The sequence below is a fragment of the Anastrepha obliqua genome, chromosome 2 (assembly GCF_027943255.1).
Source record: "Anastrepha obliqua isolate idAnaObli1 chromosome 2, idAnaObli1_1.0, whole genome shotgun sequence".
Taxonomy (NCBI): Eukaryota; Metazoa; Arthropoda; class Insecta; order Diptera; family Tephritidae; genus Anastrepha; species Anastrepha obliqua.
Window position 1 is genome coordinate 41721796 of NC_072893.1, and position 144179 is coordinate 41865974.

The following is a 144179-nucleotide window of genomic DNA, read 5'->3' on the forward strand; positions in this document are numbered from 1 at the left end:
TGATTGATTTACTTTGAGGACTTTGTATGCATATGTACAGGGTACGGCACCCGAAGTGGAACTAGTTAAAAAGGCCATACATTTGTAAAAGTAAAAAATATGTGAAAATAATACAAAATTAGGAATCAAATTACTTTTGCTCGATATGAGCACCTTTTTCTTTGACTGTGGCCTTGAGACGGGCCATAAAAGCATCGCAAGCTGCCCAAATGTGACTTGCAGGTATTTTGGCCCAGTCATGAACAATGGGTTTTTTCACCGCCTTGAGACCGCGGTATCTTTCCGTTCGGGCCTTGCTCTCCAAAATGGCCCAATGGCCCAAAGAGAATAAACCATCGGATTCGCGTCTGGTGACTTTAAGAGCCATTTTGTGGATGTTATGAAGTTCGGAACGTTGCTTTTTAGTCATTCTCGAGCTTTGTGAGACGGTGCCGAGTCCTGTGGAAACCTCCATGGTCTGCCACAGCAGTCTTTGTCTGTTCACGGCTTCAAACCAACCTTCATAATACTTTACCAATAATATTTCACCCTTACCTTGACGCCAGGCTCGATGAAAACGATTGGAGAGCGTCCATCTGCGGTTACAACGGCCCATAGCATTACCTGTGGCGGTTGCTGCCTCCTGGTAGCCAATCAATGACTCAAATTCTCGTATGAACGGTTGGTCAAATGAACCCCATCGTTTTGGGAGTTTACGAATTACTCAATTTGAAAAATTTCCTCGTCAGAAAACACAATGTTCGGAAATTGCCCGCTTTCGGCCAAGCGAAGCAACTACTTCGCTCTCTCAAGTCTGACTTGTTGCTGCTTTGGTGTGAGATCATGCGCCTTTTGGATTTTGAAAGACTTCACTTTGAGATCATTTTTCAGTATACGGCGGATGTTACGGTCAGATATTCTCAGTTCTTTCGTCATTTGATTGACACTTCGTCGGGGATTTCGCTCAAGTAATTTCTTCTCTTTTTGAACCATTTCACGTGACGTTGCAGTCTTTTGATGACCAACTCCATGACGTTTCGCGTTTCAACCAGTATAATTGTAACGAGTAATGCGACGAGCAAAAACTTTATTTAATTTGAGGTGCTAGAGCTAACGAGCCATCGCTGGTTGTGATTTTCTAACCAAATATAATGCATGTCGATATCATCGGCATACGCCAACAATTGTACGCTCTTATCAAAAATTGTGCCTGAGCGATTAAGTTCTGCGGCTCGAACGATGCTATCCAACATCAGGTTAAAGGAGTCACACGACAGCGAGTCACCCTGCCTGAAACTTCGTATGATATCAAAAGGCTGGGAGAGGTCCTTCCCAATTCCGACGGCGGTACTGGTGTTGAGCAACGTCATCTTGCATAGCCGTATTAGTTTTGTGGGGATCCCAAATTCAAACATCGCAGCATACAGGAGACTCCTTTTCGTACTGTCGAATGCAGCTTTGAAGTCGACGAAAAAATGGTGTGTGTCGATTCTCCTTTCATGGGTCTTTTTTCAAGATTTGGCATATTGTGAATCTTTGGTCGACGGTATACTTTCCAGGTCTAAAGCCACACTGATAAGGTCCAATCAGTTGGTTGACGATGGGATTCAGCCTTTCACACAATACGCTCTATAGGCAGCATCTTTCCTTTCTGCGGCAGTATGACATTCCTCGTCGTACCAACTGTTTTTTCGGGCTCGCCGGAATCCGATTTCTTCTTCGGCGGCGGAAACGAGAAATGTTGCTCCATTGCTCGTGCATGCCGGTTTATTGGGCAGTACTCTCTGGGAGCAGGAGTGAGAGTCGAGTGACGAATCTTCTGGCTGTCTGTTGTGATTGCAGCTTTTCGATGTCGAACATTCTTTGTGTAGTTAGCTGTATGTATTTTGCTTCACAGAGGCGAGTGCGTAGTATGGCTACAACATCCGAGTCGATGTTGGGTTCTCGGGTCGTACGTACATCTAAAACACTGGAAGCGTATCTTCCTTCTATCACAACATGATCGGTCTGGTTTCGCGTTTTTCGATCAGGAGACAGCCAGGTAGCTTGGTGTATCTTTTTATGCTGTAATCGCATTTACTCACCCGCACTCTTGTAAACAATACTCTGTACTGCCATTTAGCCAACTAACAGACAGCGGACGCCCGTGCATCGTCTAGAGTTGGTTACACTCTGAATACCGGAGCCTGTATTAATCTTTCCAAAGTTTTGAAGAAACATTTTTTTGTAGACATGGAAAGCTCTCGCGATCTTGAGGTTAATGTAATTATTATAGTATAAAAACTTATCAGGGTGAATGTCGAGATATTTGACTCTCTCAGCTGTCTCAATAGGGTTTCTGGCTTCGTTTGATATTATATTTATATTTAGATTTTATTATTTTTATTATTTTATTTAAATTTTTCCAGTTTTTGCTGATATTTGAGTTGCATTTTTTTATGGGTGTACGCCACAAAATGCTTTCGCTTGTTTTAGTATTTATTTTAAGATGTCATCATCACCATATTTGTATAAAGTTTGTTTGGAGCCTTTTAACGCTCTTACAGACTTTTAACAAATTTCCAAAAATTTCTTTAAAAAAATATATCACAAAATCGAATGCGAAAAAGATGCAGGGGAATGCAATTAAAAAGTGCACAAAAATGTCTTGCTAAATTATTTATTATATATAACAGACGACAGAAATTATTTTAAAAATTAATTGGCCACCCCATAGAAACCGAGTGTTGGGAGAAACAAAAAAAAAAGATTGCAGAATTTACTAAAAACAAACCTCGCAGCAAAAGCAAAAACCAACATTAACGCAAGGCAACGCCAACAAGCTTTGCACAACTTAGAAATAATCGAAAGATCTACACACACATATGCATGTACATATGTACACATATGAAACTCCTTTGTCTCTGCTTCCGGCACTTGCCTCAGCTATACGCTTAGCTTGATAATAATTAACAATGTTTCACTTGCTCACTTAGCATCCTCCGTCCAGCGAACTCCTTTTGCAGTCTGTCTGCCTGACTGGCTTTTCAGCGAACAACAAAACAACCATTTCCCACAACCCACAGCCCACAAACAAGAGTCGGTTGCCTGAATTACCAGCATTGCTAGCTTTTTGTAGCAAATGTAGCTTATTGTTGTTTCAACTATTTACTCCCCATACTAAAGATGTTTTGTCGTGGCTCGAGGGTAGTCAACGGACAAGAGACTATAAGAGTCGATGTGCTACGCCGCTGATATACCATACAAGTATGGCAAAACGGGAGTATAACATAAAAATGCTAGTAAACACACTCATATACTTAGTTGTTGTTTATTGAGTATTATTATTGTTGTTGTATTCGTTGTTGTAATTACGATTGCTGCACTTAGTTGATGTAAATTCAATATAAAATAGTAGCAAATTCATATTAAGTAATGGCATTATATGCTTAAGTGTCCTTAAGAGTCCTCTATGTGTGGTTCTCCGATTATTTTCTTCAAAATTCAGGAATCTGCATTCCTAAAGAAGATACACAAGGGAACCTCAACCAAGGTTCCTTAGACTCTATTAGATCTTCTTCTCAAAGGTAGGTAAGTGAAATAGTTGAAGTACTAGACTGCTACTCCCCAAGTAGCACTAAAGATCCGTTTTGATAACATTATGTGACCTCCAACCGGCAGATATCTACAGCCAACCAGAGCTGTTGATGTTGCGGAGACGGTTCATGGGATTTAGGTTGGCGCATTGCCTCAGACTGTCGAAGAAAGGAACACGCTGTGACCTTAATCGCCTTGCTGCCAAACCTGGACATTTATAGAAAAAGTATTCAACAGTCTACGAGTTTGGAAATTGCATGGCTGAGTTCTCCTTCTAATGTACTGGGACCATATAATTTTCATAGTACCACACGAAGAAATGCAGCTACATTTTTTTGCGTTTCCTGGGAAATAAGTTGTGCAATTCCGCTTGAACAACAGTCAGAGGGATGCCGATGACCGGGTAGGAGGTCTCTAGTGACTAGTTTGGATCTATACCATGTCCTCGTCAGAGATCTGCTACCGTAAAAAATATTAATACCTCTCTTGCTCCCATGTTGATAGCCTAAAGGAGCCTGATTTGTGGATCAGGAACTCGTCTCCTGCAGAACAACCGATCACTACCTGCTCCGACAGTCAAAATATCTACAGCGTAATAATAATTCCTCAGAATGTGAACAACTCTTTGTCCTCAAGCAAGTTCGGAATCACGTGGGCCCACAACGCGCAGGCCAACAATGGATAGACCACAGAGCCCTTTTGTAAGATAAATAGACAGCTGTGGCTTAGAAGGAATGAGCACAGAATTAGATCCCTCATCACTGCATCACCGGGCACTACCTAATATGAAGACAAGGGAAATGTATGGGGGTTCCCTCAAATTACTGCAGTCGCAGCTACAGTAACGGAAAAGAGTTGGACTCTCCACTTGAGCACTTCCTCTGCCACTGTCCAGAATGTGTGATCGCTGTTTAAGCGGAAGCTAAGAAGTGGTTTCACCACATCAAGAATTATTGTGCGAACATAAGTCCAAACTAAAGGCAAGAAATGCAGATAGGATGTAGAGAAAACTTTAGAACGCCTTCTGTGCGTGTGTCCGGCATTATTAAAAACGCATTTAAAATGCCTGGGAGCTCCACTTTTTGAGGGTTTCGAGGACTTCTCAGCTTAGATTCGCCAAAAGCCTTAACATCCTACTTTCAGAATTCATAGAAGTCGATCTTCATCTGGTATCGCTAGGGACCAAAAGGTCTATGCGTGGCTTAGTGCCAACCAGGCTAGCCTAACCTAACCTAAGTCCAAACTAGTGATGTCACGGTGCGTCCACTAGTGGATAGTGGCAACCAGCGTAACCTAACCTTAGGTATAGGAAATTGTAGCGCTAACATCGATGGGGTGGCGTCTTATAGCAATCCGATCGGTTGGGTATAGTTTAAGCAAAAGATAAGCAAAACGTTTCCGAAAGTCGCAAGCATTCTTACTGGCCTATGTACCTTTCAAAGTTAACCCAAATTAAGAAATAAGCTTTGCTTTGGAAACCAAATGAAAATGTTTTTTATTTTTCAACTTTTACTTGAGACAATATTTTCAAAGCTAATTTTCCTTGAAGCTATTATTAATTTCATAAAAATTTAATTTCAGTGAAAATTGATTCACTGAGCAGCCACACAGCTCACGCCAATTTCAAAATATCGACATTTTACTTCTCCCAGTACAAACCAAAATAACTGCATCGAAATGAACACAACAAATACTACAAATATTCTACTGTAAGTACCAATCGCATCAGCTACTAAATGGCAGTATAACTGACAACGTCGAAATGTCGAAATGTATGCAGGCACACAAGCACTTCCGCTCCCGAAACCCATGGCGCTGATGAGCTCCAGCAAAAGCACCGAAGCAGCCAAGGAGGCCGAGAAAAATGCTTCCACCGCCACTAATGCCACTCTCTTATGCGCGTCTGCATAATGTATGAGGAAGAGTAAATAAATAGCAACAACAACACTAACAACTACGACATAAACAATACTCAAGTATGCTACAACAACAGTGTAGTACAATTATTAATGTAGCATTAACAAAGTTAAGTGTTGTTTGTCAGAGCACATTTCAAAGTACTCGTAGTAGGTAAATAAGTATTCTAAATACGCATGTACATACATAGCGACAACAACAAGAGCACTACAGCAAATAAATAAATAAATAAACTACTCGAGTGTGAGAAATCAAAGCATAGCTCAAGGCGCACTAACAGCGCAAATGACAAGTAGAAGAAGGAATGCTGATGGAAATGTAAGTATTTAAGTTTGCCGGCATGTATGTATGTATGTAGATATGTATGTATGCATGTAAGTAGGTATGTAGCAAAACAACAGGCAACACTCGTCACGATAAAACTCGGTTACGCTAATGAACAGCGGCAGGGCGTACAAGGACGTAGAACGAACCGCTGCCCTCGAGCGGTGCCTAATTGGGAGGTAATTCTGGGTTGAGTGCAAATTGTGTGTCAAGCGAGGGATGGAGAATGTGTAGTCTATGGACTACTGTCATCTACCACTACCACTCAAAGATGTGTCGAAGGATGCATGGTAAGGAAAGTACAGTGAGCGCCAATTAATGAAGTGCTCGCTCTTTTAAAGGCCTTAAAGCCAGCAAGAACGCAGCGAAGATTTACTTTACTAAGAGCAAAAAGTGGGGTGTAAGTTAGAAATAAAAATAGTGTACACAATTTTTTTTATATCTCTAAAAATATTTTAGTAGGCAAAATAATAAAGATGAACCAATTAACCAGAAATTCAATTAACTCACAACCTTTGTGTGTACTTTATTTTAAAGTACTCGGAATAGCCAAAAAGCAGAGGCTGGATAGAATTTGTGGCCGAAATGAAATACAAACTGACTACTTCACCCAAATGAGCCGACACCTGTTGGTGAAAAAATGTTATTTTGTCATTTTTAAAACTATTTGTAACGAAACTCCCAAGTGCAGAAAGTCATTTTTGGATGCGCACAGCAGTAAAGCGCGATTTTTTTAACCTAAACCCGCTTGTGCTACGCTTTACCTATAAAACAACTTTACTTGGCCTTGGTCTTGGCAATAACGGTTATTTTACTGAACGAATTAATATTTGGAAGCCTGAAGCAATATTTTTGGCATCCATTCATTACCCTTACCAGCACGATAACCCTAGTGGTCCATCACACCAATGAAAGCAGAGCTGGAAGCCGAAAAAAATCTAGGAAGAATGTATAGTTTGTATATAACAAGACTGCGACTGACTGAGACTGTTTCAGAGAGTTTGCACACCAGAGAGTTGAAAGGTGCACACAGGTTAGCCAATCTATGTAGGGCTTACCGTACCCTACAAGACAGCTGACTATCATATAAGCACTTATATTATCATCATAAGTATCCTCATAGAACTACACATTTTTGTTCTAGCCATGGGAATGTTCTGATAGTTTCCCCTTGTCGGTGTGATATTCTATCTCTCTTTTACCAATATCAATTTCTTATCACTGAAAAATATATATACTATGCTCTAAAAGCAAGGCAACTTCTCATTTTTGTTATCAACAAGTAATCAGCACTGATGGGTCAAACTACTCATTTTCGTCATCAAAACGTAGTAAGCACAAACTCGTCAATAACTCTTCAATTTTGTTAAAAAGTAATCAGTCAGACTGAGGAGTTTCGTTAAAATGTTTTATTTAGAAATTATAAAATTTATATTTTTTTGTTTTCATTAAAAAACTTTTACACACCAATTCGGTGTTTCATCCACGGAGATTCTAACTCCCGAATTTTCAAGTTTTAGCCAAGCATTTACTCCTTCGGCTATGGCTACTATACATCAAATGCAGCTAAATTTCACACTAGTACTTTTTCCAGAGCACCACATTATTTCGATAAAATTAATCAACACTGATGATAATAACTCCTTATTTTCGTTAAAAAGTAGTCAGACTGAGGAGTTTCGTTAAAATGTTTTATTTAGAAATTATAAAATTTATATTTTACGGAAATTCGAACTCACGAATTTTTAACTTTTAGCAAAGCATCTACTCATTCGGCTATGGCGACCTTACAGCAATAACATTCAAATTTCACAATAGAACTTTTTTCAGAGCAGCCACATTAAAAGCATATGTACAAATGAGTTGCCTTGGCGTTTAAAGTACCGTAGATATTAGGGGTGGAATTATTTTCGAATAATATTCGAATAAACATTATTCGAATAAAACGAATAATACTATTCGTTTCAAATAATTCGAATAGTTCATTATTCGAATACCTTACTATTCGAATACCTCACTAATAGTATGGTATTCGAATAGTGAGGTATTCGAATAGCATTATTCGAATAAACGAATAAATATTATTCGAATTACGAATACCTCTCGAATAAAAGATTTTATTATTCGAATAATTTTTATTCGAATAGTCCCACCCCTAGTAGATATATTTTTCACTTATACGAAATTGCTATTGGTAAAAGAAAGATAGAATTCACACCGAACAGGGGAAAAGAATATCAAATGAAATATGTGATTTCCCCATTAAAAAATGTTGTATATGCCATTCTGATAATGCGCATGTATTAGAGACTGAAAAAATACTTGTAAATGTGTTGGAATTTTTGTCGAAAGTGCTCAGCACTGTCTTCTAGGGGTATAGTCTCCGACGAAGTAGCAGCTGTACTCGCTGAGAGGCTACCCATTGGCCTCGAAGTTAAAGCAGCGGAAGCGAACAGGGTAATCGGTATACCAATAGACAGGACAGACCAGGAAACACACTTTTGAGGAATGGCAACGGCAGTGAGACACGACATAAAGCGAAACATAGAGACATTCCATAATTCCAGACTGGCATGTTAAGTAAGCTCATGGAAAACCATGGAGGTCCAACGCAGAACAAGCAAAAACTTTTAATGGACACGCGGACTCGATTCCATTATACGGATGCGAAATATGGGCAGATTCGCTAAGGGCGCAACGCCGGCGGAAAACTCTGTAATTTGTGCAACGCACCTACGCTCTCAAAGTGGCTTTGTCATATAGAACAGTATCTGAAGCAGCGGTGTTAGTTATCAGCAGAACCTTCCCTATAGATATTCTAGCACAAGAGCGCAAACGGAGATGGGAGGCAAAAACACAGGAATCCCAGTACCTCGCTTCTCCGATATTAGAGTTCAAACGCTCACACTTTGGCAGGCAAGATGGAAGGTTTACTATTACCTCACACAGTTTTTGTCCGGACATGGACAGTTTTTGTCCGAACTTGTCTGCAACGAGCTATTGGTGTATTTACACCTGAAGAAATTTTCGAGAAAATGATGATAGACGAAGGAAAATGGAATGCCATCGCATATTTTGTGGAAGATATTAGCTGAAAAAAGAAGCGTGAGATGGAAAGTTATGCTGAAGAGCATTGAGCATAGGTAGACGCAGGGTGAGTCTTGGCCCTCTACCTCGAAGCAATGCGGAAGCAGTCCCGGGGTGGAGGGAAAAATCCAAGAGAAGAGGAGGGATGTTTTTAGTGGAATCACCACACACGTAGTACTGACGGTCACTAAGTGGTGCGAAGGCATTTTGAACCCAACCTCATCACCACGACAACCACAACCACATCAAAAAAAAAAATAATAATTCCAGACTTGTTAAGCTGGAGGGAACGGAAACATGGGTAACTGAATATCTCTCTCTGACCCAGTTCCTTGCTAGCCTTGGATGTGTTAGACAATATCTGCACCTATTTAAACATGGCAGCGATCCAGTTCTGTGTCAATAAAATTGAAGGACCTGAACGCGCAGTGTCAAAATGCGTGCGATTCACAAAACTGCGGAGACTGGTCGAACGAAAACTGAACTGCAAATGAGCGCATATGAACTCGTTCGATTGTCTTCACCAGAAAAGTGGGAAACTGGAAGCGACTACATAAAATCAGTACTACTAAGACGGCGGCAGGATGACCAAACTGCACTTAGCAATGACGTAAGAAGAAGTAAATTTACCTGCCCTGCGAAGGAAAGCCTCCAATGCGGGTCCCGCTGGAAACTGACAGGAATTGACGGGGATGCTTATAGCACGGCCTATAAGTATTTTTAGAAGATCTAACCTACAGGTCCGCATACCATAAGGAAATAAACAAAACATACCAAATCAAATTATTAATAGGCATAATTAAGAAGTTCAATGAAAGCGTGTGTAGAAGAAGCAAAGTTTAACGAAATAGATTTGTAAATAGTACTGAATTCGATCAGAGCTCCCATAATATCTCTCTTTCATGCAGAGTTCTCATAGACCCAATATGGAAAAACATTTAAATTACGAAGCGCTCTAGATGGCGTATTAAGATAGATTCACTACAGAAGGGAGGGGCAATCCACAACATGAAACAAAATATATCGCCGAGACTACAGAGATTTCAAATTGATACCCAGACAACTAGAATGGGATGAGGGTATGGGGTCATAAAAACAAAGGGAACGTAGAGCAAAGTCAATGAAAGCTTTTTGGATACATCCAACTCGAGTTATAAGACATGCATGTTAAGGTCTCCAGATGATGGATGCATATTCCACTTTAGAACGAACAAATGATGTGTAGAGCTCCTTGAGGGTATAGAAACTTATAAATTCTGTACTGTTGCGCTTTACCAACGGTTATAAAGCGTAATATTTCGAAAGTATATATTTAATGTGACTAGTAAAGTTAGAGTTAGCGTCAACAACGATTCCTAAGTGCGATATTTCACCGATCACTGAAAACAATAAGAGATTAAATAAGATGTCTTCAAAGAAGAAAAATCCTTAGTGAATTTCGAGATATTAAAAAATAGTTAATATAAATTCTCGAAGTGTAAACAATTAAAAAGGTCTAAAATTTAGTTTGGAAAATTAATTCTATTCAATTCAAAGTAAAAAATGTGTGAAATAATACAAAATTAAGAATCAAATTACTTTTGCCTTGACTGTGTGGCCTTGAGACGGCCCAGAAACGAATTGCAAGCTGTCCGAATCTGACTTTCAGGTATTTTGTCCCCCTCGTGGACAATGGCTTTTTTCAGCGTCTCGAGACTGATGAATCTCTTAGTGCGGATCTTGCTCTCCAAACTGGCTCAAAGAGAATAATTTATGGGATTCGCGGCTGGATAATTTGGGAGCCATTCCGTGGACGTTATGAAGCTCGGAAAGCTGTTTTTTAGCCACTCTTGGCTCACTCGAGCTTAATGAGACGGTGCAGAGTCCTGTTGAAACGTCCGTGGTATACCACCGAAATGTTTGTCTGCCCACGGCTTTAAAGCAGTCTCCAGAATACTTTCCCGATAATATTGCGCATTTACCTTAACGCCAGGCTCGATGAATACGAAGCACCCATCTGCGGTGACAACGGCTCAAACCATTACCTGTGGTGGGTGCTGCCTCCCGGTGACCAATCGATAACTCAAATTCTCGTATGAACGGTCGGTCAAATAAACCCCATCGTTTTGGGTGTTTACGAATTGCTCAGTGTTAAAAAATTTCTGGTCAGAAAACACAATATTCGGAAATTGGCCGCTTTCGGCTTCGGCCAAGCCAAGAAACTCCTTCGCTCTCTCAAGTCCTGGCTTGTTGCTGCTTTGGTGTGAAATCATCCGCCTTTTAGATCTTGTAAGGTTTGACGAGGAGCTGTCCAAAGTTGGTTACACTTCGAGTGCCAGGCCTTATAATTTTGGAGCATTTGTGAAACGGTTGTGTTCTTTTACAATAGAATAGATTTTAAGGTCGTCAGCGTAAAGTAAAAACTTGGCATATAAAAAGCAAGTTTTTATGTCATTGATAAACAAGGCAAATAGCAAAGGACCTAAAATATGATATTACCTAGTGGGACTCCAGACGGCACAATAAACGAATATGACTAATAATTATTGCCAACAACAACCACACATCTACGATTGAAGAGCTGCAACTCTAACCAACGGAAAAAGAGGAAACGAAAGCCAAGGCATTTTTGAACAAGGATTGAATGCGAAACTCGGTCAAATGTCTTAAAGAAGGCCCTATATATGAAACCTTTATAAAAAGCTGATATGCAATCTTTTTGAGAAAATAGCCAAATTTGAAACAGTCGATCTGCCACAGATGAAGCCCTCTTGGATGGCACAAATTAAGCTTTTGACTGCAAAAGACATCTTATCTTTTACATGCAACTTAAAGGTATTCGAACGCTTGGAAATAAGTTCATAGTTGTTCACATCGCAATGGACCCTGAAAGTCACACTTTCTTCCATTTTTTTTTATTAATCTTACTTATTTATTGTCTCACGTGGTGTAATATTTTATGGAAGTGAAGGAAAATAACAAAAACCAAACATGAAATGAAATTATTTTGTAATGAAAAAATGTTGGTAACTATTTTAGTGTTAGAAAATGGGCATTTTCTCCATCTCTCAAGCAATTTGTGAATATTTCGCCACACATAATCTACACCTTCTGAGCTAAGACAGTCATCGATTTTTTAGAAAATGGGCATTTTCTCAATCTCACAAGCAATTTGTGAATATTTCGCCACACAAAATCTACACCTTCTGAGCTAAGCCAGTCATCGATTTTTTTTTTTCATATTTTGATAAAAATGGTGATGTATTAAATGGTTGTCAGACGTATGCAGCTTAGTTTATTGCATAAGGCATATGGAGCCGAGCTAATTTAAAGACACCGATAGCATTTCGAACGGCCAAGTGGGTCATCCGATTTCAGACCAGCACTCACTCCCCCCTTGCATAAGGCTTCATACCCAAATTCATATCAAAAATGCAAAAAGATTTCGACATTTCACTGTACTGGATGCTAAACTCGCATCGACATTCAGCTAAGTAATTGCGAGCCTAGCCAAATATCTTAGGAGCCACAAATCGCTATCGAAAAATAGAAAGTTTGAATCTTCTCCCCTTAAAGAGGCCATTTGAAATTTCCAATACCAGCAAAGTCAATTTAAATTCCAGCATCGTGCTGACAACTAAGGCAATTTCCTTTCAGCAACTTTAGCAAAAAAAAATTATACTTTTTTTCTTGCTTGAGTTGATGATGCCACACATTGCAAATGCTATTGGCGGTTTACCGCTCATCTTGTTGTTGCAGATGTTGTAACTGCGCTTGCTGCTGTTTTACTTGACTTCTTTTTGTTGCTGATTATTGTTGTTATTGTAGCTCTTCTTGTTGTACGTGAAAATGATACTCAAGCGTACGACGTACTTGACTTGACTGCTGCAGTTCAGCCAGAGATAGCTGACGAAGTCGAGGGCAGCGACACAGTACGCGAGGTGAATGCAAAGCCACTGCATGCTGGGTGGCAGCCCCAACTAGCACATATTGTGTCTACTATATATACATTGTTGCACTCGCAAATGGAAATGCAGGTATGTATGCTGTGGCTGTCAGCTCACCGCGCATAACTAGACGTATTTATTACACGTCGAGTTGACGAGACGAGACGACGATGATGACGTGATGGGTGGCAAGAATTATTGTTGCTACATATGGATATTAACGAGTATGCGTTGACGAGGTGAGTTGCCTTATTTTCATTTTTAATGCTGTTAGCAACTTTGTGTTTTTAATTCAAGAACTCAAGAAGTTTATTGTAGCAAAACAGAACCTAGGCTGGGTGTTTTTACATACTTAGAGGAAATTTTGAAATTTAGGAAAATATAGAAATTTAGGCTCCCGCACCACTGTAGTGTTCTCCAAGCGGAGGTATCCGCAATTAAGGAAGTGGTGGACTGGTTGCTTATTTCGGTAATTACCGTTAAGGAAGTAAGTATTTACACCGATAGGCAATCGGCAATTAGGGCCTTGGGCTCGCGCTTTGTGCGTTCGAGGTTGGTCGTGAGTGTCTGGCTTCTCTTTCGATTGCATCCGAATACTTCGATATCAGACTCATTTGGGTTCCCGGTCACAGCGGCATAGAGGGAAACTGCTGGGCTGATGAGCTGGCTAGACAGCGAACTTTAGAGATGGGTTCGTCGCGAAATGAGAGAATTGGGGTTCCTCTTAGAACCTGTGGTCTGCTCCTGGAAAGATGGGCCTCGAGTCAACTCAGCGAGCGCTGGGCTAGTACGCAAACGTGCAAGGTCGCGAGATTCTTCTGGCCATGGGTAGATCGGGGATGCTCGAGGGAACTCCTAAGGCTGACAAAGTTCCAGCCCTCGAATTTGGTGGGTATCCTTATCGGACATTGTCCGTTAAGTGTTCATGCCGTGAGAGTTGGGATTGCCTCAAATCCGTTCTGCAGAAACTGTCTGGAGGACCAGGTGGAATCATCTCAACACCTTCTTCTCAGCTGCCCTGCTCTCATCTGACAAAGACTTAGACATCTGGGCTCTCACTTTTTCGCTACGCCTGCGGATATAGCCGGTGTAAACATCATAAATTTGGTGAAGTTCATCAGTAGCTTGTTGCGGCTAACTACGAACGCAAATCAGCCATCGTCGGCGTCGTCGTAAAATGTATGGTCATCGTCGTCTCTAATCCCAAGGCTCCTTCTTCCTTCCTTTCTCCTTTCTCCTCTCCCATGTATGGCACCACAACGGACGAATTTTCAATATTTGTCTAAGTGTGCCCTTAGCTAGGGCAGCCATTTAACCAAACCTAACCTAGAAATATCATATTAATTTGGATCATTCTTTCTTTCTACGAGTATTAGACAATGTTTTATTTCACGCTTTGTTCAACGAAATATATGCCCCTTTGAGTGGCGCACTCTAATCGCATTTTTACCAGAAGAACAATGTCCCATAATCATGGCTGCCAGTACGAAAATATCACTTCTTGACCTTCTCAAGAGGTCTGCTGTTGTTGCATAGCCGTAGTTACTAGACCAGGATAAATACCTGCCCAGGCGTGGAGCTCCTTTGGACAGAGCATCAATGTCGTCCATTGTGAATTCGTTCATCATCATTAGCACTACAGTCTTTTCCAGAGCATTGCTCTCACAATTACGGTTCTCCACTCCGATCGATCCTCTCCTACGCCTTTCCAGTTTGTGATCCCCATTTTCCGCAGGTCGGCTGTGACTTCGTCAGCCCAGCGTTTACTTGGTCTTCCTCGACTTTTCCGTCAAATTGGTTGTCTGTGGAACGCCATACTGGGAGCTCTCCCCTTGCGCATTCTGCACATGTGCCCCAGCCATCTGATTCGTAACTGAATCGACTTTTTGTAAAGCTTTGTGCCAAGAATGTTTTATTTGCCGCGCTTAATCGGTCATTTCTTACCACGGAAGTATCAAAATTCCTGCTGATGAAGAGACCTAAGTATTTCAGTTTGTAGACGCTCTGTATGCATTCACCATCGATTTCAATATATCTCGTTTTTTCTGTATTTATATGTAGACCCACTGAATTTTTCAATCACTTACATATTCGTTCATAGTTGATCCAAATCAACTCAAAATTTTCGGGATGCATATCTAATTCCTGAACCTGGACTTCGTCTAAGACATCTGCCTCCTCTCTAACAAACTCTCTGGCATGTAAGCGAAGGCGGACAGACTAGTCGCGCTGGCACGCACTGCCGAACTGGAAGTGAACATCGCCAAGACCAAGGTTATGGGAGTTAACCACAATAACACAAGGCAAACTATATATTGATTGACGGATGCCCTGCGGAATTTGTCGAAAGCCTCTGCTACCCCGACTGAATCATCACGGCAGCAGATGACGATGTCAACTGCAGGCTAAACAAAGCAAGGGCGGTATCCGGGCGAATACATACAGTATGGGGGAGTTCGCAAATCTCCAGGCGAATATTCGGCTCACGCGTAAAGGCAGTATTGTTGTACAGAAGCGAAATATGGCTGGCTTCTAGCACCATCACACAGTTGCATTCGTCCAACTGCCTCCGCATCCTCTGCAGAATATTCTGGCCAAACACCATCAGTAATGACGAACTGTGGAGATTAATAAATTGGGAACCAATCCTTAGACAAATCAAACGCAGAAAGTGGATATGGCTATCACACGTTAAGAAAACCATCAGATAGCATCACGAGAATGGCACTGGACTGGAAGCCGTAAGGGAGCAGAGGTCGCGGTCGACCAAAAAACACTTGGAGAAGATCGATGTTGCGCGAACTAGCAGATGCCGACATCTCATGGGCGGTGCAAAAACAACAGCACAGAACCGTGTACGATGGAAGAGTCTTGTCGAGGCCCTATGCTCGCGAGAGGAGTGAACAAGAACAACAAAAAATCAAATTCCAGGTAAATTCAGCCATTCATTTAAATTTCAAAGCAATTCTCTCATAATGACTTCAAGTGAACAAAACAGTGTCACTGCTTCACACTTTTTAACCCTCCGTTGGGCTCCCGGGTCTGGCCAGACTGTTTTTTTCTACATTGGACGTCAACTTAATATATTTTTATTATAGTTAATGACTTGAGCTTCCCGTTTGCTTCCTAAAAATTAATTTGTTTCGAGAATTTGATGAGAGATTCGATTTTCAGGTCCGAGAGTACTGAAAGATTGTCAATTGTTGGAGAGCCTAGAAGAGCGAGTCGACTTCTGGCTAGACCGGGACAACTGCACAGCAAATGCTTGCTCGATGCTTCCTCATCCTCGTCCTCGCAGTATCTGCACAGGTCGTTTTGAGGAACCCAGAGCCGACGTGCATGAGTGCCCAAACGGCAGTGGCCTTAGTTCGTGTTTCGAAAGACTTATAAGGGTTTCTGTCTGTTTGACATCAACTATTTTATTTTATTTTATTTTTTTATTTTATTTTATTTTATTTTATTTTATTTTATTTTATTTTATTTTATTTTATTTTATTTTATTTTATTTTATTTTATTTTATTTTATTTTATTTTATTTTATTTTATTTTATTTTATTTTATTTTATTTTATTTTATTTTATTTTATTTTATTTTATTTTATTTTATTTTATTTTATTTTATTTTATTTTATTTTATTTTATTTTATTTTATTTTATTTTATTTTATTTTATTTTATTTTATTTTATTTTATTTTATTTTATTTTATTTTATTTTATTTTATTTTATTTTATTTTATTTTATTTTATTTTATTTTATTTTATTTTATTTTATTTTATTTTATTTCATTTTATTTTATTTTATTTTATTTTATTTTATTTTATTTTATTTTATTTTATTTTATTTCATTTTATTTAATTTAATTTAATTTTATTTTATTTTATTTGAGCTTAATCCATCTCGGCTATTGCCGGAGATTACACATCCCGGATAAAATTTTCAAGGGATTGTGCTCTAGTGGAGCGTAGTCCAAGTTCTACGCCCAGGCGATTGCTATTGCTAAAATATTTAAAAATCTACGAACTATTGCACATGTGTCCAGTATGGTCGACTTCTGCATGTCTTCTAAGAAGTGTTGGCAGTCGTACTTCTTCAAGTTTTTTATTAAATGCTTAGGTACTAATCCAGTGGACGATATAATTATTGGAATTATATTCTCTTCCCTCGCTTTGTACATCTGTTTCAGTTCTATGGCCAAAGCTGCATACTTCGATACTTGTGTGGAGTATGTGCTTTGGATGTTGCGATTAAGGGGCACCGCTATATCGATTACTTCGATCGTTTTATTTGTCTTGTCGAACAAGATAATGTCAGGTTTGTTGGCAGCTGCTGTTTGATCTGTGGATATAAATCTACCCTATTTTATTTTATCTATCTATCTTATTTTATTTTATTTTATTTTATTTTATTTTATTTTATTTTATTTTATTTTATTTTATTTTATTTTATTTTATTTTATTTTATTTTATTTTATTTTATTTTATTTTATTTTATTTTATTTTATTTTATTTTATTTTATTTTATTTTATTTTATTTTATTTTATATTATTTTATTTGTTTACATTTTTATCAAAATGTCTTCCTTTTCTTTCTTCTTTTAAATTCAAAACATAAGAAATTTTGTTTATTCACCATCTAAGCCAATGCAACCATCAGCAGCCTTCTAAACACTTCACTTTCCAACGACGTGTGTATGTATGTACAAGTATATGTGTAAGCACACAAGTATCGCTGACGGTGTCTTTGGTGGCATGCCAACTCTACTGCTGCTGATGCGTCTGCTGCCAATGCCTGAAGCTTATGTTTTCCTCATTTCTTCTCTCCGCTTTAAGGCACTCTCATTTTCCCATATTTATTTTTTTATTTCCATTTTGTATATTTTTTTTATACTCATAATATTTTAAATTAACCTGTAGCTAAAATGCAATCACACAATCATCGTACTTGGCTAACCTGTGATCTCATTCCGACACACCCCACTCCAGCGTTCGCCGCTAGCGCCTCGTACCCTCACAACCGCACCCCACCTACATACATTTACCACTCATCAGCTGCGTTCGCTGGGCTGGCAGACTAGCTGTTAGCCTTGTGGCGTTTTTGCCGCATCTTCATTGAGTTGCTTACGTTGCAAGTTGCCAGTTCATTTTCTTGGCAACAACTTTGCCAAATGTTCCTGCTGCTGTTGCTGGATTCGTGACGCTGCTTTGGCTTCATGCCAATGCGCGGATGTATGTTCTCAGTCCTATATACACACATACATGTGTACATATGTAAGTATGCTTGGCACTTGCAGCAGGATTATATGCATATGGCAAAGCAAAGAAGCCTTCAGGTGGTCCTGTAGTCGTCCGTTCTCATTGTTTTTGTTTCCCAAGCACATACCTATGCACCCATATGAGTAAGCATCAACATTGTCGTGTAGCTACCATGGGTGGTATCGTATGTTGCTGAGACTTTGATGCAGCCACTGCTGCTTCTGTGTGCTGCATTTGCGTTTTATTGTTGTTCCCTGCAGGCAAAAGCTTCTTGTTTAACTAATTCGGTGCAACCAACTCTACTCGACATACCCCGTTCACTTTCAACCCGCTCCCTCACTCGCCCACTCGTCCTATGGCACTTCAGCAGTCTAATCTGCTTCACTGCAGCTGGGTAACCAAGCTTTATTTAATACCATTAGTGCCAGCTACAGTGCAGATATTTTTTTTTTTTGAATTTTTCCTTTTTTCTCTATTTTCTAATTTCTCAGATTTTTTTCCTATTATTTTATCAATCTTATTCTGCCATGTTCATTTAGTTTGGTAATTTAAGTGCATCATCAGCAAATTCTCGTTCTAGAATTTCGTTTTAAATTCTTTAGCTCATTGACTGAATTAGTAAATTAAATTGGTATGCACTTGATGCATTGATTTGTCTAATTTATTGCTGTGAAGGAGTTGGCGTTCATGCTAAATTTTTCTTATTAAAAGAAACTCGAATTTCTCATAAAACGCAAACGAAGAAAAATTAATAAAATCAATTCAATTACTTAGCTTAAGCTCCACCTTGAAGAGGTTGTGATTTTAGCGGGAAGAATTTGTGTAAAAATAAAAATCAACTGCTGACTAATACCATAAGGCGAAAGTAAATAGAAGAAAATCTTGCGAACGATAACAGCCTTTCTTTAGTTGAAGAAACCTGTCAGGCAGCCAATATCGATCTCTAGTAGAAGAAGGGTCGAAGGTTATGTGACGCTCCAAACAGCTAAATATGAAGAAAATATAAAAAATTACTTTTATCTTTATTAGGGATTTTTGTTACTATTTCGTTGTTCAATAAACCGATATCCATATACAAGACGCTACATACAACCAAATCCGAATTCTTCTGATCCGAAAATGATGAAAATTACATCAACTAGCTAATTTTATCTTCTACATACGGAATACGAAATAGCTTAACCCTCATCAGGCAACTGGCTTTGCCCGTTCAAAATATTTAAATGAGCAAATTATGAAATAAAACCCATATAATAACAAACCTTTTCCTGTCTTCAAAAAAGGAATTATTTGCATAACAAAGCAAAAAAATGAGGAAAAGCAAAATGAGCAAAGTTAAAATTAGAAAAGAGATAAAAGGAAATAGAAGAAAATGAGATAAATGTAACAAAAATCGAAAAAGTTCACAAATTGTTTTTGAGCAGAATATAAACGAACATAAATATGTTTAAGTACAGCTGTCCGCAAAATAATAGGAGTGCCGGGTAGGAGAATATGCAATCTTAAATTTTCAATAAAAGAACGGTATTTATTTCACAATTTTTGGCACAAAATATAACATCTAAGCTGCATTTATCTTTCCGTAGTTCACATATTTCAATCAAACGTAAACAAAAATTGGAATTTCAATTTAAGTAAAGCAAATTTAAAATTAGTTCCACATAAAAATAGGAGTAATTTTCTTAATACCAGATAATTTCCAACAAGCCCTCGCAGCTTTATGAAACGAAAAAACTCGAATATTTCCTTGAATACCCTCGGCTATTCAGCACGGCATCACATCTTAGTGTCATAGAAGCTTGGCATGCTGACAATATTTTAATGATATTCGTTTCCACGCCTATTTTAATTCTTCTTCTTCTTAATTTACGCGATTTTGACCGAGCTTAACAAAGTGCGCCAATCGTTTCTATTTTGTGCTAACCGGCGTCAGTTGACATACCAAGAGAAGTCAAATACTTCTACGCCGGATTTTTCCAACGCAGTGGAGGCCTTCCTCTTCCCCTGCTACTACCAGCTGGTGCCGCATCGCATACTTCGTATCTTTTCTTACGTTATACCCAGCCAACGAAGCCGCTGGCTCTATGTCATCGTAAATCTCCCACAGCTCATTATTCTCTCGCCTGCGATACTCGCCATCGCTAACGTGCCTCTTCTACTACTTTTCATAAATCCCTCAAAATGGACGGTTTCAGTTTGTAAACAACTTTTTTCTCGATGTCGCTTCACAAGTTATCTATGAGTTTAAGGTCGGGAAGACTGAGCAGGCAAATGCATCACCTCAACTCCATTGACCATAAACTATTCTTTTGCGGCATGTTTAAGATTATTATCCAGCTGGTATACTCATTTGAGTAGCATATTCCTTGTGGCACCGTTACCTCGTTGTGGGATATCATTAGCTCATTTAATATTTTCACAAATGTACTTTGAGCGATGATGCCTTGAATCAAATAAATTGGGCCTACTCCGCTATATGAAAACCTTCCATAACTTTAGCGCCGCCACGTTTAACCATTTTTTGTGGTGAATCGGGGATTATATTCCGTATTGTGTGAGCGCTGAAAATACTTTCTGGAGCCTGTACTATCAAACAACTCGATTTTTCTTTCATCTGACCACAATATATTTCGCCATTTATTCACGGGCCAGGACACGTGCGCTCTCCCAAACTCTACGCGGGCTTTCACGTATTTCCTTGAAAGCAGCGCTACTTTTCGTGGACTTCTCGCCAATAATTTATGTTGCCGCAAAAAACTATGCGCAGTTTCGGCACTAGTTGGCAAACTAAGATCGTCGCGAATGACCCTGGTTGATGGAAATGGATTACTTTTCCGGTAACTTATTTTATTGCAATTGTCTTTAGTAGATATTTTGTGCTTTCGTCCGCGACTTTAATGCTTACTTTTATAATTCGAGGTATTTTTATTTTATCCAAAATTTTATTAAAATTTTCGTGAATTTCATTTTTCCATAAAATTGTCTTCTCATTCAGAATTGAAAAATTAAGTACGGAGTTATATAGCCTATTAAATTATAATATAAAGGTTGGCCAAAAAATCTTGCGGTATTTTTATTGAATTTTCAATTGTTCATAAAATTGGTTATAATAATGCGATTTAAGTCAAATATGCGCCGTTTTGTTCGATGACGAGTTCACAACGAGATGCCAACTTCATAATGCCAATCTTATAGAAGCTCGCTTCCCTATTGTCAAAAAACTCGGAGAGCCAATTTTCACAGGACTCTCTTGTGGACAACTTCCGACTATCAAGCTCGTTCGCCATGGACAGAAATAGATGGTAATCACTTGGTGCGAGATTCGGACTATACGGTGGATGTAACAGAACCTCCCATCCGAGGTCCCGGAGCTTCTGGCGCGTCACCAAAGATGTGTGTGGCCTGGCGTTGTCCTGATGGAAGACAATTCGGCCTCTGTTGATCAAAGATGGCCTCTTCTGCATGAGTGCTGCATTCAAGCGGTCCAGTTGTTGGCAGTACATGTCCGAATTGAGCGTTTGGCCATAGGGGAGCAGCCCATAGTGGATGATTCCCTGCCAATCCCACCAAACACACAGAAGAACCTTCCTGGCCGTCAATCTAGGCTTGGCCACCGTCTGGGCAGCTTCACCTCTTTTCGACCACGACCGTTTGCGCTTCACGTTGTCGTAAGTGACCCACTTTTCATCGCCAGTCACCATCCGCTTCAAAAACGGGTCGATTTTGTTGCGATTCAGAAGCGATTCGCATGCATCCATACGGGCAAAAATGTTTTTTTGCGTCAAGTCGTATGGCACCCATACATCGAGCTTCTTTTTGAATCCAAGCTTCTTCAAATGGTTTATAACGGTTTGTTGACTCATGCCCAGCTCTTGGCCGATGCTACGGCTGCTACTATGCCGGTCTCTTTCGATCAATTCAGCGATTTTATCGCAATTTTCGACGACAGGCCTTCCGGACCGTGGCGCATCTTCGATCACCTCTGCACCAGAACGAAAACGTTGAAACCAACGGTGTGCGGTGGAAATAGAAACTGTATCGGGTCCATAAACTGCACAAATTTTATTGGCAGCATGAGATGCATTTTTGCCTTTATCGTAGTAGTACTGTAAAATATGCCGTATTTTCTCTTTATTTTGCTCCATGTTTGCGACGCTAGAACTCACGAACGACTAAAAGCAAACAACAATTAATCAAACACGTGTTAGCACGTGAAAAGAGCTTTCCAAAAAGCTCTAGCGTGAACCGATGCGACGAATACAACTAGAACTACGCGCTTGCAAAGACAAGACTTTTTGGCCAACCTTTATAATAATTACAGAATAAATAATTGATTTATAAGAAAGAAAAATAAATAAATTAATAATCAAAGCACGTGAACATGGTGAGGTACTATATATTAATTTTTCGCAGGCTGTATGTGCAAGAATGGTGCCGGACCTACTCCTGCCTGCGTGCGAGCCACCATGGCTGTCAAATAAGCGAACGCGCGCAACGGAAACGGAAACGCATTCAAATGGAATCATATCTGCGGCCAAAGCACAATTTACGCGATGCACAAAAGCAAAATCTAAAACAATAAAAGCAGCTAACAAATCGAAAAATCCCTCACCAACAATCAAAGTAAACAAAATCAGCAAACAGTGGCGTACGTACAAACATATGAACGCCGGCAGCATTCGCATTTGATGGTGGTAACTCTGCTCCTGCGTATTCCCTGTCTGCCACACAGTCGATACTAAATTTGTGCTCGTTTGTGGTATGCAACAATTTCGCGGATTTTTAATTTTGAAATCGTTTGACGTAGAATTCCACTCCACGCCACTTCTTCTACCATTTCCTATGCTCCCCCACTAAACATTTTGCTCTTAAATAATTTTTGAAGTCTTTGGCGCTTAGGGCTGTCCACTTGCTTTATGGTTTTTTTTTTTTTGTGTCTTTGGTTTTGTGTCTTTCTCTATTTGCTTCTTCTTTCCATTTGTTTATGATTGCTTGTTTCTTTCGATTTTGCCCGCACTTCAATTTCCGTTATTCGCCTGAAAATGTGCGTTGCGTTTACCATCAAATTTGAAAATATTTTGTGTGGAATTGAAAATTTTCATTGTTGGCGCCAATAGGCGAGGATCGACAGGCGTTCCAGTGCTGTCCCAAACAGGACGTGAAATGCTGAAATCGCCCAGAGGTGTCGAGCGCTGAAATTGAGTTGAAATGTTGGAATTTGGCGTGAAAATTAAGAAAATATCTTCTTTTATTCTAGTTTGGGCTTTAACTCCGCCCTGTCACCCACGCGTGGGGTAGATGAGGAAAAAAGTGAATTTGTGCTTTTACTACTGTGAATTTTCTGGTGCTGCTTTAACCTTAAAGCATTCAATGGATTTATTGATTTTTCTTTGCTCAGCTGCTCAACGAACCGCTGCTACTTCTCTTCTAGCTTCTCATTGTCGCTGTAATTAAAGCTTAGCCGGCTCATTTTAATGGAAATTATTGCATTATTTTGACAGCTACGTGGTATAGTTGTCGCTTTTAATGATGTTTGTGGTTGCAGACACTTGACGAAAACGTGTCGTTGTTCTTGCGCGCCACAACAAATAGTGGTGGGTCATTATTAAAACCGACAGACATTGGATAGTGGCTCGACAGATAGAAACTTCATGAAAACTCTACTATTATCTAATTTGGTTTGCTGCTATGCCAACGCGGCGTCGAGCTAAGCAGAGCGGAATGAAATTTGGTTGAGCTAAGTTCCTTTGGTGGTAGCACAAATGACATTTCTGAACGTATTACTGGTGGTAGCCAACTAATGGATTTATTGAAGAACTTGAGGCGGTGAAGCAAACACAAGCTAGTAGCTGAATGAAATAAAGTTGTGCAGCTTAGGGATGTAAATAAAAAAAATGTAATTGCTTTCGATTTATTTAGTATATACAGACCAGTTAAGTAGTTATCAATAGTAATGAATAGTACTTGTTAAAGGATATTTTTAGATAATCATTTAATGTTTAAATATTTTAATTTACATCCTTTTAATTATAAATAATTAATGACTTTCACAAAACAAATGCAATAAATTCAATAACTTTTTTTTAATTACATGATTAACCTAACTATTCGGTTACTTTTTGTTATTTTCAATTAGTTTTGGTTTTTTTTTTATTTTTCAATAGCTTTTCTTATTTTAACTCTGTTATTGATTTCTGAGATTTTCAATTGAGGGTGTTGTCAGAGCTGCACCAATGTTTCCCCTTCAAAATTTGTTTCGGAAAGTAAAGGGTGGTTAAATTTCAATGGCCGACGTTGAATGTGAACCACACCGTTGGCCTTTTTTCATAGAGTTTATTTGGAAGAAAAGATGTACGTCGATAAGCCAGCAACAATTCAAGAGCTAAAGGATGAGATATTATAATTCGGCACATTAACGGCATAGAACCTCAATTATGCCTCAGTGTCATCGAAATTTGGAACATTTGGCCGATGTTTTACTCCATACGAATTTGAGCCATACCCTTGAAACTTAACCACCCTTTATTTCCGTGCTAGTTTTAAGATCGCATTGCAAAGCCACACGTTTTTTCGTGGCTAAGTTATGATAGCGGGCCTAAAAGCCAATACATCTTCGCTTTTTTTTTTTGGGGAGGGTCCATGTTTGTCTTCCTGAATTCCTACTGTCCAGAATTTTAACTTGTGAGTATAGAAATGATGTTCGTTTTGCACTAACTCAGTTTTCCTACAAGGCTTTTATTGGTATGCTTTCTACTTATGAGGTTGGTAATATGTACAATACTCGTATACCTGAGTGATTAAATTCTAAACAGATGCTGTATGTCAACTGACAGATTTATCGCGTTAGGTTATTGCTATTCGAAAGCTTTTTCTGCAGATTTATAATACCTCTGCGCCTAAGGAGCTCTGTATATTTAAGAATTACTAAACTACCGCATACTTGCTGGGCTCTGCTCTGAAAGAATGCATTCATTTTTCAGTTTTAGGTTAAGTTAGGTTAGAGACAGCGATGCCACATAGACCACGAAATGAGTCCGTTGTGAGCCGCAGCGGCTGGGGCTACATTCCCTTTCCATATTGAACCACCCTGAACTTTTGACAATGCGTAAAAGGTTGTTGATGCCTAAAGTTTATAGATTATCTATATTCATTAAGAAGTAGGATTTAAAATATCGGTTCCTGCTTCTGGCTAGAGCCGGGCATGTGCAAAAAAGGTGTTGAATTGTTTCCAACTCCTCCTCATTTCTGCAGTTACGACGGAGAATGTCCCGTGAGGGCCCCTACTAGGGTCCTGATCTGAAGTCTACTCAGTTTTATAATACTCTTGGACAGACGTAAGTTTAGCCTTGGCCATGTTTGCCTAGCAATTTCACAGGTGTTAACGCTAATCCATCTTTGATTTGCAGAACTGATTAGTGCGTCCCTAATGAGAAGCTTACAAGTTGCGAGAGGTACTCCCATAAAATTACATATCATCTCTTGAAAGTTGGTCAGCCCTACAGTTCACTGGTATATCTCTGTGGCCTCGAACTCAGCATAAGATGATACGATATTTTTGGGCCATCTCATTAAGAGATTAGCGACAATGTAAGACACTCCTTGATGTTATTTGGTAGTCATCCAAGCTCCGTAGGGCAGCTTGGTTGTCTGATAGAAGCCTAACCATTTTAAGGCTTCATGAATAGCGTTTATTTCCGCTTGAAAAACACTACAGTGAACCGTTAGTTCTCCCCATCTTACACCGGTGTCCATTTTAGATCCGTCCGTGTAGATCTTAACGGGTGTGTTGGGTGATGGATCTTCTTCAAGCCATTCCAGTCTAAAAGGGATTTCCATTAATAAATTCTTTTCGAAGCAGAGAATGAGAGTGTGATAGTCACAATCACTGAGTATATCAGTATTGGAGTCTGATTGGTTTTTGAAGCTTGCTTAGTTCAACCGTCCACTAGGGTTGGGTTTACCCCCTCAGTCTTCTTATGGGACAGGCTTCAGCTAAGGCAGTATTCATGTTGTAGGTAATCTTGCCGACCAAATTTTCTAGTCCTTCTATGCTTTGTGGTACAACAGATGGACATGTTTCTAGGGTAACCCCGATACAATCTACATATGTACTTTTCCCAGTCTGTTTCCTGATATTTCTACCAGGCTTAGGTTTCGGTAGTTTTATCAGTTTTGCGTGCCACCTTAAATCAGAGAAGCGATGAAATTCGCTGTAAAAACCTTCGGTTGCTGATTGTTTTTTAACTTAATTTTCGATTATATTTAACACAGCAAATAAAATGTTCCCCAAATTATTTTGTATTTTTACCAAGTTTTGGAAAAAAAAAACTTTACTCATACCCTAATGCAGCCGAGTCAGAAGAACCCTGCTGAGTTGGTGTACCGAAAACATGTAAATAAAATGTAGAGTATTTACTCAAGAAACGCAATCCTTCCACCGATGTAATTTACTTTTTCTTAATTATTCCACACCTCAGCTGCCTCAGAATATTTCAGGTGTACAATTGTGTCTTCATAAGCAAACACAGCTGACAATATTACAATTTGAAAGTTAGAAATTATTCATTCTCATTAGATATTTTCAATTTTATTAACAACCAAACCAACATCCTTCTGCATTCGAAATATCTGAAAGCCACATCTCAGCTTTGAATGTTGCGCCGGAGAAGGTGAGCCAAAAAGGAGCTTTATTTGTTCAGGTTCATGGCCAGGAATCTGCCAGCCAAAATGTATGCAAAGCTTTTAATTGGATTCCACATTTAGCCTTTTGGCGCAAAGTGCGTAGTGTTGGCAGTTCATTTTATTTATCACTTCAGTGACTTCATAAAGAATTTTTTGAAAATAATTTTAGTTTTCTCAGCGACTTTTTAAAGCATTTGTTGCATAACTTATTTAATTTCCATTTTAAATATGCCATATTTTAAATTTTAGCTGAAGCGTCGGTTTTGCTAAAAAATTAGAAACTTTACCACTTAGTATTCATGGCAAGTTGTTGTAGTTGTTAAATTAAAAAAAAAATATTTTAAACACAATAACACTTACACATATTTTTTTGTAGTTAGCGCATCATAAAATCATTTGGAAACTTACCTGAAAATAAAAGAAGGAAAATGTGCAAATTATTGTAATAATTTTTTAAATGATTGCATTCAGAGTAAAAAAATTTCACAATATTATTGAGTGGTTTTTGCTTCTAAAAATGATCATTTTCATACGTGAAAAAAAAACAAAATACCAAATACAAATTTGATAAATGGAAGCTGAGTACTGCCCTACAGAGTCATTCTTTTTTCACAATACCTCAACCAGTCTAAGTTTCTTAAGAAACCTAAAATAGTACCAGGCAGGGCTGCGCCTATGTGACTCACCCAGCAGCATACGGTCATGATACTTACTCCTCCTTCTCGCTATGGCATCGAAAAGCCTTGGAAAAGCAAGTGTGCTGACGTATCTTGGGACAAGTCACAGAGACGACAGCAGTCATGAGGCCATATGACGAACTCGCGCAGCTGACATCACAGTCACAGTCACCACTAAAAACGCCTTTCGATATTCTCAGCTTGTTGTTACGGATTTTTATGATTTATCATAAATATCATGCAATCATGTCAGAGTGTTTTCTTTTCTTGTGGGTAGGTAAGTGAAATGGTTGAAGTACCACGCAGGCACTCCTCAAGTAGTACGAAAGCGCCGTTTTGGTGCCATTATGAGACGTAAAACAGGCAGATATCTGCAACCAGCCAGAGCTGAGTTTGGGAATTGAATGACAAGGAGTTATTCATCCAACTTGGTTTTTGAATAACTTTTTTACTCAATTACAACAACTAATTTGGGTGATGAAAATCTTTATTTTGACCTTTGTGCGTTCCATTGCTTGTTGCTTGTATACTGCAGCTGTCTTGTTTCCAAATACGATTGACGTACGACGCCAGTTGCAAAAATTAGAAGCCTTCCGAGAGGGTGATTAATTTTTTTACTTTTTTTTTTTTTGAATTCAGCCACAGTTTGTTTGCTTGATGCAGAAGATTACCTCGAAACAAAAACTATACAAAACAGTCTGTTTTTTTTTTTGAAACCTCTTAGGCGTCGATGGACGAGCGAAAATGGATAATAAAATTTCAGGGCCATGCAACGTTTTGGGTATTTTCGTTCCGCGAGAGAGAAAAAAGATATAACGTAGACGAAAAGGAGAGAGAGAGCTACACCTTATATATGTATATCTTAGATACACTTTAGGCTATTTTTCCTGACCTTTTCCTTCCGGTTGCTAATTTCTAGGGAGAAATAATACTGCCTACTTTTTGCCACTTGTTTGTTGGTGCAAACTTGTAAGAAATATATTTTTGGTGCCTACTTTTTGGCGCTATTTTTCCTTGGCGCCTACTGTTTGGGGCATTTTTTGGTCTAAATTTTTTGGCGTTTGTTTTTTAGTGCCTACTTTTTGACATTTATTTCTGTTTCCTGGCTAGTGCCTGTGCGTACTATAAAGTGCTATCCATTCCGGCGTCGGATTTATTGGTATTGCCTTGCGGTAATTTGTGCCTTTGCGTCGGTTCTGGAATCGCTGCATTTGTGCGGGTGTTAAACGCTCGGAGTAGTGCGCGTTGTTGCCACGGTTTGTGTCCGGCGTTTATCTACACCGGCCGAACCTTCTCCGTTTTTTGTAAATTTTGTCTATTTGTATTCTCTGCAAATGCTGTGAATTTATTACGATATATATTATTTCTCTCTCTCTCTCTCGCTCTCTCGGGTCTCTCTCTCTCTCTCTCTCTCTCCCTCATTCTCTCTCGGGTCTCTCCCTCTGTCTTTGTCTCACTTATGTTATGTGTACTACGCTACACGCACTTTTTTTTTTTGTTACATAAAACAAATACCAAAAATATCCAAAAATCTCATCTGAATTAGTTATTATAATGGTTCGTAGACAAAAACAATTCAAAATTGCCACACAACTACACTTGCCTTCTGTGGAAAATAAAAAAATTGTTTAGAAATTTAACAAAGGCGGCACAAATCGTAAATGAATCCGTGTAATTTTATACCCATTATTACGGATTTTTTAACTTTTTCTCTGAATAAATTATTACAAATAATTTTTTTTTAGTTTTTTGTTCAGTTCAACTTTTAATCGTTACTGAGATTAATTTATGCAAATTTCAATTGAAATGCAAATTCCACGAAAATAATTAACAGTTTTAATTATGCGCATTGAAGTACGCACACACGCACAGAAGTGGCCAAGTCCACAGCTGAGTGGCAAAACAAAAGCCAGCAAAGGCAACAATGCGACAAATGAGCGGCAGCAGCGGCAAGCAATGAGTGTCCAACAACAATTCATCATGTCGGCCAACAATGAAACTGACGACCCACAGACACAGCCACAGCCACAGACACAGACGCAGTCACAGACAATTTATTGTCAAACAACTTTGCCGCCAATACGCTTCGTTGGACAACTGGTTGAATGACGAACCAACTCACTGGCTGAGTGACTGCTACGCTGGCCGCCGAGCTATTTGATTTATTTATAGTAAAAGCGCTTGACTATTGATAAATGTGCGCTTAAAGTGTTGCCATAAAAAATGCGTGTGTATGTGTGTGTATAATATGCGTGTGTGTGCATGTGTGTAAGTGTGACGATATCATCAATTTAAACCGGCTGCGAAATTGGCTTAATGCTAATAGTCGGTGACTCCATTATAAATTGATAAATAAAAAGCAAAAAAAAAAGAAAAACGAATAGCAACAACGACGATAACTCTTTTTACAGATTAATCGAGTTGCTGCATTTTTTATAGCTCAACTTCGTAATAACTGCATTGAGGGACTTCACAGCGTTCGGAGCTTTGCATAAATTTTTTGGAGCTAATATTCAGGTGCGAAGTGATTTTATGTTGTTGACTGGCTATTTATTGCGCTGATTGAGTGCAGAGAATGTGAGCAACTAATTAATCGGCTCGAGTGGCAATATTGCTTCTTTTCTTTTTTCCTAGTAAAATTCAATTTTTTTACATCTCTGTTTAATGTCCTCTTAGATTAGGTTAGGTTGAAGAGCTTGTCCTGTGCGACACACTCAGGCTCATAGCCCATTGTGATGGCGCGTGGGGAGATTTCCCTATTTCTCATAAAACCAGTGCGTACTTTTCAAAAATTGTAGAATATCTCTGATTTCTGTAGAACTGAGATCGTCCAACTCATTAAAAAATGGTTTACCCAGAATAGTAAACCTGTGTCTGGATAGAGCAGGACAGTGGCACAGTAGGTGCGAGATTGTCTCTTCCTCGTCCTCATCTAGGCAACTTCTACAGAAGTGCCTATTAGGCAGCGCCCCGTTATGACTGAAACCAATGTGCTAAGACTGTGTTTTTTTTGCCTCAGCAGAGATTCTGTACGTTTAGCATTTAGAGTTGGCCACAGTTGACGGGCGATTTTGCAGGAGGCTTCATTATGCCATCTTTCGTTTGCTTTCTTTACAATTTCTTCAAGGATGAGTAGCTTACATGTTTGTAAGGGTATCCCCATGTCATTATCTATGTACTCATCAGTCAATTTAGAGTCGAGTCTCGCTAGTTCATCGGTTCTACAGTTACCCTCAATGTCGCGATGGCCAGGAACCCATATTATCCTTAGGTGAAATGACTCAGCCATCTCGTTAAGGGGTTACATCTAGTTAGAAGCCCTGAAAAATGAGGTTTTTAAAAAAATTTTCCTGAGAAAACTTCTGAATTAATTGTTTTAAGCCTTTGTACACATATTATGGTAACTTTGAATAATATTTAAAAAAATTTTATTTGCAAGAATAACAGTTTTTATAGCTGCTACAGCAGATTTCCAGGAACCCCTCCAAAAAAAGACGTTTTACGGTGACCACTATATCTCCGAAGTGGATTATCTGAAATGAAAAAACCTAACGGATTTGATTAAAGTATTGTATATTCTTGTAATTAATCGAAGGAATAAGCAAAAAAAAATTTATTGACAAAACGGCGGCTTCTCAAAAAAAAAAAATCTATTTTTTGGAATAGTTTTGGCCTTAAATTGTGTATAAACAAAAAAATGTTTATCGGTTTTAAAAAAGCTTCGATTAAGTACTAGAAAATATAGTTCAGAAGCCGGTGTAAAAATTTCAGACTAACCGGTTTAGCCGTTTCCGAGAAATCGTGGTCACCGACTTTCAAAACACAGTTTTGAGAAAAACAAGGTTAAAGTTTTAAAAGCTAATTTAAAGTGCTCTGACGCGTCGTTACATTTATGCATATAACTTCAAAAATAATCTTCGGAATGACTTGAAATTTTCATAGTGTTTACTTAAATATATGTACATTACAAAAATGAAATAAAAAAAAATCGATTTTTTGAAAATTCTAACTAGATGTAACCCCTTAAGAGATGTGCGGCATTTTATGGCTACCTTGGAGGTTGTCGACTGTTTTGTGAGGGATTTTATCGCCGCGTGGCTGTCACTGAAAATGTAGATATCATCTCCGGATGTCCCATCACACTGTATCAGTGTCGCGGCTTTTATTATTGCCATCAGTTCAGTCTGAAAGACGCTACAGTGGTTGGGGAGCCGAAAACTGAAGGAGATCCCCGGATGTTCGGAATATACACCTCCGCTCGCCCTGTCTCCCATCGTCCCGTCACCACTCTTCCCTTGTGGGTTGGAGGGTCGTAAACGATGTAATGGCCAGTATAGGGGGGGGGGTGCATAGTCCACCAGTACGGGAAGCCACAAAGTGCCAACCAGGATTTTACCGTGACCATAATCCGTGTTCAGAGTGTTCAACTTTATTGCCGAACTGCGCGCAATGTACCTTGCCTGCAGATCTACCGGAAGGAAGTGTAATGTCGCATATAATGCTTTCGATGGTGTGGTTGACATGGCACCGGTTATCAGAACAGATGGTAGCCTTTGAACCTTGTGAAGTTTTTTGATGTTCACACCTTTCTCAAGGGCATCCCACCATATTACAATACCATAGTAGAGAATTGGCCTAACCACTGCTGTGTAGAGCCATTGTATCATTCTGGGTTCCAATTCCCATTTCTTCCCAATAAGCTTTCCGCAGGAGTACATTGCGGTCATAGCTTTGCGTGCGCTGTCTACGACTGTGAGCCCCCAATTTAGCTTCCTATCTAGTACAAGTCCTAAATATTTTGCCCTTTCTGTTACTCTAAATGGTTTCCCTCCTAGGAATATTTGTTGAAGAGCAGGTGTATTGTGTTTCCTACTAAACAGTATCAGATCCGTTTTTTCCGGATTTACTTCCAGTCCTCAATGTCCTCTTAACTCGGCACAAATATTTAATCCAATGATCAGGCGATTTTTTTAGACCTAAGACGCATAATACTGTAGCTGAACCCCGCTGCATGCTACCGGATCCACACAGTGATTGCTACACCTATTCCCTTGCATGGGAACCTATTCCCTATTCACCTGTAAGCTGACCCAATAAGAGTTCTAACGTGGCTGTCAATCCTTGAATCCAGAATGAATATCGTGAAAGCGGCCCAAAAACGTTTGATATGCCAGAAACAATCGATGCTGTGCGTCAATTGATAGTTCAAAAATAAGAAATTTATAATTTATAAATAATCAATTTGTAAATAATAAATTGATCGCCATGCGACCTTTGGCGAGATAGAGGCATCCTTAGACTTTAGTGGAACTATTCAATAATTCATTACCATTTTATTATTAAGAAGATTTGTTTCCGCATAATTTGGCAATTGAAAATTTACCCGCAAAAAAGACTCTTGTCGATTGGTGTAAAGACGTGTGGAAGCGATTCAGCCGCGCTGCTTCAAAGCAGGTCTATGACATTGTGACAGTTGACGAATCTTGAAGCTATTCATATGAGCCCGAAACAAAACAGCTATCGACAGGACGGATGTCGAGCATAGTCCAAGAAGCAACTCACAGCCAAAGGTTGCCTGTTTTTTTCGGAAAATCTGGTCATATCGCAACTGCACTGCTAGAGAAACTTAATCCAGTGGTTCAACCGCAATCTGAGAGGTACACAACCATTTGTTAGCCAGAATTTTCCGAAGAAGTGAATAAAACTAACGCGTCATGCATCGTCGTTCACGAAGGTAATGCGAGTTCTCACGTATCCACTCCCACAAGAAAGTTTTTGAGCACTCAAAAGATCGAATTAATCGGTCATAAGCGATGCAGCGGCCGCCATAGCCGAATGGGTTGGTGCGTGACTACCATTCGGAATTCACAGAGAGAACGTAGATTCCAATCGCGGTGAAACACCAAATTTAAGAAAAACATTTTTCTAATAGCGGTCGCCCCTCGGCAGGCAATGGCAAACCTCCGAGTGTATTTCTGCCATGAAAAAGCTCTTCATAAAAATATCTGCCGTTCGGAGTTGGCTTGAAACTGTAGGTCCCTCCATTTGTGGAACAACATCAGGACGCACACCACAAATAGGAGGAGGAGTTAGGCCAAACACCCAAAAAGGGTGTACGCGCCAATTATATATATATATATACGCGATTCAGGCCTAATTTAACATTAAACGATTTCTTTGTGTTCCCGAACATCGAAAATAAAAAGCGATTGGTCAAGGTCATTCAACGTCTGAAGAAGCTGGTGAAGTCTCTGAGCAGCTCGTTTTGGAGGTATCCACTTTTTTAAAATATTTGCATTTTCTCAAGCAAAATTTCCACCTACGTCTAATCGAAAAATAATCACAATATAATTGCCGAATTACCAAAAAATTTAAATACCTTTGGGCCTACTTTTTTCATCCACATTTTTGTAATTTCAGCTGACACACCAAGGCTGGCTTAATGAATGCTCAGCTAATCACAGGAAGCCATGGTAACTGATATCAACCGGCAGCGAGGTAACGACCAGCTTTGTGTGCGATATGCAAAACGTGTATTTTTATCAGACTCTTTTTGTCTGTTTTTGTATGGATATTTAATCTGTCTGCCGAAAGATGCCTCACAACTACAAATATTCTTTACAGATTCAAATTTTACTATGAGCATTAAATCTTTCAACAATCTGAGAATTTTTAATAAAAACTTTTGAAAAGTCACATTCACTTTGCATACTTAACTTGTCGCCGTTGCATAAAATGATTTATGTTGCTGTAAATTAACTTAATTGCAATCGCTTTATTACTGTAAAATGCAGCGACTTGTTTGTAAGTGCCAATGGGCATGATAATTGGTTTTGTAATCCATATAATTATTATTAATAAGTTTGTTGTCGTTTTTTTTTTGCAAGCTGCTATGACTGCTGTCTAACGGTGCATAAATGGCAATTAATTTAACACCACCACTTCACCATTTCTTATTTATTTTTATTATTATTATATTTTTCCTATTTAGCATTACTAATTTTACGTATACAAAATTTCATCATGCATTTCAATTAACTATTCAAATAGTTGTAATTTTGAAATATACTTATAAATATTCAAGCTAATGCAAATTTCTAAATGCGCGCTTAAATGTATTCCAACTTACACCTCATTGCACCAACATTATGACGGCATTCATGCATACATTCATGCTTGTGTAAGTATTAATTAGATACAACTACTTTAAAGGAAGTTTGCAGCTACTAAACAACACCTAGCCACATATTTTTCCAACCCACCTGAGCTCACCTACAAACAAACTACAAATCACATGAACGCATTTAAGTAAGACCTCATTTGTTCGACCGAACCAGTAGCCGACAGCTGTCGTTTTTATTAACAATTTTACATAAAATTATTAGCATTTTCTTATTTACATCTTATCTGGCTTAAATGACGGCAATCAAGGCAGCTTTATTAGTGTGGTGCAAATGGAAACTGGATCGGAAGAAATAAGGTACCGCTAACTACTAGCGAAGCTCAGGACAGAAGCTAGTGGTAAAAGGTTAACAAATTTAAGCCGAGCTTAAGGGGCCATAAATTATGGACAATCATGGGTATTTGGTTATGAGATCAAAATCAAAGCCCAATCGTCCGAATGGAAGAGTCCAAGAGAGTCAAGAGTCGATAGCAGAAAATCGCAAAAGACTTGTCTTATTTATGCCGCTCGCAAACAAACCAAAAATGCGATATTGGCAAAAACCGTGAACATATCTTCGAGACGAGTTTACCAATATAAAAAAATAATAGGAGCGCAACTAAGTTCTAGCTGTTTTTTTTTTTTTGTTTTTTGATGAAAATACAAGTGAAAAAATGATTACAAGTGAATCATTCAAAGTATTGCCCATCGCTGGCTACTACTTTTCCCCATCTTTCTGGTAGATCTCGTATACCGTCGCGGTAAAACTGTTCATCTTTTGAGGCTATCCACAGATCAATCCATTTTTTGATGTCTTCATATGAATGGATCTGCTGGTCAGTCCAGACCATGTGCCATCGATCGGAACAGATGATAATCGGACGGCGCAATATCTGGAGAATATGGCTTGTGGGGTAGGATTTTCCATTTCAGTGTTTCCAGGTAGGTTTTAACGGGTTTGGCAACGTGAGGCCTCTCCGCGTTTTTCGGGCGCTTCTCGCGCAGTACTCGGCTCAATCGCATTCACTGAAGTCGACACAGATCCCCAGTGATAGTTTCGCTTGGTTTTAACAGTTCATAATAAATAACACCAACTTGGTCCTACCAAACACATAGCATAACCTCGAACCGAGGAGAGGCAGTCCCCATGACTTTCTTTTCTTTGGATTGCTGTAGTGAATCCCTTCTTTTTTTGACGTTGGAGCAGTTGTTTACAGGCGAAAAAAAGACGTTCAACAATCCTTGGTTTTAATTCATAAGGAACCCAAGTGGACTGACGGGGAAATTCCTAATACTGAAGCAAGCTCTTCTTTCGTTTAACACGGATCTTCATTGAGCAATGCCTCCAATTCTACGAAGATTTTTGGCCTTCCTTCACTAGGACGGTCGTCAACAATAAAATCACCGTCTTTGAAGCGACGGAACCAATCTCGGCTCGTTGTTTCTCTCGATGCGCTTCAGCCGCCGTTTTTTTTCGAATGAAAGAGGAAAATCAACACTTCCCGGAAATGACCAAAAGTATATGATACCAAATCAAAATCACTAATGTGTCGAAGCAGCTTGTTTACCATATGTCTAAGCTTGGTTTATGATGTTTAGGTTATGTTAGAATCGACTAGCACACACTGCTGGCGGCATCTATTGACAACTATCTATTGGGAACTTAGTTACGCACCTAATAATAATCGAAAGTCGAATATACGCAGTCCGAGATATTTGAAAACTCACCTTATTTTTTGAACAAACCTCCTATATGTAGATGTAGGTAGGTAAGATAGCAAGAGTACCACAAGTACACAACAAGAGCACCTACGTGCCTACAAGTAGCATTACCTGCGAACAATTTAGGGAAGAGAAACCATCTACATCCATCCAGTGCTGTTGATGTAGTGGAGGAGAGAAATACCGCTTTTAGGCTGGAGAATTTCTTCAAGCCATCCCCAGAGGGCACGCTAAGGAATCTCAAGCGCTTGGCCGCCAGAGCCGGACATTTGCAGAGAAAGTGCGCAACAATCTATTTCTCCGCAAGATCCCCACAGCTGCTGCCATAGGGGTTGTATGGAAGTTAAAGCTTCTCCGCATGAGTTCCGATCACCCAGTGACCAATGAACACCGCAATAAGTTTGGAGATTGAATTACGGGGAATTCCCATCACCTTAAGCGTTCTGTTTCTATCGTATTGAGGCCATAGAGTTTTCGAAATAGCACACGATGAGACAGACGTCCATCTGTCTTTCGTTTTTTTTTAGAAAGAAATTGTGTAGTTTCCCTTTAACAACGGTCAAGGAGACACGGATGTCTGACATGGGGACAACTGAAACCAGTTCTCTCGATATTCCTGTGTTCAAGAACCCAGATAAGGGAAATGTGTCTTGCACGCACGAGATGTTTGAGTTTCTCCTTACAGGAGCTGACCAGAAGAGAGCTACAATACGGCGACGACAAGGCATTTATCTCAGCTTGACTATAGGAAAAAATATTAATGTATACCTCCCAACAGCGATGCCGAAACATTTTGCATGCCTGCAGGATCGCGAAGATCTCTGCTTGAAAACACTGCTTGCTTCCGGCAGTTTAAAGGAGACTGAAATATTGGCTAATTTAGAGAAAATCCCCGCTCCCACTCCAGATTCCATCTTGGGCCCGTCAGTGAAAACAGAGGTACCTATGCCCGTGCCGACTCTCCCCTCCTTCCAATCTAGCCTGCTCGGAAAGATATCCTTAGCACAACTTTCAAAACCCAGTTTGCGGATGGAGAGATCAGTGCGAAATACAAAGAAGGAAGGGAAGATCGGCTTCAAGATGCTACCATGTCCTACAGGAAGGTGCCTCCATAGGCCAATCTCCTCCCACGGGTAGTAAGTACAGAATTATGCATGTAGAACATGCCCAGTGATGCCCAAACATGCAGTTCTCTGCGCTCTCTCCAATTTAGTGATGTTGTAGCCCTTCTGAAGAAGCAACCATATGTAAAGTGAAGTGAAACATTTTTTCTTTCATTGTTCATGAGCTGCATGAGAACTATCGATATCGATAACTTTGATTTGACAGCTGAGAGTAGCAAACTGAGTTGACATTTCTGTTCAGTAAGGTTCAGCAAGCCATCATCCAAGGTTCAACAAGCCGCTTCCAAATTGTAGAAATTCGAAATGTAAAAAGAGTTGCTGTTAAGTGAATAGCGAACGCTATCAAGCCATCCAGACTGAGTTTTTGTTTCTAAACAACAGACAATGAACAGACAAAGAACAGAAACAGCAGAATGAGTTTTCAATGGTTCGATGTCCATATTTTAAGTTTAATTTGAAACCAAATCTCATTGAGAATAACCCCAACACGCGAAGTTGTCGAGGTATTCTAGCTTAAAAGTGCGTAATCACGGGCTATAGTAGCAATTACGTAATATTATGAAATGTTTTTTTAATCGTCATAATAGCAGCTTAAGTACCATACATCTTCTTCTAAAGCCTTTTCTCTGTTATCTTAGGGACTCTTGAATTTACAGTATTTGACAATAAACCAATTTACAGTATATAAACAATAAACAATGTTGAAGTCTTTAATACCAGTGTTCTAGAAACCACAAGAATCAATGGAACGTCCATATCGATAAGGTGACTAAGCAGTCTGCAGAGGCCTGTGAGTGTGACCGTGAGCATTCTCAGTTTATCCTCGAGGAGAGTTATAAGTTTTCCAAACCTCTTCGGCACCCCCAGTAAGGAGTTTGCCTGGAATAGGCCAATAGTTTGAGGTCCGCTAACCTCCCTTAGCCTTAACTCTTTAGTCTTAAGCTTCTCCTTGATGGTGTGAAGGGCTCGTGCTCTTGCCGCTTCTGTGTCCGCTACTTCATTCCCAGCTACACCCCTGTGTCCTGGGACCCAAATCAGCCGGATCCGATGTGGCGTTCTTAACAGATTAAATTTCTCGATACACTCAAGGGGCAGCGAGGACTTAATCCCACAAGGCGACGAAGCCTTGAGTGACGCCTGACTGTCGCTTGAATAGCAATTCACTCATTCCAGAAATTTATTTCTAAATTAATCTATGGCATACACTTTCGCTTGGAAGATGTTGGGAAAACTTCCCATCGGTAGGGAACGCTTTGTTCTGGAGTCATATATTTCAGCGCCTTTGCCTTCTTGTGCCTTCGAGCCATCTGTGTACCAGTACACTCCAGGAGTTTCCTTGCAAGTCTACTCTAGTTTACCTTTACCAAGGGCTTCAGTATATTGGATCGAGTTTTCAAATTCCTTCCAACAAGTGTAGTTTAGTACTTCGTTTTGAAAGATGATGAAATATTTTCGATCTACGTTAACTTCTAATGGTTTTTCTTTTGTTTCCTTTTAATATAATCTTAATAGTATGGTATTATTATTATTATTGGAACATAATGCACTGAGATCTCTTGTCTATTTTACTTGACCGTTAGCCTGAAATTGGAGACTGCTGATGAATTTGAGTACCTCCTCAGTCTTTTTGTTCCAAATGACTAATGAGATGCGAGTCGCACCACCTAGCAGTACGAGCCGTCGTCTTGTGAGAGCTGCGGATTCGCAAAGAATAAACAAAAACAGCCTACGCTTGTTTCTACTACTTCTAGTTTCCTGAATTAATAAAGAAAACTACAATGTCCCTTAAAGTATCCAGTGAGATGGACTGATGTTACCTGTCATGTCCGATCGACTGTCGCTAACCCTTCTCTCATTAAGCAGAAGGGAGTACAGGCGGCTGGTTGGACTGATGACGGGCCACTTTCTGTAAGCGAAGCGCATGGAAAGGTTGGGCATCTCAGACAGTGTACTCTGCCCAGCTTGTAAAGAGGAGGATGAGACGGCGGACCACTTCTTGTGCGCCTGACCCGCCTTCGCTCGAATCAAGTTTGAGGTCTTTGGCACTGATGTGTTAAGAATCGACCACCGTGGCTCCTTGGCACCACAAGATCTACTCAGACTTCTTCGAAGAATGGGTAGATTTAAAGAAAATTAAAAGAGAATCCAAGTGTAGTACAATCTACTTAATTAATGTCTGAGTGCTGCACTTGCTAGTTGTCCCAACAAAAAAAACAAAAAAAAACAAAAAAAAAACAAAAAAGAAAAGGAAGAAAATCCGCAACTTCTCTCTATGCCGGTTAAGGAGCCTATTTGATGTTCTTCTGTAAAGAAGAATAACGCGTTTAGCCTGCCGCTTTTCTAGACTCTTCATTCAGGGTCGTTCGAGTTCCCTTTTTGTCTGACACTCAGGCAGATACCCTGCGAAGTTCTGCCACAGATTTATATGCCTATTTTCTTCTCTTGCAATGCTGTTTGTATTGATCTTTTAAAGTTTAGTCCAAGGATGCGTGCACTAGTCCTACCATCCGCGAGTTTTGATGCATCTTTGTGTTCCAGATTTCCGAGTCTGCTTCAAAGTATGGGTTACCTGTAATCTTCCTAGGAACAAACACACATACAACTTATGGTACGGCGCTTTTTCTCCTTATCACCTCAATCGTCTTAAACGCTAGTTGTAACTTTGCCATTCGGAGTCGGCTTTAAACTGTAGGTCCCTCCATTTGTGGAACAACATCAAGACGCACACCACAAATAGGAGGAGGAGCTCGGCCAAACACCCAAAAAGAGGGTACCCGCAGAACACTCACACGAGCCTCTTTCAGATGAATATGGAGCTTGAGTAAAGGTTTTATCGTTGTTTGTGATTCAACAAATGCAAATAATATAAGAGTCCGGCCTCTTGCGACGAACAGTGGACCTTGAAAGCCTCAGCTGATTTTGAATCGACGTTGCTATGACTTTTTCATTGTTGCTTCGCTTCGATGCAAATTTCACGAGTCCATGGCTCGCCACCGGTATTTATGCCCACACAAACAATTTAATCCAAACAATCATTCCTTTAGCGACCACAATGAAACACTATTTCTGCAAAAACCTTCAGCTTTCCTGGCATAAGCTGCACTTTAACTCAACTCGCATCTCCAAAACCTTGTAAATAAAACCCATCTCCCAGCTTCTTTTTACTAAAGGCTCACACAATAATTTTCGAACAGATTTTCCTAACTTTCTAACTGTGTTCGTTATTCGTGGAGGTGCATGAAAAAGGCAAGTCGTCGGCCGCAGTATGGGCCATACCTTAAACCTCTGCATACCACTCGTATGCTCGCATGTCCGGCATTGTCGCGACACTTTTCAAATGCTTCCGAAAATGATATTTAATTAGAAACAGCAAATTTGCTGAGAAAAAATCGACATAGCAAAGCTCGCAAAAGAAACCAAACCATTTTTTATAGAGCTGGTACGCACGCGCCATCTGATTACCCGCAAAGTGACAAGCGCACAGCTGGCAGATAAATCAGCCTAGAAAAAATAATCAGTTAACAATTTTTCAAGGGCGGTTCTTTTTATTGACAAACTCTATGTACTTTGGAATAAAAGTAAACTAAACTAAAAATCATCAAACTAAATCTGAACTCAATTTCCATGGAGCAAAAATATTCCAAGTTCGTACTTATTTTTCCTTTTTCGTTGAAACAAACCAAAAACAGCACCACCTTAACAAGTCCAAAAATATTTATTGCATAATTGGCAATACAGTTCCAACGTGACGTGCAACATGCACACAGCGGGTGTGCCACACAAGCAGCAACTACACATTGTTGCATGCTGCAAGTATTAATCTAGCAGCGCGCAATTTTGTGATCGGGATGCCATCTAAAGTATAAACAGTTTCACCGTAAAGCCACAGAAAGCCGGCGATGGGTGGCTAGCAAGGGGAGCAAAGGCAATTGCGGCGATGAATATTGAAAATGTTTACTTGTTTGGATTAGGAAGTGCCAGAGTGCTCAATAGCAGAGCGGAGTAGGCAAGCTTTGTGTAGTAAATTGTAAAGCAAAGCGCTGTGGAGCTTAGCCAGCGAGAAATGAGCGTGAGTGGTGTGCCTTTGGATGAGTGGAAAAACTGTTTAATTTATAGCATCAACATTTTTAAACGGTTTCAATTTTACGTGCTTGCAACGGCATCAATGTTGCTACCGCTTGTTGTTGTTGCAGCTGTTGGTTGGTTGTTAGTGCCTCACCAACTGCATATGGGCATTGCTTTTGCGGTTCGTGATTATTGCTGTTGCTGTTTGTTGTTTCATTTTTTTTTTGATAACATTACAGCCGATTTTTCGATCCACGAAATAGTCTTTGTGTCATCGTCGCTATCAGCGGCGTTGTTCATTTTATGGCAAACGTTTTCCGCATTAGCGACGAACGCTGTTGGTGGTAGTGGTGCGCCGATACTTTTTAAGTGACGAGGGAGTTACCAGATTTTGTGAATGTTAAGATTTGAAATTATTTACACAAACAAGAAAGGATATCGTTAGTATTTATTCATTTAACTCTTTTTCTTCTTGATTGGGGCGATAATGGCTTACGCGGTTTCGGCCGAGTTTTCAAAACGCGCCAGTCATTTCCTTCTCGTGCTAACCGGCGCCAATTGGGCACACCAAGTGAAGCCAAGTCCTTCTCCACCTGGTATTTCCAACGCAGAGGAGGTTTTCCTCTTCCTCTGCTACCACCAGCTGGTACCGCATCGAATACTTTCAGAGGTCCAAAAATCTTCCGCAGCATCTTCCTCTAAAACATTCCAACGGACGTCTCATCGGATGTTGTCATCGTCCACGCTTCTGCGTCGTATGATAGAACGGGCATGATGAGAGCCTTATAGAGTGCTAGTTTTGTTCGTCGAGAGAGGACTTTACTACTCAATTGCCTGCTTAGTCCAAAGTACCACTTGTTGGCCAGGGAAATTCTCCGTTCGATTTCAAGGCCGACAGTACTATCGGTGTTAATGCTGGTTCCTATATAAACTAAGTCTCTTTCAACTTCGAAATCATAGCTGTCAACAGTGACGTGGGGGCCGATACGCCAATGCACCGAATGTTTGTTTGATGATAGGAGGAACTTCATTTTGTCCTCGTTCACCACCAAATCTATTCGCTTTGGTTTTTTATAGAGGCCGGTGATGTCAATCTTTTGAATAACACATGACATCCGCAAAGGAAATGCTTTATAGTTTCCCTTGATTCCGGTTCCCCACATTTCCTCGCATTCCTCGCTGCTCGATATTCCTATCTTATAAGCATACGCTGCTGCTGGGCTATGTCATGTCAGCATGGCTATCATAGTTGTAGAATATCTTCAAGTTAGTGTTAGTTTTAATCGTCTACGACTGTGATCGTCCTGTTTAGATTTGATCTTAGCATTCCCGTAAGTGGACAAACTCATCTTGTTCTGAACTTTTCGGATCATGCTATTATTAAGTTCGTTGTATAGTGCAGCCCCGAGGATAGAGCAAAACCGTTCCTTCAGTGCCCCTATGGCCTGGAACCTAATAAAAATGTTGCTTAGAATTCGCTGCCAATCTTTATAATGCCTTTCTACTGTGAAGAAGGATATTGGGCATTATACTTAACGATGTAATTGCTTGAATAGCTGCCTGACTATCTACGTAACAGTTAACTTTGAAGTTAATCCCAGTAGTAACACAAACTAGCTTTGCTGCTTTTCCAACTGCGAAAACCTCAGCCTGGAATAAACTACAGTGATCTGGAAGCTTATACGACTTCCTTAGATCTAACTCTGAAAAGTATGTCCAAGCGTCCACTCAACTATTCATTTTAGAATCGTCCGTATAAAAGTTAAGAGTATTGCGTAACCTTGAACTTTTTACCCCTTTAAAAACCGGAGCCATAGGTATATTCCACATTGACTATATTGTTTCGGTTTATTGAGCTATGTCCGTAGGTCCTCCCTGAGAGTTCGTTTAGGGTTTCTAGTCTTTCTGTAGATCTATCGGTAATAGATCGAGTTTGTACTCGAGTGTCGGAATGAATGCAGATTTTCTAGTCCTGGTATACCACACCACACCAGAGTACCATAAAGTTGTATTGGTCGGATCACTGTTGTGTAGAACCAAGGCGTTTGAGAGGGGGGATGTGCAGTAAAGTAATATTAAGATAATTTTTTCAAAATCAATCCAGAAAGCAATATGAGCGATTTCATTACCAAGTGGTCCAAGTATTTTGGATTTTGCCAATTTTTTCTAAAATTCTAATTGTTGAGAACGTCGATGTTGAAGGTTTCTCAGCAACACTTTGCACTACAGAAACAATATTCTCAACAGAACGTCCAGCTTTTAGTCTGCCAGTCCACCTGACCACTGTAGAGTTTTCCAAGCGGAGGCAGCCGCAATTAAGAAAGAAGTGGATTGGTTGTTCACTTCGGTAATTATTGTAGATGGTGTAAATATCTACTCCAAGCGGCTATTAAGGTCTTGGGTTCATTGAGTGTGCATTCGAAATTAGTAGGGGAATACCTGGGTTCTCTCTCAATTACATCGGAATACTTCGATATCAGGCTTATCTGGGTTCCTGGTCAGAGCGACATAAAGAAAAACTGCTGAGCTGATCATCTAGCTAGACAGAGAACGCTGGAGACGGTTTGAGCAAAATTAGAGGATTGGGAGGTTCCCTTGAGAACCTGGAAAGATGGGTCTCGCTTCAACTCAACGAGCCCTGTGCTAGTACGCATACATGCAATGTCGCGAGATCTTTCCGATCGCGGGTAGATCGCTCGAGGGAACTTCTAAGGCTAGCAAAGCTGCAGCTCTCGAATTTGGTAGGTATATTTACTGGACATCATCCGGCAGTAGTCTATGCGGTGAGACTTGGGATTGTCTCAAAGACGTCTGGGCTCTCACTTTTTCGCTACACCTGTGGATATTGCGAATTCATCAGTAGCATAGCTTCAAGCGACTAAGTGCGAATCGTAACGACCACTGTTGGTCGTCATTCCGTAACTCTGAGGCCCCTCTTCTTTTTTTGCACCTGTACGGTTCCTTTCTTTCTCCTTTCCCTTGTATGGTACCACAACATTTTGAGTATTTTTCCATGTGGACCCCTTTCAAGGATAGCGATTTATCCTCACCTAACCTAGTCTGTCCGTCTGTAATCCAGACGGAGTAATCATTACAAATAATTGTAAATTCTATTCAAGAGGCCAGCTTTAAAAAAAATTCTACAAAGAGAACTTCTAAAATAATAATGAAATTCTTTAACAAAATTTGGTATTCTTTTTTCAATTTAATTAAATTTTTTTTTTTGAAATCTAGCATTGGGCACAAAACTTGTGGCACTAACTAAGTTCACTCAGCTTTTTCGCTTATAAAGGGTGGTTGAATTTCAAGGGCCGATGTCGAATGTGAACCACACCTAAGCACCAAGCTTTTTTCTGCATTTCATTTAACATTTTTTAATTTCAGGCTAATTTAATTTGAACCATGGAAAGATACACAATCAAGCAACGAGTTAAAGTTATTCAGGCTTATTATGAAAACGGGCGTTCAAATCAAAATGCACGCACACTTCGTGTTTTTTTTCGGTCAATTTAATCGCCCAAATGTGCATACAATCGGAAAAATTGTGCAAAAGTTTGAGCAAACCGGGTCTGTAGGAGATGTGAAAACACCAGTGCGTGCTCGTACAGCTCGTACTGCAGAAAATATTGCTGCTGTTCGCGATAGTGTGGTTGAAGAGCCGTCTACCTCAACTCGTCGTCGTGCCCAACAATTGCACCTGACTCAAGAACTAATGCCTCTTGACCATTTCAAGCGTCGTCAATGGTCAGAATGGTGGCAGGAAATGGCAACAGTGAATGGCCGGTGTCATCATTGGCCCGTATTTTTTCCAAAATGAGGCCGGTCAGGCAGTTACTGTGAATAGTGTTCGGTTACGTGAGATGATAACGAACTTTTTATGGCCAGAATTGGGAGATATGGATATGTGGTTTCAACAGGACGGTGCCTCTTGTCACACAGCTAACGAAACAATGGCTCTTTTGCGCGAAAAATTTGATGGCCGAATAATATCACGTCGTCGCGATGTCAATTGGCCGCTAAGATCATGAGATTTCAAACCATTGGACTTCTTTCTTTGGGGTTATTTGAAAGAAAAGGTGTACATCGATAAGCCAGCAACAATTCAAGAGCTAAAGGATGAGATAATTCGGCACATTAACGGCATAGAACCTAAATTATGCCTCAGCGTCATCGAAAATTTGGACCATCGGATGGAGGTGTGCCGCCGAGGCCGATATTTTGTTCCACACGTAATTGAGCCATACCAATATTATCATAATAAAAAGAAATGACAATAACTTCCTAAAAAAATTGTATTTTATTCAAAATCGACCCCGCCCTTGAAACTTAACCAGCCTTTATATGAGGAGCACCATAACTTTCTCAAAAAACTCTTTTAACATATCCCAATATTCTAAAATATTTGAATCAAACTCAAAACAAAAAATAACAAAAGTGTATTAAAAAATTATAACACAAATTTAATTAAATAAAAAAATTACGTAAAAGTATATTAAAAAAAAATTAAGGACGCAAAAAAAGTAAAACAATAACAAAAATTAAATAAATAAAATTTAATCGGCAAAACAAAAATAACAAATGAAAAAATTGTATATAAATTTATGTTCTAAAATAATACAAAACTTAGATAAAATTAATTTAAGTAAAATTAAATGAAGAAAAAAATAATAATATTGTAATTGCATAGCAAAAAAGAACAAAATTAATAAAAAAGAATTAATATAAATTTATATAAAATTTAATTAAATTCAATTGAAACTAACTTAACTGAAAAAAAAATAAATAATTACAAAGAAAAAAATAAAAAAAACAAAATAAAAATTAATCAAAAAGAATTAATATAAATTATGTTAAAAATGAAATAAAAGTAAGAATCTTAAATACATAAACGAATTAGAATTTATTTTGAAATATATTTCAGTTTCAATAAAGCAATTTGGCAACCCACTGAAGCAAACCAGCCTCAATTTGCTAAGAACAAAAAAAAAAACCAAATTAAATACTCTCCATATTCAAATTGTTTTTCATTAACCAACTGATCTGCCATTACCACAACACTTTGTTGCATCCACATCCTTATCGAGCCCTAAATAAATACGCTTTATCTTTGCAGCATTACCCGGCTCATCTGCCGCATCAGCATTCAAGTGGCTCGTTCTTCAACTCAATTTGTTTGGCAGCATCACCAGACTCGTAGCTACTGTTGCACTTGTAAGCTTTATCTCGCCTTTCAGCAGCTAAGTGCCGCGCGGGCCAATATACCCGACCCTGCTGCTGCCTCTCCCTCCCCTTCACAACAACTGCAGCATCTCATTTCGTTGGCGGTTAATTTTCGGGTCTCGTTTATTTATGTTTAAATTCCAGTTTTGCTTTTGTTTTCGTTTCTTCTTTTTGTGGTGTGATTAATTCCACATTCATTGACGTTACTGTATTTTTAATTAGCTGCATTTTTCGTCATTCTGTACATGCTTTTTTCTGCCGGTTTGCGCCGTTTGTTGTTGCGATTTATGTATATTCATTTTCGGCTGCAGTTGCAATTATGTATATACAAAGTTGTGGTTGGCCTCAGATGTGACTGCTGACTTCCCCTTCACTGGAAGTCGCTTCTGGTTCAGTTTCAATGGCTTATTTATTTCTGTATTTTTGGTTATTTTTCGTGTAAAAACACTTGCCGGCTGTTGACATACTTGTACATACTCATAAATAATGGCGGTAATAAAAATGCAGCAAAAATATATAAAATTAAAAATTGGGATAAAGGCGGAGGAAATTTAAGAAAGCATTGTAACTGTGGATTTAAACTTTCGTTAATGAATGAAGATAATCTTCAAAGATATCTTCACTGGGTAATAATTAAATTAACATTTCTTTGATTGGCGTCATCATTTATTTAATGAAAATAAGATGAGAATTCAGTATTACACTCAATTAGCTATGGCTATCAGATCTCAAAGATCGACTATGGCCAAACACTTTAATGCACGTTCTATGACAAGATTGTAATCTTCACGAATAGATAAGAAATAAAGTTTGAAAAAAGGTTTACGTCTTCTACAAACAAACATGCGATATTCCTTTACGGGAGCGGCCGTACTATTTTTAGCAAACCGACATCGCCACAAATGTATGTATATATGACGAATATTTTTTCAAAGCCAATGCGACTCGCAACAAGGCGAATCTGTTACAAATAATAGCGCTTGAGCAACATCAACATTTACTATGTAGTATTTTTTTTTTGTGGTAAAAGTTCTTCTTAATGTCAAATGTAAAAGTTAGCAAACAAAGAAGCTGGCCACTTTCCCAAACAAGACAAAAAATCGCAAAATCAGCTGATGTAGTGATATCACCATGAATGACATCAAATGCATAAAATATGTATATGAAGATATCCATGTCAACTCCATAACGCCGGTATGTCTTGGCCCCAGGAAGAAAACCGTAATTACTAAGAAAACGGTGTGAGATTGAATGGTTCCTTTAGAATTCCTTTCGGTTTCATTATTTCGCTCACTTAAGGGAAGGCTTAAATTCACTTCGGTTAGTACACCGCAAACGCAGAATGGGCATCTTATACGAAAACGAATATATGTAGGTACATATAACTCATATGGTTATACTCACTAAATTATTTCTAAATGGCCGTTGGTATCGAGGTGCCTCCAAAGATATCCCGCAGTAGGAGGCAATTATTTTACGAATATTGGCGATTGCAGTAATCAAACCTCAGATAAATACCGTCTCATCGAAAGTTTTGTCTGTATAAATAATTGGCGCCTACACCATTTATTGACTGTTTGGCAGAGCTCCTTCTTCTCTTTGTGGTGTGCGTCTTGATGTTTTTCCACAAATGGAGGCACCTACAGTTTTAAGCCGGCTCCGAACGGCAGATGGTTCCTTTTAGGAAGAGCTTATAAATAGCAAAAATACATTCAGAAGGTTGCCATTGCCTATCGAAGGGTGATTTCTATTAAAAATTTTTTTTTATCATTTGGTGTTTTATGCCGCAGCCGGGCATTACCGAATGGTAGTCACGCATCTTCCTTTCGGTCATGGTGGCCTAGAATTAGTACTAGGGAATTTTGCGTAACCAGAGATTAAGTCCATAGTGGCATTCCTACTAAGCATTGGCCTATTGGCAGCCTGGTCACAAGACTAGTTGTAGCTAATTGTAATCACTACTACAGAAGATGTAGAAATGAAATTGCACTAATGCAGTTGGGCTCCTTCTCTGTCATAGCTGTTCTGTTTTAACCAGGAAATCAAGAACAACTGCAATTAACTTGGGTGCTGCATGCAAGTTTTCCAAGCAAGTATTGCGTAGGCTACACAAGCAGGACGAAAAAAGGCGAGCAACAGAGTTGTTTAAGTACCGACAGCTAGAGCAAAATATAGCGCCCTGTGCCATGTCTGATCACACCGAACTTCCCGACAAGTGCTAAAGCTAACATGAAATAGTGCTCCAGAGGAGGTCGACTCAGACATACCGACAATAATTACAGACGCTTGAGTTAACAACTCACGACCATATCATATGCAAGCAAGACAGTAATGCAGATGACATTACCGCATACTTTCTAAGTTCCATTTACTTCTTAATGAAGTAATGGAGACTATCAGCGACATATAACCTCCATACGTCATAGGTAGAGAGCCTGGACGCAGGTTTCTTTTGTGTTTGTTATCCCTATTCACGGCTCCACCCTCGATGGAGTGCAAATGCGGTCCCGGGGTGGAAGTCAGCCGAAGAGTGGAGTTCTGCTTTAGTGGATACATGCCCCGCATATCATTGACGCGATGGTATCAATTGAATGTTTCTAACATTTTTATCCTCCCCTCCTCTCAAAAAAAAAACATGCAATTAACTTAGCATAACTTAACTTAACTTATTTTAACTGAACTGCAGTTAACTTAACAAAACTTAAATTAACTTAACTTAACATATTTTAACTTAACAAAACTTAAATTAACTTAACTCAACTCTTTTTAACTTAACTGCAATTAACTTAACTTATTATAACACAATTTATTTTAACTCAGCATAACTTAACTGCAATTAACTTAACATAACTTAACTTAATTTAACACAATTTATTTTAACTTAGCATAACTTAACTTAAATTAACTGCAATTAGCTTAACATAACTTAACTTAACTCAACCTATTTTAACTGCAATTAACATAAGTAATTTAACTTAACTTAACTCGACTTGTTTTCAACTTAACTGCAATTAACTTAACTAAATTTAACTCAACTGAACTCAACTTATTTAAACTGAACTGCAATTAACCTAACAAAACTGAACTTAACTTATTTTAAGTAAACTTCAGTTAACTTAACAAAACTTAAATTAACTTAAGTTATTTTAACAACTTAACTTAACTGCAATTAACATAACTTAATTTAACTTAACTTAACTCGACTTTTTTTAACTTAACTACAATTAACTGAGCGTAACTTTACTTAATTTAACTCAACTGAACTCAACATATTTTAACTTAACTGCAATTAACTTAACATAACTTAACTTAATTTAACTTAACTTAGCTCAACTTTTTTAGAATTAACTGCAATTAACTTTATTTAACTGAAAATGGAAAACTTTAAATCTATATTTAACTTAAAAAACTGCAGAATTCATTAATTTTAGGGGCTTTTGTCAGAGCTTCTCCATCACTTTATGATACGCTTCTTGTTAACGTTCTTATTGTGTAGTGACCTACGCCTATTCCTCCTCCAAATGTCTTTTAAGCAAATCTTTCCATTGCAGAGTTCTATTAGGAGATTTGATGTTTCAAGTTCAGAGTGGGCTTCGAACCCGGTACGCGCAAGTTACGCACAAAGCCACTTTCCTGTAACAGAATCAAATAAAATAACGCCTTTCAAAAAATTATATCTATTGCTTAATTTGTTCATAATCGCCGATTTGTTCAAGGCCTTTTTGTTGCGTGGTAAAGATGAGTAGTTGTGCCACAACCCATTTTGCGAGTTTTCTTAAGGATATTTCTTTCCCCATAAATGTTTTTGGGCTCGCTCTTTCGTTAACTTATTTAAGCTGTACCAGGCTTGGGGCCCATTATATTTTTAAATTACTTTGCTAGATCACTCACTTTTCTTTTACGTTTTGAATAAGTGACTCATCCAGTAATGGATTTTGTAGCGAATTCATCACTGACTTTCCTTTAGGTAAACAATAAATTTGCCTTTGATCTTAATTTCGCAATCGACTGCTTTGGGTGCGGCAGTAGCTTCAGGCATGAAATCCAAAACAGCTGTGAAAGGTAACATAAGCTTGCCGGACATCTCCATGTGACTTCATGGTTTTCAATCTGCTGCTCAACCTATCATGGAAGAGATGCCTTGATGTTTTTTTCTCTAAACTCAATTTTTCCATATGCCAATGAAAAAGCTATCAAATCAATTATCTGCTATGAGTAGTTATGTAGACATAAGCACACAAGCATATGAGCATAGATAAACACACACCTGTACATGCATTTAAAAAAGAACACCTGGTGCAAATTGAATTTCGTTGTATCCAGCATTTGCCGCCCGATTAAACATTCGAAATTCAGCGCTCAGCTGCCCAAATAAATGCGGCAGAACCTTTGACACACCACGAATACACAGACGAGTAAATCATCAGTGTCACAACACAAACAACAACTGAAGCACTGATATCCGTAACAAACAATAATAATAATAAAATTTGCATTTTATTGTTTATTGCCTTAAGCAGCATAGAGAATTAGTGACATGCATACACACACACACACACCCATATATGTATATATAATCGCTCTATTATATTTGTTTGTGATGTGCGCACCCAGGATCATTCACGGATCAAATGAGTTATTGCTATTGTCAATAAAATGGCACTGCAGAATAGCCGTTTTGTGTGCAAAATAATTTGTTCGGTTTGTTGTTGTTTTTATTCCTCTGCTATCTAAACTGGTTTAAGTCTCCAAATATTATAAATATCCATAGTTTGGAATTTGTTACGATGGATTAAATAGACGAGCAACTGGCGATTGTTGTAGCCGCTGCTGCTTGTTTGGCTGTCAGCCAGCAATTTATAGCTTTTCAAGTACTGCCGCCTATAACTATATATGTATATATGTATGCGTATGTGTGCATGTAGATGTGTGTGCGAATTTATGCAAATTACCTCTAAACTGTCATAATAGATAGTGGTTTAACATTTCAATACCCCTGTGAATGTTCATGTAAATATTTGCTGCAAAACTTTTGATTTTTTGGGCTGGACAAAAATGTGAATATTCGATAGTCGAATTGATGTCGCATAAATCCTCTAAATAAATGACACACGCACACATATCTCCATATGTAATTCAAATTTGCATTTTGTTTAGCTTTTCTGCGCTCTTTCAAAAATTGTATACAAACTTTGTCAGTTATAAAATTTAATGTTTTAATAGCGCTGAATAATAGCGCAATATTAAAGTGCTGCGTTGGCAAAAACCTAATTTACGGCTTATTATATGCGATTAATGAACTGCAAAATTTGCCACACACTAATCGAGTGCTCAGCCATGTAGTTTGTTATTTATTACAGAGGCGTTGATTACTTGCGCATTTTTGCGTAAAATTTTAAAACACACATTGCCACACATACACATGTACGTAGATATGTGTAGCACATAGGGACATAGGATGAGGATAATTTGAAATTTATGTTTATAAATTAATATTTCCGAATTAGCGCTTGTCGCAAACTACTCACATTTAGCGAGTAAAAACTATTTGAATGGCAGTTTATTTAATTTTTTCATTGCAATTTCTTTTTTTTACTTTTATACTAATAAATTAGTTATAATATATAATGAAGTCATTAAGAACTAAAAATCAAAAAGAGTAAAAAAGCTTTATATTTAATTCCCGTAATTAGCGATGGATTCGCTACAGAGAGCTAAAAAAGGAAAAGAGACGTATTATCTGGAAGAAGAAACGAGAGGCCGAAATACATGAGTGCGAAGAGCTTGAGATGCTGGCGAACAGGAACAACGCCCGAAAATTCTACCAGAAAGTTCGGCGGCTTACCGAAGGTTTCAAGACCGGGTTGTTTTCCTGTAAGAGCAAAGACGGCGAACTGGTGACTGACATCCAGAGCAATCTTAAATTATGGAGAGAACACTTCTCGAACCTGTTAAACAGTGATAGCTGCGCATGTCACAGAGAATGTGAAGATACCGATACCCTAATCGAAGACGACGGAATTGACGTTCCGCTACCCGACCATGACGAGGTGAGAATAGCGATAACGCGGCTAAAGAGCAACAAAGCCGCGGGCGCCGACGGAGTGCCGGCTGAGCTATGGGGCGAGGAACTGGTAAGGTGCATGCATCAGCTTCTATGCAAAATATGGTCGGATGAAAGCATGCATGCCGATTGGAATTTAAGTGTGCTCTGCCCAATCCATAGGAAGGGCGATCCTGCAATTTGTGCCAATTACCGCGGGATTAGTCTTCTAAATATCGCCTATAAGGTTCTAGCGAGCGTATTGTGTGAAAGGCTGAAGCCCACCGTCAACCAACTGATTGGACCTTATCAGTGTGGCTTCAGACCTGGAAAGTCTACCATCGACCAAATATTCGCAATACGCCAAATCTTGGAAAAGACCTATGAAAGGAGAATCGACACACACCATCTTTTCCTCGATTTCAAAGCTGCACTCGACAGTACGAAAAGGAGTTACTGGTATGCCGCGATGTCTGAATTTGGGATCCCCACAAAACTAATACGGCTATGCAAGATGACGTTGCTCAACACCAGCAGCACCGTCAGAATTGGGAAGGACCTCTCCGAGCTGTTTGATACCAAACGAGTTTTCAGACAGGGTGACTCGCTGTCGTGTGACTTCTTTAACCTGATGTTGGAGAGTATCGTACGAGCCGCAGAACTTAATCGGTCAGGCACAATTTTTTATAAGAGCGTACAATTGTTGGCGTATGCCGATGATATTGACATAATCGGCCTTAACAACCGCGCTGTTAGTTCTGCCTTCTCCAAACTGGATACAGAGGCAAAGCGAATGGGTCTGGTGGTGAACGAGAACAAAACATCTTTGTCTTCAAACAAACCGTCGGCGCACTCGCGTATCTCGACGAACAAAACTAACACTCTACAAGGCTCTCATCATGCCCGTCCTAACGTATGACGCAGAAGCATGGAGGATGACAATATCCGATGAAGCGACACTTAGAGTGTTTGAGAGAAAGACTCTGCGCAAGATTTTTTGACCTTTGTACCTTGGCAGCGGCGAATATTGAAAGCAATGGAACGATGAGCTGTATGAGCTTTACGACGACATAGCAAAGCGATTAATAATCCAGCGGCTACGTTGGAGTCATGGGTCATGTCGTCCGAATCGATACAAACGCTTCGGCTTTAAAAGTATTCGATGCGGTACCAGCTGGTACCAGCTTTCCAAAAGAGGAAGGCCTCTTGGAAAGATCAGGTGGAGATGGACTTGGCTTCACTTGGTGTGTCCAATCGGCGCCGGTCTCGCAGCGAAAGCCGTGACAATTCGAGATCACCCCTTACACATCGTTACATGTGGGAACAAAAATCTGTGAATAAAATAATGGTAACCGGCAGAAAGGAACCGCTTCGGAAAACATAACACGCTATATTAACAATATAAAAACACCTATACCGGCATAATCACCAAAAAATGGGACACATCTAACGTTAAGTTTCATACGGATATGACACACAAATGCTGAAATCTTCAAAACTGTCTATGCAAATATAAAAAATGAATTTAACCCAGAACTTGTATTGTTCACTGACGGGTGCAACCAAGATGAGGTATTAGAAAAACTTCAACAAACTTCACACAACCCGCAAATAAAGAGGCCTAATTATAATATAAACTTTACAAGAGACGATCGTATAAGGATAGCCAGAATGAGAATTGGAACCACTCTATTCACTATATCCCACTATTATGATACAATGGTAATAGCCCACTGAAATACGCGATATGCTCTACGCCATTGACAACCGAACACATGCTGCAAGTTTGCCTATTAACAAAACTATCAACCCCAATGGCTTCTACCCCAGACATCAGTAAAATCGGGACGATCAACATTGTCAATAACGCATTGAAATCCCATAACGTTTATTATACTACTTAACACTCCATCGAAAATATCACGACCCACTAAGCTATGACAATAGATATGAATATACTCATCATAATTTTTAACAACAGGGAACCATATGGTCTCAGTAACCAGGTGCCCTATTATTAAATAGTTTAAAAATTTATTTATAAACTATGATAATAAATAAATAAAAAAGTTAATAAATATTTTAGTATAGCAAATTAGACCTTTCCTTTTCATTAGGGAAACGATTGATCGAACTCTGATGTTCGAATCCAGCTGGGCTAAACAGCTACAGTAGCCGTTAGGCTCACAAAAATTAATTACAGTGAAAGCTCACATAAACGAACGCACTAATAAGCGGGCATCTCCTATAAGAGGACAAATTCTTGGGAACGAACATTTGGGTTTTTTTGTTTTTGTTTATATAGAAAATTTGATCCAATACACGGATTTTCTTTAAATGGAGGTAGGTAGGTAAAATGGCAAAAGTGTCACAGGCGCACTTCAAGTAGCACTTACGTGCCGTTTTGTTACCATAATGTGGAACATTACCTGTGCAAAGAAAAATTTTTGGGAAGAGAAAACCTTCTACAGCCATCCAGTGCTATTGACGTAGTTCTCCGCATGAGTACCGATCACCCAGTGACCAGTGAACAGCGCAATGAGTTTGGAAATTGAATGGCGGGGGATTCCCATCACCTTAAGCGTTCTGTTTTATCGTATTGGGGCCATAATGTTTTCGAAATAGCACACGACGAGACAGTCCTCCATCTGTCTTGCGCTTTTTTTAGAAAGAAATGGTGTAGTTTCCCTTTAACATCGGACAAAGGAACACCGATGTCTGAGAAGGGGACAGCTGAAACCGGTTCTGTCTTCACTCTATATTCCTGTGCCCAGGAACCCAGATAAGGGAGATGTTTCCTCGATGTTGCTTGATCGAGATGTTTGAGTTTCTCCTTATAGGAGTTCACCAGAAGAGAGCTGCAATACGGCGACGACAGGGCCTATCGTGTAAGCGTTTTGGGCTGGAGAAAGTCTGGTTTCCAAGTGTTCTCGTATGTGATAGTGGTGATCTTTCGAATACTTTGAAAATAAAGTTGGTAAGACTTATGGTTCTGATGTCCTTGGCCAAGACGTGGCCCCTCCTTTAGGAATGAAGACCACCTTGGTTTTGTTCCAGGTTGCAGGGACGTGGTTTAGCGAGATACACGCCAAAAAGATCTTATGAAGAACGGGAACCACCAAGGGTTTAGTCTTCTGAAGCATTACTGGCATGATGCCATCGATACCTGGAGATTTGAAAGGGGAAAAGCTATCCCAGCTTATTCTGTTGACGGACAGGATAGATGTCAGGGACATCGCAGGTGACCCCTCCTGCCGATTCGCGCCTTCGTTACACTCTGGAACAATAGAATTTTCTGCGAAATCTGCATCAAAAAGGATTTTTAAGGATTCGCCTGCAGATCCAGCTCACTCCCCATTCTCTCTTTTGACAAGAGAAAATGGAAGTGACATAAAAATATGTCCCATGAATGAACGGAAAGTTTTAATAAGCGACAAATTTATTATTATTATATTTTTTTTTTTTTGTTTATCACAAACGTTACTGATTTCCTTTTCCTCCAATTTGGGCGTTTTTCAAAGGCTTAATGATTGTTTTTCTTTTATTGAATTTACACATAATTTTTTTGTGCCTTGAATTATTTTACAAGAACAATCCACTTTAATGTTGACTCTGGCAAAAATTATATAATCGATGAAAAATTTATTAACCTTGAAAGAAAAACTAGAAATAGTAAACATTTTCAGCGCATATTTTTCTGTTCGATCTTCAGCAAAAGGGTGAAGTGTCAGCAAAATGCAAGCAACTTGGATTATAAAAAAATCAAAGAAAATAGCAAATCTCAGTGGGCCAGTAGCGCTAATCTGAACATATTGTAAAAAGAAAATTCGCGCGCAGTGATGGTTTGAAAATTGAAGTAGCTTTCTAAGGTAAAGTAACAAAATAATCAATATGTGGTCCACTAGTCAAAAATCGCTAAGTAGTTAGAATGCATTTACGCTGTTTGACAGGTGATTCCAAAAGTGGCTCAACCAACATATATAATATATATATATATACATAATATTTCATTTACATTTACATATTTACAAATAGGCATTTACGCCAATTTTTTTAAATTGGGCTTTCAATATCACTTTTTATGATATACCCAGCTAGCACATCTGAAATAAGCGGACAAAAATTAGTTGACCCTCAGATGACCTACTTAGAGAGCTTTCACTGCAGACATATAAAAATTATATTGAAAACAAGTATAAAAAACACATTTTCTTTGTACTAATCTTAAATACATATTTCTTATATACATGAATAAAAACTCATACCACGAATTCTACGCATTTCTCTGCCATCTCGCTAAACCAATTCGAAAATTTCTAAACATCGAACACTCAGCAACCAATAACTGCGATTATCGTTCAATAATTGCTTGTATCACTTTGAATTGTAATCGTAAGCCTTAGCCACACTAACCCACACCTTGAAATAGCTGACATTCAAACACTCGTAAGCACCGCCACTTAAACGGCACACAAAACTCCCTACTCAGTTAACTCGCCTACTTAAACAAAACGATTTACACCTCATTGCTCCGTTCGCTCAGCGCACAGCTTCTCGGATAACATTGAAGAGGGGAAGTACTTTGACAGCACAAGCAAATCGCATGCTCTCCTCCGTCTTCTGCCTCGCGAAATACGCAATAGTACTCCTTACATTGCTCACAAGTTGTTTGAGCCGTCTGTCGCGGCTATTCAATTCTGTTGCATTCACAGCGGAGATTTGCATCGTCCAAAACACTATACGGCGACTTGACAATCTGCAGCTAAACTAAGCACAAATTCAAGAAGAAGCATTACAATAAGCAGACAATGCAATAGAAAGCACTACAATGATTCACCAGGGCGCTTGGCTGCCTGCAACAAATTGTTGCAAAGTAAATCGAACTGTGAAATCGAAAAGGTAAACTACTATGTAAGTATGTAGCCGGAGGTAGCTTTGCTGTAGAATGAGATTGAAGTGAAGCGTGAGTGTGTAGCCCAGCCACCGACATCGTACACCCCCTTGCTTCCCGAGACTGCGTTGTTCAACTACCCGCAAGCGCTGAGCTCGAGTGTTTGCCTACAGTCACACCTCAACAAGACTCCTCCATTGCAAAGCACCTGGTATGCCCCCACCTTTTACGCTTGCCTTGTTGCAATTGCACACTTGTATGTGCACCTATAGTATACATATATGAATGCAATACTTGTACAAACTTACCTACAAGCCTTAACAATGTTTTTTGTAAGAGTCACTGTGTTCCCCTCAACTACTTCCTAACACCATTCCGCTTAGCTTTTTTGACTCTTAGTTCCTTGCTCTTTCAATATATTTGCATATCTTTTACATTTGCTGTAATTGTACCGTTCCTTGGTTGTTTTCTGTTTTTTTATTATTGTATATTTTTTTTTTTTTTTTTTTTTGCTCTTGTGGCACAATAAAAACTTTCAACTGATTTGTATTTTTATACCTCCTTCTACCTTCACCTACCATCTTACACTTTCTGTTGCTTTCCTTTGTTATCTTTTAGCCGCACTCTTTCGTGTCACTTGAAGCGTTTGTAGTGCTGCTTGTTGGCTTTTTCTGTGGCGGGGCGGCATGAGATGCGCGCGGGCGCGTACAATCAAAAGGTAATCGAATCCGTTCATTCGCATAGTCGTTTGTTTGTTCAATCAGCCGCTATGCTCTCATACTAACCACTCAACCCACCTACCTTTGTTCCGCTTCGTTTTCTCACCTTTTTTTCGTGCCGATTCTTGTGGCATACAACACGCTTAAGAGCGATTTAACTTTTTGCAGCAATTCCCTGCCGCAATCGTCGAATTGTTGTGGAATTTTTGTTGTTTTTTTCGAGCTGCAGTTGTGTATTCTTGCATTTGGCTGATATACTCGTTCAGTACTTTCAATATATGTAAATATTTTCCTCCGGCTGCTGCCCTGCCATTTCCATTTCTTCTTTTTAACTTCGTATTGTTGGTCCTGCTTTCGACTACTTTCAATTTGTTAAGTTAATCTTTTTTACGCGTTTCATCTAACGTTTTTCTCCCTACTTTTCCTGGCCACTTTTTCTCATACCTTTCCTGTTCATCCGCTGGATTTAGCTACGCTATGTTTCTTCGCTTTCCTACTTTGTAGCTTTTTCTGCATTCATCATTCACTGCCTCCAATAGCTTTGATTTTCTTTTCTATGCACTTTTAAATGTTAACTGCGATTTAATTGAACAATTAGTAGCAGCCATTGAGAGCATTGACTTGGCGTATGCTGTTGTTTGTGTTGTTGCTAATTTAAATGCAGTGAAAAATGTTTAAGCGCCTCTTGAAGTCAAATAAATATAAACAAAAAATCAATACAACCGCAAACGTAAGTGAGTGGAAGTGCCAGCGTTCACTCCACCAAATGACGGAGATGTTTCCAATAAATCTAAATCTAACATAAATATTAAAATATAAGAGCATGCAATAGTACAAATAAAGCACGAGTATATTCTAATAGCCAGCCGATATTTCCAGCAACATCGTCATCCTCTATAACTGGTCTGAGACTAGTCAAAGTAATGCAAAATGGAACTATAATCAATATTAATCTCTCTTGGATGAACAAAGCTAAAAAATGATAGTATATTTTAATTTTCATTTCTATTTATGATTACAGATTACAAAACCTTACAGACTGGGAGATGCGCTAAACTGCAAAGCCAAACGCAAAGCACTGGAGGCCTTACAATGAACAGCGGCTTTCAGAGTCGCTACAGCCTAGCGCACAGTCTCTCGCGCTGCAGCCTTTGTGATCAACGGGAAGATACCCGTCGGCCTCATGACCCTGGAATGAATGGATGGGTGGTACTCCAAGAAGAAACACGTCATCACTAGTGACACAGAATTAAGATGCCAAGCCATGGTGCGGTGGCAAAGCCAATGGGACACTGAACCGAGTGGCATTCCATGAATAGGCAAATGGATCCAAAGGAACCTCGGGGAAGTGGGGTATTTCATGAGTCAGTTCCTCTCGGGCCACGGATACTTCCGGAGATACCTAAACCGCATGGGCAAGGTAAGCGATCCTAAGGGCATATACTGCGAAGCGCCTAGTGATGAGATGACTCGCGGAAAGAGATACTCTGAGGAAGCAGATTGGCGACATCGCAAAATTAATCACCCTACTTAAAAAATTTATGATTTTGGCAAATGGCGTCGTACGTCAAACCTATTTTCTCTTGAATGAATTGAAACGCGCAAAGGGGATTAAAGTAGAATAAAGATTTCCACCGCTCAAAATAATTTTTTAATTTAGTAAAAAAACAAAATGGGATGATGCGCCACCTTGTATATACATATCCGTGCGTATTTATGCGCAATTCCTTGCAAGCAATTCAGCTGAGTAGCCTGGCTTATGTTTCTGCTAATTGCAAAAGCACCGTAAATTACAAATGAGATGGAAATGTGGCTGCCACAATCCCCGAACAAATCAGCAGCGGCAACAAATTGCGTTCATTAGGAATGAAATCAGCAACACTAATGACAACAGCAACGGCAGTAGCCATAAAAATCGCTGCCGTAGCCACTGGCGCGCCATGAAAATCACTCAAGTTAATCCACGCACACATAAGCGCACGTGTACAGCTGTGTTCACAATAATAGCAGCGCGACTTGTGTCAAAGTTCCGATTATTTATTTATTTTCTATTTAATTTTTTGTTATTTATTTAGAAACATATAATTCATACTGCAACAAAAATCATTTAAATAAAGTTTTTAAACTTTGTTTAAAATTAAAAAAACATCAACAAATGTTCATCAATATCACAAAATTTTTAGTAAATATTTTTGGAGGGATTGTGAGTAACCCCACTTAATTCTGGTGTAATAGTATGCAGTTTCCTTAAAAACCTCCCCCAATGAAAACAAACACAAAGACATCCAGAGCATTCTTAAATTATGGAGGGAACACTTCTCGAACCTACTAAATAGTGACAGCTGCGCATGTCATAGAGAATGTGAAGATCCCGACACCCCAATGGTTGCTGACTGAATTGTCGTTCCGTTACCCAGCCATAGGTTCTAGCGAGCGTATTGTATGAAAACCTGAAGCCCACCGTCAACCAACTGATTGGACCTTATCAGTGTGGCTTTAGATTTGGAAAGTCTACCATCGACCAAATATTCACAATACGCCAAATGTTGGAGAAGACCCATGAAAGAAGAATCGACACACACTATATTTTCGTCGACCTCAAAGCTGCACTCGACAGTACGAAAAGGAGTTACCTGAATGCCGCGATGTCTGTCCGCACAAAACTAATACGGCTATGCAAGATGATGTTGCTCAACACCAACAGCGCCGTCAGAATTGGGAAGGAGAGCATCGTACGAGCCTCAAAACTTAATCGCTCAGGCACAATTTTTTATAAGAGCGTACAATTGTTGGCGTATGCCGATGATATCGACATCATCGTCCTTACCAACCGCGCTGTTAGTTCTGCCTTTTCCAAACTGGATAAAGAGGCAAGGCGAATGGGTCTGGTGGTGAACGAGGACAAAAGGAAGTACCTCCTGTCTTCAAACAAACAATAGTAAACTCCTCTCTCGACGAACAAAACTAACACTCTACAAGGCTCTCATCATGCCCGTCCTAACCTATGGAGCGGAAGCTTGGACGATGACAACATCCGATGAAGCGACGCTGGGAGTGTTCGAGAGAAAGATTCTGCGCAAGATTTTTGGACCTTTGCACGTTAGCTACGGTGAATATCGCAGGCGATGGAACGATGAGCTGTATGAGCTTTCCGACGATATAGACGTAGCCCAGAGAATAAAGATACAGCGGCTACATTGGCTAGGTAATGTCGTCCGAATGGATACAAACGCTCCAGCTCTGAAAGTATTTGATGCGGTACCAGCTGGTGGTAGCAGAGGAAGGCCTCCTTTGCGTTGGAAAGATCGGGTGGAGAAGGACTTGGCTTCACTTGGTGTGTCCAATGGGCGCCGGTTAGCGCGAGAAAGAAACCACTGGTGCACTTTGTTAAACTCGGCCAAAATCGTGTAAGCGGTTATCGCGCCAATTAAGAAGAAGAGAAGTATGCAGTTTCAAGTAGCTCAAGACTTGTGCTGATTTTTTATTTATTCGTTTTTTGCTGACGTTGGTATACATTTTCTTCCACCTAACGAAGCTTGCATTTTTTTAAGTGAAAGAAATGAACAAACCTGCCATCAAGATCAAAGAAACAAAATTGCCAAACATCAGCGCAATTTTTGAGCCACTTCGCACTTACAGCGATTTTACCGAAATTAAAGAGCTATAAGGCTGAATACTGGAATTTTTCTATATTATAAATTCTCAATAGAAAGATTGGAATGGTAATGAAAAGTGGTTGAATTTTTTCAAATTTTGTACACAGTCTGGCACTTTAGCTAATATGATTTTATTGTAATATTAAACATTTTTCTATGAAAAAAAAATTAAATTAAAAAAATCAAAACTTTTCCACTTGTCGCGCTGCTATTATTGCGAGCATCGGTGTATACTCAGTAACTACATAGAAAAGCGGCGTGGCACATTGTTGCTGTGCATGATATTTTTCGCAAAAGTGTTGCAAATGCAACACAAAGGGCTATAAAAAAACTGAAAACAAAACGAACGAATGAACGATGAACCAAATAAAATGAACTCATTTGTGCGCACTTAATTTAAATGCGTATGCGCACGATCTGCTGCCCTTTGTGCGGCTAGCGACCAGAAACAGCTGACATGCAAGTAAGCCACCGCCATGGCCATATGTGTCTGGCGTTGTTTCAGTGGCTGCGGCCGCCATTTAAATTGCAACTCATTTGCGCTCAAATGTGATTTTCTCAATAATCGACGGCAGAGTTGCAGAAAAATTCCTATGTGCCAGGCAATTGGTAATTGCTTGGCAGCGGCGCATACTCGGCTGTGGCGCCTGTAAATATGCTAATGCATTTGCACACTTCCGCAGACATTTTATTGCATTTGTTGGCAAAGTGGCGATTTAATTTCATTTCAGTTTTGAACAAATGAAGCCGTGTCAGTGTGGCAACTGCCTTACGTTGCTGCTGCTTTTCTACCAAACGCGTCTATCAGCTGCAAATCTGTTTGGTCTTTAAAACTGAGTATTGCTTTGTGTTTCTATGGTTATATGTAGTGCGGGCGAGTAGGAGTGTGAGTTTTGAGTGATCAGAAAAATCGATTTGGTTAAAACCGAGTGAAAACTTAGATATCTGAATCAAAGTTGATACAAATGTTTTGTGTGTTTAGTTCAAGGAAGGTTGTTATTGATATTTAAAAAGTGTTAAGCGTGGTTAACATACAGGGTTGGCCATATTAAACTGACCCATTGAGTAACCCTATAACTTTTTACTGTAATTTGAAATCTAAGGTTTACGTCAACAAGCCAAAGACACTAGGCGCACTTAAGGCCAATATCCGACGGGAAATAGCCGCCATATCGGCCGAGACGCTGGCCAAAACTATGGAAAACGCCGAAAAACGGGCACATTACGCTATACGAGCTAAGGGCGACCATTTGCGCGATATCATATTCAAAAAGTGATGTAAACGAATCTCCTTGAACTAAATTAAATGTTTTTCACAATGAAACACAAAAAAATGTTTCTTTTTCCATATTTTTTTAATAATCACATGGGTCAGTTTAAGATGGCCAACCCTGTACATATCCAAATACGTGCTAAGGGCGACCACTTGCGCGATATCATATTCAAAAAGTGATGTAAACGAATCTCCTTGAACTAAATTAAATGTTTTTCACAATGAAACACAAAAAAATGTTTCTTTTTCCATATTTTTTTAATAATCACATGGGTCAGTTTAATATGGCCAACCCTGTATATGTATATGCATAAGAGGACTTTTCCCTATCAGAGGAATTTTCAAAAATGCTAAACAAAAATATTCAAAATAAACACTTTGCTGAGTGTTGGGTAGGTAAATTGGTCTGGTACCAGTCTGACCCCCCGTTTTGATACCATTTTGAGACTTTCAACGGGCAGCTAACTACAGCCAACCAGAGCTCTTGTAATGTAACGAAGAAGTTTCATACGATTAAGGTTGCTACACTACCCCAGGCTGTTGAAGAAAAGAGCACCCACTCACCTTAGTCGTCTAGCTGCCAAGCTCGGACATTTACAGGAAAGTACTAAACATTCTCCTTCTCTAAAAGGTGCCCTCAGCTTCTGCAATGGGGGTTAAATGGTAACCCTAGCTTTTCCGCGTGTATGCCGATCGTCCAGTGACCGGTAAACACAGCTTCGAGTTTGGAAATGGCGAGGAGTCTAAAGGCCTTTCTGAGTCCTTCGTATATTGTACTGGGTCCAAAGGGTTTTCGAAATAGCAAATGAAGAAATGGAGCTCCATCTTTTCTGCGCTTTCCTGAGAAACACTTTGTACAGTTACCCTTTACCAACTATCAGGAGGATGCCTATGACCGAGTAAGAGGTCTCTGAGGCCAACTCAGTCCACTTCCTGGCAAGCTCATCAGCAATTTCTTATCCCTCTATGTTCCTATGTCCTGGAACACAGATCAGAAAAATGTTGCACAGCCAAGAGATTTGATCTCCTCTTTACAGGAGTTTACTAATTTCGTTCTGCACCATGGCGTCGTCAGAGTCTTGATCGCGGCTTGACTATCGGAGAAAATGTTGAAATCTCTCTCGGTTCCGCGTTCCCTAAACATTTAGCATGCCTGCAGGATCGCAAAGACTTCTGCTTGAAAAACTCTAGCAGTATTCGGCAGTTTAAAGGAGATAGATAAATTGGCTGATTTAGAGAAAACCCCTGCTCCGACTCCCAATTCCATCTTGGAACCATCAGTGAAGACAGAGGTGCAAGCTTCGGTGCAGATTTTCCCCTCATTCCCGCGTTCGCGCTCTGCGGGAAGAATTGCCCTGACACGAATTTAGTGCTAATTGAGGAGTACCAGACCGGCACTTCAACCATTTCACCTACCTAGGTTCCAAAAATTTTGAAGAACCAGCCATACTTATGAGAAATCTCGCTTTCGCTCTTAAAGAAAATTCAGTGAAGTCATCTGCATCTCTACGTATATGTGCCCATTTTTTTCTCTACGGAGAGCCACTCGTTGTGGCCACAAATCAAAGAACCGGCCACACTATCCACACTCGTTCCGCCACAGCCTCCTCCATTTTGGTTTTGGTGCTAATCTTTACAATATTAAACAAAAAGTTTAATAACTGAAAACCAATTTTTATATTTATTTATTTTTTTAATCTTTCAAATTCCTTCCACTTATTTTCTCACCTTTGTTTTCACGACATTTAATTTTCTCCTTGAGTTGCTGGAGTATCTGACTCAAAAAAGGGCACAAGTCTAACTGCAGGAACTATAGGGGTATAACATTTCTTACCGTATGCTACAAATTGTTTTCAACGCTGTTATCGGAGCGCTTTACGGCCCTAGCCAAGCAGGTACTGGGTGCATATCAGTATGGTTTCAGACCAAGCAGATTTACAATCGAACAAGCTTTTCTACTTATGCAAAATATCGACAAATGCCTTAAATTGGGTTTTAACGTTCATCTCCATTGACTTCAAACAACCGTTCGACAGCATCCATAGAGAATCCATCGCCAACGCAAGGCATGACTTAGGAATCCCATCAAAGCTGGTTCGTTTTACTAGGTTATGCTTACGCTAAAAGACACGAAAGGAAGAGTTTTTATACAGCAAAATATGACCAACCCATTTAAAATCAGCACCGTTCTTCAATTTAGTTTTGCATTATGCTATTAAAGACTTCACGAAATCGCGGCATCTATTTTCCAGGTCTACTGTCACTATAGCATACGCGGACTATATAATGGATATAGGATAATGGCTGCGAATCGTGCATACTACGCTAAAATAAATCCCCTGAAATCAAGATCTCTCTCACGTAGGTGCAAAATTGCTATTCATAAATCGCTCTTTCGACCCTTCTTGACTTACGGCCCAGAGATGCATGAATCTTGCAGGCGAGGACCGCCTAAAATTATTTGAGCGCAAAATATTGCGTAAAGAATTTGACTCAATACGTGAAGAAAATGGCGAATACAGAATCAGGCACAATAGGGAGGAGTAAATTAATGCTTCTTTATTACCTTTCAAAGAAAAGTGCAACTGAAACGTGTCGTATATTGATCAATATTTTCGTAATCTCGCTCCATCAAATGCAACTTGTAAAGAGTGGTTTCGACGCTTCCAAAGTGGCAATTTCGTCGTGAGTGCATGAGTGATAAAGATCGCGAAGGGGTACCGAAAAAATTCGAAGATACTCAACTACAAGAATTATTGGATGACATTGCACCGAACCCCTTTTGATACGTCTAAAGAGTTGAATGCTGACAGATCAACCGTCGGTAAATCTTTGTACGCAATGGGAGTGGTCCAGAAATTAGGTAACTGAGAGCCACATCAATTAAAGAAGAGCGATATCGAGAGACGTTTGGTGACGCGTGAGATGCTTCTTGAACGGCAGAAAAGAAAAGGTTTCCTGCATCGGAAAATTGGATCTTTACGATAACCCTAAGCGTCGAAAATGTTGGAGCCAGCCAGATGAACCAGGCCCACCGACAATGAAAAACCGTTTCCACGACAGTCGGTTCTACGTTACCGAAACGACCCGGTTTTATATCCGGCCAAGGACTGTCACTCCAGCGGCAATCCCCGTATGTAAATATGGGGAATGTTTATGTTGCTACAACAACAACGAAAAAAAATATTCATCCTTCAAAGGTTATGGCGGGATGAGACGAGTGTCATCTACTATAAACTCCTTAAAACATCTGAAACCATCACTGGCGATCGTTATCGACTACAGATAATGCGTTTGAATCGAGCTCTCAAAGAAAAGCGGTCGAAATGGGACGGTAGACATGACAAACTGATTTTGCTGCTTGGCAACGCCAGGCCACACGTTGCTAAATCGGCCCGGAAATCTTTAGAGGGACTGAAGTGGGAAATCTTGCGCCACCCGCGGTATTTCCCAGACATTGCACCTTCGGATTTTCATCTGTTCCAATCAATGCAGTCAGCCCTTATTGGAGAGCGGTTGACTTCTTACGAGAGCATCGCAAACTGGTTCAAGTTAAAAGAGCTCGAATTTTTGGTCAGAGGAATCCGTAGGCTGCTTGAAGGGTGGAGTAAAGTTGTAGCTTCCAATGACACTTCAATATCAGATATTATTTGATTATTTAAATAATTCATAATTTTGATTAAGGGAGGATCCTGCTTTAGAGGGTTCACAAAATCCATTTTTTCGTGGATTTTTTTGGGAAGGAAAGAAATATTTGATTGGAACGAAACTTTCAGGTTTTATTATTATATATTTCAACAGTCTTCTCAAATTTTCTCATTGAAATATATATCATATTATGCCTGGTACAAGCATGTTTCCGAGGCGTCTCGAGAGTGCATGTGTCGTGCGGCGGGAAAGATGCAGGTCGCATTTTTCATCTGAAACCAAAAACCCAAAAAGTTGTTTATTTTGGTACATTATATCTTCTAGTTAAACCAAGAAAATTAAACAAAAAGTGAGAAATTCAACAATTTTTCGCTAATTAAAAAAAAACAATTCATTTTTTTGGACACAAATTCACTTTAGATTGTTTAAAAAGTGGGTTAATCATAACATTCTTAAGGTTTTTTAGGTTCAACTAAAAGAGAATTTAATTCCGAGTACAATTAATATTATCTCGTTTCGATGGGACGTTTAACTTTTTCCCTATCTTTCCCGTCAATTAGGAAAAATCGTAAAAATAAAAAACTGAGAAATCGCACTTCGAGCGATCCTACCGCTCGTATACCTGATCGACGCTTGCTCGCAATTTCTTCAGTAACTCCGAAAATATTTTGAATTTGCTTCTGAAATTTTGAGGACACATTCTTGGATAGTTTGGGAAGACATATATGCAAAAAAAAGGCTTTTTTGAAGCCTCTAAAGCAGGATTCCCCCTTAAGAAAATACCGAAACTTATTACTGCACCCAATTTCATCAAATGTTTCCAAAGTAATTTTTGTTTTACTATTCAACTTTTATAGTCAAGAAAAATTACTCCGGACAAGTAAAAAACTTTAAAAATGTAAATTCTTTGCGGGTATTGTAAAACTTACAGCTTAGTACACATACATATGTGAGGGCACACAAACACATAGTAGTATGCATATGTATGGTATGTATGTATGTGAAAATGCCATTCCACTTGTATCAATATGGTATTTTTATTTTTTGCATTTTCATAGTATTTGCTATTTTCTATTTTCCAGTTTCCACAGAAACCAAAAACCATCGTTTCCTTACAACTTTTTACAATTTACATTTCTCCACATCCGCACTACCGTTACGTACGTGTATGCGTACTCATTTCATTTAATTCGTTTTTATTTTTTGACAAAGCATATCTTCCTTTTCGCTTTTTTCTTCCTTCCTTTTAATCTCCACATTTGCGTTTCTATTGTTTTTGTATGTAAACGGATTAAAGCAACAGCAATTTTACTGAGGTTTTTCCATTGCATACACATGGGCGCACAAGCCGGCACAGCCAGCAATCACATCGTCACCAACACCAAGACCAACACCACTACCACTATTAAATTTGCCATACTTTGTGGCATTGACTAACTCGCTAAGGGCGATGACGTTTCGCAGCGACAAGTACAACAACACAGTTGCGCAAAACAAATGCAAAAACAAATTCAAGAATAAGCAAACAAAAAATTAAAAGCAAGGATTCTGCTACAAAAAAATACAGTCAGACACTTGAAAGCAACATTGCGGGACAGCAGCTGGTAGCCGCGCAGTTTGAGTGTAACGAAGTACCAGCGACGAAAAACGTCAGCAAAACAGACGCCATTAATTAAAGCTCAACACTACTCGGTAGTGAGTTGCTCTCACTTAAACGACTACACTTACCATAGACTTAGTAATGCTAATATGAATACGAGTATACTTGCACGTGAGGAAAACCCTGTATGCTGGTAAACCCAATAAACTGAAGAGGCCAGATGACTTAAGTGAAAACACACGTCGCCAGGCTAGCGAAAAAAAGCTGCAAGTCCAGTTTTCCGAATTTTACAGTTTTACAAGAAAGAATAAAAATCATTCCAAACCAATTTTCTTTAAGCTTTGTAACATCTTTAATTGAAAGCATCTTTAATTCGCAAATTTCAAGCCAAAAAAACTCCAAAGACTCGATTTGTACAACACTGATGAAAAGTTGTTGTACTCTTTTGGTTTATAAGATTTTCCGTGAGTATTTGGAACTTGGGACTTAACAGCAACAACGATATTAGTCTGGAGATCCAACGGAGCATCACTCTTGCTAATATGTGTTACTATGGGCTAACTAAGCAATAGAGTAGTCGAGCCCTCTCTCGCATGACCAAACTGACACTTTACAAGGCGCTCATCATACCCGTGTTGCTTTATGGCGCAGAGGCATGGGTAGTGTCACAAAGCGATGCAGCCGCTCTTGGGGTGTTCGAGAGAAAAGTTCTTCGTAAGATCTTCGGTCCTGTGCGCGTTGGCGAAGACTACCGTAGTAGTTCAACGCATTGCCATCCAACGCCTGCGTTGGCTAGGGCATGTCGTGCGTATGGATGAAGAAGCTCCAGCAAAGAAGGTGTTCGAGGGCGAAGTCCAAGGGAGCCGACGCAGAGGCTCCGGTCGAAAGACCAGGTGGAGGAAACCCTATGTTCGCTTGGTGTACAGAATTGGAGAAGGCGCGCGCGGAGCAGAGGCGCCTGGAGAGAGCTGGTGAGGTCGGCCGTAACTCGGTAACGAGTTGTTATGGCCACCTAAGTAAGTAAGTATTTGGGACTTGGGGCAAAAGACATTTTTTTTTATTTTCTTCTTTTGCTTCTTTCATTGAACTATACAGTTTCAGTGGACTTATCCATTTTTCAATATTTGAAGCAATTTTTTAACAAGTCTCTGTCAAAAAATATCAATTTGAACCAAAAAAAATCAAATTGAAGCAATAAAAAAAGGAAAAGTTTAAAATTTATTTGTCTTCCATTTAATTTTAGCAATTGTTTTTTCGAGGGCGCTTCAATAAGTACCCGTGTTTGATGACAGAGAGCGTTCCTGAGGGAAGTTGGTGTTAGCATCTATCAAACGACGGCATAATAAATTTCAGTCCGATTGATAGGTTACGGTGCTCACACTTACCAACGTAAACGTACGCCCGTATCAGCTGACACGGTTACGATACTACGGGACGGTACGATGGTGATAATTCATTTACATGGGGCTGTCATTAGTTTCATTGTGTCAGCTGATCCATTACTTTGGATTTGACAGCCATTCGAATAAGATGCGTTTTGTGATTTTCGCTAAGATGGAAAAAGAGCTGCATCGTTCGGTAATTCGCTTTTTGTTTTGTGATGGAAAAAAAGCGAGGAGATAAGAGCAAAGTTGGATGCTATATTTGAGGGGATAAGAGCAAAGTTGAACGCTTCGCCATCTTTGACCACAGTTAGATAGTGTTTAACGAAATTAAAAGACGAGCGACCAGGACATCCGGCAGATGTTGATATTTTACATGATAAGTTGCCGATGAAAAAATTGTCGGCCCGATGTGTGCCGCGTTTGCTCATTAGCAAGAACAAGCGGGTGCGGCTGTTAACTTCGAAACAGTGTTCGGAGCAATTTAAGCAAGATCTGAAGGATTTTTTGTGTCGATTTGTTACCGCTGATGAAACCAGGATTCATCACTACACACCAGAAATTAAGTAACAATCAAAGCAATGGTTTTCTCCCGGTGAATCTGCTCCAAAGAAGACGAAGACAGTCGCATCGGGAGGAAAGGTCATGGCGACGATTTGTTGAGATGAAAATGGCGTCATCCTCATTAATTTTTTAGAAAAAGGAAGAAAGATCACGGGACAATACTACAGTGAGTCATTGCACCGCTTCAACAAAAGGAGACACCGCTTGAAGGAGACACGGCCGCATTTGGCGAAAAGGAAGGTGTTGTTGCCCCAGCACATTCATTCCAAGCTGTCACCGCCAAACTGCATGAATTGTTGCAACACGCCCCGCATTCACCCAATCTGGCTCCTTACGAGTTTTTCTAGTTCCCTAACATGAAGAAATGTTTTACGGGAAAAAATTGAATTCAAACGAGGAAGTCATCGCAGAGACAGGGGCGTGAAAAAATGTATCTTTCTAAAAGAAAATTATGTTAAAAAAATTTTTCTTTTAAATGTTATCTTCATTTCTAACACGAGTGCTCATTGAACCACCTCGTATCAAAACATAATTCGTTCTCCTACAAAAAATCATATCAATCAAAATTTCAAATAAAGGTGCAAATTGAACCCAAAGCGCTTTAAAGATTGCATGAGCTTCTCTAAGAATAACTTCAGAATTTTAGCAGGAATTCTAAGATAATATTGTAGCCCGAACCCTTTCGAGTGGAATGTACAAATTCTGCTGTTTAGAAATCGAAACTGCAAGGCAAACGAGTATACTTGAGAAATGACCTGAATTTGGAGGATCATTTTGAATGGCCATATAATAATCGACATGCCGATGAATTCCAAGGACTGAGAGTCCATACAAAAGTACCACTCGGCAGTAACATTAAAAGATATTATCCATGTGAATGCTTGAAGGTGGCACACAATTGATCTTAAGGTTGTAGTGCCATAGTTATGACAACAGAAATTTATGTGACTTGGAGCTGTTCTGATAATTAATTCAGAATTTAGCATTAATTTTCACAGCGTAATGGAATGGATTGGCGGCCGCCGTAGCCGAATGGGTTGGTGCGTGACTACCATTCGGAATTCACAGAGAGGTCGTTGGTTCGAATCTCGGTGAAAGCAAAATTAATAAAAATATTTTTCTAATAGCTGTCGCCCCTCGGCAGGCAATGGCAAACCTCCGAGTGTATTTCTGCCATGAAAAAGCTCCTCATAAAAATATCTGCCGTTCGGAGTTGGCTTGAAACTGTAGGTCCCTCCATTTGTGGAACAACATCAAGACGCACACCACAAATAGGAGGAGGAGCTCGGCCAAACACCTAACAGAAGTGTACGCGCCATTTATTTATTTTTTTTTTAATGGAATGGATGGAACTCCTCATCCTCAAGCCGTCCTGTGCCTTCTTTGATGCTTACGTCAAAAATATTATTTTGAAACCGTCTGTGCCAAACCACAAAAGTTGGCTTTGCTGGAAAATGAGCCCATACACTTTCACCATCAAATGGCATTTAAGTTTCAGATGCACTTTTTTGAAAATTAAGACGAAGGAAAAAAATACACGAAAATATTGATTTTTTTGATACAAAACCATACATTTTCAATCGATTGAAAAATACTTTTTGTTGCATTAATAAAAATCCGGTACCTCAATTTGAGTCACCGCTGGATATTTGAAGTTTGAATTACAAAAATACTAGCTGCTATTTTTATTAAAATTTATTAAAATATTGTAAAAAGTTTTTGTAACTCATCCTTGAATGTTATTTAGACCGAGCTTTTCCTTTAATCATTTTGAAAGAGAGAGCGAAATTTATTGGTCTTTATCAGACACCCCACCTTCATCAAAAAGTTTCCAGAACAAGCTCACAAGCATCACAAGGTGATGCTCTAAGGTAACTGATTTGAGTTCCGTGTTTTTTTTTTTTTTTGTTAGGTTCCCACATCTGTGATTAACATTACGACCACACTTGTATGGGCAATGTTTGACACTAATAAAAGTTACCCGCCGCCGGGTCTTAAGCCTGGTCTTCACATGGACTATGGACACAGATATAGCCAGATCTACTAAACCAATTTTTTGATGAAATTTAAACGATCATTTGGAACAAAAATTTTTTAGTATTTTGTTCGGACCTTTAAATAAAAAAAACGGTTTTTCGACTTTGAACGTCCGCTATTTTGTCTAATTTAATTTTTTTGAGAATTTATTGTAGTTCACACGATAATGTATTTCACACGATACTGAAGAAGGTCCCTTTTATCGTTTTGATTTCCTACACCTGTGAGTGCCGGAATCCGTGTCGCCGGCGACATACATTTTTTCTGGAAGACCATTTTTTGAAGGCTAACAACTTTTTGAACGAAACTTGCAGGGCGAAAACAAATTTTACCTTGGACAATGGTTCAAAAAATAAAATACTCAAAACAAAAATAAAAAATTTAAAGAATTGCAAAAAAAGCACCATTTGAAATGAGGTGAGGGCCTTGAGTAAATCTACCTCTACACGTGTTTTTGATCTTTTATAGTTTTGAAAGTGGATTTGAATTTACAGCAACGAATTTGTATTAAATTTTGCATTAAAAATGGATTCAATCGTGCGAAAACCATAGAAATGTTGGGAAACTTTGATAATTTAAAGAAACCAGCCGACAGCCCTTTACCAGTGGGCATGAATGCTTCAGAAGAGATAGACTCACGATCGAACATGACGAGCATAGTGGTAAGCCATTGACATCGGAAAATAATGAAAGCATCAATAAAGTGAAAAAAAGGTGATCCATCCCCGCAAATTAACCGGCAGAGAGCTGGCGGAGCACTTCAGCACTGCTTATGCATGCTTTCAGCATCCGCTAATGATTTGGGCTTGCGTCTGGCTGCAGCAAAGTCCGTCCCAAACGACCTGAGTTTCATGCAAAACAGGGACCGCATTGCTGTCGCCAAAGAGATGATTTTCAAGGCTTAATACGACCAAACATTCATCAAACGCATCAGTACTGGAGACGAGACGTGGATTCATGAGACAGACATCAGGCGAGTGAGTGGAGAGCTCCGAACGAACCAAGACCAAAAAGTTTCACGTCATTTTCTGTCAAAAAAACCGATGCTCATGGATTGATCGTATCGGGTAGATTGTCGGTACCAAACGATTGTTTGCCGGAAGGTCAGGCAGTTAATAAGGACTATTATTTGAGCGTGATAAGGCGTTTCCGTGAAGCAATTCGCCCAAAAAGAAGGGATTTGTGGGAAAACAACACGTAAATTTTGCACCGTCGCACAGGCAAACAGAAACTGCAAATTTTCGACCAAAAACGAAACGAATACCTTCCAACAGCCATCGAACTCACCTGATATGACTCACACGATTTTTTTTTTTTTTTTGTTTGATCGAGTCAAAATAACACCACTTCACAACTGCAAAGAAGTAATGGAAAAATCGAGGAAGGTGCTGATGGCTATACCGAAAATATGTAGAGTTCCAGAAACGTTTCTATGAGCTGAATCAAACGCTGGCATAAGCGCCTTGCAGTTCATGGGGAGTACCTTGAAGGCGATAATATCGCTTTTGAGCAATAAACTTGTTTTTTGAATTGTCTGAATATATTCCGGGGACTTTCTGATGCAATTCGTATGTAACCTGCAAGCGCACTCAACTGCAGCACCGGTATGCCTCAAAATTCATCAGTATTTCAATGAGTGAACTATTGGCTTGCTTGGCAGCACACCACCCAGCTGCAATTGAATCCAACGTACGCTTGGAGTATACATACATACATATTTACATTTATACATATTCATACACAAGCTGATAAATACTTTGTATCTTCCCGTTGCTTGGCAACTATTTTACAATTTTTTATAAATTCATGCATACAGATGTACACAACAGTCACCGCTTTTTTTATTTAGCAAGCAACATAAGCAAAAACAAAATAAGAGAGGCGAAAATTCAAAAAACCTATCATCCTTTGCTGCTTATTTAATATAAATACTCCGAGCAGGAGTGCGCAGATATGGCTTTGCATGGGTGTAGGTGAATGTCGCAGCCCACAAACGTACATGTCAGCATACTTGTTCACAACTTTGCCGGTGTTGCCGGCCTTACGAGGCAACAACACAACTGAATGCACAAACTTTACGTTTGTTTGCTTGAGCTGGACAAGGCTTTGGTATATTTCATTGGAAAAAATCTTTAAAAATAGCAAATTACAAATGGATAATTTCATTTTTCTTGTAAATACTAAATTTAGTATATGAACGATTCTGAGTCAAGTGATCCAAGTATTTTAGCAATTTTTTGGAAAATTCTTATTTTTTTAGGCTTGAGTATAATAAGAAGTAAACCAAAAAAAATTTCGAGCCAAATCATTGAAAGTGTTGCAGAAAGCTTATGACGTACGTGCTTTATCAAAAACACGGGTCTACGAGTGGTATAAGGTTTTTACAGAGAGCCGAGAAGTCGTGGAAGTTTTGTCCCTATCTGGTCGCCTATCAACGTCTTCAACGGATGAAAACGTTGACAAAGTCAAGGAAATGGTGCTTGAAAACCATCATTTAAGTTTGAAGAGGATAGCTAGTAACCTTAGCGTATCTCACGAATCAATTCGCAACATTTTACACCATCATGGGCATGAGACGCGTGGCTGCTACTCGACTGGTTACAAGAGAGTTGAATTTCGTTCAAAAAATTTATCGAAAGAAGGTGGCTGAAGACGTACTTGAGCAAGTGAGCACTATTGACGTGCCACAGTATTTTCTACAATGGAAAAAATCAAGCCTCGTGCATTGATGGAATTCTTATTTTTTGGAAGGCTTAAAAGCAATGGAAATTTACGAGCGAATGCTGAAAACTTACAAGAACTTATCGTCATCAATTCGTACAGTAGAAAATGGTTTGCTGGATTTAAACGCCGCGGCCGCTCAAGCCTTGAAGACGATCCACGTCAAGGACACCCAAAAACAGGAACAACACCAGAAATCGTAGAAAAAAAAACAAGATATTGAAGTGGAAAATCTTCGAGTGACAGAAAGAGATTTAATAGAAGCCCTAGACATCCCATTGGGCAGTGCAAGCATCATTTTGGCTGAGGTATGGGAATTCAGAAAGCTGTGTGCAACGGGAGCAGCATTCCGCTAACAATACAGGGTTTGATTGAAAAGAAATTAACCTTCCCGCGCGGAGCGTCTGCCAAGCTATCAACCGAATCGGCTGGTGGGGGAAAATGATCGTTGGACCTTCCCCTTCCACTAGAAACCGGTCCCAGTTCGCTGGCAACAGCGGTGCAGTCAACATCGCTCCGCACGTGAAAGCTGTTTTAAAAGTGTGTTAGGATTTTGCAGTGGCGAAAATGCAGCGATCGTTGGAGCAACGTTACTCGATAAAATTTTGCGTAAAGCTAAACAAAACGAGTACCGAAACCATTGGGCTGTTCAAGGAGGCTTACGGGGACCAATCTCTGTCCAGTACCCAGGTAAAATGGGGCACAAGTCGTTCAAGGAAGGCCAGGAGGACGTAGAAAACGAACAGCGATCTGAAAGGCCTTCGACGACGCAAACAGTTGAAGATGTGAACCGGGTTCGTGAATTTTTGAAAATTTACCGTCGTGCTAGTCTACGTGAGATCAGTGAAGAGTTAAATTTAATTTATTACAATGTGCGGGAAATCATGACCGGAAAACTTGAGATGCGACTCCATCGAGGCGAGGCTTTCTCAGCAGCATTTAAAGCGTTTTTGAAAGGTTAAACTAGATTAGGTGCATCGATTCATCTCTATGGATGAGACTTGGGTCTATCACAATGATCCCAAATCAAAACAAGAGGCGAAAGAGTGGTGGGAATCTGGTACTTCGGCTCCGAAACGAGTTCGCCTCTAGAAATCAGCCAAGAAGTTTTTAGCATCAGTTTGTTGGGATGCGAAAGGAATTTTGTTTCTGAACTACTTGCAAACTGGTGAAGCAATACATTCTGAATATTAGTGTAACCTTTTAGGCCAGCTGAAGCAAAAAATTCGTGAAAAAATACCCAGTTTGCAAAAGAAAAAAATTCTCTTTCATCAGGACAATGCGCGTGTCACAAGAGCATTTTGACAATGGATGAAATCTATGAATTAAAGTTTGAATTGTTGCAGCATCCACAGTATTTACCATAATTGGCTCCTAGCGACTCTTCTCTGTTTCCGGGACCAAACAAATGCATGAATGGCAAGCATTTTTCATCAAATGATGAGGTCATAGCAGCTGTGGAAGCGTGTTTTGCACCCCTTTCCGATTCTCACTTCAGGGATGGAATTCATAAATTGGAATTGATGTTCAGGGAGACTATACTGAATAGTTCTTATCGAACCACAAAACTGATTGAACAACCCTGTAGTTACGCTTAAAATGTGAATTTACCCAAAAAATCGGCTCTACGCTTCCAAATCAAAAATTTCATGTATTTTATCGAATAATTAAATATTTTTATTTAATTTTCTTCAAACTTAATTATTCGGCTACGGAAATGAGAGACCAACGACTTAAGTCTTGTATTAGAACCAATCAGCGTAGTGACTTAGGAAAAAAGTTTCGTCAAATGTCGACTGATATGAATATGATTCCCTCTCATATCAATACATACATACATACATACATACATGCAGACGAACATATATACTCTCAGGTGATTGTGTCATTGAGCATTGCTGTAAATCGCAATTAGTGTTGACTTATGTTCTGGCATTTAGAAATCCACTAGGCAGAAAGTGGAGGAGTGGAAGCTGTGTTAGTCCACTGCCAGCAGCCAACAACCAGCGACCAACTGCCAACACTACCAATCGCCTGAAAGCCAGTGGCTAAGCGAAGGATTTTGGTTTGCGAGCTGCGCTTATCTGCACTGCCACTGCCACAGCCACCATCCGCGTTCTTCTGCCTTTTCTACGCTTTCCAGCGAAATGAGTGGATTTACTTGCATATACCTGTATGAATTGCATGTAAGTATGTGTAGGCCTGCATGGGTAGGTGTTTATTCAAGTAATGTGCATGTGTGTGTGTGCATTTGCAGCCGGCATGACCGTGATTTAGCCAGTAAGTCGGATTTGCTACAATCGGCTACCATTTCTTTTCCGCCCCTTCTTATATTACACTTGCGACTGACTACTTGAATTAGAAGCTCTCCGCCGTCCAATTAAGTGGTTGCATGCCGCTTAAGCTTCGCACAAGCTGCAACTATGCTTTCTTTTCATTGCATTTCCTTTTAATTAACATTGAAGCCGAGTAGCGCAAACAAAAACTTGCATGGCAGCTAAGCGATAGTAAAGTTTAATTGCATAAAGCTACTTTGTTGCCGACACAACATAGAAGGGAAAGGTAGAGCGCAAAAAAAAACAAAAACCAAAAATAGTTCAACACATACATAGGTGGCATGCGGCAACTCGCGCTTGTATGCATACATTGTAAAGATCAAATTTTCATAAATCAAGCGTGGAACTATTAAAAGGCATTTCACACAGAAAGAGGAGTATCAGAGATTTCCCAATTTTTCAGCAGCAACAGCAGCAGGGACATACACAAGCGGTCACTTGAAATGCGCAATTCGAGAGTTGCGCCTTCCAGGTTCAATGCTTTAATTGGAAATATGAAACTAAATTCGTTTGTATTTTACTTTGTGGCCGACGTAGTTGAATGGGTTGGTGAGTGACTACGATTCGGTAGTGCAGGGTTTGAAACGCGCTGGGGGTACGAGACACCGTCAGCAGGCAATGACAAACCTTTCAATCATGAGAAAGCTCCGCGGAGGCGGCATAAAGAGCAGTGGATTCCTCGCTTTGATGCTCATCATAAATTTAAGGAAGAGCAAAGAAGGTAAGCGTCAATTATACTTACTTCTGTCAAAAAGTACCTGAACTGAAATCATTAAAAAATATATTATACCAAGCGCGTTTTCCGTCCGATCGACTTTGGTTGTTCTTTTCTTTTTTCTTTTTACACAACTCTATCCGGAAAATGAGTGCATGAATGAAGTATTTTTGGTTTTGATAATAGAAAACAGTCAGACGAAGTTGTTAGGTGATCCGATTGGAGGTACTTTTTTCATTAGGCTTTTTTTCACAGATCACGAGTGACTACTGTCAAACTAAATACACAATTTTTTTAAGTATTCATTGACTTTTTGTGATCGAAAGACTTACGCCTCAACAATATTTACAAATCATACAAATCTACCTGTGGGCAAAAAGGTGAATTTATTTGTCAAACTTCGCGGGATTAAAATTTCGCTCTAGTTATTTTTTCATGAGTTGGCAGCACTGTTAATAACATCCGGGTCAAATTTCATGTGAATGTCATTATCAGTAATATATTTACGCTTGTGTTTACCAAACGATCAAGAGAGCATTTTTCGATTTTTACAATGTCTGATTTGATTGAGCAGAGAAGTGCCATCAAATTTTGTTTGCGGAATGAAATTTCGGCTGCGGAACCGTTTAGCATGTTACAGAAGGCATTTGGTGATTCGACCATGTCGCAGAAAAATGTTTATAAGTGGTACAAAGACTTCAAAGAGGGTCGAGAACGTGTTGATGACTTGGAGCGCTCCGGACGACCATCGACGTCAACAGATGACCCACACGTCAATAAAGTGAAGGAGTTAGTGCTCAAAAATCGTCGGTTGACTGTTAAAGACCTTACTGATATGATTGGAATATGAGAAGGATCTGTGGAAACCATTTTGAATGACCATTTGGGCCTATGAAAAGTCAAATCTCGTTTGGTACCGAAAACTCTTGATGTGTGTGAAACAATGCTTTCAGACTATCAGGACAAGCTCAAATGCATCATTAGGGGAGATGAGACTTGGATTTATGCTTACGACCCTGAAAGAACCGACCAATCAAGCGAATATCGTGCTAAAGGCGAGGCCAGACCGAAAAGAGCACGTTAAAGTCGTTCAAAAATAAAGATCATTATCACAGTTTTTTTCGATTTTCGTGGTGTGGTGCACTATGAATTCCTTCCACCTGGTCAAACTGTTAATAAGGAATATTATTTGAGCGTTATGCGTCGTTTACGTGAAGCAATTCGTCTAAAAAGACCAGAATTATGGGCCAACAACTCTTGGTTTTTGCATCACGATAATGCGCCGTCTCACACTGCACTCGTTCTTCGTGACCATTTCGCCACAAATTCCACGCATATCGTTCCGCAACCACCGCCTGATTTGGCTCCGTGTGACTTCTGGCTATTCCCAGAACTCAAGAGACCACTCCGGGGAACGCGTTTCGAGTCGATTGAGGAGATAAAAGCTGAATCGAATAAGGTGCTGATGGCTATACCGGAAGTAGACTATTTGGCATGTTTCGGGGATTGGAAAAATCGTTGGCATAAGTGTATTTCATCGAGAGGGGATTATTTTGAATGGGATGAAATTAATTTACAAGAATAAATAAAGATTTTTCATTTTACAACCAAATTCACCTTACTTTTTGCTCACAGTATATTACGAAAATCGACGCTGTGTAAAACTCAGCGCGCGCTCAGGCCAACTTATGGTGTACATAGCCATCCTACCGAATGCACTATTCGCAAACCATCGGGGAAATTCAGAATAATTTTACATTACTGGATAATACTCGATCGATTAGACCACGTACAGCCCAAGGTGAAGAGAATATTGTGTATGTAAATGAAAATCGGAAAACTCGATTTGACGATTCGATCTCAACAACTTGGCTTATCTAATAGCACTACTTGGGCGATTTTACGCAAAGATCTTGGTTTAAAAGCGTATATAATACAGCTAATCCAAGAATTGAAGCTGTGCGATATTCCAAAGCGTTATAGTTTTAGATGTGGGGCTCTTGAAAAACTCGCCGAAGACCCATATTGTGGGACTCGATGTTCAGCGATGAAGCCCATTTTTGGCTTAGTGGCTACGTCAATTGCTGTATTTGGGTTAAAGAACAACCCGACACCATTCAAGAGCAGCCATTACATCCACTAAGAACAACCGTTTGGTGCGGCTTAGGCGCTGAAGGAATCATTTCATTTCCATATTTCTTCAAAGCCGAGGCGGGCGCCAATGTGAACAGTGAATGGTGAACGCTATCGCGCCATGATGAACGACGTTTTGATGACGAAATTGAAATTGAAGCCCATCGTTCTCCAATAAGACGGCGTGGTTCCAATAAGATGGCGCTACTTGCCACACAGACCTGCAGCGCGTGAAATAATGGATTTACTGTATGTTCTGGCTATTGTAGCAGGTTAAACTTCTACTTATCCAGAATTCACCACGACATACTAAACATATCGCACCCTAAATACAAAAGGGTCACAACTCAAAATGTTCCTTCTGCTCAAATATGAACGAGACGTTATCAATAAAACGGTCCGCGGATGACATATGGCAAAAATAAATTTTTTGTTTTTTGATAGGACTGTTATAAGCTTACATGGCAAATTTCAGCGTGATATGTCACATAGTTTGTTTTCTGTGCTGCTGTAAACAAGTCAAGCTCGAGTGTGGAAAATTTTGAGTTGTGACCCTTTTGTATTTAGGGTGCGATATGTCCGACATGTGAAGGCCCTCCGCACGACACTAATCACCTTTTCACATGCCGCATCTGAGCCACTCGTCTAACACCCCTCTCCCCCTAGACCCAACAGCATGTTTCCTGGGCCTACATTTAGATGAGCCAGACGAAGACCACCGGTGATATACCCTACACTGAGGGGGCTTGTATTACTGCTACAACAACAACAACAACAGGGATTTACTGCGCGGTCATTTTGGTGAGCAAATTATCTCTTGTTCTCGCATCGGACCAGTAGATTGGCCACCAAGATCGTGTCATATCACACCTTTGGACTTTTACTTGTGGAGATATGTAATGTCTAAATGCTTTGTGGTTAAACCAGCTTCGATTGAGGCATTGCGAGTCATGACTCCAGCGAGTCATTCAAAATTGGTATTTTTATTAATAAAACCGTTCTGCAGTGTAGATCTCTAGAAAAGAGGAGTAAAAACAGAAAAAAACACTATTTTACTTGATTTTTCGTACAATTTTCTCGAAATCGGTCCCAAAATCGTGTTTATCGTACCAAAAAGCATCGAAAACGAGTTTCCTATAAAAAGAATGAAAAAAAAAAATCAATTTTGTAGTCCTGCCGGAGGCAAGGAAAAGCAACAAATGGTGAGAAGAAAGGAGTGGGAAAATACACTTGCATTGTGCAGATGATTGGCGACCGCCGTGGCCGAATGGGTTGGTGCGTGACTACCATTCGGAATTCACATAGAGAACCTAGGTTCGAATTTCGGTGAAAGACCAAAACGAAGAAAAATTTGATTTCTAATAGCAGTCATCCCTCGGCAGGCAATGGCAAACCTCCGAGTGTATTTCTGCCATAAAAAAGTTCTTCATAAAAATATCTGCCCCTCGGAGTCGGCTTGAAACTGTAGGTCGCTCCATTTGTGGCACAACATCAAGACGCACACCACGAATAGGAGGAGGAGCTCGGACAAACACCCAAAAAGGGTGTACGCGCGAATTACACCAAATTTGGTGCGGCTCCATTCAAGTGGCCTGGTGTGTATGTGCCCCACAAACTATTCACTGAAAAGATATGCTGTCTTTAGCACCAGACACTACTCCAGCAACGGGCTGACTATTTTTTGATAGGTACGTGCAACACGCGATCGATTTTTATTTGACAGCTGCATATATGTACATATGTATGTGAATGCGTTTTCTTGTTACTAAATTTATTTGTACTTGTTTGCATCGTTTCTGGCAATTTATGTGCCACACCGCCACCGCTGTGTGTAAGTCGATACTGCTGCCACTCGAAGCTCCACATTCGCCTTTTACACCCAAGTCAAGGCCTGCTGGTAGCCCCCCGACTGAGTGCAGCAACAGCAGCAACGTTAGCTAGCAGCAACAAAGCATGCATGCAACTGCACGTTAGTGTAAATGCATATGTATGTGTGTGCACACCTTTGCAGCCAAGCACATTTCCCTTTTGCTGTCTGTCACTAATTGTGCGGCAAATGCGCGACGACGAGCTGTAAATGAGGTGTGTTTTTATTATTATTATTCGTCGAGCGTCAAATTGTATTTTGTGCCTCAGCAGTCGACAAATGCACTTGGCGTTGCATAAACATAAATCCTTGCCTATGTATGTGTGTGTACATGTTTTCTTATATGTAATTCTGTAAGTCTGCAATGCTTTGCTTCCCCCAGCCTTGCGTTCATTTGGAAAACACGCTTTTAATTAGTCGCCTCCATTGGTAGCACTCACTTATAAGTATTTCCAGTACCTTTCATATTCTAATTAAAATGCTGTAAAATTAAAAATACTATATGGTTTGTCATTTGCGAACAAGTGCCTTTAGTTGGTGGATACATAAATATTCATTGCAGTCACAAATTCAAAGGAAGCTTGACTTTTATGCCTCACTGTTATATTGCTGTAAAATTAATTATAAAAGTATATATATTTCCTTGTGCCATTCTTAATTGTTATTTATTCATAGCTAATTGGGAATGCAAATTTTATGGTCGTTAAAAAATAGAATTAATTTTTATTGCAGATAAATTAGAAAAATTTACTAAAATTAAATAATTTGAATGGAGTGACGTTTAAAACCTCAGAGAAGGAAAGAGAGAGAGAGAGAGAGAGAGAAAGAAAGGAAAGGCTTGTCTGCGATTTGCGGTGTGCTTATTATTACTTTCGCCTCAAAATAAGGAAACACAATTTTGTTTTCGCTACCTTCAAGCTGCAAATGTCTACGATGAGAAGGCAAATACTCCCTCGAGGCTTGCTATTGTCTTATGTGGTCATGTAAATATGCCTGACCGTCACGAATACACCTTTAAGTGTTACGAGGAGGAACTTAAAAAATTTTAAATTTTGTCTGTATGCCTCCCAAATATATTTCTACAATTAGGAGTTGGGTATGTTAACCCCAAGTAAGTCAAAAAGTACGATACCTATGAAAAATATTGGCTTAGCCAAAAAAATATTCATACATTTTCAAAAATTAATTTAAAACTTAATTTTTTTAGTATTTCTTATGAGGGTGGAACTCGCTAGAAAGGATGGTATCAGTTAAGAAGCTTGAGAGGGTACAAAAGTCTGTCCTTCAGTGGGGCGCTCCGTACCACTCCTACTCTAGCGCTTAACGCTATGCTGAATGTGGCACCCGTTGACATTGTAGGAAAAACGACAGCTGCACGCGCCGCAATCAGACTAAGGTGTACGGGCCATAAGCTAGACTTAAGTTACGGACACTCTAGCATTCTTAATTCACTGTACACTAGGCCGGGTCGATTTGTGGGGAGGCAAAAAAATCGCTCATTGCTCTGTGAAAATCGTATTCTAGGGATCAAAATAAGAAACTTTGCTGAAGGAACCATACCTCTAAAACGAATTCTGATGTCCCCCAATTTGGGTCGAACTTTTTAGTTTCTTTTCTCATGTAAAGGCCAAAAATGATGATATTTTGAAATGATTGTATGGGGAACGCCCCAGGGGAGTTCCAGGGGGTGTGCCACTGGCATGGGTGGATCAGCCGTCCAAAGTTAGTGGGGGTCGGTCTTACATTTGGAATCGATTGGAACACTCTAAATGGGTTAGAGTGGGATTTTTCGTTCGACCCAAATTGGGGAACATCAGAATTCGTTTTAGAGGTATGGTTCCTTCGGCAAAGTTTCTTATTTTGATCACTAGAATACGATTTTCACAGAGCAATGAGTGATTTTTAAATCGACCCGCCCTACTGTACACCCACGCTAGGTCCGAGCGGGCATTTTTCTACTCATATTCCCTCAAGGGATGAGTGGGCGGGGTGCAACATTTGGCGGCAAGGCATGGCAAACATGTTCACGGATGGCTCGAAGTTGGAGGGAAGGTTTGTGGACTAGTATTCTGTAAGGAGCTTCTCATCAAACTTAAATTCAGTCTTCCGGACCACTGTAGTGTTTTCCAAGCGGAGGTATCCGCAATTAAGGAAGCAGTGGATTGGTTGCTTACCTCGGCAATTACCGTTAAGGAAGTAAATATTTACTCCGACAGCCAAGCGGCAATTAGGGCTTGGGGTTCGTTGTTTGTGCGTTCAAGATTGATCGGGGAATGTCTGGCTTCTCTCCCCCTTTGCATCCGAATACTTCAACATCAGGCTCATTTGGGTTCCCGGCCACAGCGGCATAGAGGGCAACTGCTGGGCTGATGAGCTGACAGGGAACTTTGGAGACTGTTTCGTCGCGAAATGAGAGAATTGGGCTTAAGAACCTGTGGTCTGCTCCTGGAAAGATGGGTATCGAGTCAACTCAGCGAGCGCTGGGCTAGTGCGGAAACGTGCAAGGTCGCGAGATCCTTCTGGCCACGGGTAGGTCGGGGACGCTCGAGGGAACTCCTAAGGCTAACAAAGCACCAGCTCTGGAATTTAGTGGCTATCCTTACCGGACATTGTCCGTTCGAGATTGTCCCGACTTCGGATTGCCTAAAGTCCGTTCTGCAGAAGCTGTCTTGAGGACGAGGTTTAATCATCTCAACACCTTCTTCTCAGGTACCCTGCTCTCGTCTGGCAAAGATTTAGACATCTGGGCTCTCTTTTTTTCGCTACGCCTGTGGATATAGCGGGTCTAAATATCACAAATTTGGTGAAGTTCATCAATGCATGGTCATCATCGACCCTAATCCCAAGGCTCCCTCTTCCTTCCCTTCTCCTTTCTCCTCTCCCCTGTATGGCATCACAACGGACGAATTTTTAATATTCGCCCAAGTGTGCCCTAAGCTAGGGCAGCCATTTAACCTAGCCTAACCTAACCTTCGAGTTGGCCATCGAGAATTCACCCAGTATTATATGTCGTAGAGCACCGAGGCTTGAACACTCACACAGATAATGAAAGACTGTTTTCTTAGATTCTTCTTGATTGCAGCTTCTACATCTACATCTATCGTTGTACGGCAGCCCTTCCTGGCATGGTCACCCAAAGACCAATGTCCGGTTATTGTTAATGTAATTCTGAATATCTCTACTCGTGGCTTTCTTAACAACTCGACAGTTCTGGATTTGCTTAAATTGTGTCAGGTCTGTTTAATTATTTTGCAGGTATTCGTGTAAGTCCACCTGTCAACGGCCTGCTTCTGGAATAGCAAGAAGATCGCGCTTTTACGCGCTCCTTGAGGACAGCCTATTTCTACCGCTTCGGATTCGTATAGGATGCCCTTTGTTTTGCCAGTTCATCAGCTTTCTCATGCTTTCGTGCTTTCAATTCATCAGGTAGTTAATATCTATACCCCAGTGGATTAGGGTATTAGAATTTGACCGCGGTAACGGATGCTGTCGTAAGCGCCTACTAAGATCCACACCTCCGCCTTTTAGTTATAAGCATTAACTCAATGCGAAAATAACCTGAGCGAAACAGGTACAGAAACAGCTTGGTGACCATGGGAATACTGTCGTCTTTGTACTAAAATTCACTGAGGAAGTTGAACTCAGAGAAATACTTTGAATTCAGGAAGGGAGCGCAATAAATATTTCAAATTTCAGTTGTGCATCACCTCATTATAATAATAATAAATAATATCTGAACCTGCTTAATGAAAACCCGCAGATGTGTGAGCCAAAATGACTTAAAATTCGTGAGTTGCGGCTGTGTTGACACTAGAAGCTCCTTTGAACGCTACTGATTCATCCGTGGCCTGAAGGGTATCGCTACTTTGCAAGTTTATGTGCTTGACCAGTGCTCTCTGAGTTAAAGCGATTAACACCTTTCCACGAGCAGGTTACTGATTTTCAAGGGAACGGCAATCCTCTCGTTTCGTGGAGAAAGCACTAGTCTTTTGTCCCGCTAGTTCATCCGGCCAGCAGTTTACCGCAATGTCTCTGTGACCAAGTATCGAATTGAGTTAAACATTGAAGTACTCAGATGCTGTGGAAAGGAACTTAAGCATTCTCAGACTAATTTCAAGCTCACCAGCAATGGCTCAGTGCCCTAATTGCCGCTTGGCTGTCGAAGTAAATGTTAACTTCACTGCAGTTACGCAAATAAGTAACCTATCAACCATTCTGCCACTTCCTTCTGCAGCCATCACAGACGCGGCTAGCAAACGGGTTACTTTAACCCACAAGCGAGCTTGGCAGACTGAGAGAGGCTGCAGATGGACAAAACTGATGGGGCCTCTCATGTCTGATGTGGCCTGTCAGCTGGTTGGACTGATGACCTACCACTTTCTTTGGGTGAAGCACATGGAAAAGGTAGGCATGTCAGACAGTGCACTATGTCCAGTATTTGAAGAGGAGAATGAGACGGCGGATCACTTTCTTTGCTAATGTCCGGCTTTCACTCGAATCAGGCTTGAGATATTTGGTCCTGCTATTTTAAGAAGCGACCATCTTGGCTGGTTAGCACCACAAGATCTACTCAGATTTCTTCGGAGATCAGGTAGATTTAGAGAAAATTAAAAAGGGAACCCGAGTGGAGTACAATGCACTTAATGCTGTCTGAGTGCTGAGCTTGCTAGTATGACCCGACAAAAAAAAAAAGGCGCCCGGTAGCTTGAATTTAAGCTTGATGTGGAACTTCTCACAGAATAGTTCACCAATAACACTTATATGTAACGAGAAGCCTTCCGTGAACAGATTCAGCAGGATCTGTCTCTATATGCTCCTCTGCTTTTGAAGAAATAAGAACTTAGAATGTCCCGTAATGCCCCGCCGGAGGGCGAAATTATACTACAAAACGTTTTTCGTCAATTTTTTTTTTGTGTTTTTTTTTTGTTTTTTTGAGACTCAAAAATTGTTCATTTGAACATTTTTCTACTTCGATGTGCTGTAAGTATTTATTTAAATTATTTGCTACGATTTGTCACCCATTTAAATACCATTCAAATGTCATTTTCTAAATAGTTCATTGAAGATTTATGGATTCCTTTCTCTTTCTCACACACACACACACACGCACTATTCAGTTGGCCTAATCAAATAATCTAAGCAAATTGGCTTCGCTGCAATCGATTTGTGGATTTAAACCAGTCTGATATCACAAATTGTAAATTTGCTTATTTGTGCGAACGTTGGGGTTGGGCGACGTCTGTGCATTCCATTCAATTGAGATGGAATTATATTTGCAACATTATTGAATCTGTTTATTTTCAAAGGAGTTTGAAGTGTAGAAAATTGTGTGAAAATTCGAGTCGAGTCAGGTGGCTCCAAGATCAGAGAAATTGATCGTATGCGCTGATTTGGGCACATTATAAGAAGACCAGAAGAGCACGCAACAAAGAAATTGGTAACACAGCCGCTCCCGATCCTTTAAGCCCTGGCTAAACACTACTAAAAACGGTATGCAGCGAAGCGAAGTCAAAGAAGGGGCAACCCAGTACCCAGGCATCTGGAGATTGAGTACGAGAAGGGCCGATCCCAACTAAGGGAACATGGCGAGTGCGAAAAAGAAGAAATTTGAAAATTCGAGCGGAGTAAATTACACTATCACACAGCATTTTTGCAACAAAACATCCATAACATAGGGAATTTTTGAAAGTGGACATCAGGCTGTCCATTTTTGCTAAATAAAATTATAGTCCAACTCTCCGCACTGGTTTTATTAAAATTCAAAAATTAAAAGGGTATTTGTATCGTAAATACAAAAGATGGAACATCTTCGATGTCTGGGACAAAATTATTAATTATGAATAGTTGACAACCCGTATATTCAGCTCGATCTACCGCTAACCCGCCTTTTAACATATTTTGACAGATTTTTTTGATTTTTTTGTGTGTTCTTTAGACAAAAATATTAAGTTGAATATTAGCAAAATCATCATCAGGCATCATCAACCTTTGGGAGATATATTTTTTAATATTTTTTACCAAAAAATATTTCTTATTTTAACCCTAAAATTTCATCAAACCCTTAATTTTATTTAGAAATTAAGAAAAACTATGAAAATAAAACTACGACCGCCGTAGCCGAATGAGTTGGTGCATGACTACCATAACTCCGTGCATGAGTCACAAACGATAGTAAAAATGATTTTTCTAATAGCGGTCGCCCCTCGGCCGGTAGCCGCAAACCTCCGAGTGTTGTATTTTTTCCAAAAAAAAAAATCCGGATAAAAAAAATATCTGCCGTTCGGAGTCAGCTTAGAACTGTAAATTTGAGATGCAACATCAAGACACATATTGGAGGAGGAGTTCCCAAGTAGCAAAATTGGGCGATGCCAAAAAGCTGATATTCACGCCCAGAGTAATTATTGAGTGATTCCATACCAAGAAATTCAAGTATTTTGGAAATTGTCAGAAATTCGTTTAAAAATTAAAAAAAAAAATTTACTTTGGAATTTGTTAAATTTTGATATAGAATTTTTAAAGTGACAGGTTGAGTTCCTTTAAGAATTTTGTTTTTAGTTCATTAGTTCATTTTAGGTCAATATTTTGGGATTTATTAAATTTTGATATGGAATCTTTAAATTTTTGAATTCTTTTTAATCTACAAAAAACATTTTTTAATTTTAATTTGAAATATATTTATAACATTTTTTTAAATTTTAGGTTGTAATATGCTTAAAAAAATGCTTCCTGTTTTTTAGGATGAAGTACATATGTATACCGAAAAAATTATAAAAATGTTCATTAATTTGGAACATAATAAATTTTGAAAATTTTGACATGCAATTTTTATTTCTTTTTTTTTTGACCTAAAAATAATTAAAAGAAAAGGAAAAAAACTTTTTATTCAAATTTAAATTTGTAATATATATTACATAAGTTCATGTAAAGGGTGGTAAAATTTCAAGGGCCGATGTTGAATGTGGACCACACCTAAGCGTCAACAACACCGTTGGACTTCTTTCTTTGGGGTTATTTGAAAGAAAAGTGTATGTCGATAAGCCAGCAACAATTCAAAAGCTAAAGAATGAGATAATTCGGCACATTAACGGCATAGAACCTCAAATATGCCTCAGCGTCATCGAAAATTTCGACCATCGGATGGAGGTGTGGCGCCGAAATGTGCACGTAATTAGCTGCTACAGTATCGGCACCATAAACCCCAATCAATATATCAGCTGCTTGGCTTACATTTTCGTCTTTACCAAAGACTAGCAAACCCGGCCCCCTTCGCTGGGCACACTAAAATAGAATAGATATGGTTTAGAACAAAAAATATATGGTTTCCATATTATTTATTTCTTTATTCTTTATTCAAGCGCTTTGGCATAAACAATATTTTTTGTTTTTCTTTTTGTTTTTGAGTAAATATAAAATATAAATTGAAAATCAGGAAAAAAGAAGATTGTTTTTAAATTTCAAATCAAGGCATATGAATAACTAAGAAACAATCGTCTTTTTTCCTGATCATCCATGAATTTTTTGTTTCAATTTATATGTTTTATTAAGCATTGGAGCTTTTTTAACCATTATCCATTTATTGTTTTCAAAAAAAAAACGACAAAAATTTCATTCACACATAATTTCATTCGGATTTCACATTAAATTCTCAAATTTCGTAAGAAGTTATTCACTGTTCCAAAATCCAATCCAAAAAAATTCACAAACAATTTTTACATGTTGCACTTACGTTTTTTCCTTATGGCATCCAAATCAGAAAGAAATATTGACACATTGTAACTCACACTGTCAATTTGACAGTTCAGTTCCGCCCCAAGCGTTAAAAAAGTAAGCGACATTATGGCTGGTTCAAAAGAACGCTGTACACGTTGCCAGTGCTCCGAATTACAACCAAACTTTACGAAACCCATTTTCAATACTTACTTAACAATGTGCGTAAGTTTGGTTTAATTCGGTGCAAAGACACGGCGGGTCCACGTTTTGGCATATATTTCGAGACCCTAGTCATCAAATTACCCCGTATTAAAGCACTTATCAACAGCTTCCATTTGATACCCATATTATACATACACAACCAAAGGTTACCCGGGTCCACGTTTTGACCTATATCTCGAGACCCCAGTCACGAATCGGCATGAAAAATACCCTGTACTAAAGCATTCACCAACAGCTTCAATTTAATATCCATATTGTACAAACACATTCTAGGGTCCACGTTTTGTTCTCTACCTCGAGACCCTAGTCACGGAGCGGCATGAAAAGTACTCTGAACTAAAGCATTCACCAACAGCTTCCATTTGATACCCATATTGTACATACACGTCCGAAGGTTACCCGGGTCCATGTTTTGACCTATATCTCAAACCCTATCCACCAATAGGTATCCAACCTATACGGAAATCATCTTCAATACCTTCTTAACAATGTGTGTAAGTTTGGTTTAATTCGGTGCAAAGACACGGCCGGTTAGCGAACACCCACAAAAAGTTGACTTTATTTTATATATAATATAAGATTTTTTTCAGTTTGTGTCCGAAAAATCCAAATATCTTACGGAACCCTATTTTTTCCAAAATAAAATAAAATCTATGTTACTCGTTGATAATGTAGCTTTCGAATGGTGAAAGAATTTTTAAAATCGGTCCAGTAGTTTTTGAGCCTATTCATTACAACCGAACAAACAAAGTTTTCCTCTTTATAATATTAGTATAGATACACATCCGAAGGTTACCCGGGTCCACGTTTTGACCTATATCTCGAGCTCTATTTCCAAAATAAAATATAATCCATGTTACTCGTGGATGATGTAGCTTTCGAATGGTGAAAGAATTTTTAAAATCGGTCCAGTAGTTTTTGAGCCTATTCATTACAACCAAACAAACAAACAAACAAAGTTTTCCTCTTTATAATATTAGTATAGAAGTATAGAAAAACTGTAAAATGCACTGAACCCGTTCTTGACTTCCATTGTTAACACCCTGTACCTCACAATTGAATGGAATAAACAAAGACAGCAAAATAATTTTTTTAGTGTGAAATGTCACCTTGGCAACGAACATAAAATTTAAATTGTTTGATCGACACTTTGCAGGATGCCGATCACTACACCCAGGCCTGACGAGATTGGGGGCGGGGATCGGGGACTTTTTACCCCGGGCCCGGAATTCTCAGAGGGGCCCGGACTCGAGAGTAATTCGAATTGTATGAATTAGACATAATTGGAAATGGCCCGCACTTGCAATTTTCCCCCGGGGCCCGGATATGCGCTCTACGGCCCTGACTACAGCCGTCAGCAAATAATGGATTTCTTCTTCCCGAAACTAATATGGGAAAACTCTTAGACATTCGAATTAATAGTGGTTAGGTTAGCATTTGTTAAACAATGAGCTACACTTTTGTAAAAAAATCAACATTCAAAATTCAAAGAAAAATAGTCAAAATGTCGAATTGCTGTCGTTTGGTTGCGAACTTTATATTTCAAACCCCTTTACATTTTAATCGAAAATTTTAGAGTGCCCATTAAGGCAATTCAATATGATTAACAGCGTATGTGTATATGTTTATATGTATTTGTCAAGATGAACATCAAGTCAATCCTCATTCAAATTTGTGCCTTCTAAGCGCTCGCATCCGTTTCTCCCTCCGTTTCGCATTATTTACCCAACCACTCAGCTGTCTAATTCGAGAATTTGCCGTTATATTTTACAACATATTTCTCGCAATCACGTCAATTACTATTTACAATAATTACTGCATTTCATTGCCAGCACAGATTACAGCGCGTCACTCACTAACACTCACGCGATATGTAGAATGCCAGTAGCCAAGTGGTTGGACCATTGGTTCGAAATGCCCGCAAAGTAAGGACAACCGGCATACGCTCGCTATCTAAAGCTATATTTCACACGTACATATGGATATGTATGTATTTGTGTGTACGTGTGCTAAGTAAAATAAGTGACATTAGTGAAATGCCAATGAAAATTAACTGCAGCTGCCAGCATTTTAGACAATTCAAACAATTGCAATCAACGCGATTTAGCGCGACAGCCAACAACATGAACGTGCCACAAACGGGAATCAGCGACAAGCGGCACGAATGAGTCGAGTCATGCAAATAACTGAAAGAGTAAGCTGGCAATACAGAAAGTCAACTATTTTCCCAACTCTGGACGATCGTAGCAGCTGGACTGCATTAGCACTTTCGGACAAGACAAAAATGATATTTGCAATACAATTCCTGAAAACAACTTTATGCACATATACATACAAATATACATACATACGCACATACGAATTTGAGTGCATGCTTGTGAATATGTAGATATTCAGTGTGTTGACAAGCCGGACTCAATTGAATTCAACTCCATTCGAGACTCCCGAGTATGCACGGAATTCAATGTCGCAGTGCGCGCCAACAGCAGCAGTCTCCTCATTGTCATTGCGGCGCGAAGCACAGACTCAACAGTTCCGCCGCGCCACAATAGCAGCAGCAACAGCTGGCATTCGCTGCAGTCATTGTATGTGTGTGTATGTATGTATATGTTGCGAGGGCGAGTTGGCGTGCAACCAACCCGAAATTCAATTCAAAAGACAAACAGATGCCACAAATTACACTTGAAGTTGGTGTCGCGCCGCACATTCATCTCTGTCCTTGCCCTTGCCCCAGACTCTAGTTGCCATAGTGGCCCCTGTGTATGTGTATATGTATGTATGCGGATACATGTGTAAGTATGCATGTGTAGCTGCCACTCGTGTGAGTGAGGGTGAGAGTTCACTAGCCGCCGCCACCGCCGCAGTGACAATGGAAAATTGAGCTGGCAACAAATCGTTTGCGAATACCAGACCGCCTTTGCCTCCGTTTCGAGATATTAATGTGCGAGCCAATGAATTGGAAATGAAAACATTGAGGGTTGTCCCGTGTGCTGCACTGGTAATAAAGTGAGCACAGGAGGCGCAGAGTGTTTCTAAATACAAGAGGTATTGAATGGAATATTTTTTCCTGTCTTTTCTTTTTTTTTGTTTTTTTGTTTTTTTTTTTTTTTTGAAGTACACAGTTGACTTATATTTATGGACTCAAAAACAGTGTATTAAATACTCAACGAACTAGAAGGCAAATATTTGCTAAATGTAGATTCTTCTTGAATGTATTGTAAGTGTATTCTAATTATTTATTTGATGAGTGTCGGTGCCGATGCTTTTTCAGTACCTAAATATGCGTGGGAAGCGTAAAACGTAGCTTGTTAAATATTACGAATAAATCACTGATACATTTCTTTTATTGTTGTTTATGCATAATATTTTATGAATGACATTTCACGTTAGTAACTCACCAGCTAGTCTGAGTTTTAACTGTGCGTTTACTTTTGTAACACATAACGACAAGGAGGTAATCAATCTCCTATTGATAGCACACAACTTCTTAGAAGACACCATGGCGTTTCTTACGTAATCATTCCTTTTCTAAAGGTAGAAACATTTTAAATTATATAGGCCCTTTTCAAAACCCCTAATTTTTGTTAACTAAAAGACTATCAAATGGCAACCATTTGAACAAACAGAGTCACCTATAACCGGTACATATTTAGTCCACATAGATTGAGCATATAGAAGCTCATCTCACAATAGCATTGGTAGGTAGGTAGGTAGTTGAAATGGTTGCGAGTCTGCCACTCCCCAAGTAGCACTGAAGCGCCATTTAGATACCATTATCAGACCTCCAACAGGCAGATATCTAAACCCAGCCAGAGCTGTTGATATAATGGAGAAGATTGATGGTATTTAGGTTGGCGCACTGCCCCAGGCTGTGGAAGAAAGGAGCACCCAGTGACCTTAGAAAGTACTGAACAGTCTCCTTCTCTGAAAGGTCCCCCAGCTTCTGCAATGGTGTTTAAATGATAACCCTAGCTTTTTCGCGTGTGTGCTGATCGTCCAGTAATCGGTAAACATAGCTTCGAGTTTGAAAATTGAATGGCGAGGAGTCCATAGGACTTTCTTAGTACTTCGCATATCGTATTAAGGTTAAAGGGTTTTCGAAATAGCACATGAAGAAATGGAGCTCCATCTTTTCTGCACTTTGCTAAAAAATAATTTGTACAGTTCCCCTTTAACAACTGTCAAGTGGGAGCCGATGACCGGGTAGGAGGTCTCTGAGGCCAATTTAGTCCACTTCCTGGCAAGCCCTCATTTCACTCTATGTTCCTTTGTACTGGAACCCAGATCAGAGAAATGTTGCACAGCCAAGAGATTTGATCTCCTCTTTACAGGAGCTTACTACAGGAGCAGATTTTCCCCTCGATCCAATCCTACCATTGGAACTCCAATGTAAATACTATTAAACTTTGTATTCAACTTTGGGAGATGTGGTGCCGGTTGCTGTTCATGAGTGCGGGTAGTTAGTGTGAACTTCAGAGTGAGCTCCTTTACTGTTTTATTTATTGCTCTTTCGTGAGGCGGATGGTTGAAAAGGCCGTGCGAAGTCAGAGAGATGTCACTACTAGCGGATATCGAGGTTATGTTTAATTAGTAGCATTTATTGCAACAACACACACCAAGTTTCAGACAAATTAGTCCATTTCTTTGTGTTTGCCATTCGTTTGAATCGAGGAAGTCGAATGATTACTTTTCCATCACCACAATGCACCAGCTCACGGCGCAGCAGCTGCGGTCGCAGAATTAGTGATAATATGGCTCCAACTCCCGACTCCAAACGCGTTTCACATCCCGCTATTAGCAAGACTCGGCTCCTTGTGCTCCTTCGGGAGTCTCCTATTTGTTCCGCAATTTGAAGGAATGGTTGATGGGAAAAAAGAATTTATTCAGACGAGGAGGGTTGCAGAAACGACTGGCTATTTTTCATACTTCGTCAAATCCTATTATTGGGTAGGGATCAACAAACTAGAGCAGCGTTAGACGAAGTGTATACGCATAAAAGAAGCCTCAAGCAATTAAATGGTTTTTAGTTTTACACGGACTTTTCAAACAACCCTCGTATTTCATAGGTCTATTGAGAATTGGAGAGCCTGAGTTAGGCGTATGAAATAATAGAACAAATAATACAGCTGCCTGAAACGCTTTACAGTCAAATGTCTTCGAAGTGATTTTGAGAAAATACGAAGAAACTGCGCAACCTCTCAAAATACTGGAAAGTCTGCAAAATTAAACTTAGATTTTTTGTACAAAATTAAATTAGTATTTTCGTAAAAATCTCCTACGTTTGGGAAAATATCACAGAAATAACAAAGGCTTGAAATTCAAGAATTATGTAAGTATACTAAGCAGCAAATTGACTAGAAATGTCACACAGCGCATGTTGTGAGTGTAGTCGGGGTATAAAAAATGTATCCATGAAATCATAGATATGCCCTCAAAATCTGGACTTAAGGTCAAAAATCATTTTTTGAGGGTGTCATATACATTACACAGAGGTATACGTTTTGCTGGATAGATGGTACAACTGTCCTCTATAGTGTCGCAGAGTTTGAGAGTGAGCTGTCAATAAGCTGATTTTTGGCATTTAATTATTTAATCAGTCAACCGTAGGTGTACTCTGCGCTTTTCACTATGGATAAAACTATCGAACAACGATTTTGTCTTAAATTTTGTATTTTGAACGGGATTTGTGTGCCGAATCGTTGAAAATGTTGCAAAAAGATTATGGCGGGTGTGCTTTATCAAAATCACGGGTCTACAAGTGGTATAGGGCTTTTGCAGAGGGCCGAGAAGTCGTGGAAAATTTGTCCCGATCTGGTCGCCCATCAACGTCTTCAACGGATGAAAACGTCGACAAACTCAAGAAAATGATGCTGGAAAACTATCCTTTAAGTTTGAGTGAGGTAGCTCGTGACTGTAGTGTGTCTCACGTATCTATTCGCAACATTTTACACCATCGATTGGGCATGAGACGCGTGGCTGCTCGACTTGTTCCAAGAGAGTTGAATTTCTTTCACAAAATTCATCGGAAGACGGTGGCGGACCCAACGTTTAACCAGCGCATCATAACAGGTGATAAGACATGGGTGTATGAGTTTGACATATAAACCAGTCAACTTGCAACCAGATGGCTGAATGGCGCTATCCACATGTGCCGAAAACCAAAAAACCACGACAAAGTTGATCAAAAGTGAAAGTTATACTACTCGTTTTCTTTGATTATCCTGGTGTTGTACACTCGGAATCAAACTCGTTCACTCGTTCCGAACAGTTCTACGGTAAATAAAGAATATTATTTGGAAGTTATGCAATGTTTGAGAGAGAATTTGCGTATGATAACGCGCCGTCTCACAAGGCTTATACTGTGAACACTCTTTTGACTAAAAACTCGACAAATATCATCGAACAACCACCGGATTCACCGGGTTTTGCCCCTAATGACTTTTTCGCTTTCAGTCGATAGAGGTCATTCAGGAGAATTCGCTGAAGGAGCTGAAGAAGATCTCTTCAAACGTATATAAAAGGGGCTTTAATGACTGGACTAATCGTTGGCATTTATGTATTGCTTAGAATGGAGCCTATTTCGAACAATTATTTTACATTTTATTGAACAATTTACGGTACTTTTTTGACAGAAAATATATATAGACATATTCATATATTCCTTTGCACGATCGTTTAAGTTCAAAAATAAATATGGAAATAAAAAAGAAAAAGAGGGTCTTAATGGTTATAAAAATAAAATGACACCAAACACGAATTGCTCGGCGCTTCTGCCACCGTCGCGTTGAAGGCGGAGATGCAATAATGGCGGGTGTTACTTTTTGTTATGAAGGAAAAACTTCCATTTGCTTCATATCGACTGAAATGAATATATCGGTGCATTTGAATTAGCTTGATGAAGAGCTTATAGAACGTAGTAGATAAACTTTATACAACTAAATTAAAATAGGCGTCATCGAATTGACGAAGATGGGCTTTAGCGAACCAAAAATAAAAAAAATACCAGTCTAACGGTAAGACGCGATAGAAGTGAAACCTTCCGTAAAACAAACTGAGAGAGAATGAGACGAAAGCAGCATTAGGAGCGGGATAATTATAGGTTCATTATAATATTGCTATAAAGTTCATACTTTATTTTCTTCATTTTATTATTATTCATCCTCAATGTTTTCAATCTCAACAAATGATACGAGTGGCTTATGATAGCTAAAATATGATACAAATGCTTTGGTTTCGATGTTGTCAACATATCTTTGAAATACCGCGTCAATTGTTGTTCTTGATCGTGTTGTCGATTCAGTTCGATTGTTACACATTTTTAAATTGTATGTTGTATTGAGAAAATCAATTAAAGGAACCGCTGTGCACAATGCAAAATTTACGTTAAAATCGCCACTTAAAATCATTGGAACTTTATCGTAATCTTTTCTAAGTATCCGCGATACTTCTGGTGTATACTTTATTAAATTTTCGTGAATGAATTCCGTGATGCTAATATATTTATTGATTTTTTTTTCTGTCGATATTCACGACACTTTTCTGCATTATTTTTCGGCATAATTGCGGTAAATATTTAAAAATGAAAATATTTACGAATATAAAAATACACACGCGGTTGCTATTATGAGCGTCCCCAGCAAAACCTGCGTGACCGAAACTCTAACACAATTACATTTTTTTGAATGTTACAAACACATATGCACGCAGGTTTTGCTGGGGCGTGACCGAAACTCTAACACAATTACACATATGCACTCGTATTTGAAAATCGACTTTTGTTTTTGGTTCTCCGTCACCTTTGGAAAATGTGTAAACAGTAAGCAAACTTTATTCAATTTATTTAAACAAACGCCGTAGCCGAAAGGGTTGGTGCGTGACTACTATTCAGAATTCACAGAGAGAACGTCAGTTCGAATCTCGGTGAAAACACCAAAATTAAGGAAAACTATTTTTCTTATAGCGCTCACCCCTCAGCAGGCAATGGCAAAACACCGAGTATATTTCTGCCATGAAAAAAAAGCTCCTCATAAACATATCACAAAATAAAATAAAATAACTGTATAAAAAAAAATTTTTTCTTGTGATTCGAACCAAGGATTTTGGATCGGAAGCTCACATTGCTAGCCGCTCGGCTATCGCGCCATGCTGTCGGCGCTGGCCTAAAAGTTATTTAGTTCGTCGCTACGTTTATATCAACATATAATATAACGCTTCGTAGCCAAGAGTGTCGCTTTTTTCGTTTCACTTTTTCTCAAATCACGCCCAACGATTCTAAAGAAGTTTTCACTTCAAAAGTGCCGTCTAAGGTTAGTAATAATGAATAATAATTTAGTGTCTGTCGTGTACCCAATGGCCGACACTTCGATCTAAAAGATCTTGTGTGTCTTACTACATTTTTTTGAAGTAGTTAATACTATTCCTATTGACTGACATGACTGCCATGAAATGTACAACATCAGGTCCTATTTAACATAGAGGTTCCCTGCTTCAGGTTGCCAAATTCTATCAGTCAAATTTGCGCCTTGCAGAAAAATTTAAAAATATCTGGAATAGGAGACTAGACTCTGTCTGATTGCCAATGTGAATTTTTGAGAGTTGGTAATTTAAGTAATAGTGACCTATCAGAAAACTTACTATTTTCCTTTTATGTTTATTTTACGCAATTTATGCAATTCTCTATTGCCTTTAAACATGAAGGAGTTCTTGTGTACCACCTAGGGTTAAAAGTATTGTTTAGCTGAGGGAGAGCAGCAGACCAGGTTTAGAGTAAGAATCGTGTTAAAGGAGGTTGTGACTGCTTTTGCTTAGAAGTGGTTATCGAGCTCAAAGAAATTGTGAAGAAAATCATGTGAAAAATGTGGGCCTCTTATTTATTAGGCGTGAGCCTGTATACGTAAGCTTCAGTACATATCTTTAAGCTCTTACGTAGCTTAAGTTAAGGCGGGAGCCTGGTTTATGAGGTCTAAAAATTGCATCTCTTTGCGATCTTTTTTTTTGTTTTTAAGAAAAAAATTAATTTAACACTGCAAAGTTTTTTCTATCTTTAAATGAACATTTAAAAAGTATAAAAAAATTTTGTACTGGTTAAAATAAATTGAAAAAAATGTTTAACATAGAAATTAGTAGAGCTCTGCAACGCTGGAGTTTCCAACTGGCGTACAAGGTACAGCTCGTAATTATTATCTGAAGCAAAAAATTCAAATGGATTTCTAATTATCATGATTTTTTATTCTAGATGAGAGAGAGAGAGAAATTCCAAAATTTCAACTTTTTGGAGGTTTTAAAGAAAAAAATGCCTTTCTATAAAAAAAATCACTTCAACTTGGTATAAAAATCTTGAAAATTTTTTTATCTGTTTTGTTAGTTCAAATAGAAGAGAATGTAATACTGAAGGGAACAAGCTATAATTCATGTACGCCAATTCAAAGAAATCATAAAAATGAAAAGTCGAGAAAAGAAGATAAAGTTTTTACTATAGCTGTCCGGTCACAGCGTAACTACCTAACGCTCGCCTACCTTTGGCTTTGTATCTACGGAAATATTGAGAATTAGGCTCTGTAACTTTGTGTGAATATTCTGAAATATATTAGGAATCGCTTAAAACGAAAAAAAAAATGATTTTTTTTACCTTATAAACTAGGGTATTTACTAAGAGTCCTCGCAATTGACTCAAAAGTTTTATTATTTGAAAATAATAAAAATGTATCATTTTTTAGATTAAATTTTCTACGTTTTTGGAAAAAATGTTTTTCTTTATAGGATTGCGAGTAGGGTGACCCGGCGTGCTTCACTCGCCAAAGACGAAAGTTGCGCTCCATCACATCACTTAGTGGTGCCCCTCCCCCTTCACACCCGACCTTCCAAGTGAGTTCCCTTTGTGCAAAAATGTTTCTTCGTGGTAGACGGAAATCACTATTTTGTAATATAGTGGCGTATTTGTGCATATGTAAATATGTATATATTTTAAAAATGCCCTTTAATTAAAAATATTTTGCAGCAAACAAACTCCCAGAACTTAACACCTTCATATCACTTTCAACCCCCGATTTGTGGGCAAATCGATTGACTGCAAATTCTTATTTACAAAGGAAAGACAAACGCACAAACGCACAAAAACACGCCAACAGTAAATGGCGGTAAGCGAAATTGCGTAGATTAAGTGAGAAGAGGAAGGATGTTGATGATGATGCTCAGCGGACGAGATAAACCTGAAAGCCCACCGCCAGGCGCCGGTCGATTGCAGCAACAGCAATAAATGTTGACAACGAAACCCTCAATGAATGTAAATTGGGGGTAAGCAGCGGAAGAGCGATGTAATAAAGACAACAACAACAACTGATACAAGAAGTGAAAGGAGCAAAAGCAACAATAACTACAATACAACACCACTAAAAGCCCATGTATGCAAAAGTCGTCTGTATGTATGTATCATATTTATATGTGTACGATTATGGAAATCCGAAGAGAAACTCAAATTAGTAGACAAAAATCGCCCACTAACATTTATTTGTTCTGCTGTGCCTCGTAAACTGGCAGAACTAACAATAACAGCAAAATATTTCACAAGGATTATGTGGCAGCTAGGATAACTGATGGGTTTTAGTGAGCAAATGAAGGCCAGCTATGCGCCTGGTTGGCAGTAAATCTTTGCCCAATGCAGCCGCCATCCCTTAGGGCACCGCTGTAGTTGCGGCTGCTGCTGCCATATGTACATACGTATCTTCTTTGGCTGCTGTCAGCACTGCGGCTGTTGCTGTATTTTTTGCCACCACGTCACTACGCTGCGTCCTTCCTTCCTTCCTTTCTTCCTTCCAGCGAGGCATGCTACATGTCATTCACCCCTCATGCAAGCACATAAATATTTTTACCACTTTTTCCATTCTATTCTGCAGCGCAAACACACACGCACACCCTTACTTGCGAAATTACATACTGAATTACATTTGAACGCGTCGTCAGTGAAAACTGAGAACTGCAAAAATGCGACGAATTTCCCAATAGACTCTTCGCCACACACATCCGACTATGTCCACTCTGTTGGTCGGTCAGCTGCTTCAGGAGCAGGCCATAAAACAGGCAATCTCTACCTTTGCTAGCGCATACAAACATACGCACTCGTAGTCGCAGCGGCTGACTGGACCTGGGCCAGCAGCTGACTGTCATGCGGTATGCCTAGTTTGTTTGTTTTATTACAAATCGTGAGCAGGCTTTAAAAAAAAGAAATGTTCATTAAAAAAATGTGTAAAAAAATAAGGCGGCAATAGCATAAAAACAGATGTGCAGGACATTATTATCTTTCGACGCCTGGACAACTGGAATTCGCGGCACTTTATTGTGTTTTCAACTCGTAAGGACGAGTTAATTTTTTGTTGTTGTTTTGTGTTTTTTTTTTCTTGACTCAGAATGACAATACGAGGTATTGTGACAGGCTCACTTCGTTAGCACAGCGTCAGGCGCGTGCTTTTGTGTTTTTTCTTTTTAAATTTTCATTTTGCTTGTAGCAACAACACAATCGTAAACTTTTTGAACTTGTACAATAGTTTTTTTTTTGTTGTTGTTAATATATTTCTTCCTTTTTATAAATTGCGGTTGCTGTTCTTCGCTCAGTCAACACTTTGTCTTTCGGAAACATAGCAATAGCGCCAAAACAAGTGCTTGAGTAACGGTAAAGTGCATAAAAAGTTTATTTATTTAAGGGCAGGGACAGACGGACATTGCAAGGCAAGTGCTTTCTCAACACAATTTTGTGTGCCGAAATATTTCACTCTACTGTACGAACATGCAAAAGGTAATTTGTGAAAGTTCTTTTCAAACTTTCGGCAATTAATTTCGAAATAAAAATTGCGTAGTCCGACTGCCAGAAAGCGAAATAATTTGGAAAAGACTTGCAAGTTTTATTTCTTCTGGAAAGTGCAGTCATTGCTTTGCGATGTGGAATATCAAGAAAATAACTGAAGTATACAAGGTGGCGCACAATTAATCACCCTATCGGAAAATTTATAATTTTGTACATCACTAATATTTTACAGAATACTAGGTTTTTCAATCAGCTTTGCGGTTCGCTAAGAGAGGGCGTTGTTCCTAGCCATATATATATTTTTTTTTTGTATGTGAAGTTTCGTTTTTATCCATCAAGTCAATTAATTAGTTGTTTACAAGCCATTTAGTATCGGCGTTTCACAGTATTTTCTACAATGGAAAAAATCAAGCATCGAGCAGTGATAGAATTTTTATTATTGGAGGGTTTAAAAGCAAAGGGATTTTATGAGCGAATGTTAAAAGTATATAAGGACTTTTCACCATCAATTAGTGTGACAGAAAGATGAGTTGCTGGATGTACAAGCCTTGAAGACGATCTATGACAAGGACGTAAAAAAACGGCAACAAAGCAACAGTACCAGAAATCGTTGAAATAGGAAAATCATCGAGGGACTGAAAGAGATTTAGTAGAAGCCCTAGGCATCTCATTGGGCAGTGTAAGCAGTATATTAACTCAAGTTTTGGCTGTTCGCAATGGGTGCCGCATTCCGCATCCGCTAACAACGGAGCAAAAACTCATTGAAATGCCACTTTCTCAGCAACATTTAGAGCATTTTGGAAAGGATAAAGTAGATTTGGTGCATCGATTCATCACTATGAGATGAGACTTCGGTCTATCACAATGATCCTAAATCAAAACTAAGGGCGAAAGAGTTAAATGAATCAGGAATTATAGGAAAATTTGACATTTCTTTGTTTGCCTTAAGGGGGGAAGCTGGTCTAGAGCGGAAAAAATGGGCATATTTTATGAATTTATTTTGACTCAACAAAGGAATCAATCGAAAATCTGTGAAATAGGTTTAATAATATAGCTTTCATGGTACAAATACAAAATTTTTCGTCTGAATTAATTTCAAAATGGCCGCTGTCCAGCAGTTCTCCTAAGGCGCTTTTTTTTCTAGTGGGTCCATTGCCGAAGACGTAAACTCCTTAATTTTTGTCCTGAATCAAAAAATAAAATTTTTTTAGTTTCTATATAACAACAGAAAGAGACGTACGTAGGATTTTTTCGATATTTTGTTTTTTCGCGAAATGGTGCACGTTTGAACAAAAAGTTACAATTTTCACTATAAAGAACGACATAAAATTGTTGATTAAAAAAAAAACTATGTAATATAAATAAAAAATCCTACGTACGTCTCCGAAGAAAGGTATTTCGAATGTATTGTCAAAATTTCGTAAGAATCGGTAAAGATTTGTTCGAGTTATGTCTTCGGCCAGTTTAAAAAAAGTGATTTCGAGAAAAACGCGTTTAAAGTTGTAAATAGCGTTCGGGGCATACCTGCGAGGCACTGCCGTCGAATGAAAAATTTGGGCATTTAGACATTTTTGCTGGCATCCCTCATTTGGTATATTATTTCTAAGACCCTAAAGCATCTTTTAAGACAAAAAAAAATTTTCGATTTTTTCAAAATTCTAGACCAGCTTCCCCCCTTAAGAAAACTTTGTTACTAAAAAGCTAAACTGAGTAAAAAAAAAAATGTTTTTAAATTAAATTCCTTACTTGTATATCTGAAGGCAGAAATTAAACAAATGAAGAATTTGTAACATTTTTTTAGTAAAGTTTTGTTTAGAAAATTTTTTCAATTATTCCCAAAAATTTTTATTTATACTAGAAGATTATTTCAGTACATAAGAAAACTAAACTAAAATATTTTTTCAAAGAAATTTGGGCAGCATTTCATTCGATTGAAGTTTAACAACTCAGATGAATGGATATTTTTCTAAAAAAAATGTGGGCATGCAGGCTTAATTTTTTGTTGCTTTAGAACCACTTCGGATCAATAAATAATTATTTTAAAATCTGTGGGTAACAGTGAAATTACTGAGGAGCTAAAAGTCGCGTTATTGGGCTTGGCAGGAGAGTAGGTTCACGTAGGCTGGTGCACAACAGGTTGTGGTATTGAAAAATAAGGATTGAATTAATGTTAAAGAAAATATTTGTTTCGGAAGTGAAGAAAAATCTTCGTTAGGCGCAAAAATTGTTTTCTTTTTTTAATGCCTAAAAAAAAACAAAAACTATTTGGCGCGTACACTTCTGTTAGGTGCTTGGCCGAGCTCCTCCTCCTATTCGTGTTGTGCGTCTTGATGTTGTTCCACAAATGGAGGGACCTACAGTTTCAAGCCGACTCCGAACGGCAGATTTTTTTTATGAGGAGCTTTTTCATGGCAGAAATACACTCGGAGGTTTGCCATGCATGGGCATGCGGAGGGGCGACCGCTATTAGAAAAATGTTTTTATTAATTTTGCTTTCACCGAGATTTGAACCAACGATCTCTCTGTGAATTTCGAATGGTAACCACGCACCAACCCATTCGGCTACGGCGGCCGCCTACTGCTTACTAACTTTAAAATTTGTTTACTTAGCCTGTAAGAATCTATTAATAAAGTAGGTAGTAAATAAATTAGGTAGAGAAAGCCACGGCTAACAGCTAACACAATATATTATTAATAGTTCTTTTACCACTAAATTCTCCATTAGCTTGAGTTTTGTCTGAAAGCAATCACTTTAAATTATAAGATATCTCGTTTCAATTGGCTACCCAATTATAGTGGCCACCCAGCTCAATAACGCATCATTTCAGCTGCAAACATTTAATAATGCAAACTCTTTGCAAATATTTCAGCAAATTTATTTAAAAATTAGACTACATTCCTCGCCTCCGTCCCATATTACAACATCTTTGAAAACAAAAGCTCGCATGCCTCTGCCTCTACGCCATTCCACAAAATTATTATGTAGCCATAAATATTTGCTAACTAACCAAAATCAACATTTAATCTCTCGAAATTCACTCTAATCTCCTGAGTCAACAAGTTGGTTTACATTTCCAATGTTAATCCCAACATAAGCGCATAAAAGTGCTTTTAAAATTTCACTCGTACAAGTGTACGTAAACTGATAACGCAAGCTGACCTGCCAATGTCCCAGTTGGCAATGGCCAGTACAAGCGCATCGACATTGGGCAGCAGGAGCAAGCAACAAGGCTAAAGGCATAAAATACTAAATGCATTTTGCATATTTTCACATGATCTCCGCACAGTTGTAAACAGAGAATGCACACGAGCAACAAGCAGTCAGTGGTGGCACATAGTTGTTGCATGTATGGCCAGTGTCATCGACATGTCGCCCACTGCTTTTCGTGTGACAGGTCCCAAGCAATGAACTACTGCTACCTACACACCCATAATAATTTGCTTATAAGCGAATTCTTCTCAGCCTGTGTAGCTTTGGTCACTCATGCGTATGTGTGTGTGTGTGTGTGTGGATTTTTGAAGTCTGCTAATCACTTTTTCGTCCATCGGCAGGCCATTAACGGAGACCCACAAAACTAACTAAAGCTCCATCAGCGTCAAACGACCCTATGAGGGGCAGCGCCAATGCTGCGCCACACATTTGCACATCATAAATATTCGAAAATTCACATTTTCCTTTTGCCCAAACATTGGCTGGTATCTGCCGCCTCATCCTTAGTACAAGTAAACGTACGTATACCAACTTAAAGCAACCATTCTATAGCGAATCCATATTTTTGCTCAGTCATTTTGCCTCTTGTCAACCTTGCTATTCGGCGATTTGCCCACTTGCCTCTCTAACAATTCATAGCCAATCTGCCGCCGCAGTTAGCAATCTGGCGAGACCAAACCAAACCGTTTTTGCCTATCATGACTAGCAGACACCCTAATTCAACTACAACTACAAACTCCAGCGAGCACTTGAACCGCACTAAACTCTATTATGTTCACACACACACACACATACACCCGTATATAAAACAAAAACTCTTCGCAAACTCAAATCCTGGCACACTTGCGAGGCCATTCATCTAACTATCGGCATCCATTGGCCGTGCCATCGAAGAATGTATTCATGGGCATGCATGTGCAAAGAGAGATTCCACTTACTTTTGCATTCATTGGCGTCGGTGTCCGTTGCACGTCCCCATGGACGATCGAAGTAGAACGGCTTACAACGTTCACATTCCGGTCCGGCTGTGTTGTGCTTGCAGGCGCACGTCATTGTCAACTTGACATTCACATTGCCATTGTTTTTGTTGTTGTTATTATTATGATTGTTGTTGTTGTTATTGTGTACGAGCACTGCAGAACCAGCGCCATCGAAGTCATCTACTGCATTGTAGATATGTGGAAGGGCATCATTGGGTCCCACTGTTGCCACACATTCCGAGGCATGTCCATTGCACTTGCAGCGTCCACCGACCGCAAAATCGGAGACAGCATAATGTTGCGATACGGCCAATAGCTCCTTAGCACTGGGTTTGGGCGTTGCTTTGCCATCATTGCCAACCGCATGTTTGTCCGCTGTTGTGGTGGCTGCTTTTGTGGTGCTCGCGACCGCAGCTGCTGCGGCCGCAGCCAGCACAGATTTAGCTTGGTAATGCTTCTCGTATGCGGATAATTTGGTTTTGCTATTGTAGCGTTTGACCTCTGGCACGATACTGATGCCGCTGTTGCCATCGTTGGGATAGTCGAGATCTAAATCATCGTCATCCAACTCCAAATGTTTCTTGGGCTCAGCCGCATATTCTTCATCTTCGTAAGTACTATCGTTGCCTTGTAGATTGTAGTCATACTCGCCGTCTTCCTCCTCCTCCTCCTCGTCCTCTTCGTCTTCCTGACTGCTGCCCATCTCATCGCTAAAACTATTCGCATCTGGTTTAGCGGCATCCTTTGCTTGTGCCACAACCAACTCACGTGGCAGTTCGAGCCGGTGGAAGACAACACGTATATCTGTGGCGGTAACCCAATCCTGCAACACAAGCGATGCGTCTAAGTCATTGGCTGAGGGACGGCCTTCAAGTGTGTTGAAAGCAAACCGGTTAGTGGTGCCGTCGCGATGCGAATCTATGCAACGCGCTTCCTGCTCATTGAACTTGCTGATTTTAGCGCGATCCGGTCGCCCATAGAACTTCATACATTGCGAGCTATAAAATTGAAAGGGCTGCCAAGTCTGACCAAAATCGGAGCTCTTGTAAATAGCCAATGAGTCCGGACGTGGCGACTTTGGACAGAACGACAAACTAACATAGGTCAATTCATACTTCTTGCCCAGCGATAGTGTAAGCGTAACATTGTCTGGTGGCGCAGTATCTAAGTCAGTCGGCACTGGCACGCTCGCCGAACGCCAACACGTAACATTGTTCGGATTATTCAAATCAGTTAGCGCGCTAGCAGGAAAACGCGTTTCGGACTTACTATTGTCACACATGCCACACTCCCTAAGCGAACCGTCGCGATTGATTTCGCAGAAACGCTCGGGCTTGGTCGCGCCACAAATGCTGGATGCCTGCACGGGATTACCATAGGCCGCATTCACAAAGCTGGGCAGACACTTGCGTGGTTTTCCCTCGAAGTAGCAGGGATCGCTGTTGGAATGCGCAGAGCTGGAGGAGGAAGCGGCCGCAGCTGGGTGTAACGCATAGCTAAGCATACAAATGCAGATGCAGACAATGGTGGACAGCGCGCTGAGTGCGCTGAGGCATCTGTAGGGAACTTTGTTGGTGGTGCGCGGTACTCTTGTCGTCAACATGTTTACACTGGAACGCATTACGCAATGTTCACTGAATATTTTTCACCGACTTCTGTTTAGGTGCGTTGCATGCAACTCAACGAGACGAATTTTCACGTATTCAAGTCACACGCGCCCGATTAACACTTGCAACACTTCCTATTAGCAATATATATATTTGTTGTTGTTCTTTATAGTTAGCAGCCTATGGCCAACACGCAACACTTTTCTCTAGACAGGTAGCCAAGCGAAGTAAGCACTTTGCAGCTGTGACAACGACAACGACAACGGCCGCAGCACGTGCTGTATGCAACCACGGCCTCGTACGAGCGGCCCTCCGGCTAATTTGTATTCCACTGGAATTTTTAATTTTAATTAAACGACAACACGAATGCACGCTAATTGCCCAATGGGGTATAGAACGCGCAGCCTGCCACTACCAGACCAAAGGAAACAAATCCCAGTTAGACAACAACACAAGCAACGTTGGCATGTGCAACGTCCGAATCGTTGGACTGAGCGGACGCGGAGATGCACCTTACGCGCGCGCGGTACAATAGAAAAATATGCTCTGTCTGCTTACGAGGCCGGATTTTCATTCACACCTCCGCACTTACAGCGAGCCAATTTTCAGCATAAATTAGCGCGCTCTACGCGTGCACACACGTTGCACTATCGGCACAGACGCGTCTACACGAACAAACATAAACGCTGGCCGCCGGTTTTCGAGTAGAGAACGCGACACTTTTCTGCACTGTCCGCTATTTGAGTTTATTTTTGCAATGAAATATCAAATTTGTGATTGACTTGACACTTGTTTCTTATCGGATACGACCTACACGCGTTGCAGGCATTAAATTTTCATTGCACACAATCGCACGCTTCCTTTGCGCACTTAATGCGTTTATGCAAATTGTCCCTTACTGACACTCACTCAACGCGCAACCACTTCATTCAAAACAACGCGGCCACATACTCCGCCTGGTTCTGACAGTGGCGTCACACTGTCTAGCGCTTCTAGGCTGGTCACACGACCAGACGGCAAACAGACGTTGATGACTCTGAATACCAAATAAGCAACACGAGCGCGCAACAGCTGTCCGTAAAATGTATATACGCGCGAGTTGTGTGTTTTTTGTGTATAGACAGTATCTAAAAAAAAAAACTGGCAAGTCAGTCAGCCTACGTATAAGCACACATACGTGTGTATGTATGTACTTAGCAGCCACGCTACAAAACACTCATTTGCCAATAATTTTCACACTGCACCCTACTGGCTTCGACTTGATTAATACCCACACTCTGGGGTCGGAGGAACTGCCGTGCTAGTGGTCCAACACGGTCAGCCGCTGACGTTCTTCTGACAACATGAGCGTGCAAACGTTTGCTAATTATGTGCACGCATGGACCAGTTTGCTTGCAGCAGCTAGGCAAACCAACTATTTCTCGGTATACTGGCAATCGGCACCCGACACTATGAAACTATCACGCGAAGTTGTTGTAGTTGCCTTTATTGTGTTTTCAATATAATTTCAGAATTCACCACACTTCCTTGTGCATAAGAAAAAAAGCATTCGCCATACATTTACACCGCACGCCCATTTACACAGCGGTGGGTGGCTATTGCTCTGGTTATTCTGTATCCTCTTCAATTCACTTTATTCACTACACTTCACTTCCGATTCCGGTATTCGCTTCAACGCGTCGTTATACTATTCGCGTCAAGCGTTCGCCTCGCTTCGTATTTGCTTCCCAACTTACAGCACTTCGTTTTACCGGCAACGTAAAATCACATTCGCAATTCACACTCTCAAACGACGGACCGTAAAAACTTCCCTTTAGTTCTGTACGTAACGAGAGCTGATTTTGTACTGAGGCACGCGTCTGTTTTGTTTGCTTTCCAACAGTTTTCGTTATTCGTGCACTTTGCGCTCACACGCTCACCTAAAAAACAAGCCATCAAACAGCGAGCGCATTTACATTGAAGAAGGTAGGAAAATTGTGTTTTGTATTGCTGATTGTGGTGGTTGCTACTCTCAGTTGACTGACTAAATATATAAATTCGGCTAATTTATTTTTGTGTGCCTACTGTTGGCTTAGAGAGTGCTTCTGATGTTGCGGGTCATATGCTCACACTCAGTTGTGGGTTCTCAGCAACATCAGCATCAGCATCGGCAACATCAACCACTCACCAACCGGCTGGTTTTCATTCGTGTGGAACGTTTCTTTCGGTAAACAAGAACAGAGGTAGTCGTCAAAAATTTTCAACAGAGATGGTGCGCAGCATCAGGTGTTATGTATGCAACGAAATGTTTACCAACATTTGGATAGCAACATTTGGGTAACAACATTGTTTTGATTTGTTATATTCAAATTAGATGATACTTGGACACGTGCAGGTATTTTAAATTATTTATTTATTTATTTATATGTAAGAGTAATAGTTATAAATAACCAATACACTAACATTTAACAAGAACTCTGGCTACTAAGGCCTTCGGCTCGAGATTTATACCTATAAGACTATTTTAGATAATTTAGAGATAATTTACATTAAGTATTAAAAAACAAACAAAAACTGTGTGTTATGCCGGATAAAAGTAACAATAATTTTATATATTTAGTTTAGCTAAGATTTGAAATTTAAGGAAAGCGTTAATATTATCTGAGTTTGCTAATTTCAGATGGTCAGAGGGTTTGCTGCTACCAAAAACTGTTGTTCGGATCTGACTTAGGCCAGCGGATTCGTCCAGGAGATGTTGTACTGATAAATCTGGTATATTGCAGTATGAGCATGGCGGCTTAGAAACCACGCAGGTGGAAAAAAGGGAAAAAGGGGCTTGGATTAGGGGATGACAACGAACAGTGGCGATTTACGTTTGTATTAACCGCTTCAAGCTACTGATGAATTTCACCATTTGTGTGATATTGAAATCCGCAATATACGCTGGTGTAGCGAAAAAGTGGGAGCCCAGATGTTTAAACGGGCTAAGGAGAGCTGGGCAGCTGAGAGAAAGGTGCTGAGATGATTCCACCTCGTCCTCCAAACAGCTTCTGCAGAAAGGGCCTAACCCAATAAGGTAGGTAGGTAGGTGAAATGGTTAAAGTGGCAGTTTGGCACTCCTCAAGTAGTACTAGTACTAGTATGTATACTAAATCGCCGTTTTGATACCATTATGAGACCCCCAACAAGCAGACATCTACAGCCAGCCAGAGCTGTTGATATATTGGAGAAGATTTAGGATATTTAGGTTGGTGAACTGCCCAAAGCTGTCGAATAAAGGAGCACCCAGTGACCTTAATTGTCTAGCTGTCAAGCTCGGACATTTTCAGGAAAGTACTCAACAGTCTCTTTCTCTAAAAGGTCCCCACAACTTCTGTAATGGGGGTTAAATGGTAACCCTAGCTTTTCCGCGTGTGTGCCGATCGTCCAGTGAACGGTAAACACAGCTACGAGTTTGGAATTGAATGGCGAGGAGTCCAAAGGATTTTCTGAGTTTTTCGTATATCGTATTGGGTCCAAAGGGTTTTCGAAATAGCACAAGAAGAAATGAAGCTCCATCTTTTCTGCGCTTTCTTGATCAATAATTTATACAGTTCCCCTTTAACAACTCTCAGGGGGATGTTAATGCCCGGGTAGGAGGTCTCTGAGGTCAATTCAGTCCACTTCCTAGCAAGCCCATCAGCAATTTCGTTTCCCTCTATGTTCCCTTGTCCTGGAACACAGATTAAAGAAATGTTACCTGCACCCTCAAGAGATTTAATCTCCTCCTTACGGGAGTTTAATAGTTTCAGTCTGCACGATAGGGTCGTCAGAGCCTTGATCGCGACTTGACTATCGGAGAAAATGTTAATATCTCCCTCGCTTCCGCGCTCCCTCGGTATTTTCCATGCCTGCCGGATCGCAAAGACTTCTGCTTGAAAAACACTAGCAACATTCGGCAGTTTAAAGGAGATAGATAAATTGGCTGATTTAGAGAAAGCCCCTGCTTCGACTCCCGATTCCATCTTGGAACCGTCAGTGAAGGCAGAGGTGCAAGCTTTGGTGCAGATTTTCCCTTCGATCCAAAAAGACTCTATAAGTTAGTCTGAAATCATTTCGGAAAACCATTTCAGGCAATTTGCAATAGGAGAAGCCATTCCGTGTAGTTAAATAATTTGCAGACTCAACTGTTATATTTCGCATGCCTCGAGATCGTGACATAGTAAAAATACCTTTGAAGGTAAAATCTTTGCAGCTGCAGAATAAGAAAAATTCAAATAAAATGACTTGCACAGCCTATTTATCACCTGATAAGCAGATTGATATTCATAAAATTTTCTTTGGAAAAGTAAAATCAGATTCTTTGTAGCCTTAGCACGTCCACAAAAGATGTCGTTTTTGCTCGCCAGCCAAAAACGTTTAATCAAAGCAACATGCCAAAGCTGATGTAGGCGGCATGAAGTAAAGACGTGCTGCAGGCACTCAAAGTACATAAGTATGTATGTATGCGTGTATGTATATATAGGTGAGTTGAAACCCAATCGTTACGCATCAGGAAGCACCAGCAGAGGCGCAGACGAATTTTCCGCTAAAAAATATTTATAACGAGCAACAGAGCCGCCAAGGTACGCAAGCAAGGCAACGCAACGCAAAACAATCAAAGAAAGAAATTATTCAAATTCGTTTTGGGAAGCTAAAAAACGAACAAAAAAAAAACAAACGACTGCTAAAGATGACCTACCTCCTTACACACGCACACATATTAATACAAACATATTTATAAATATCGGTTTTCATTCCTTTATTCCGTTGTATAATTGTCGCTTTTTGTTTTTTTTTTGTTTTTTGTTGAAAATAAAGCGGGCAGTTAATAATTTCACGGCAAGCGGCAGCTCGCGACCCCAACCAACGAACCAAAACCGCGACAAGCATCGGCCGCTAGTGACTGGCGCACCACACCGGCGCAGCTTCACACCTTAGCCAGAGGTTGCGCCGCTTATCTGCAGGGTTATCTCATGACGATACCACCAATGCAAACAAGCAATTGGTCGGACAGTTAGTAATAGCTGTGAAAGTCACCATAAGCTGTCGTATAGAATTTCATTGCTTGACCGCATTTCGTTGCCGGCTTGCGCCACTCCAAGACCGCGCAATTGCCTTTTGATACGCTCACTTTGCTGTGCATACAAACTTACGGTGTGTGTAGGTGGAGGGTAGTCAGCGGTAAAGAATAAATTTTTCTTCGCTTAAATCGAAATATTTCTTTTTGGTGTGGTCGACTTTTCGGGGAAGCTAAGAAAAATTCACCGTTTAATATTTTTTCGTTTAAGGAAATGCCAAGGTTGACTAACGGCCGGCTAAACCGTTGACTTTGAAGCTTATGTCGGTGGAGTGAGTGAGGACCGCAGAGGCAGTGGGCTGTGCTGTTGTAGCACAGCAATTTGTAATGCCTGCTTTAATTCACTCATGCGTAAGTATATACAAATATTTGTTTGCTGTGCGCTGGGAAATATGTATGGAATTATTAGTGAAGCGGAAATGAAAAATCGTATTTTAAGCAATTGGAATATTTTCATTAAACTTTATTCATTTCAAAATAACTCAAGTCAGCCACGAACCGAGGATTTTTTTCACAATGTTCACTAGTATGGTAACTGAAGGTTTCTAGAGTGGAAATGCCATAAGACTTTTCATTGAAAATTTACAGCGTATCTAATTACTGGCCAAGCTTCAACTGGATGTCTAGTTATTTTAAGCTACCAACACAGTTCCTGAGTAATATAATAAGTGTCCTCTTGCAATACGACATCAAGATTTCGTAATGACCGTGATACAAACCAAGGTACGTAACCATTATGAGACTTATCAAAAAAATGTATATTTTATAATTATTTTGCGATTTTAAAATTCCCGATCAACAAAAATAATAAAAATCGGAGTTCCTTTTTTGTACTGGTCTGAAGAAATCGTCGTTTAGCGAGTTATATTTTTTTATTAAAAAAAGAGGTTGTCTGTAAAGTTGGTTTACTGACGATAGTTTAACGTGACAACGTCATAAGAAAATACTGATGGAATGGTTTCATTTTTCTAAAGAAAATTTTAATTTTATTTGTTTGATAGATATTTTGTATGGATATAGAGAAGGAGGTAAATGCAATCGCAATGGAATTGATCAAGTTACATTTACACAAACCTGAAAAATTACGAAGCATTTATCAAATTCATGAAAGATATGTTCAATTTCGATTGTGCATCAGACGTTAATAAGTCAACAACACTAAGAGGCACCATCATCGATTTAACTTTTTCAAGACACATTACACTCGAAACACTCCCTTTCATTTCCTACTTTTCCTGTCATATCATATCGTAGAGAATAGATTCGTACATTTGATATATATATTATTTATTTGTACATAAACATAATAATAACATATATAAAAATCATTATATATAACATAACATAGCATAACATAACATAACATAACATAACATAACATAACATAACATAACATAACATAACATAACATAACATAAAATAACATAACATAACATAACATAACATAACATAACATAACATAACATAAAATAACATAACATAACATAACATAACATAACATAACATAACATAACATAACATAACATAACATAACATAACATAACATAACATAACATAACATAACATAACATAACATAACATAACATAACATAACATAACATAACATAACATAACATAACATAACATAACATAACATAACATAACATAACATAACATAACATAACATAACATAACATAACATAACATAACATAACATAACATAACATAACATAACATAACATAACATAACATAACATAACATAACATAACATAACATAACATAACATAACATAACATAACATAACATAACATAACATAACATAACATAACATAACATAACATAACATAACATAACATAACATAACATAACATAACATAACATAACATAACATAACATAACATAACATAACATAACATAACATAACATAACATAACATAACATAACATAACATAACATAACATAACATAACATACCATAACATAACATAACATAACATAACACAACACAACATAACATAACATAAGATAACATAACATAACATAACATAACATAACATAACATAACATAACAAACATAACATAACATGCAGTTCAAGCAAGGTAACAAGGTAACGCCGCATGAGCAAGATAACGACGCATTTTTTGGTGCGTGTAGCCGGTTACATCGAATTATAAGACGTTATCACGTCAAAAAAACTCAATTTTCTAAATAATTTTGTCGCTCTGAAACTATGACTTCATAGGAATAAAAAATACACTCCAGTTCAAAGGGAGAGGCGAGCAATGTGGGTCTTGCGGTGAATGAGAGCAAAACAAAGTATCTGCTGTCAACGAACAAGGAGTCCTCGCGTCTTGGGCAAAATTTAAACGTTGACAACCAACACTTCGAAATTGTGAAAGAAATTCCGCAAGAATGATAGAGACAAGATTGCGTCCATCAGAGAGTGCGTGACGTCGCATTAGCTGAGTTGTGCAGTTTTGCCAACAATTTGCTCTTCGCAATAAATTTAGTGCTTCAAATGGGATGTGGGCCGCACAAACCGACTGTTGAAACTAAACAGAAAAAAGATGAGAAATCTTATTGGTGTCCTAACAGGGCATTGTCTGATTGGCAAGCATGCCAGTAGACTGGAAGCGCCCTATAACGACTATTGCAGAAGCTGTAACGACATTGAAGAAGAAGAGACTATAGAACACTTTCTATGCGGGTGCATGGCTCTGGACGGAAGAAGGTTCAATATTTTAGGAAAAAGTTCCCTGAATAACTGGGCAGAAGTAGCCAATATAAAGATAACAAAAGTCTTGTTAGATATAAAGGGTGATTTTTTAAGAGCTATAGGAAAATTTTTCAAAAAAACACACGTAAAATTCAGAAAAATGCATGAAATTTTTATTTAAATCGATAGTACAGTCCATATAATTTAATGTTTGAAGATTATTTCATGCAAATGTTGACCGCGACTGCGTTTCAAATGGTCCATTCGCTTAGTCTAATTTTGACATACTATTTCCAATGTTTCGGCCGGTATCTCACATATAAATGCTTTAATGTTGTCTTCCAATGCGTCAGCTTACTTAATTGAAGCAGGCTTGTCTGAATAGACATGAGCTTTAACATAGCCCCACAAAAAATAATCTAAAGGCGTTATATCGCACGATCTGGGTGGCCAATTGACAGGTCCCGAACGTGAAATAAAACAACAACAAGTCCATTCTTACGCGTGCTGTGTGGCATGTGGCACCGTCTTGCTGAAGCCACATGTCATGCAAGTCAAGCTCTTGCATTTTGGGCAAAAAAAGTTGGATATCATTTCACGGTAGCGCTCACCATTGACAGTGGCCCAATTGCTGCGAACGGCGGCGAATCGATAATTGATGGTCATCATTAACACCTGCGATATTTTCTTCAGTTCGCACTCTACGTATGTAAGCGTGTTGGTAGTTTGATGTCCAATAATGTAAATTTGGTTCTAAATTTAGTCACAATAGCTCGAATAGCCGCTTCAGTGGGTCGATTAAACTGACCATAAAATGAAATAAGCGCGCGATTAACTTTCTTAACAGAACACACATTTTTATAATAAAATTGAATGATTTGCAAGCGTTGTTCGTTTGTAAGGCAATTCATGGTTAAATTATAGACCAAACTGAAGATGTTTGACAGTGAAACAAAGCACAAAACGTGCGTCAGCTATTTAATATATACATATATATAACTGGCGCGTACACCCTTTTTGGGTGTTTGGCCGAGCTCCTCCTCCTATTTGTCGTATGCGTCTTGATGTTGTTCCACAAATGGAGGGACCTACAGTTTCAAGCCGACTCCGAACAGCAGATATTTTTATGAGGTGCTTTTTCATGGCAGAAATACACTCGGAGGTTTGCCATTACCTGCCGAGGGGCGACCGCTATTAGAAAAATGTTTTTCTTAATTTTGGTGTTTCACCGAGACTCGCACCGACGTTTCCTCTGTGAATTCAGAATGGTAGTCACGCACCCACCCATTCGGCTACGGCGGCCGCAAAAAAAAAGCGAACCACTAAGTTCAGCACTCAATTTTGACCCAATCATCGCACAAAGCGTTCGCGCACCGAAAACAGTACTAGCATTTTCTCTTTTTTATATACATACATAAATACATTCATACATTCATACATACATACATACATATCCATGTACTTATAGTCGTATGTATTTTCTTGTTTTGCTGGTCGACTGCCTATTCACTCCGCCATAGGCCCACCAGACGAGGGGACACATTTAGGCTGCTGATTTATTGCTTCTGACATTTCAGATTGTGTTCCCTGTGCTCGATATTAAACATGTTGCTTGTTGTTGTTACCGCTGCTCCGTCGTGCGTGTAACTTTAAGCTGATGGCAAGCGCTCCTCTTTCCTTTTTACTTCAAGTGCAGATTTTCAACATTATCTGCTACTTGTGGGTGCTTGAAGCTATTTTTTTTTTATTTTCTTACTTCTTTGTTGTTGTTATTGTTGTTGTAATTTTTCGATTTTCATAGTTCTTGCGGCAAAAATTCACATTTTTCAATTTGTTCGGCGATATTTCTTACCACCAAATTTGTTTGTATTAATCAGTTGTATGTACAGTTGTTGTATATTTGCTTGCATCTGTTTTGACCTGCTTGTGTGCACTTGAAGTGAGTTATGTTTTATTTATAATCTTTGTTTATAAATATTAATACATATCTGCCCAAGGTAGTGCCCCCTTTTCCTGCAGACAATATTTATAATTCAACGGCTTTCTCATAGGTACTCCTGCGTGTTCCTCTCGTCGCCTTTTTATTCATACATACACACATACACACACACATTCATTTACTTTTATGCCGCCCTTTGCTGTGAGTATTGTCATTGAATACGTACGAGTATGTATTTGTTTTCGTTTGTGCGTATGTGTGTGTGTGTGTGTGTGTGTGTGTGTGTGTGTGTACGAATTTATATTTCACTAGGCCTGAAATCGACTTTCGTTGTATGCCCACCAACTTGAGTTGGGTCGCTGATTATACGAAAATATTTTGGTTTGTTGCTGCAAGTAATGGAATTTTAATTTAATATCTTTGTGTTTACACCATCGCCATCATTCGCCAAGTGAGCGTGCACAGGTCGTAACTAATACATCTGTATGTATATCACCTTTTTCAACTGGACCTTACTTGCGTTATTATGTTTTACCTCTTTTATTTGGCCCTAAATTTAACTGTGCTTTGAATTACAAACTTCCAACAGCGCTTTAATTTGTTTCGGCTTAAAGATGTTTTATCAGTTAATTTTAATCGAAATTGCTTTATTTTGCCCATTTGTATAAAATTTGGTGTCGGTTTCATTGTCACTCAATTTTCACCATTTCACTTTTCTTACAATTAAGTGAAACACTTCTTTCCACGAAAAATGTATAATTTTTGATGACAAACGCAGATTGGCACATTTTATGTATGTAGGATTGCTAGTGATGCTAATCCTGAAGTGCCGAAACATTTTAAGTACCGAAAATCACAGGCTAATTGATGTTAATAACAAGTTTATTTTTGTTTTTGGCGGTAGTCCCGAAAACTCGAAAATAACGGAACTAATATAAGTGATATTAATACCAGGCTAAATTTTGTTTTCACGCATTAGTCCCGAAATCCCGAGGCAACGAAGTCCCGAAATTTGTTTAAGTACCGCAAATCACGGGACTAATTGATATTAATACTCGGCAAAATTTTGCTTGCGCTAGTAGCACTGTACCTGAAGATGGCTTTCGATACAGTCAGCGAATCCACGCTACTAAAGGGTTTTTCAATAAGGGCGGGTAGATGTTGAAATGGAATAAAACAAGCTGTGTGTGAGTTATTGACAAAATTAATTTTTTGTGTTGAAAGGCGCATATATGCCTCGGCTTCTTACGGTGGAACGGATCCGAGTGGTCCAATTTTCAATGACTCTTCCGCATAGATCCGGCTGAATTTGAGCGATGGCCTGTGGTATGTTCACCTTTAGAGCATCGATCGATTGTGGTTTATTTGCATAGAACTGAGACTTCAAGAAACCCCACAGGAAAACGTCTAGCGGGGTCAAATCGCATGACCTTGGTGGCCAATTCACATCACACCTGCGAGAGATAACGTTACCCTCAAATCGTTCATGCAGAATGTCAATCGTGGCGTTTACTGTGTAGCGCGTAGCGCCGTCCTGCTGGAACCACATGTCGTCTAGGTCCATATGGAACCATAATATGGGCCATAAGAAATTGGTTATCATCGTTGTGTAGCGCTCGCTGTTGGCGGTGACCGCCTCACCAAAGTCGTTTTCAAAACAGTACGGACCAATGACGCCGCCGGCTCAAAATCCACACCAAGCGGTAACTTTTTAAGGATGCATTATCACCTGGTGAATCTCGTGTGGATTGGTGTCGTTCCATATACGGCAATTTTGTTTGTTAACACAGCCATTCATCCAAAAAAGCGCCTCGTCACTAAAGATGATTTTTCGCCCAAAACTGGGGTTCTCTTCCAAACGATTCGAAGCCCAGTGAGCGAACAAACGGCGTTGTATATGGTCATCAACTTTGAGCTCCTGGGTCAGTTGGATCTTGTACGGGTGTAGGCCCAAGTCCCGACGCAAAATTCGCCAAGTTGAAGTCTGCGAAAGACCAAGTTCTTGTGCACGGCGAGGAATAGACTGCCTCGTGTTCTGCTGTACACGTTCTCGGCGGCAATGTTCTCGGCTGATCTTGCGTTCCTTGAACGTAAGGGTGTTGGCTGATTGTTTACTGACCCGGTCGTCTCAAATTTGGCCACCAAACGTTGAAGAGTCGACTTTGAAGGGCCACCACGTCTACCGAAAAATGGGCGCAATGCGCGCAACGCTTGCGTTAATGAACACTCATTTTGATTATAAAATTTTATCATTTGAACGTGCTGTTCAATCGTGTAACTTGCCATGATGATTTGGCATAAAAAACTTAATCATAAATAAAAGATTTGACAGATGTCACCAAAACAAAATGGCTGCACAGGGCGCCAAAATCGACCCGCGACAATTGAAAAACCCTTTAGATGACATTATACAGTCGACACACCCACCAGGATTGAAGAGGTGTGTGTAGTCCGCACCCGTCAATAATTTTTCGCCACCAAAAGTCTAAACAGAGGAAGATAAAGCAAGGTGTTCCGTAGGGTGGTGTCCTTTCAATCTTGATTTTCAGCTTATACATATCCAAGCTCCTCCAGCCACCAGAGAGTGTCTCCTTGGCCTCCTACGGTGACGATTGTACGATAATGGCAACGTCATTGATGGCCTGTGCGTCAAAGTAAATGACTAACTCACCAGTCTTTCTCGCTTTTTCACTGCAAGAAATCTACAACTTTCCCCCACTAAGTCCATGGTAACCCTCTTTACCACCTGGGCAAAGGAGATCAAACTACAGCGCAAGGTTAAAGTCGACGACACACCAAAATCGACTGTTAACAACCCAAAATTTGTGGGAGTTACCTTTGGCAGTTTGCTCTCCTTCTCTGCGCACACAACCGCTATTATTACTGAAGTCCAAAACCACAGGAAGGTCCTCAAATGGTTAGGCGGTACTACTTGTGGCAAAGACAAAGAAATGTTGCTGACGACTTGTAAAGCAATTAGCCGCCCAGTTCTACATTACGCTACGCCTGTCTGGCCGACTGGAACGAGTGATACGCAAAGGATCCTACCTAACCTGAACAAAGTTCCAGATATGCCAAAACACTGCTATTATACAGCCACGTCAGGACGCATCTCTTTAACTACTCCGACGAGACTCAGGACAAAACAGATCCACAATTTTTGGAACAGACAGTGTTTAGACATACACTCAACGACATACCCCGGGAAACACGTACCACCTTCCCAAACTCCCGACCCCAAATGCCGTAATCGAAGTCCAACCACAACCCACAGCAGATGAAGAGCTCCAGCTACCCCGAGAGACCCGCGTAACTTTGGCACAGTTACATTCTGAATATTGTAGCAGACTAAACTGATACCTATCTAGAATTGATCCCGACATACCAAACATATGTCCGGCATGTGAAGGCACCCTGCAGGACACTAACCAACTTTTTACATGCCCCAGCAAACCCATTAATCTAACACTCCTTTCCATCTAAGCCCAACTTGACAGAACAGCAAGTTTTCGGGGCCTACCGTTAGGTGAGCTGCTACAACAAAGCCAACAATTCGGGCTCGCAGTACGAGTATCTGCGCACATAAGAGAGTTTTTGAATACTCAAAAGTTCTTATTAATGGGTAATCTGCCTTCTGTCCTGATTTAGTGATGATCATCTAATGATTTCTTCTTGATTCCGAACAACAAAGAAGAAGCTGTTGAAATCTTTACAAAGCTCATTTTGGAGGTACCCACTTCTGAGTGGCAAACGCGCTTTGGTTAAAAATTTGATTCAAACGAACGCAGAAGTCTTTTATTATTTTACAGTGTTCCCATTATTGGCCGCAAAATATAAAAGGCAACCCCCGTATCTACATTTTTTGACTGTCGTTCCCACCTGATCGCTCTATACCACATTTCTTTCATGGAGGTGAGCAAATACCTACTTCCATGTAAATAAATAACCAATCGCTCCAAACCTAGACTTAATTTAATGTGGCTATGAAATACTTTCTGGCTTCAAAATTTAATTAAATAATTAATACTCAAAATGGTAAAGTGTTCAGTACAATTTATTTAATGTAATGGCATGGTCTTCAACATGAATTCTTACTGAATTACTTCAAAACTATCCCGAAATCTCGGGATCAAAATTTGCCACTGATATTGTCGTCTCTAATACAAATATGGGTCCTAATAAAATAATACGATATCTGTCTTAGAAACCATAAAGCTGGTACTCAGCTGAGTATGTGTTAGTATGTGCATATGTATATGTGTATGTAAGTTTAACCTCTTGTACGATGAGAAAGTTAAAATATATGATACTGAATGAGTGTACCGCTTCTGTACATGAGCCTATACGACAATAATGTTAAAAGTTATGATGAAAGAGATGCTATCAAAATCTTATACAAAAGTTTAATTATAAAAAACTATTAAATATGAAAGCGTATATACAAGGTGAATTCCAAAATAAACAAGACTAAGACAAAGATATGACAAGAGCTACAATAGAAACGACAGCAGCTTTGTTCTGATGACTTCGAGCTTATTTATTCAAAATAGTCCACTCTGGCCTCGATACACTGTTTTGCGCGATCTAAAAACTTTTCGAGGGAGTGTTTCAGGTCATTGACCGGACCCGGAATGTCCTTCAGGATGTCGGTACAACCCTCTTGGATGGCCTCTACGGACGCAAAACGTTTTCCTTTCATGGCCAAATACAATTTTCCAAATAGGTAGAAGTCACAGGGAATACGGTAGGGAATACAGCCGTATCAGGCGAATACGGTGAGTGATTGATGGTAAAAATGCGATTTCTAGTCCAAAAAATCAGTCACAAGAGTGGATCGATGAGATGGTGCACTACCATGCAATAAGCGCCAGCTTCCTCCTTCGCAGTATTCAGGGTGAATTCGACGAATGCAATGCAACAAACACTTCAAAACGCCAAGATGGAAAATTGCTTTGACGGTTTATCCCGTTGGCACGAACTCCTTGGGGACAATTCCCTTGAAATCGGTAAAACAAATGAGCATCGACTTGATTCTTGATTTCTCCAAACGCGATTTTTTGAGTGGTGGCTCGTCTGGGGCCTTCCATTCGACACTTTGACGCTTAGTTTAACCCTTTCCAACCTCCTAGTACGCCATATGTACCACTAAATGTTTATAAAGGTCTAAATTCCAAAAATCGATGACAAACTCAATATAAAATGTGCCAAAGCAGGCTTTTTATGTTATCTAACGGTACATGGAAACATTAATTCATTTTCTCTCTCGTAGCGTGCACAGTTTTGAGTGAAATAGCGAAGGTTTCTGACACGTGTTTGATTTCGTGCTAAAAATTTTGTAAAAGAAGGTGTGAGGTGCAAAAAAAATTATTAAAATTGGATATAACCATTCCCTCTTCAAATGTAAGTATAATTAATGAAAATAATATTTCGATTTATATATTTGAGGGATTTTAAGACCGTGGTACTTATACGTAGTCTTTTGTAGGGGTCCTTAGTGTACCAGCAGTGCTTATTTGCAATAACTAAGTGACTTCTTTTTTTTTTGTAAAGTGATTGAAGTGAATGCTGCTGGATGAAATACTGGACTCAGATGCCGAAAATGTAGAAAGTGATTTTTCCAGTGGAAGTGATGACAATTACGCGCCAGAATAGGGTTTGCAGGACGAGGAATCTAGTTCATCTTCATCGTCGAACAGTGAACTGTCAGAAGTTGAAAGCACCGTTTCGATGGATGAATTAGAAGAAACCCATCAACAACAAAGACGGTTTTGGTCTTCTCCTGAAGGAAATTTTGTTCCTAAGCATTTTGTAAGTGATTATCGTGAGTGTAATATAAATCCAGGAATCTTTCGCACCTCCTAAAAAGCCAATGGACTATAGCAAAACATACTATATACAGGGCCCGCCATCTATCGTTACGGATTTGAACTAGGTATTATTTGAAGAATGGTAACACTTAGCTGTCATCTGATTTGACAGAAAATTAGTTTTATTCTTCCGCTGAACGCTCAAAGGACCGACCACCCAATGCGTTTTCGCTTCGCTTCATGGGCTTGGGATCGACTTGAAGAAGATGAAGACTTTTACCAAAAAATCATATTTTCGGATGAAGCTCATTTCCATCTCGGCGGGTATGTTAACAAGCAAAATTGCCGCATTTGGGGCTCAGAAAACCCGCACGCACTCGAAGAAAAGCCGATGCATTCACAACGAGTCACTGTTTGGTGCGGATTTTGGTCGAGAGGCATTATTGGTCCATTTTTCTTCGAAAATGAGCGAGGAGTGGCCGTAACCGTCAATGGAGAGCGTTACCGGGCCATGTTGAACGAATTTTTGTTCCGAGAAATTGAAGAGGAGGATATTGGTGGCATTTGGTTCCAACAAGATGACACTACTTGCCACACAGCGAATGCTACGATCAATCTTTTGCGCACTGTCTTCGAAGATTGCATTATCAGCCGAAATTCTGATATCGGTTGGCCGCCTCGGAGCTGCGATTTGACGCCGTTAGATTATTATCTTTGGGGTGCCGTCAAAGGCCAGTGTTATGCCAACAAACCCGCAACAATTGATGCACTGAAGACCAACATACGCGATGTCATAGCTGAAATACAGCCACATACAATCGAAAATGTGTTGAAAAATTGGACCGATCGTATGGGATGGTGCATGGCTAGCCGAGGCAGCCATATGAATGGAGTTGGGTTCCATCATTAACCGAAAAGATTGTACTTCAAAATAAAAAAAAACAGTTTGGAAAAATATTAAGTAGTTTCTTTTTTATAGCATTTTTAATTCCGTAAAGTTATATGGCCGACCCTTTAGATGATGTTGTCGAGTGTCTTAAAAATACATTTCAGAAATACCGACAGGATACTACTAAGCAGAGTATTGATGAATCAATGACGAAATTTAAAGGAAGATCGTCCTTAAAACAATATATGCCACTCAAGCCAGAAAAACGTGGTATAAAAATGTGGCTGCAATGCGATTTTAATATATTATATATAATGGAAGGGAACAAAATCAGTGCGATGGTACTTTAGGAGAACGCGTGGTTAAAAGCTTAGTAAGTACAATTAGAGAACGGGATGAGGCGGTATGTTTCGAAAGATTTTTTACTTCTGTGAATCTGCTTGAGACTCTAGAGTTCCCAGCCTTTGGAACATGATGCGAAACAGTAAAAATCTAACAGTATTAGATAAGGAATTAAAAAGAAGCGAGTCTTCATTCAGGGTCAGCACATCTGGCCTTCCTTGCGTTATGTGGCAAGATACAAAGTTATGGTGCTAAGCAACTGTCATACGTCAACAATGACAACTGCTAATAACCCGTTGAAAGATGGAAAAAAATATCAGTATAATGCCTGAATCTATAAAGTTTTACCGAGAAGCAATGGGAGGAGTAGATCGTGCTGACCAAATGGCAGGAATTTACGAATACGATAGGAAGTCTACAAAATGGTGGAAAAAGGTTTCCTACCGTCTACTAATGTTTTCCGCAGTAAATTCCTGGATAATTTACTGTGACCTTAGAAGAAAAAAACTTCCTTCCATCGAATTTCTAATAACATTAACTGAGTCATTAATAGCCGAAGGTAAGAAAACTCTAGCCGTCCGCAGACCCCAATAATCAGATCGTTTATCTAAACGTCAGAGACAGCTGGGAAACATATCTTTGCATTTGCCGGTGCCAATTCAAACTCGCAGACGTTGCTCCAAATATGCGCTAGAAAAAAAGCAAACCAGAACAAAACAAATTTGTCAGCAATGTACTACTGTGGGCCAAAAGTAAGGTGAATTTATTTCATGTGAATGTCATTATCAGTAATATATTTACGCTTGTGTTTACCAAGAGTGCATTTTTCGATTTTTATAATGTCTGATTTGATTGAGCAGAGAAGTGCCATCAAATTTTGTTTGCGGAATGAAATTTCGGCTGCGAAAACGTTTAGCATGTTGCAGAAGGCATTTGGTGATTCGACCATGTCGCAGAAAAATGTTTACAAGTGGTACAAAGACTTCAAAGAGGGTCGAGAACGTGTTGATGACTTGGAGCGCTCCGGACGACCATCGACGTAAACAGATGACCAACACGTCAATAAAGTGAAGGAGTTAGTCCACAAAAATCGTCGGTTGACTGTTAAAGACCTTACTGATATGATCGGAATATCAGAAGGATCTGTGAAAACCATTTTGAAAGACTATTTGGGCCTACGAAAAGTCAAATCTCGTTTGGTACCGAAAACTCTCAATTTCTTGGAAAAAAGTCGTCGCGTTGATGTGTGTGAAACAATGCTTTCAGACTATCAGGACAAGCTCAAATGCATCATTACCGGAGATTAGACTTGGATTTATGCTTACGATCCTGAAACAACCGACCAATCAAGCGAATATCGTACTAAAGGCGAGGCCAGACCGAAAAGAGCACGTCAAAGTCGTTCAAAAATAAAGGTAATGATGACAGTTTTTTCGATTTTCGTGGTGTGGTGCACTATGAATTTCTTCCACATAGCCAAACTGTTAATAAGGAATATTATTTGAGCGTTATGCGTCGTTTAAGTGAAGCAATTCGTCTAAAAAGACCAGAATTATGGGCCAACAACTCTTGGTTTTTGCATCACGAAAATGCACCGTCTCACACTGCACTCGTTCTTCGTGACCATTTCGCCAAAAATTCCACGCGTATCGTTCCGCAACCACCGTATTCGCCTGATTTGGCTCCGTGTGACTTTGGGCTATTCCCAAAACTCAAGAGACCACTCCGGGGAACGCGTTTCGAGTCGATTGAGGAGATAAAAGCTGAATCGAAGAAGGTGCTGATGGCTATACCGGAAATGGACTATTTGGCATGTTTCGGGGATTGGAAAAATCGTTGGCATAAGTGTATTTCATCGAGAGGGGATATTTTTGAAGGGGATGAAAGGACTGATGGTACATATGTAATACCACTCAAAGGTACTTATGGTACAATGTTGTACCACCCCTCCCCCCCTGCCCCTCCCATGGCGAAATTGGAAAATCTTTAAATGCAAACTTTTCAGTTATCAGTAATCCCATAAGCTTGTTAAATTATTTTTATGTAATAGGCTGAATGCCGGTTCGAAAGGGCTAAGTTTCATTTTGGAAACACCATATTTCATCACCAGTAACAATGTTGTAAAGGGTGTTCTCATCTTTCCTCGCCTTTTTAATGAGGTCATGTTTTGGAGATATTCAACTCCGATTCCATGATAAAATTACGAAAAATTTCGATGGAGTTTTCGGTGATTACTGATTATCGAGTTTGTGTAAATTTTGTACAAAGTTTGAAACTTGAATTAATATGCTGTTTATTACAGAATAATCTATAATTTTATGAGGAAAAAATTTAAACTAAAAAATCAGCAAATGAATAGTCAAAACTTGTCAAGATGTTGAGGTGGTATTTTTTTTTTTTTTGTTTTTGGCAGATAATTTTTTTTTTTAACGTCGTTTGCTTGCATGATGTCACTTTCCTTTTTTAAGCTTATTTCAATTCTCAGTTTCGCCATGCAACGCTGTCATGGATTTCTAAGCAAATACTTATAAATTGATTGACAGCTTCCATGAAAAGCCAGTACCACCAACGAAATTAAATCTTCAAAAGCCTGCCAATTACGAGTTTCAATCAGCCAGTTAATGAGAAATAACAGTTCACTGTGATGAACTGAAAGCACACCTGCGTGCGCACATGCCGTGGACGCTTAAGGCATATAGCCTATAATTATGCAACAAATTGCCCAGATTAAACACGAAACATCACTCAAATGACCTTGAAACGGGCATTTAAATATAATTTGCAGGTAAATCAAAAGTAATTAAAGTGATTAAACGAGAAGCGGAGTGATTGAAAATAATAATAATTAATGCAAATAAGCGGAAGAAGGGAAGTGAAGGCTGGAGCAAAGAGCGGAAGGTAGAGAGCAGTAGAGGAATTGTGTTAACAAAAGCAATATTTGTATAAAAATTGAAGTTTAAATGCTGGGAAAATATTGATTTCCCCCATAGAGGTAACCTGACGCATACGAGCAAGCAAAGAAACAAAAAAAAAAAACAATAATAACAAATAAAAATAATTAATGAACTGCGCCTCATTTATACTGCTACTTAAGCGCTTTTAAGCGCCGCTGATGATATCAATCAGTTGAGGTTCTTCTCCATAATGAGCTGTGAAATGCGAGGCATGTTGTGGTCTGCGTGCATCGGCAGTGCGTCGAATGACGTCGTTAATGCCGCAAATGGAGAGCGATTGCTTGCTTTGTGCATCATCGGAGGGAAAAACCAGGAAAAAGCGAAATAAATTCCACAAAACACGCGCGTATTTTTCAACGCAGCGAACATAAAATTCTCGCAAAGTAAACGTAGGCTATAGATATTTAGCGGGCAAAATGAGCTGAAATGCGACGTGGCATGCCACAAGTGAGTTGAAAAATTGGCAGAATTATGTTTGTGTAAGTATTTTGAAGCGTGTATGTGTGTGCGTGTGTGTTGGCCAACAACAACAAATCGACACCTTGTGCTAATTGAAATTTAAAATTCCCCACCCAATAAAGCTCGCCGAACGATACCTTCGTAGCCAGCGTAGCGCCAGCATTTGGCATAACTACTTGGCCTAAAAGGATGTGAGCAAATGAAATGCTTGTTGCTACATGGCCACAGGCACAACGACGAGTGAATGTGAACGCTGCCCCCGAAATGTAAGTGCTCAGGTTTCACAGTCACAGTCACAGCGGCACTGGCGGCACTGGTGGCAATGTACGAGTATTTTCACCGCAATTTTTCCAGCTCATTAAAACTGTGCAAGCCGCCATACTGCGCATGTTGCATACTACACACATACATATGTACATACACAGTAACTTGCCACTCGTCACGCTGACAAGGTGGCAACAACAGGCAACAAGCCAGCATTTCGGTTGGATTGATGTGTGCTATGGACTGTGGAGCCAACTAGATATTATGATTTGTGTACTGGCGTGCTACACACACACTCTCGTACATATTCCTGGATATGAATTAATTTGCATAGCCATACATCCAGGAGATGGAGCTGCACAGCAGTGGCCTGCTGACCATCCAACCAACCGTTCTTTGGCACTAATGACCGCATTAGTGATTGAAATTTTATAAAAGCATGCGGTATGGGGCGGCTTCAGGCAATGTGTTTGTTTTGTGTGTGTGTGTATTTGAGACTCTACACAGCAGGAGCTCGCAACAGAATTATGTGTATTTATACTTTTTTTTTTTTTGAAGAAATACACTTCAGGGCATTTATGGAGCAACACAGTGGGTAAAAACTATGTGTAGTACAAATACTTTTTTTCAAGTGAAAGGAGTTTTGTTGTCGACGCATTTGCAACAATTTCATATTTTCAATATTCGCATACGTTCCCAGGCAACCTTAAAAATAAGTTCTGGCACGAACGAGGTAATCTTAGAAATGCAATGATTGGGTTAAGTTTAGTGAGGTTGTGAAGAGCGGCGGTGAGATACCAGCCATCATCGATAAGCGAGAAGAGGAAGGAGCCAATATTAAGGAAAAATGGAGGTGGATTCAGGAAGCTAACGCCGAAATGTACCTTCAGACACTAAAGGAGCACCCGGGACCTCCTCCCCTTTGTCATGACGCAGGCTGGTATCAGGGTAAAGCTAAATTCATCGTCTGCAAAGACAATAGGTCAGCCATGTTCTACAGGTTGGCCGTAGGTAAGGTAGGAGAGGTTTGGTCGGGAGCCAAACTCGAAGCGGTCAGTAAGGATGAAATTCCAAACAGACCTCGAGCTCGAATTTGGATTCTGGACAAGCCGGCAAAGCCAAGTAAATTGGGGAGGTCTTCAAATACTGCAAGAGAGACCTGCCAACCCATAGTTGGAAGGTAGGAGGAATAGAAGAGCCAGTAGAAGGTAGGAGACAGGTGATGCTCATCCTCAATAGAAAATCGCACGCCTCACTATCGCAGAATAACAACGTTGTGAGGTTAGGGTTTGTTGACGCAACCAGCGACGAGTCAGCTTTGAGCTCTGGTGAGGAGAGTGACAAGGCCGGCTTGTGCCTATCAATTCTCTCACAGAGCTGTCTGGCGTGGGGATAGGATGAATTCTACGCTTCATAAGAGTTACAAAATGGTTCCACGAAGCAAAGTAAATGGGGTTCCCATGCAGCACAGTGGTATCACAACGGACCTGTAAGGTCTAAGTGAGTTTGCCGTACAGACCGACTACCACCATAACCTAACCTAACCTAGGTTAACTTATTTTTCATTATTTTTTATCTATTATTCATTTTTATTTATTATACATATATGATGGCTTCCTTCTTCCTTATCCATTATGATCATTGCTGAAGCTTTTTCTCCTGCGCCTTCCCAGGATTTCGATGACTCTTTAGGCCCATTCCAATTGACGGGGCTTGTCCGCAGGCAACAATCTTTGCGTCAATTGAATCTTATACGGGAATAAATGCAAATCAATGCGGATAAATCGTCGTAAGTTGGTCCGAGCAATACCCAACTGCTGAGAACGGCTATTTTGGGATGTCCTTGGCGACGCCTTGGTCGGTTTTGATTTGGCCTCTTTGGATTAGATAGAACATCACCAGTCGAAAACTTTTCGTACAAACGTTTAATGGTGTTTTTAGAAGGCGCACTTTTCACATTATTTAATTTTTTATACGCACGTTGAGTTTTCACAATTGACTTCTTTTGTTGAATGTAAATTTCAACAATTTGGGAGCTTTCGCGTGGCATGTACTGTTCCCTGGTGAAAATCTTCTTGGACTGACGCTTCCAACGCGGTATGTCGTTAAGCGATCTGACGCCTCTGTCAAAAGATACAGGGTTGCCAGATGGGTCCGTCGAATATTGGCAACCCTGTCCTTCTGAAAATTCAATTAGTTTCTCAGCTTGAAATTGAAATTTGAAAAAGCGAGCCAAGAAGAACCAAAAGAATGGTAACTCTTAAGAGACTCAAGCTCTGAAAATTGAAATGGTTGATAGTCAAGGAAGAAAGGCGAAAAGTGGCAGAATGAAAGAAAGAGAGAGATAGAATAGAGGCAAAGATAGAGATAGCTAGTCCTATGAGAATGTTCCAGATTCTTTGGCTAATCTGAAAATATCCTTCAGTTTGAGGGAACGAATATTGCGCGTTCGTAACCCTGCTCTAACAAAGCCAAGACACTCACAGAGAAAATGCTCAGTGCTATCCGTCTCCTCTAAGACAAGCCAATCGGGTTCTCAATGATTCCAATGCTGCCAACATGGATTCGGTTTTGTAGTAATACCGAACATCTACCAAGTTTTAGAAGAAAGTTCGACAGTTTTCTGTTCCCGCTTGTTACAAAACACTTTACAGTTATACAGCGTTCTAGACCGAAGCATCACTCTTTATGTAAATTGCATACATCACTGATCCAATTGCTGATTCCTATAGAACTGATTTCGATTATTGCCTCTGACCGCTGTGAAGAAACCGCTGATTCGCAGTTGACCAATTCATCGGTGACTTCATTTCCTTGAACACTGCGGTGTGCAGGAACCCATGTACATGTAGAGGGTTTGATTGAAAAGTAATGAGTCTTATTTTTTTTAAGCAGTTTTATTAAAACTTTTGGCTTATGCAACTAATATTCTTCAAAATAGGACCCTTGAGCGTCAATACACCGCTGGTAGCGGTCCTTCCACTGCAGGAAACATTTTTTAAACTCATCCGCCGGAATCGCGTTCAATTCGGCTGTCACAGTTTTTTGGATCGCCTCGATGGAGTCGCATCTCAAGTTTTCCGGTCATGATTTCCCGCACATTGTAATAAGTTAAATTTAACTCTTCACTGATCTCACGTAGACTAGTACGACGGTCAATGTTCAAAAATTCACGAACCCGGTTCACATCTTCGTCTGTTTGCGTCGTCGAAGGCCTTCCAGATCGCTGTTCGTCTTCGACGTCCTCCCGGCCTTCCTTGAACGACTTGTGCCACCGTTTTACCTGGGCACTGGACAGAGATTGGTCCCCGTAAGCCTCCTTGAGTAGCCCAATGGTTTCGGTACTCGTTTTGTTTAGCTTTACGCAAAATTTGATCGAGTAACGTTGCTCCAACGATCGCTGCATTTTCGCCACTGCAAAATCCTAACACACTGTTAAAACAGCTTTCACGCGCGGAGCGATGTTGATTGCACCGCTGTTGCCAGCAAACTGGGACCGGTTTCTAGTGGAAGGGAAGGTCCAATGATCATTTTCCCCCACCAGCCGATTCGGTTGATCGCTTGGCAGACGCTCCGCGCGGGAAGGCTCATTACTTTTCAATCAAACCCTGTAAGTACAATCTTATTCCGCCTTGCAACAATATTATGCTTCTTCTTACATTCTTAAACAATCGTTGAGGTTTGCTTTGCATTCTCCAGGGCCTTCAGTGCAGCCTAACTGTCACTAAGGACTCCAATCGGTTTTCCGCTCCAACTTTTCTCAATTATCCATTTTGCTACTTTCAAAATGGCAAAACTTTCAGTTGGCATTCCTCCCATAGTGTCCTATTACTGTCGCTTACGTACCATCCGCCTAAAGAGCCTATTTATCTCATTCTTGCACCGATTGCTCACGCAATGGAAATTTGGCATCAAATTTTCTTCTAAATGAAACTATGGGCACGAGATCGTCCTGAGGTGCCAAAAACAGTGGCTACTGCTCAGAAAGCATCTTAAAGATTTCTTTGTGTCCCGAAGTTCCGCTTTCGTGCCAGAAACTATATTTATGGAGTCTACAGATTGCTTTTATTGCTTCCTGCGGCATCCTAAGACCCAAAGGGAGAAAAACAAGCATAGCATTTAGGGCATTCCTGGAGGTTGCACTCATAGCACCCGTAATGCTTTGTAAGCTTAGTAAACTCAAAATTCAATAACCGCTAAACAACAAGACGCTAAGTAGTGATGAAAGAAGAGCTTTCTTTTTCTTTCTAGCGCAGTGCAATGGTAGAGACGCCTTCGATTTCTTCGCCATCACGAAAACTGAAGCGAAACTAGAACGCTAAGCCAGCGTAACTCCCAAATTAAAAAAGGTTTCGATATCAGATGGAGAGATTCATTCAATGACAAATTTCTTCGGTACGCAGTTACCTAGTACATCTACCTATGAGCCTAACACCCGCACTCACTACGTAGAGTTCAGTGCTAAATCCAGCTGAACTGGATTTGTGTGAAGTATCTGCTTTGACAAGCAGTAGAAGAGGATGTATAGTCTGGAGAAGAGAGAGTTTCGGAGTGGCCTAACCATGACTCTTCTTCTTTATCAGGGCGAGATAACCGCTTAAGCGATTTTGGCCGAGTTTCATAGAGTGCGCCAGTCGTTTCTCTCTCGTGCTAATCGGCGCCAGTTGGGCACACCAAGTGCTCACCCTTGAGTCTCCCCATTTTATTACTGCATTAAGACTGATTGTATTACAGGTTGCCTGGAATATGAAGAACCTCAATACTACAGCCTCTTGTTCCACATTTCAGTTGGACTAAAGATCCCACTACCTAGGAGAGCACGCCTTTGCCTAGTGAGAGCGACATTTCTCGCGCATTTCTCCGTCAAGTTCGCAAGAATAACAACTAAGGAAATAACGCAACGCAGCAGATGTTTCAGATAGAGCTTGGAAACGTTTCCAGAATTTTGTTAAAAGTAAAATGTGTAGTTGAGATACAAAATGTCATATTTTAGTTTCTGTTACCGCCAACCCTGCTGCGCCTTGAGGTCGGTGGAAGCTCGATAAGTCTCATCGTGAAGTCAGCTCTGGCAAGGATTTAAAGCCTTATCGATGCACCCAAAATTAGTATGTGAGGGCGCGAGCGGAATCTTTACTGTGTTACACGCACCACTACCCACCAGGTCCAAAGCTATTTCAGTTCTGAATGGAACAAACGAAAAACTGCGAAAGAGTTTTTTTAATATGAAATGTCACCTTGACAACGAGCTTAAACTTTAAATTGTTTCATCGATACTTGACGAGATATCGATCACTATAGCCATCTACCTAGAAAATAATAGGTAGGCACCCTTTTTTATTTTGTCACAGAGGCCTGGAGGCGAAATAGTCTGGATCTTATTTTCGAGTTACTTATTAAAAAGGCATTAACCAAGCAATCAAGGATTCTAATTCTAATAAAATAGGCATGCCATCTAATAGGGTTTGAGAGAAAACAAGAAGTTCCTTACAGATCGAGTCTCGGTACAGCTATATTTTAAAGAAATTAACCCCTACGGCCATTGAGCTACGTTATTGATCACCAGTCAGAAGGAAGATGTCATATTTTCGTCAATCATTCGGGCCGTGAACTATAAAAAACGAATAATAATTGAGGCGTACACTTTTGCTAGGTGTTTGGCCGAGCTCCTCTACCTATTTTTGGGGTGTGTCTTGAAGTTGTTCTACAAATGGAGGAATCTATAGTTTTAAGCCGACTCGGAAAGGCCTATGGTTTTCATGAGAAGCTTTTTCACAGAAAAAATACACGCGTAGGTTTGCCATTGCTTGCCGAGGAGTGAAAGCTATTAGAAAAATCTGTTTTTATCATTTGGCTATTTCGTGCACGGAGATTCGAACCTGCGCACTTTCGAATGGTAGTCACGTACCAACTCATTCGACTACGGCCAGTCGACCACTGAAGCTCCGCGGATTAGTGAACGGTAGCAGATCTCTGGCAGCATTAAGTTACCAAGTTACGTGTCGGAGGGAACTTAAAATATTTTAGTACCGCTTTGTTAAGCTTCCTCCTACTCCTCTGCCGAGATAACCGCAAGGCTTTTTTAGGAGAAATAACAATGAAAAATAAATCACAATAAAACACTCTTAGCAAGAGTCCCAGTACAAAGTTTTTTTAGATCAAAATAGACCGAATTAGAATCATCTGTGTCATAATTTCATGTCTTTAAATCTCGGATTAGACCTTTGCACAAAATACCACAACCGAAAAAATATTAAGTCTTCACACCAACGAACATAATGAGAAAATTTTACCTTCATATGTACAGACATACATATATACATGAGATCTCGCGAGAATATTGAATATTTTTTAGCTCCAATGCACTTAATTCCGTTTAGCTTCCTTCCTATTTCTCTACAGGGTCGCAGCTAAGCTGGTTGCAACCTGGAAGCCAACACAATTAGAGGCAACACTTGCACCAGTGGCAACGGCAACCTGATAGGTAAATATATTTGGCGCAAAAGTGCTGCTGTTGCTGTTGCTTTATCGGACGCTGTTGCGTTTCGGTTCTTTTCAACTATTCAACGCCTCTAACCCACCTGGCTAGCTGACTGACTGACGGACGGGTCACCTAAGTTGTTGATGATGATTTATTTAGTTGATAGTTCCACAACAAAAGACAAATGGAGCAGAGAACGATCGTGGCACAGCGTGTGGCAAGTGAGAATTGTGCTTGGCTACACGAAACAGTGCCATCGGCCACATAAATTTGCTGAAGCAGCACACAGGAGTTCGCACAATCGAACACTAGTTAGCCGGCATATGTATATGTATATACTCGTATGTGTGTGTGTGTGTAGATGTAATCAAGCAATGTCAGCGTATTTGCGACAAAAGCTCACTTGCAACAAAATGTAGCACGGCCACGCACCACCGCAGCTAGAAACGTATAGAACATACCCTGCAGAGAAAGCCACTAGTTGCTTGTTGATTCAAATCTAATGAGTTTAGAACCATAAGTGGTTTCCGTTATACTTCTTTTTTCCATCCAAGCGGCTGACGAATGATCGTTTGCAAGGACAGTCACCACAGCAGGCAGTGCCTCGTATGAGCACTTTGTTTTGCTTTTCGTTGCGCGAGCATTTTTACGTGGCGGGTCCCACACTCACCGCACAACCAGATATCTTGGGTTGTTTCACCTTCTCGCTCATTAGCTCACTTTGAAACGAATGTTCGGAAGCCACCCAGAAGGTACTTGGGGAAGCCCGGAAGTTGTGAGCTGCTTCGGCCGTATGCCGAAGAATCGAGTTTGAAGAATCCCAAATCAGGGCAATCAGGGAATTTCCCCACTTGCGTGGACGTGTACACATGGAGCCATCCTCCAGAGAGAGTCGATTGTCTCCCGCTGCATAATCTTTTTGAAAGTTCGGAACTATTGCCAAAATCGACAAATGGACACGTTCTTCATCCCTTTTTCAGTAGTTTTAAGCCAGTATTAAATTTCGCCGTTTCTGTTTACAGGGTCCGGCACTCGAAGTGTAACCAAATAAAAAGGTCATAAATTTAGTTCGGAGAATTACTCGGCCAAACTCCCAAAAAGGGTGTACGCGTCAATTATATATATATATATATGTAGAGATGAGGAAGAGCTTCCAGTTGAGCACTTCCTTTGCAATTGTCCAGCCGTAGCTAAGGGCTCAATTGCATGCTTCATAAGAGTCACAAAATGGTTCCACGAAGGAAGATAAATGGGGATCCCGTGCAGCACAGTGGTATCACAACGGACCTGTAAGGTCTAAGGCTGTGTAGACCGACTACCACCATAACCTAACCTAACCTAACCTAAGTCTAGTCTAAGTCTGCTAGCTGCTTTCAAGAGGCGTCCCACACGTTGTATACCGGTCCATTGCCTTATGTTCCTCCACAAATAAAACTGTTTACGCCCGATACCTCTTCTTCCTTCAATCTTCTTCAGTTCTATTTCGGGTTTTGTAGAATATGGTCCAAATATGAAGTTTTTCGTCGATTTTCGTTATTAATCATTTTAATGTCAGCTATTTTTTTTATCTCGTTAGTAATTTTTTTTTTTTTTTTTTTTTTAATTTAATTTTGTAAAAGTAGTCACAGTGCAAAAAAGATTGGGAAGCACTTCTCTCATTCAGTTTGTTTCTTTTCCCTTAACCAAAACCGAAAAACTTATGGAATAGTTTCAACTTGGAACACTTCCCCAACTCCCAAAATACACTAACATACATACACACGCATCAAAAGGAGATTCGCCGCCACATACCCACAAACACAAGAGCGTGACCGCGTAGCAGCAACTCCTTTACCGACACACTTTCTACTCTGCTCAATCACAGTGCGCGCGAAGGAGCGCCATTATCACCGCACATTCAACTTCTGTGTGTGCCACTGGCAGCAATCAGACAACGAACGAACCAAATAACCAACTTGGATGGCTGGATGGCTGGCTGGCCGACCGGCCACTATTGCCACAACTCACTCAACGACTGATTATGTTGTTGCATTTTGTGTTGCTGACGTGTTGTTGGCGCGTTGGTAATAAGCCTTTGGCAGTGATTTGATGTTGGCGATAAATTGAAGGTGGTGATTTTTCGGTTTCGAGTTTTCGGCTCGAACGCATAGTAGCGCATGCCACACGGATGTGCAACTCAGCACCTAACAACTGCCTGCACGCCGAAGCGCCGATTCGCCTAAACGCCTGCTCGTCGTGCGGCCTGCTGTCTGTCCGGTCTGTCCACACTGGCTTGGCTTACGCTTTGCACAGTAGCTGGTGCGGCCGTCACTTTTAGTGCAAATGATGCTTTAATTCTCGTATCCTCGTATCCACCTTTAATAGTCAAATATTCTTTGTTTTTGTTTTTCATGTTTTGTTTTTGTATGTATGTTTGTATTTTATGTATGTATATGTGGGCTTACAGTTGGTATATGTTGTGTTTGATTGCGCCTTTATGCTTTGTTTTATGCCTTTCGGTTTTGTTCGTTTCGGTTTTTATGTTTGCTCGAATCGATTTATTTATATGGTTTGGGGTATGAACATTCATTCAAAATGTTATGTGGAGGTGTTGAATTGTGTTGTCCGACATTCTTCGATACAGATATTTTGATTAAGTGTGATTTACAGCTCCACAGTGTATTTCCGTGGGCGAAAGCATAAGTTGGTATAAGTATGCGTATGCATGTATGTATGTATGTATGTGTGTGCACATAATAACTGATATTGGCAAAAGTCAAAGTCACCTTAACGAGGATAAAAAAGGGGCGTATTGTATTGATAATGTTGTATGAGCCAGCAAAATTACTCTATCTACTTGAGGGTATTGATTTATTTTGCCTTAGCGACCCGCACATTTGTAATGCATTTCGCCTTTTGCATTGTTCGCGTAACTAACAGATGAAGACATTTCCTGTAAAAGTACCAAAATATAGATTTGGCGAACTATGCTTCAATAGTACAAAGTTTACCACTTTATACGCAAACTGCCAGATCTGATGGGGATTGTCGATGCTTTGCTATTCAAGTCATGAGCGACTGAGAAGAATAGATTTGAGGGTGAGGAATAATAGTTTTTTTTTGTCGCGACTGACTAGCCAATACAGTACTCAGACACAATTAAATCCATTGTACTGCACTCGGATTCCCTTTTTAATTTTCTTTAAATCTACTCAACCTTCGAAGAAATCTGAGTAGCGCTTCTGGTGCCAAGGAGCCAAGATGGTCGCTTCTTAACACATCAGTGCCAAATACCTCAAGCCTGATTCGAGCTAAGGCGTGGCAAACGCACAGAAAGTGGTCAGCCGTTTCCTTCTCCTCTTTACAAGCTGGGCAGAGTGCACTGTCTGAGATGCCCATCTTTTCCAGGTGCTTTACCCATAGAAAGTGGCCCGTCATCAGTCCAACCAACCTCCTGCAGTCACCTCTGCTTAGTCACACATCTGTTGCCTCTCTCAGCCTGCCAAGCTCGCTTGTGGGTTAGAGTAACCTGTTTGCTAACCATGGCTGTAATGGCTGCAGAAGGGAGTGACAGAACGGGCTCTGGGCCAAAAAAGTACCCACGTGCCCCGGGACCCATGTTAGCATCAGGCTATTATGTCCACCGATATAGTTCAGCCTCGATTTACAGGACTCGACTGCTCTAGAAGTGGTTGGTGGGCTGTCTAAGGCCATGAGCGCAGCTTGGCTGTCGCTGCAGACACATATAGATCTGCCTCTCCATCGGTTTTCCACAACAAAGTTCATCGCTTCTTGAACTGCATACACTTCCGCTTGAAATACGGATGTATGCATTCCAAGAGCAAAGTGCAGTTTTGTCCCGCTGGATTCCACATAGACCCCAGAGCTGGAGCCGTACTCGGTCCTGGTATCATCCGTGAAAATGCGAAAACAGTGTTTAGCGGGCTCATTTTCTGAATTTGACCACAACTGAGCCTCTGGCAGCACCACACAGTATCTCTTGTCAAGCACGACTCTGAAATAATATTTACTAGATAATCTATACTGTATTAAAACCCGGCGTCGTGTCTGCACACTAGAAAGTAAGGTCACTCCTCAACTTAAAGAGGCCCCCCGTGAAATGCCAAGTTTTTCTTAATTTCTGTTTGGTTGACGTGAAAACCGCTTAAGAGATTTTAGTCGAGTTTAGTAAAGCGCGCCAGTATCTTATTTCTCGTGCTAACTGGCGCCAGTTGGACATAACAAGTGAGACCGAGTCTTTCTCCACCTGATCTTTCCAACGCAAAGGAGGCCTTCCTCTTCCTCTGCTACCACCAGCTGGTACCGCATCGAATACTTTCAAAGCCGGAGCGTTTGTATCCATTCGGACGACATGACTCGACCAACGAAGCCGCTGGATCTTTATTCGCTACGCTATGTCTATGTCGCCCTAAAGCTCATACAGCTCATTGTTCCATCGCCTGTAACACTCGCCGTTGCTAAAGTGCAAATGTCCAAAAATCTTCCGCAGAATCTATCAAACTCTCGAAGGGACGCCTCATCGGATAATGCATTATTCCAAGCTTCTGTCCCTTACGTTAGGACGGGCATGATAAAAACCTTATCGAATGTTTGTTTTGTGCGTTGAGAGAGGACTTTACTACTCAGTGGCCTGCTTTATCCGAACTAGCACTTGTTAGCAAGACAGATTCTCCGTGGGATTTCTAGGCTGACATTATTATCGGTGTTAATGCTGCTTCCTAGATAAAAGTCTCTGAAGTCTCCGACTCCGATCGTCAGATGGTTTTTTATGAGGAGCCTTTTCAAGGCAGAAGTACTCTCGGAGGTTTTGCCTGCCGAGTTGTGGCTGTTATTAAATAAAACTTTTCCCTCATTTGCTATTTCATGATCGGAGATTCGAGCCTGAGCACTTTCGAATAGTGGTCACGCACTTACCCATTTGGCGACGGCAACCAACTCGAGTTAAGCGATCTATTTTCCATTTAGTTTTTGACACAGGCAAAGATAAAAATATTATTGCTTTTTTTCAATTTCAATTTCAAATTTTTAAATAAAATATAAATATAAGTTTTTCATGGTAAGATTATAATATTAATAATTTTCGTACAGCCCGAAATGTATCATAAATTTAATGTTGCAATTCGAAAAGGAAGCCCAACTCTATTGGCTTACAATCCTCATTGTAGAAGTTCAAAACTGTTAGTTTGAAAATATTTTTAGGTTAGGTTACTATATTACTTAAGATTTTTTTTTTTTTTCGGTGACTGGTTCACAATGCCTTCTCACTTACAGCGACCGTCGTCTACTGCGTCGTGCAGTGTGGCCTCTAAAACGATCCCTCCCATCCTTCTGGGGAGACACCCTTCCTGGAACTGCTTTCTATATTACTACGGGAGGGCCCAGGATGGCATCCATAAAGGACCAATTCTACTCACTCACGTCTGGGTCCACCACATTTGTAGCCAGCTTTCATGCTACAGGCTCGTCTTCTTGTGTCTCTATCTGTGCGGCTTCGCTTTGTTGCACTGTGTCGAGGCCACTCTTTCTTTTTCCGTAGTGCGTTCTCGCTGTATTTCTTTACCACGTTCCAGCTGTTCTCGCGTTCGAGCATTTGCTCGGTGCAATGTCGCCAATCTGCTCCCTCAGAACATCTCTTTCCGCGAGCCATCTCATCACTCGGCGCTTCGCCGTATATGCATTTAGGATCGATTACCTTGCCCATGCGGTATAGGTATCTTCGGAAGTATCCATGGCCCGAGAGGAACTGATTTAAAAAGTAGTTTACTTCCCCGAAGTTCCTTTGGGCCCATTTGTCAATTTATGGAATAAGTTTCGCCGTCCATCTGCCACTCGGTTCAGTGTCCCATCGGCTTTGCCGCCGCAGCATGCTTTGGCACCTCCGTTCTGAGAAGCTAGTGATGACGAGTTTCTTCTTGGAGTCCCACACATCCATTCGTTCCTGGACCATGGGGTCGACGGGTATCTGTTCGCTGATCACGAAAATTACTGCGCCTGAGACAGTGCGGTAGTCTGAGGCAACTCTGAGTGCCGCTGTTCGTTGCACAGCCTCCAGTGCTTTACGCTTTAAATTAAATTCCGGTGATCGCTATTCTCAGCGAGGGTGCAGAGGAGACCCACTTAGGCCTAGTCACCTCAATTGCGGAGCCTCTAATTTGGACTCAAGTTCCGCTTCTAATTTCTAATGTAGCGAAGTCACGCCATCTCCTGGATAAAGGCTAAAATACTGTGAATTACTGCCGGTTCCAAGTCTGTCAGTCTCCCAAAGATATAAGAGTGTAGACAGCTTTATCGCCTTCTAGCAAAAGCGGGGCAGTGGCAGGAAAAGTGTTCAACGCTCTCCAGCTTCTCCTCGTTGCTGCAGTTGTGGCAAAAGTCATTAAATTAAGTCTCAAAATCTCAAAATTAAAATCCAAAACTGTTATAAAATATTTAATTGTTTTAAAACATTTTTATCATTTTAGGGAAAACTCAATTAACTCACACCCCGCAATGCTGCTTAAATGCATAATTTCGCTCTTGCTAGTCCTCATAATTTGTAGCCATCATCACCTCCCTAGCACTGTGCATTCGATGAAGGCAAATATGTGCATACAAGTGTGTGTGTAAATACATACTCCAGGCATATCCGTACGCATGAAGGTCCATAAAAACTCGCATTTAAATGCTAATGGAATATTCAGGATGAGATCATTGGTCTAAGTGGGAAAAACAATCAATATCAAAGGCTTCAATGAATATTATTGAAATAATAAATGCATAATCTATAAAAACCGTTTTAATGTGGCGGGGGATCGACAAAGCAAAACATTTTGAAATAAACGAGTGATTTAGCTCTTATTTCCCCTCTCACCAGCCATGGGAGCACTTGAGTTGAGCTGTAATAGCAAAAACAAATTGCACATGTACGTACATAAATAGGCATACACTCGAAGAGAAACAGCCGTTCGAAGGCACAAATTCAAGTACAGCAACAACAAATTAAAGAAAACAATAACTGCAGCAACAATAACAGCAAGTAGTATAATAACAATTAAAGAAATAATAGTCCGGTGGGGCATTACTCGTACAGCAAACAAGACCGGAAGGCGTTGCCACTTGAGCATGCAGCGCTGCAATCGAGCCGAGACGAAGCGAGACGAATCGACACACATACATACATATGTACACATTCGTAGATGAGAGAAATGAAAAGGCAAAAACAAAAGTCGGATGCTAGTCTGTTAATATTGTCTACAGCGATTGCCGCGTGTGAGTTTAGGGAGCAGTAGGTACAATCACGACAGCAGAGGCAACAACAACAATAACGCAATAACACCGTGCAATCGGTAGCAGCGCGAATAGGAGGAGATTTACAAATGTTCGTATACGAAACCACAAATAGGCACGTAACGAAAATATTTACTTTTTATTTATTTGTCTGCCGGCGCGTCGTTAAATAGTGCAAGCGTGTAAGTGCACAAGATGCAAGAATTTTACTGACTTTTTCGTTATTGTTGGGCATACATACATACATACAAACATATATCGTTGCTAGTCTCATTATATTCTTGCCGCTTTGGCATGCCTATTCTAAAGTTTGAATTCTTCCTCATTTAGGAAGAGTCTTTCTTTTTATTTGCGCAAACAATTCGTGCGAGACTGCTTGTCGTTTTGGCTGCCGCACCCAAAAGCAGAAAAAAATATAAAAAAAACAACAAAAATGTTTTCATTTGAAAAATTTATTTTTCACAAAAAAAAGAGTACATTTTGAATACAATTCCCATACCAAGGGCCAAACACATTTTTTTTTGAGCATTTAAATTTAGGAGACTTGAATTTGTGTTTTGTGTTTCATTGAAGACAGCGCAAGCTCAGCAAGGTTGTCGTCCATAACTCCAGTTCCCCGACTATCCTCTGTTTCACGGTTTCTTGCGGAGGGAGACCATCAGCACAGAGTTGGTAAAGGTTTCAAAGTTGGATTCTAGGTACATCTGCACGATTTGAGTAATTTCTTCTTCTTCTTCTTAATAGGCGCGATAACCGCTTACGCGAATTTGGCCGAGTTTAACAAAGCGCGCGAGTCGTTTCTTTGTGTGAAGCCAAGTCCTTCTCCACCTGATCTTTCCAACGCAAACGAGGGCTTCCTCTTCCTCTGCTACCACCAGCTGGTACCGCATCGAATACTTTCAGAGTTGACCCAGTCAACGAAGCCGCTGGATCTTTATTCCCTGCGCTATGTTTATGTCCTCATACAGCTCATTGTTCCATCGCCTGCGATATTCGCCGTTGCCTACGTGCAAAGATCCAAAAATCTTACGCAGAATCTTTCTCTCAAACACAAAAAGTTTTAAGTGGCGGGTCCCAAACCCAGCGCACAACCAGCTATCCTGGGATGCTTCGCCTTCTCACGTTAGCTCACTTCCGAACGGGTGTTCGGAAGCTACCCAGAGGATACTTGGGCTAACCCCGGAAAATGTGAGTTGCTTGAACCATATGCAGAAGAGTCCCACTTGCGTGGACTTCTACATATGGAACCATCACCACATCCGAGAATTAGTGCTACTAAATTGGTCCAACATATTGTCGAGACATCTGGAAAGAGTGTTCATCCAAGTACTAATAAGAGATTTATTAATAATAGCAAATATTTCAGCAGGATCACGTAAAAAAAACCCGAATTTCAAAAAAACCCGTCGCCTTCGACTCGAGTTTGTTGGCAGTCGATTTCGCCTCTTTTTGACACTAGACTTCCCGGGAATTTTCGTTGCAGAAATTCAATTATTGCATTCGCAGTGTGACATGGCGCACCGTCTTATTGAAACCAGTAACCATCTAAACCTTTCTCACGCATTTGCGGGCAGACATAACGAGCCAACATCCATCGATATCGGTTTCCATCGACCGTTTCGAGTTCTCGGTAAAAATATGGTCCAATGATGGTTTCGGCGCAAAGGCCGGCCAAAACACTTACTTTCTGGTCATGCACGCTGCCAGAGAGATTAAAATATGCCTCGTCGTGTGTGTCATTAAAATTTGCTTCCAAAAATTGGGTTCAGTGTCAACCATTCGAGCGACTGTTTGGCCGTATTCCAAGCGACGTGAATGGTCTGTCGGCAATAGTCTTTGTGTCAATTGCACTTTATACGGAAATAAATTTAAATCATCCTTTAATCACCCACTGTGGTTTCACTGACGCCAAAATGCTGAGCGCAACGACGATACGACACTGTTGGCTCCTGGACAACCCTCTCCCTCACTGCTTCAGCAAGTTCATTGGAACGCCTTGGTCGTTGATGAACGGCATGTTGACGATCTCTCCCGTGCCCAAAAAATTCGCCACCAAACGACGAATAGTATTGTCAGACAGACGTTGCCTGTTTGCCGCGATGCTTTTTGAACAATAGAACAACCATTTTCGATGTATACCGTCACTATTTCAGCGCGTTGTTCCGGTGTGAAGTGATCCAGGG

The 144179-nt window shown here is 39.9% G+C and overlaps 1 protein-coding gene across 1 annotated transcript; it reads right to left on the reverse strand.

Annotated features, from left to right (window-relative positions):
- Nucleotides 1-41555: 41555 nt before the first annotated feature.
- Nucleotides 41556-107925, reverse strand: LOC129238101 (netrin-B-like). Its single transcript, XM_054873140.1, has 2 exons — nucleotides 106177-107925; nucleotides 41556-41650 (listed from the first exon to the last, which is right to left on the reverse strand). Exons 1-2 carry the CDS (start codon nucleotides 107837-107839, stop codon nucleotides 41556-41558), a joined length of 1758 nt encoding a protein of 585 aa, XP_054729115.1. The 5' UTR covers nucleotides 107840-107925.
- Nucleotides 107926-144179: the final 36254 nt, after the last annotated feature.

What these genes read in the sequence shown, in the direction of transcription:
- LOC129238101 (XM_054873140.1), bottom strand. Translation starts at nt 107,839, where the DNA reads ATGCGTTCCAGTGTAAACATGTTGACGACAAGAGTACCGCGCACCACC. An exon ending in CGACGCCAATGAATGCAAAA is followed by an intron (nt 41,651 to 106,176) that starts GTAAGTGGAATC and finishes GCCCATATGCAG; the next exon opens with TTGGTGAGGCACTAACAACC.